Here is a 144179-nt window from a genome sequence, read left to right on the forward strand (position 1 = left end):
CCCAAGCAGTGCTCTTCCCCAGAAATCTGTGGGAACGCGCCCACCCAGGCTCTGCCCAAGGAGACCTATTCCCACCCAGAGTGCTGATGAACCCCGTGCCTGCTCTGTGCTTTCTCGCACGTGCTGCTGTGCTCCATACTAGGTAATTTACTTGTTTATCCACTGCCTAGAAAGTCAGGCTCAAGGAGAGAGGGGTCTGTTTTGCTCACTGAGGATCTCAATCAATCAGAACAGTGCCTTGCCCACTCTAGAGACAGACAACAATATTTCTGACTGATTGACTGTCCAGATTCTCTTTCCTTTTTCTTTTTTTTTTTGAGACAGGGTCTCATTCTGTTGCCCAGGCTGGAGTGCTGTGCACAATCATAGTTCACTGCAGCTTCAACCTCCCGGGTTCAAGCCTCCCACCTCAGCATCTCGAAAAGCTGGGACCACAGGTGCGCCACCATGCTTGGTTGATGTATTTATTTATTTATTTATATTATTATTATTATTATTGAGACGGCGTCTCGCTCGTTGCACAGGCTGGAGTGCAGTGGCACCATCTTGGCTCATTGCAAGCTCCGCCTCCCAGGTTCACGCCATTCTCCTGCCTCAGCCTCCTGAGTAGCTGGGACTACAGGCGCCCGCCACCACGCCCGGCTAATTTTTTGCATTTTTAGTAGAGATGGGGCTTCACCGTGTTAGCCAGGATGGTCTCGATCTCCTGCCCTCGTGATCTGCCCGTCTCAGCCTCCCAAAGCGCTGGGATTACAGACATGAGCCACCGCGCCTGGCCAATGTTTTTATTTTTTGAAGACATGGGGTCTTGCCATGTTGCCCAAGCTGGTCCTGAACTACTGGACTCAATGATCCTCCGGCCTCAGCCTCCCAAAGTGCTGGGCTCACATCTGTAAGCCACAGTGCCCGGCCTCCAGACTTCCATACTCTGACCAACAACAAACCCAGAACCCAAAATAGCACACCAGTCAGTGTGACAACTTCCCTGTGAGAATAAAGTAACACAATGAGTGATGAGCTCATTACCCCTACACAACCATGTAGGTGTTGGACAAAAGCTGCAGGTCTGATTCATGTAGTGAATCACAAGAAAGGCAAAAAGAAATTTACATACTTCACAGAGAACCAACCCAGAACCGTCAAGACCTGGTGTTTCTCCATAGGGCTGAGCAACAACTCCCAGGGTTAAGCTGCAGCTGCTCTGGATTCCCTTCCTTCTTGGGTCACCATGAGGGCCGTCTTCTCCCTTTATTGCCTTGGGAGAAAAAATATGCTGGTAATCACAAAACATTGGGATCCCTGCTAAGGTCCACGTGACCCCAAACCTTCATACACATTCCTTTTGCTCAACTTGAGGGTGTGTTAAATACAGTATTAGGAGACAATGCAAGATTTTACTGAGAAAAAGTGAATTTTTAATTATCTTGTGAATCTACTTAGAAAAACACACACAAGCAATGTTCACAACTATAAATTTAAACCTTTTGCACTAAAAAAACACAAAACAACAAACACAAAACCACAGGCATGAACTGTAAACCTGTATTAACTATGAACTAGTCTTACGGTTAATTCTTGGCAGTAACTCAGTATTCTCCTCCCTGGCAAGTGTAATGTTTTAGCACCACATGATCTCCCGCAGAGGCACCAGTAATGACTGGCTGCAGTGCAGGGAGATGCTTTCATACACACCACTTCACACACATACTGTCCACTCTCACACCCACCCAGGCGGGAGGCACATGGAGATGGGGCCACACGCTGACTCTCAGGGCAACGGAAGTAGGGCAGGGGGCGCATAGGTTGCACATCTTTAATGTAGTGCATTCGTAGAAAAAAGGCCAGCTTTCGCTCCCAGGCGTGCTCTCGTCCTCAGACTTTAATATCATGATTTAGAAGATGCAGACGTTATTGCCTAAATATTATTCTATACATTTCCATCAGTGTTCAGGAAAACACTTTAATTGCTACTTAATTTACATCATAATTACTGGGTTACAGCTTTAGCTCATTGGCAATTTTGGAAGCAATATTTTTGAAGGCTATGGATGTCCCCGATATCCGCTTAAACCGGACCCCATTCAGAGACAGTCTTGGCAGCTTGCATACTTCCATTTCCCACTGCACGAGGTTCTCTGCGTGCCCATCACCGTGGACACAGAAGAGCAAGAAGCGCTCCCTCTGCTCATAGTCGCAGTTATTGGCATCCAACACTTTGCGGATTTCCCGCATCATGTCCCCGGGATCCATTGAACTAGTGGTTTTCATGCTCCAGGTGAAGCGTAGGGATCGAGGCTTTGCTTCTTTGTTTTCATCCTTTTGCTCAGCAGATACATTGCGACTGAAATGCACAGAGGCAGGTTTATTTTTAATCGTACAGGAAAATCAACCTCTTACACTTCAGCTAGTTCCTCATTCACATCTTCAATACAACACAACTAACGACTGACCTCCACATTTTCCTGCACAGACTCACAATTGTAACTAAATCTATTTTCGTCTATTTTCTTCCCCCACCCTCTAAAAGTCATAAGTCACACACAAAAAGATCTACCTGGCTGTAAAATCTTCACCAGCCACCTGTGCTTACTAAAATGAAGAAAGTAATTGGTTAAACAGAATCCTTGGAAATCAGGCAAAGGGGACAGCGTGCCCCACTCCTCCACTCAGGGCTCTGCAGGCCCAGCTCAGGGAGGGAGTTGGCAGCCAGTTCCTGCCCACCTCACCCATCCACCCTGGGCTGTCCCTCTCCTGCGACAGTTCCTTCAGATGTAAATCACTGTAACTGGCACTCAGGGTAACTGGAGACTCAACACCCGCAGTCTAAAATTGCTTTCTCTGTGAACGGCCCTAAGGCTGAACATGATGCTCTACCCACCTCATTGTCTTTCCTCTTCTCTGGTTTGTTAATTAAATGTCCAGTTATACAGTTAAAGCAAAAATCTTAGATGACACAATCTTACTACTGGAATAGATGGAAAAATGCAATGGGACACTTCTCTGTCTGTGGAGGACTGACACCACCCATGTGGATGCCCTGCGGATTCAGAATGTAAGCCTTGGTCTGGATGCCCAAGACGCAGCATGAGTATGGCCCAGGCCTGGGTCTCTAGGGACCACCATGGTTTACCGGCCATTCTTTGGCATTTAGTCATTATTGCCACAAGCCGTTATTTACATTCTCATGTGTGTATCTGGTGGCCTCAATTAAGACAGTGAGTGACTAGCACTCTTGGGAGTAAAACAGTCTATGTACCTCAAGTATACTCCATCCTATGGCCAACTAATCAGAGGTGAGGGGCTACAGTTTTTACATATGCACATAGCTCTCCGTGTCACCAGCCTGCTAGTGTTCAATTTGGTTCACATCCACCAATACTGATGAGAAGCTTCCTATGTATAAAATGCCACATTAGATACTAAATGGGTTACAAAGATAAGCAAAAGCTCTCAAACTAATCTGGAGCCAGGAAGACTGTAAGGTGAGGCAACAGTGGCAGCACAGGAAAGGCTGGCCATCCCCTAGAGGGCTGCAGAAGAGGTGGAGCCCACCTAGCAGTGTGACAGGAGAGTGTGACAGGCAGGATGAGACAAGCAGGAAATGGCACGGGTGGGAGTGGGCCTGCATCTGAGGAGAGCTATGAAGAGCCATGGGATTTCAACAAAATGCAATGAAGACAGGAAAGAGTTTTTGTTTTGAGTACAGGGGATCACAGCCAAAGGGGAGGTAGGAAAGTACAGGATGTGTCTGTGGCATAATAAAGTACACAGACTGAGTGGAACTGGAGGCACAGTGTCATCACCCCCACAACAGCTGGTGGCACTTAATGAGTACTTGTGGTGGTCAGGCCCCCACTTACTTGATGTCCATGTAGGCCCTATTATCTCACCTTCCTATTATGGGTGGGGAAACAAACCAGGATCTAGAGCCTGCTACTGGCTGGGATGGGCAGGCCTGGAGGGGGAATGCTGCCTGGCACTCACCCCAATGCTCCGCCTTGATGGGGCAGCGGAGCTGGGCTGCTGGGGCAGCCTGGACCACGCCACTCAGGGCCTCGCAGGGATGTGGCCGGGTGAAATAGTGAAGGTCACTGAAAGTTTTAATTCAGAGGTCATATGACCAGAAGTGGGCTTTTAAAAAGACCTAAAAGACAAATGGTGAATGAGGACCTGAAATAGCCTGCTGGTGACTGGCATAAAAAAGGGCAGAAGTGGAAGAGATCTAGAACTACGGACGCAGAGTCCTAAGATTACCTGGTGACTGCCCCCCCTGTAAATCCATGCAATGATAACTACACAAAATGGAAAAGCAAGGCCAGGCGCAGCAGCTCATGTCTGTCATCCCAGCACTTTGGAAGGTCAAGGTGGGAGGTTCACCTGAGCCTAGGAGTTTGAGACCAGCCTGGCCAACATGGCGAGACCCCCTCTCTACAAAAAAATACAAAAATTAGCCAGCATGGTGGTAGTGCCTGTGGTTCCAGATACTCAGGAGGCTGAGGTGGGAGGACTGCATAAGCCCAGGAGCCCAAGCTATGATCGTGCCACTACACTCCAGCCTGGGTGACAAAGCGAGACCCTGTCTCAGAAAAAAAAAAAAAAAAAAAAAAAAAAAAAAAAAAGAAAAGCAAAACACTCAACTATATAATCACCATTCTTAGAAGAAAACATAACTAGTTCGAAATATGGATATTCTTTTTTTTTTTTTTTTTTTTTTTTTTTTTTGAGACGGAGTCTCGCTGTGTCTCCCAGGCTGGAGTGCAGTGGCGTGATCTCGGCTCACTGCAAGCTCCGCCTCCCGGGTTCACGCCATTCTCCAGCCTCAGCCACCCAAGTAGCTGAGACTACAGGCGCCCGCCACCACGCCCGGCTAGTTTTTTGTATTTTTAGTAGAGACGGGGTTTCACCATGTTAGCCAGGATAGTCTCGATCTCCTGACCTCGTGATCCACCCGCCTCGGCCTCCCAAAGTGCTGGGATTACAGGCTTGAGCCACCGCGCCCGGCCCGAAATATGGATATTCTATTAAGTACTTTGCTTTTATTCCTTGTGAAGAGAACCATGTGAGGAGTCAGTGATTAACTGAGGGCTTATTTCTCTGAGCACTGCTACCCAACCCAGACCTCCAAAGGCTGTTAACGCCCAGGCAGGAAGGCTGAAGGCACTGCCATGCTTTTAACACAAACACAAATATAGAGCAGAGGCCAAGCTGGATCCGGACGGTGCTCATGGCAGGCTGGCGCCCCCCCGTGGCCACCCTCTCTACCTGATGCGAACCTCTAACTCCTACGGAGACAGCAGGAATACAGTAGAGATAGCAGGAATACAGTAGGGAACATTCAGAAGATAGTGTTGCCTCTGCCACAGAAATGAAGTAAACATCTGGAAAAAATTTTAAGTAAAAATCATTTCCCTCACCTTGAGCCCTCATATCTCCCGTTCCTCTCATATTCAGTTGGAAGTCTCAATGAACAGAATGTAGAAGCAGAGAGAAGAGGGAAAGAGAAAAGAAATCTTACATGCCAGTACATGACCACCAATACCAACACCAACACCATAAAATAAACAAAGCCAAAACACGTTTTAGTCACCAGCAGAGCTTATGAAAACTCTTCCTCTCATTTGACTGAGCCAGCGCTACCTTCTTCCACAAGGCTGCAGGGGTGTGCACAGGGGCCAGCTCCATGCTGCACACTGCATACATCACACACATCGCACGCCACACTGCTACACACAGGACACACTGCTGCACACACTGCACACCACACACGCACAGCAGGCACTCCTGCTGGCTCTTCACCCTGAGAATGCTCGGCCTCAGAATGGGGTTATTCTCACTTTCTAACTGCTCCCCATAGTATAATGGGTTTCCAATTAAAAGCCAATAAGGCTATCAGCTGGATTCTACATTCAGTTATTACCTGTTCTGTCCAAGGAAAAATCAGACAAGTGGGAAGTTCAATTAAAAAAATAATAATAGAATGGAACCGCCAACAGGAAGAAAGTGTTTTTCCCACAGTTTTGACCCGCAGCTTGGCCTTCTGGTGACTTGAGAGGCACAGGTACAACGTAGCCCTTCATGAAAGATTTCCTGCCTCATGTGTGCATTAAGAAAGCAACATTTTTGGTCTCTTGACCTAGGGGTCTCACTCCCCTAGGCCGCAGCACAGTGGCATGATCATGGCTCACTGCAACCTTGACCTCCCAAGGCTCAGGTGATCCTCCTGCCTCAGCCTCCTGAGTAGCTGGGACCACAGATGTGTGCCACCACACCCGGCTAATTTTTGTATTATTTGTAGAGGCGGGGTTCTGCCATATTGTCCAGGATGGCCTCGAACTCCTGGGCTCAAGTGATCCGCCTGCCTATGCCTCCCAAAGTGCTGGGAGTACAGGCATAAGCCACCACGCCTGGCCTAAAAACTATTAATAAAATCAGAACACCACTTTCTGCAGTGCTTTAAGTAAAAATAATGAGATACTCTTTCGTCAGTGGTTGCTGGAAAGTGGCTTTCAACTCTGAAAAAATTAAAACATTTCTGCTACGCAGCTGTTCACATTTTAATTTCTGAAAAAGCCAAATCAAATGAGGCTGCAGCTTTGAATTTTATGATTGTTTTCTGTATTAGCTAATTTTCCTGTCACTTTAAAGCCTTTTGCTAATTCAATCCTCAGTGAAATAAAAATAACACAATTACCACTTACCTTTTGCATGCCTGTGGATAATCATTAATTGTACATTAACATTACTGAGCATCTCATTCTTCAAACAGGAGCATGCTAAGTGTTATTAGTATGAAGACAGAATTATTTGGATGCTAAATAATTCTACCAAAGAAAGAAAATACACAGAGCATGCATCAGCCTTTTGTTGCATGGGTGCCCTTTAAAATGCCTGACAGAGTTAATCTATTTCTTTTCAGTTTCCTTTCAAGGAATTAAGTATTTAGTTATCAGCAGAAAGTTTAGTTTATAAGGAAAAAACAGGGCCGGAAAGCCAAACCTAATGTTAATTGCAGGAGCCATTTGGGAGTGAGGATTGAAAAATAAATGTGTATATATAAATCCTACCTTTTGATAAACCTGAATGACATGTTTCTAAAAGGAATTAAGTAAAAAAAAAAAAAAAAAATTAACAAAAATAACTCACATAAATTAAACAGAAAATCTAATCAATTACAGAGAGAGAGAAAAAAACAAAGCAGGGTTCCTTCTCTGGCCAATCAACAAAGAAATGCTGACATTTGTTGAAAAAGTAAAATTACTACAAGTAATTAAATGAGTATGTGATCTTTTAATACATCAAAAAAAAAAAAGTAAGAAAAAGTTTAGCAGTAAATATTGACATTAGCTGTAATTAAAAGCTCTTCAGATGGATACACTGTTTTTTTTGTTTTTGTTTTTAAAGATAAAGAGTCTTGCTCTGTCACAGTGCAGTGGTGCAATCTCGGCTCAATGCAACCTGTGTCTCCTGGGTTCAAGCAATTATTGTGCCTCAGTCTCCTGAGTAGCTGGAATCACAAGCGCATGCCACCACGCCCAGTTAATTTCTATATTTTCAGTAGAGATGGGGTTTTGCCATGTTGGTCAGTCTGGTCTCAAACTCCTGGCCTTAAGTGATCTGCCCACCTCAGCCTCCCAGAGTGCTGGGATTACAGGCGTGAGCCACTGCACTGGCCAGATACACTTTGTAAGATAAAATTTATGTCTTATGTTAAAGAAGTGACAAGTAATTTGCAATATACTAGTAATAAAACATTTTTCAATTTTCTTCAGAATACCTTATGAAAAAAAATCTTGCCTTCTTATACACAAACATTAAAAACTTCATTATAAAATATTTAACCACTAAGAAAAAATCATTACTTCTTTCAGGAAGATGAAACAAACATTAACACATTATTTGTTACAGTGGTATGACATAAATCACGTTTTAAGAAAAAAATAGGTGACTGGGATTTAAACTAAAGTAGACTTTTCAGTCTTACATCTCAAAATGAATAAAAACTAAGTGGTAAGACAACAGTATGAATTTTACTTTTATGTAATAAACAGGAAGAATTCTATTTAAAAGGGGTAGCTCTGTTCATTAAAAAAATTTAAGGAGATGTGCAGGATGTGCTGAAAATAATCTGACAAAATATTTTTCAAACTACGAATGACGTTTTTATGATCAATGCGATCAGCTTCCCTGGGCAAAAATAGGCTGAGTTTGCTAATTTCTATTTGTAAAACCCAGTTCTGTAACTGGACATACCAGGCACTCATCTATATCTGCTGAATGACTGAATTAATGAAATCCTTGGTTGGGATAACTTTGGCATTGCTTCAGGTATTAATTTACCAATTAAAAAAAAGTCTGGCCGGGCGCGGTGGCTCACACCTGTAACCCCAGCACTTTGGGATGCCGAGGCGGGTGGATCATGAGGTCAGGAGATCGAGACCATCCTGGCTAACAGGGTGAAACCCGGTCTCTATTAAACACATAAAAAAAATTAGCCGGGCGAGGTGGCGGGCGCCTGTAGTTCCAGCTACTTGGGAGGCTGAGGCAGGAGAATGGCGTGAATCCGGGAGGCGGAGGTTGCAGTGAGCTGAGATCGCGCCACTGCACTCCAGCCTGGGCGACAAAGTGAGACTCTGTCTCAAAAAAAAAAAAAAAAAAAGTCTAACTACTATAAATAACTGCCAATCACTTCATAATCAGATCAGTGGTATACAGCAGGGTCATCAACAGTACAATCATGCATGTGAAAATCTTTAATATATACTGCCTAAATATAAGGCAATATTATCCAAAATATTTTGGTTGAAAACGATTAAAAGGTCTTTAAGATATATTTGTTATTTCCTAATTTTCTTTTATTTTAAAATATTTATTTATTTATTTAGAGACAAGGTCTTGCTCAATCACCCAGGCTGGAGTACAATGGTGTGATCATAGCTCACTGTAACCTCAAACTCCTGGGTTCCAGCAATCCTCCTGCCTCAGCCTCTCAAGTAGCTGGGACTACAGGCATGTGCTACCACTCCTGGCTAATTAAAAAATGTTTTTGTAGAGATGGGGATCTCATTATGTTGCCCAGGTCAGTCTTGAACTCCTGGCCTCAAATGATCCTCCTGCCTCACTTTCCCCCAAAGTGCTAGGATTACAGGCATGAGCTATGCACAGTGCCTGGCCCATTTCCCAATTTTTTTTTTCTTTTTATTAAAAAAATAAAAGGCCGCTTGTGGTGGCTCATGCCTGTAATCCCAGCACTTTGGGAGGCCAAGGCAGGCAGATCACTCGAGGTCAGGAGTTTGTGACCAGCCTGGCCAACATGGTGAAACCCTGTCTATACTAAAAATACAAAAATTAGCTGGGCGTGGTGGCATGCACCTGTAGTCCCAGCTACTTGGGAGGCTGAGGCAGGATAATCACTTGAACCCAGGAGGCGGACACTGCAGTGAGCCGAGATCTTGCCATTGCACTCCAGCCTGGGCAACAGAGCGAGACTCCATCTCAAAAAAAAAAAAAAAAAGTAGAGGTGGGGTCTCATTATGTTGCCCAGGCTGGTCTTGAACTCCTGGGCTCAAGTGATCCACCTGGCTCAGCCTCTCAAAGTGCTGGGATTATAGGCGTGAGCCATGGTGTCTGCCCGTTTCCTAATCTTCCACTAGGAAAAATTAGGGTTACTGGTCAATTACTATATGAGTGCTTTTCTTTTTTTTTTTTTTTTTGAGACGGAGTCTCGCTCTGTCGCCCAGACTGGAGTGCAGTGGCGCGATCTCGGCTCACTGCAAGCTCCGCCTCCCGGGTTCACGCCATTCTCCTGCCTCAGCCTCCGGAGTAGCTGGGACTACAGGCGCCCGCCACCATGCCCGGCTAATTTCTTTTTGTAGTTTTAGTAGAGACGGGGTTTCACCATGTTAGCCAGGATAGTCTCGATCTCCTGACCTCGTGATCCGCCCGCCTCGGCCTCCCAAAGTGCTGGGATTACAGGCTTGAGCCACCGCGCCCGGCCATGAGTGCTTTTCTTAACCTTTCCTCCTACAATCCCCTGAGGTATAAAGAGGAAGGAGGAAGCTGCAGGAGGAGGTCTTCACACTGCCCATGGCAACATGGATCAACCTGAGGGCAGAGGCACTTGCGTGTGCCTGGCTGTTCTGCCTGCAGGGTATGGGTGACTCTTGAAGTCTCTGAGCAAGGCCAGGCCTGATCCCAAGGGGAGAGAATTTTGCTCCTGACTACAAAGGGCCCATAGCTCTCCAAAGCCATGTACTCTCCAAGCAGAGTGCAGGCTTCCTGACTCCAGCCCTCTCCAGACCTGGCCATACCAGGTCTCCCTTGCAGCATCTAAGTGCAAACACCTCAGTCTTCCAGGCAATGCAATTTTAATCCTAGCAATTATTGCTAAAGGAGGATAAGAACTTTCAACCACTCTAGCAAGGATTTTGTTTTTAAGAACAAACTGTCAACAGTTGATTAAGTATAGCACTAAGGTAGACAACAGACCTCAGTTAATAAACTTTAACAAGATAGGATAAAAGACTATCTTTCAGCAAAAATTTGGGGGTGGAAATAGCCTGGAAATTGTAAATCAGATGACCACTAGAATTTTTTTTTTTTTTTTTTGAGACAGAGTCTCGCTCTGTCGCCCAGGCTGGAGTGCAGTGGCGCGATCTCGGCTCACTGCAAGCTCCGCCTCCCGGGTTTACGCCATTCTCCTGCCTCAGCCTCCCGAGTAGCTGGGACTACAGGCGCCCGCCACCTCGCCCGGCTAATTTTTTTGTATTTTTAGTAGAGACGGGGTTTCATTGTGTTAGCCAGGATGGTCTCGATCTCCTGACCTCGTGATCCGCCCGTCTCGGCCTCCCAAAGTGCTGGGATTACAGGCTTGAGCCACCGCGCCCGGCCTAGAATTTTTTTTAAACAACAAGCCTGAGTCTCCAATTTTAATTCAAATATACAAAATAAGTGTAATGCAACTGTCATGCCTGCAACTGTTTTTTCTAAGGGGAGCACAGTGCAGTGGCTAAAAGGGCAGAGTCTGGTCAGACAGACCTGGCTCAGCCTGATACTTTCTTTTTTTTTTTTTTTTTTTTTTTTGAGACGGAGTGTCACTCTGTCTCCCAGGCTGGAGTGCAATGGTGTGATCTTGGCTCTCTGCAACCTATGCCTCCTGAGTTCAAGCCATCCTCTTGCCTCACCCTCCCAAATAGCTGGAATTATAAGTGTGCGCCACAACATCAGGCTAATTTTTGTATTTTTAGTAGAAAGGGGGTTTCACCATGTTGGCCAGGCTGGTCTTGAACTCCTGACCTTGAGTGATCTACCTGCCTTGGCCTCCCAAAGTGCTGGGATTACAGGCGTGAGCCACTGCACCAGGCCCTGATACTTTTAAAAATATGTGCCTTAATCTCTCCGAACTTTACCTTCAGTTTCTTTTATAAAATGGGGTGGACTATGGAGATTAGAGTGTGTGTGTGCACACTGGTACATGTGTATAATAAATATACTCATTTCACACATATAAACGTGTGTATGTATGATACACACTCATACATAAAATATGCATATATATAATATACATACGTATTTATATGTATAAAATGAATATGACTGTATCTATGTATACAGACATCTACCTTTGCACACAATAAGCATTCAAATAATGGTAGCTTTGACTGGGCACGGTGGATCACTGAGGTCAGCAGTTCAAGACCAGCCCGGCCAATATGATAAAACCGGGTCTCTAAAAATACAAAAATTAGTTGGGTGTGATGGTGGGCGCCTGTAGTCCCAGCCACTCGGCTTGGTAAGCTGAGGCACAAGAATCACTTGAACCTGGAAAGCGGAGGTTGCAGTGAGCTGAGATCACGCCACTGCACTCCAGCCTGGGCGATACAGTGAGACTCTGTGGAAAAAAAAAAAAAAAAAAAAAAAAAGAGGTAGCTGATATTTTTATCAATGATAATCTTGTTTCCTTTTTTCCATTATATACATGTAATAAAATCAATGCTAGTCTTTTTTTTTTTTTTTTTTTTTTGAGACAGAGTTTCACTGTTGTTGCCCAGGCTGGAGTGCTATGGCGTGATCTTGGCTCACCCCAACCTCTGCCTCCCTGGTTCAAGCGATTCTCCTGCCTCAGTCTCCCTGGGATTACAGGCATGTGCCACCATGCCCGTATACATACTTATTTTGTATTTTTAGTAGAGACTGGGTTTCTCCATGTTGGCTAGGATGGTCTCAAACTCCCAACCTCAGGTGATCCACCTGCCTCGGCCTCCCAAAATGCTGGCATTATGGGCATGAGCCACTGTGCCCAGCCCAGCCAATCAATGCTAGTCTTTTTTCTTTTTTTTTTTTGAGACAGAGTCTCGCTCTGTCGTCACCCAGGCTGGAGGGCAGTGGTGTGATCTTGGCTCAATGCAACCTCCACCTCCCAGGTTCAAGCAATTCTCCTGCCTCAGCCTCCAGAGTAGCTGGGACTACAGACACGCGTGCCACCACCCCTGGCTAATTTTTGTATTTTTAGTAGAGATGGGGTTTTGCCATGTTGGTCAGGCCTGTCTCAAACTCCTGACCCCAGGTGATCCACCCGCCTTGGCCTCCCAAAGTGCTGAGACTACAGGCATGAGCCACCCAGCCTAGCCCAATACTAGTCTTCAAATGACTGAAAAAGTGTATGAAGAAGACAAAAAAACTCTTTTTTTTTTTTTTTTTTTTGAGACGGAGTCTTGCTTTATCACTCAGGCTGGAGTGCAGTGGTATGATCTCGGCTCACTGCAGTCCCTGCCTCCCGGATTCAAGCAATTCTCCTGTCTCAGCCTCCTGGGTAGCTGGGAATCCAGGTGCCCACCACCATGTCTGGCTAATTTTTGTATTTTTAGTAGAGACAGGGTTTTACCATATTGGTCAGGCTGGTCTCTAACTCCTGACCTCAGGAGATCTACCCGCCTCGGCCTCCCAAAGTGCTGGGATTACAAGCGTGAGTCACCATGGCTGACCAGGAAGGAATGATTTATTCTGGGAGTCAAAAGACTCTTCTCAGAATGAACTCACTGTCTCTTTTGCTGGCTGGTCATGAATGGGTGCCCCAAACCTGGCAAAGCTCTTTGACTCATTCTGTTTTGCCCAGTCTAAAATGAGGTGGCTTAATAAAGGGGCTAAGAAGTGAGTAAGAGGGTAAATAGAAACCTTCTGGGCTGGGTGTGGTGGCTCACGCCTGTAATCCCAGCATTTGGGAGGCTGAGGCAGGTGGATCACGAAGTCAGGAGTTCGAGACTAGCCTGACCAACACAGTGAAACCCTGTCTCTACTAAAAATACCAAAAAAAAAAAAAAAAAGGAAGAAAAAAAAGAAACCTTCTGACCCATCTGGCTTCTAGTTAATGCTAATGGATTCAGAAATCCTCCCTAATCTAGGCGGAGGTTGAAGTTAGCCAATATTGCACCACTGCACTCCAGCCTTGGCGACGGTGAGACTCCGTCTCAAAAAAAAAAAAAAAAAAAAAAAAAGGAATACTACCTAATCTATTCCATGTACTAATAATAGGTAGATCAGACTTTAATGTGACTCACAGAAGTTTCAGATGATTGAATATAAAATTACATTTAGCTTAGTTTAAATAATGGAGATGGAGTGAAATGAAGTAACAGGCTATACGCCATAGGGAATGCAGAAAAACAGAGGAGGACACTGATCATTTCACACCTGGCAAGGACTCCTACTGCTGTCCTGTAAGCTACAGATGACAAATAAGAGGGTTTGTCCCAGGCAAACCTGCAGGATACCACAGACAGACTGATCCACAGCTAGACTTAATTTTAAAAAATTTCCCCTAGGATGTCCTGAAACTGCAGGGGCTCTTGGGTTTCCTGGATTCCTTCTTGGAAAGGTGCCTTTCACTATTTGTTTATGGTTCAAAGTGGTATCCTTTCTTTTTCCTCTTGAAGCAGCCAATATTTCTAGGCTTTTGTAACAGGTGACAAAGTTATGGAAATGAAGTTATCTCAAAGGACCCTTGAAAGTTTACTGAGGCCCCAAATGCTAGCCTTCTAGACACATGGAACAGTTTAAAAAATGTCCAGGACCACCAGCCAAGAATCATGCAGCATTTAATAATAATAATAATAGTAATAATAACTTACTATTTTTTGATAATAAACCAGAGATTTTATCTCCAAAACTATACCATTTAAGGACATTACCTTACTCTCAATATAAATTACTAAGACTGAGAGAGAAACTTTCAAGATTTGGACTCTAAGAAATTTACTGCCCCTTAACAACAATTAAGCGAGAAAAGAGGAGCTGTCCCTTTCCTCCGCGGCTGGAGATGATTATGACAGACACGCATGGTCTTTCCTGCTGGTTATTACAGAGTACCGGCCCCTACCCGCACCAGAACCCGAGGTCTGCCTGTTTAACTACAACGAACATGCCATGCAGACAGACATGTGAGCAAAAGGAACAATACTTAAAGAACAATAACAAAAACCTCCTAAACGCTAGTTAACTTTTAGTGTTATGAAGACTCTGAGCTCTACAATTTCTACTTTCAAGGTTTTAAAGTATAAAGTTAGATATATATAAAACCAGAAAACCATGAGTTGAAGGCAGACTGAAAAGCATCCAGGCAGCGGTGACTTCACACAAAAAAGACATCTTTCCTTTTGCCCGACGTGTTCACTCCAAAACAACCAGCACCTAGCACTTACCTCCTTGTGAGTTTTGAAGTTAATTTACTAAAGAGATTAGTGGAGCCTCGGCTTCGAGTCTGGGACAATGGTGTGGCTTCATGGGACAGGCTGGGAGAGGCAGGAGGGCCATTGTATGTCGCGGTTCGCCGTTCCCGGGGCTGGCCGTGGAAAGTGCTACGACTGGCAGTGCCTCTTGGGAAGCGGATTCGATCCGGGGTGGCTGCACTGCTAATACTGTGTGTTGAAGCGACTGGAGTTCTCTGATCAGGAATAGTGCTACGAGATCAGAAAGTAAGAAGCTCTCAGAACATGATATACAAAAATTTACAGTCACAATATACTTTTTGTATACACAGTGGAGAAAATTGGGTATAATAAATCCAGATTCAAGGGGTATTTTATAGGACTTAGGAGCAAAAGTTCAGTGGGAAAGGGTACCAAAAGAACAATACATAATGAGACAAAGCCTCATGGAGTTTAAGGGACCAGTATTATATATATTTTCAAGGACAAGATTAATGCAGGGAAATTCTAGGACAGAGAACAGCTAACTCAAACTTCTCCCCTTTGCTTCCCTCTCAAATTGCTTACATACAGAGAACTGTGCCAATACGAAAGAAAGAAAGGATATGCAGGTGTAACTGAAGAACAGGCAACTAAAAAGTTTTGGAAGTACACAAATGGTATATGTATAAAATTACACATGCTGAAAGCAACTTGGGAGGAGCAGGAACTTCTTATATACACTTTGTAGTATGCAAAGGCACGAAGACACACACACACAACCGAGGACATCATGACACAAGATGTGCTTAACTAAAATCACATGGAGGAAGGACACCTTGTGGACAACTGTAACAAAATCTCAGACTATAAAATCCACAGCACAAAATTAAGAAGCAGTGGGTACACATTAGTTTCACAAAGAATGTGCATTTTTCTTACATAGCTTTGAAGTTATCTCCTTCACTGTCTATTGGAGGTAACATCATCTTGGGGTGCCCAGAGGCTGACATGGACATCGGCTTCTGATGTCTCAGCCGACAGGTAGATGTACAAACTGAGGCAGGGCTAGCTGCGTAAGCGAACATTTCTGTCAGGCTGGGAGGGGTTTGGGTTCAGGCAGAGGCAGAAACACAGTATGAAGGAGCAGTGACCACAGAGCAACCTGTGTGTAATGCACACACCTTCCTCCCAAGCCATCGCATTTTTGGTAAAGAATAAAAATCTCCTAAGCTTGTTTTGGAGATTCTGGAGCAACTGCTAACCTATAGTTGTTTTTTTTTTTTTTTTTTTTCCAAACAGTAATCATAAAAATGTATTACCTTAAAAGAAAATAGCAGATCACATGTTTGAATATCTGTTTCTATGAGAGGGACAATGTCCTCTGACGGTATGCACAAAGTAAAACCTATTCTAAGAGATGCCTCAAATTCAAATCTAAGTGGTAAAATGAATATATAATATGAGCATGCTATGCTCTCAATCTGTTCCCAAAACACACTGACATATTTTTTATTTACTTTTTTTTTTGTAGAGACAGGGTCTCGCTATATTGCCCAGGCTGGTCTTAAATTCATGGCTTCAAGCGATCCTCCTGCCTTGGCCTTCCGAAGTGTTGGGATTACAGGCATGAGCCACCATACCCGGCCCACACTATTTTAAATGAATTAATAAGACTATAGGTATAGGAACTAGCTTTTATATAACAGAGTATCCTATGTTGTTTGGTGTTTTTTTGAGACAGGGTTTTTTTGCCGTCACCTAGCTGCAGCGCAGTGGTACGATCATGGCTCACTTCCTCAACTTCACTTCCTCAACATGCAGCCTCAACTTCCTGGGCTCAGGTGGTTCTCCCACCTCAGCCTCCTAAGTGGCTGGGAATACAGGCGCACTCCACCATGCCTGGCTCATTTTGTATTTTTAGTAGACACAGTTTTGCCATGTTCCCCAGGCTGGTCTTGAACTCCTGGGCTCAAACGATACACCTGCCTTGGCCTCCCAAAGTGTTGGGATTACAGGCATGAGCCACCACACCCAGCCTTCTAATGTTGTTTTAACAATATAGTCTAGAACCTTCCTACTCAAAGGACATTTACTCCAAGATAAAAAACAGCAGAGCCCCCTTCTGCAAGATGGGCAAATTCATCAGAGCAAATTAACTGTTTACAGATACGGTAAGACAGAGTGGCTGGAAGTCTGCAGTTTCACCTAACACACACAGTTACCGGACAACACTATCCATAGCAGTCTCACTGGGACACATTATTTGGAATTCCAGCTCAGTAATCATGTCCTTGGAATTCAAGGGCCGTTTCTTTCCTTTAAGGGTAAGTAGGGATACAGCTCTTCCAATGTCTTTCTGCAGAAATCCTCTGGAGGGACTGAAACCTGGAAACTGTCAAGTTCTTCCTTTCCCTCACTCCCCGTACCTAGACTAACCACATCTTGTTGGTGTCAACTTCCTAGCAGCCCTTCAGGTGGCCCATCTGCTCCATATCTACCACCAAGGCCACAGTATAAAGCCACACTCCTTGTCTTCACTGGGCCGCCTGCCTTTGCCCCAACACCTCCAACCTATTCACCTTACAGCTGAGAACTTCTTAATATATAAACCAGACCTTGTCACTCATCTGCTCATACTTCTACAGAACACCAAGTCTTTGGCATAAAGTTCAGTCTCCTCGACTCGGAATGCAAGTAAACATCCCCAGGCCCCTGAAGTCTGGCCCCTGCCATTTCTCTAGGCTTTGCCTTCTATCATTCCCTCCTGGAACTCAACTTTCTGGCCTTCCTGATGATGTGTGGTCCATTGGTCAGAAAATGTTTGCAGGAGTTATTCTCTCAGTATGGAGGGCTGCGATTTTTTAATTCACTCTTCAAAAATGAACCAGAGGTCATCATCTCCATGATGTCTTACCTGATCTACTTTCCCTCTGAGAGTTCAATCACTTCTGTTTTTAGCTCATGCACGCCACATTGTATCCTAGTGACCCTTCTCTGCTGAAGTCCCTGAAAACACAGCCCGAAATCTTGTCAATGTGCCCCCCACCAGTGTAAGCAGAAAGCCTGGCAGGGCAGGTATTCAATAAACGTTCTCCTAACAGAGAAGATTAATCAATTAGTAACTGGAATTCTGATAGCCCCAACATGAGGGAGAAAGGTCTTTAAAATCAAGAAGAACTGCTTGTCCCTGAATTAAAACATTTTTATTTACATTTTTATTTTTGGAGACAGGGTCTTGCTCTATTCACCCAGGCTAGAGTGCAGTGGCACTATCACAGCTTGCTGCAGCCTCAACCTCCTGGGGTCAAGCGATCCTCCTATCTCAGCCACAGGAGTGCGCCACTATGCCTGGCTAATTTTTAAGTTTTTTTGTAGAGATGGTGGTGTCTCACTATGATGCCTAGGCTGGTCTCGACCTCCTGGGTTCAAGTGATCCTTCTGCCTCGGCCTCCCAAAGTGCTGGGATTATAGGCCTTCTAAGCCACTGTGCCTGGTTCTGTCCCTACATTTTTGTTTGAGAATTCCGCTCTCTGACTTGGGAGAATTTATCCAGTCTGAGAAGAACTGGAAACAAATGTCTTATAAAGACATTTATTCAGTTTTGTATTTACTGAGTTTCATATTTCTGCCACTCAGTATCCATTCTTTTCCTGTAGCAACAATATTCACATTTTGCTTTGGTGGAGGCAACTCTAGGTCCCACACAGATCAAGGAGACAACCTAAGGGCTTCCGCTTGAGCACAGCTGTGTGCGGGAAAAAGCTATGTCTGATGGTGCTGAGCCCAATCATGGAACTACCACCAAGGAGGCAGAAGCAGATGGATCCTAACTCTAGCCCTAGACTTTTTTTAGTTATATGAACTAACAGCCTTTTTATATTTAAGCCCGTTTAGACTGGGTTTTCTGTCACCTGCAACAGAGACAGTTCTGACTGACTAAGGTTTTAAAAGAAATGCTCGGTTGTTTCTTGTACATGTGTACAGACACATGTACACATGAACGCACACAAATGTATTTTTCTAACAAGATACAGCTAAATACAACTATCTCTTATGCCCTTACCTTTCAGGGTGAGTCTAGGGTCAATACACTCTACCTCCAGCTGTTGACTTTTTTTTTGCCCAAATTAGTAACTAGTTTCAGTAGATGCGCCAAGAAAAGCAGGGGAAGAAGAGGCAGGAGTGGTTTGACCCTTTCCCTGGTGAATACAAATGGTCCCAAAGTCTTTGGAGAAGGAAAAGGCTTTTAGTCAGCTTGCAGGCAGGAGTGTGCTGCATCGATTCCCAATGAAGCACACTGCTGACAGGCCAAGCTAGATCTTTAAGGCATACAAACATGGTAAGAGGATGTGGACAGATGCTTTGCAGCAAAAAAACGGATCCTCTAGAGACCTAAGAAGGAAATGTAAGTTTATTTTCTCATTATAAATTAACAAAATGGTTTTTTCTTTTGTAGAGACGGGGTTTCATCATGGCCCAGGCTGGTCTGGAACTCCTGAGTTTAGGCAATCCGCCCGCTTTGGCCTCCCAAAGTGCTGGGATTATAAATTATTAACTCGAGGCCAGGTGTGGTGGCCCACACCTGTAATCCCAGCACTTTGGGAAGCTGAGACAGGTGGATTACTTGAGGCCAGTAATTCGAGAGCAGCCTGGCCAACATGGAGAAAACCCACTCTACTAAAAATACAAAAATTGGCCGGGAATGGTGGCTCAAGCCTGTAATCCCAGTACTTTGGGAGGCCGAGACGGGCGGATCACGAGGTCAGGAGATCGAGACCATCCTGGCTAACATGGTGAAACCCCATCTCTATTAAAAAAATACAAAAAACTAGCCAGGCGTGGTGGCGGGCGCCTGTAGTTCCAGCTACTCGGGAGGCTGAGGCAGGAGAATGGCGTAAACCTGGGAGGCGGAGCTTGCAGTGAGCTGAGATCCGGACACTGCACTCCAGCCTGGGCGACAGAGCGAGACTCTGTCTCAAAAAAAAAAAAAATCAGTTGGGTGTGGTGGTGGGCCTCTGTAATCCCAGCTACTCAGTAGGCTGAGGCAGGAGAATCTTTTAAACCCGGGGGTGGTGGCTGCAGTGAGCTGAGATCATGCTACCGAACTCCAGTCTGGGTGATAGAGAGAGAACCCGGAAGGCGGAGCTTGCAGTGAGCGGAGATCGCACCACTGCACTCCAGCCTGGGCGACAAAGCGAGACTCTGTCTCAAAAAAAAAAAAAACAAAAAAAAACAAATAAATAAACTTTTTGACATATTAATTTTAAAGGCAATTAAACTTTTTAGAAATTTAATCCATGTCACATCATGAGTTTCACAAAGAAGCAACAAAATAGATTTTTTCTGGCTTCTACAGTAGGCCTAACACCCATAAGGAAACAGTAAACTCAGTAAGACGTTTGCAAATTTCAACTTCGTACAATCAAGCTCACAAAAATCCTATTGACAACAGGCAGCCCCAACATCACAATGGTCTACAGATATATTCTAAAAGGTCATCAAGTTAATTGTTATGAAATTCGAATGATATTTCCCCCCAGGAAAGTGTTAAAAATGATACTTTTATTTCCTAATCTAGCCCACAATTTACATAAGCAAAAGAGTAGCAGTATTACATTTCTTTTATAATTAAAAAATTTTTTTACAGTTTTTATGGGTTCATAGTAGCTGTATTACATTAATTTAGTTTTATTTTTTTGAGACAGGGTCTGGCTCTACCGTCCAGGCTGGAATACAAAGGTGTGATATCAGCTCACTGCAACCTCCGCCTCCCAGGCTCAAAACATCCTCCTGCCTCAGCCTCCCAAAGAGCTGGGACTACAGGCGTGCAACACCACACCCGGCTAATTTTTATATTTTTAGTAGAGATGGGGTTTTACCATGTTGGCCAGGCTGGTCTCGAACTCCCGACCCAGGTGATCCACCTGCCTCGGCCTCCCAAAGTGCTGGGATTACAGGTGTGAGCCACTGCGCCTGGCACCCAGCTAATTTTTTTGTATTTTTGGTAGAGATGGGATTTTACCATATTGCCCAGGCTGGTCTTGAACTCCTGGGTTCAAACAATCCTCCTGTCATGGCTTCTCAAAGTGCTGGGATTACATGGTGGCATGAGCCACCATGCTTGGTCTACATTTAAACCTTAATTGACAGAAATAGCAATATTTTTCTTAAAATTCAAGTTGCATGAAGTTGAGTTCCTATTAATCTACCCAACTGTTTCGTATTCATGACTATCTTTTAAAATTAAAAAAAATATATTTTTATACAGATCGGGGTCTCAAGCTGCTTTGCCCAGGCCGGTCTTGAACTCCCGGCCTCAAGTGATCTTCCTATCTAGACCTCCCAAAGTGCTGGGATGACAGGTCTTGTGAGCCACTGTGCCCAGTCTTGACTATCTTTTCTAAAACATTAATCCACTTAAGGTTACTAAAGGATAGGCACTTTGAACTTGTTGGTATGACCTCTAGCCCCTATCAGAACATTCTGATAAGAAATGTATTGGCTGCTGATTAAAAGCACACTCAGAGATTGGGCAAAAGCAAAATTAAAAATATAGTCCAAGGGCAGGCATGGGGGCTCATGCCTGTAAACCTAGCATTTTGGAAGGCTGAGACGGGAGGATCCCTTGAGGCCAGGAATTTGAGACCAGCCTTGGTAACATAGGAAGACTTAATCTCTACAAAAAATAAAAAATTAGCCAGGTGTGGTGGTCCACGCCTACAGTCCCAGCTGCTCAAGAGGTCAATGCAGGAAGATCATTTGAGCCCAGGAGTTTGAGGCTACGGTACACTATGATCATGTCTGTGACTAGCCACGGCACTGCAGCCTGGGCAACACTGCAAGACTCCATCCCTTAAAAAACAAAAAACAAAAAACAAACAAAAAAACCAGACTTTCTTTTTTTGAGATGGGGTTTCGCTCTTATTGCCCAGGCTGGAGTGCAAGTGCAATGGTGCAATCTCGGTTCACTGCAACCTCTGCCTTCTGGGTTCAAACGATTCTCCTGCCTCAGCCTCCCAAGTAGCTGGGATTATAGGCATGTGCCACCATGCCTCGCTAATTTTTTTTTTTTGTGTATTTTTAGTAGAGATGGGGTTTCTCCATGTTGGTCAGGCTGGTCTCGAACTCCTGACCTCAGGTGATCTGCCCGATTCGGCTTCCCAAAGTGCTGGGATTACAGGCGTGAGCCATTGCGTTCAGCTCTTTTTTTAGTTTTTGAGATGGAGTCTCGCTCTGTTGCCAGGCTGGAGTGCAGTGGCGCTATCTCAGCTCACTGCAACCTCTGCCTCCCGGGTTCAAGTGATTCTCCTGCCTCAGCTTCCCAAGCAGCTGGGACCACAGGCGCATGCCACCACGCCCAGCTAATTTTTAGACAGGGTTTTACCATGTTGGCCAGGATGGTCTTGATCTCCTGACCTCGTGATCCACCTGCCTCAGCCTCCCAAATTGCTGGGATTACAGGTGTGAGCCACCGCACCTGGCCTAAGAAAAGCAACTTTTATATGTAGTCCAAAGATATATACGCTAAGTGTCCTCAATCCTTCTCTGCTCAATCTCGATGTGGCTTGCAGGATAAGTGGATAAAATAATAAAGCCACTTCCCAATTTTGAAACTTTACAATAATATCCAATATCTAAAACTTATGTGAAAAGATTCTGGGCCTGGCGCAGTGGCTCACGCCTGTAATCACAGCACTTTTGAGAGGCCAAGGCAGGTAGATCACTTGAAGTCAGGAGTTTGAGACCAGCCTGGCCTAGTGAAACCCCATTTCTATTAAAAATACAAAGATCAGCCAGGTGTGGTAGTGTGTGCCTGTAATCCCAGCTACTTGGGAGGCTGAGGCAGAAGAACTGCATGAACCTGGGAGACAGAGGTTGCAGCGACCCGAGATTGTGCCATCGCACTCTAGCCTGGGTAAAAGAGCGAGACTCCATCGCAAAAAAATAAAAAAAAAGAAAGAAAGATTCTGTTTGTATTACTGTAACATCATCATGTCACTTCTTCGGGGTCTTTCAATGAGGTAGTCTAAACAGTGTTGTCCAGGTATCTAAAGCATATGAAATAGTAGGAGCAGAGTATCTCTGCTATGGAGGTTGTTTAGCAACGTTACTAACTTGAGAGATTAGGTTTAGTCAGTGCAAACTAAGACAATTCTTCATAACCTTGTCTGAACAGTCTATAATTAATAACGAAAGCTAACATTTGTTGAGCACTCGCTATGAGTCAGTGCTATGTGGTTTAAGACTCACTGCAAACCTATACCATCATGATAGAATCATACAGTTGAGGTGCAATAAAATCTTCTCATGCCTAGTTTACACCAACCATTAGTCATGCCTGGAATCTGGCCATTTTTCGAGAATAACATCAGAAGGCAGAACAACTACAGCAGGAAGTAGGCTGGCCTTCAGCACGACCAGTTCAAAACCAGTCTTAGAAAACTACTCACAGGTGTTTGTGCCAAAGTAACAACTGGCCTTAACCTATGCTCCCCGCATCATTAACTTTATTGTTCCCACAGGAAAGCTGATAAAACAAAGATTGACCTAGTAAGAACCAATTAATAAAACTAATTTTCAAAATAAAAAAGCTATTAAAATTAATTATGGCCGGGCGTGGTGGTTCACGCCTGTAATCCCAGCACTTTGGGAGGCCGAGGTGGGTGGATCACGAGGTCAGGAGATCGAGACCATCCTGGCTAACACGGTGAAACCCCGTCTCTACTAAAAATACAAAAAATTAGCCGGGCGAGGTGGCGGGCGCCTATAGTCCTGGCTACTCGAGAGGCTGAGGCAGGAGAATGGCGTGAACCCGGGAGGCGGAGCTTGCAGTGAGCCGAGATCACGCCACTGCACTCCAGCCTGGGCTACAGAGTGAGACTCCATCTCGGAAAAAAAAAAAATAAATAAATAAAAAATAAAAATAATTATATTGCCTATGACAAGAGAAAAAGCCTTGCATTTAGTAAGCCTTTAAAATATCCTGTTTACAGGAGGATTTTGAAGGTAGTAAGGGCTTAAGTTATGTGGAGTCTTTGGTTTAAACCTTTACACAGTTTTAAAAAAATCAGCCATCATTATTCTCATGTTGAAATTCTGTATGAACACTCATATAAAGAAGAAAACAGTTGAAAATATTTAAGGCTAAAATTGGAACTTAACGTATTTGTTTCAGAAGTTAACATAGGTCCAGGCATCCTGCAGCTCACTCATATTTTAAATTAGTGAAGAAATAAGATACATGGGTGGGTGAAGAGAGGGAAAAGGAACAATTTGCCGAAGAAGTCATCTGTACAGAGAAAGCTAATTGTATCTCACTGAAGACTCAAGCATCAATTTTAAGGGAACGTTGTCACATTTAGTGCCTTAACTAAAGTTGTCAAACCTAATAATTTTCCAGTCTTTTAATTCATTTATAAGATAGGAAAGGAAAATACAAATATTATTAAAACAATGGGCCCTGTCTTTTAAGGTTTGGCGTTGAGACTCTCTTTTTTTTTTTTTTTTGGAGACGGAGTCTCGCTCTGTCGCCCAGGCTGGAGTGCAGTGGCTGGATCTCAGCTCACTGCAAGCTCCGCCTCCCGGGTTTACGCCATTCTCCTGCCTCAGCCTCCCGAGTAGCTGGGACTACAGGCGCCCGCCACCTCGCCCGGCTAGTTTTTTTTGTATTTTTTAGTAGAGATGGGGTTTCACCGTGTTAGCCAGGATGGTCTCGATCTCCTGACCTCGTGATCCGCCCGTCTTGGCCTCCCAAAGTGCTGGGATTACAGGCTTGAGCCACCGCGCCCGGCCGAGACTCTCTTTGGCTAAAGAGAAAGACGACACCTTCAAAAGCAAAGTATTTCAACGACTGATGCTAAGAGAAGCAATGAGACAGGTCAGGATATGAAAGAGTCGGCCCCAACAAGGCACTTGTCTCCAGGGGGAATGCAGAAAGGAAATGATGCCAAAGAAATTAAAGAAGTCTTAAATACTATTTCCAAAGAGTGAAACAAAAAAATTTTAGGAAAAGAGAATCAGAAGACACAGGCACATATGCATGTGCCTGGTGTATGCTGCTACGTGTAGCACAGGATGGGAGCAGAGAGCAGATCTTAGTCTTACTTAACACCCTTGAGGAGACTGACTCTGCACCTCAGAGAGTCACATATCCTAAAGTTCAGAAGGAGCTCGGTAGTGCACTTCCAGAATTTAGAAATAGTAAAGGTAATGAAACAACCTTTTTTTTTTTTTTTTTGAGATGAGTCTTGCTCTGTCACCCAGGCTGGATTGCAGTGGCATGATCTCAGCTCACTGCAAACTCTGCCTCCCGGGTTCAAGTAATTCTCCTGCCTCAGTCTCCCTAGTAGCTAGGACTATAGGCGCCTACCACCACACATGATTAATTTTTGTATTTTTAGTAGAGACGGGGTTTCAACCATGTTGGCCAGGCTGGTCTTGAACTCCTGACCTCAAGTGATCCACCCACCTTGGCCTCCCAAAGTGCTGCGATTACAGGTGTGAGTCACTGTGCCTGACCACGAAACAACATTTCTGTAGTCTTGTAGAATAAAATCTATAACATCAGAAACTTCTAATTAAGTCTTCCATTGATATTTTCTATTAAGTCACTTTTGAACTAGAAGAAATTTGAGAGTTAAGAACTGAACTATAATACAAATCTACCAGAGAGTAGACTACTATTAAGAAATACGTGGCCGGGTGCAGTGGCTCACGCCTGTAATCCCAGCACTTTGGGAGGCTGAGGCGGGAAGAATATGAGGTCAGGAGATTGAGACTATCCTGGCTAACATGGTGAAACTCCATCTCTACTAAAAATACAAAAAATTAGCCGGGTGTGGTGGCAGGACCCTGTAGTCCCAGCTACTCAGGAGGTTGAGGCAGGAGAGTTGGCATGAACCCGGGAGGCGGAGCTTGCAGTGAGCCAAGATGGCGCCACTGCACTCCAGCCTGGGCGACAGAGCGAGACTCTGTCTCGACAACAACAACAACAAAAGAAATACCTATACCAATCATTATCTGTAAACTACCCCAACTGCTATACTCAAGTTCTTAACAGTTTTTAATCATAAGAAAAAAGACAATGTTAAAACACATACACACATACGAGTCAGAAAAGAGAACAAGAGAATGTAAATATTGCTAAAAATTCAACGAATAATAACCATAATCTTACAGAACAAATGTTACTCCTCATATCAACTCAATCCTAAGTGGCCTATGGAACAGGGAAGCAATAAGCAATTTGGTACTAAGGATGAAGGAGGAAAGAATTTTTGATTTTTGATTAGGCTATCATAAAATGTAGTGATCAAACATTTCATTTGACTAATGAGATCGAACATTTCGTTTGACTAACGAGATCAAACACAGGTTAGGAACAGAACCTTACACTGTAACAGCAGAAAGTAAATGTCAGAACAATTCTGATACAAACAACGTTCAAGTTAAAAGAATGATGTACACTTATTGCTCTTCCAAAAACAAAGAAGGAAAATCCATGCCAGCCTGGGAAATTTGTTCTGAACAGAGTACAGCATATTTCACTATTCTCTACCAATCTCACTTCTTTTTTTTTTCTCTCCACCCAGAAGACTAATCCCCCACCTCAGAGTCTCTAGACCTATCTAATCCCATTTTACTGACTCTACTTATTTCAAAACCCCAAGAAAATGGTGTGCATGATAGTATGCTCTCTTTATTGACATGTAACATCATTGTCTTTTTAAAATCACGCTCATCCTATATATGCTTGCTATGCAGCCAAAATAAAAGCATTCAGTAGCCTGGACTCTCCACTTCTCTTGGCTTCCAGTGTTTCTATTTACACTCAGCCATCTGGACTCTCTGGTAAACTGTGGACCTTTAATGCTGCCTGGTGCTGTACATTCTCCCAAGGTGTGGCTCTCTCCCTCAGGTCTTCATCTTCCCCCACTTTCAGCTTTTGTTCAAATTACTAATGTGCACAAGACAATCTCCATTTCCTTATTCACTGTTCTACAACATAACCACAGCTTACTATGTACTTCCTCTAGGAAACCTCCTGGGTTTAACTCAATCCTTTTAATCATCATACCCAGCCAGGCAGGAGGATGATGCTCTGGACAACAAAAAGAATTTAGTATCTTGCTAAAAATTAGTATACAAATTTAACTTACCTTCAGAGAATACTTACAGTTTAATTTGAAATGATTATAGAAACAAAGCAGTAAACAACATGCTTCCATTTCTCTTGGGAAAAACAACTTCTTACAAACAGGTGGAATTTCCTACCTGTTTTCTTTGCCATTCTGAATCACTGAGTGTCTATCAGCTGTAGTTCTCTCACTGCAAACGTAAGTATTTCGCCGTGTCATTCCACCAGATGCTGTGTTACTCTATAAAAAAGGGCATTTTTGTCTTAATTTGGTAAATACAGTACTATGAGAAAAAATGAACTTATCTACATAAATGGGAATACCAGTCTTCTATTTACTTATTTTTTGAGGCAAGGTCTTACTCTGTCACCTAGGCTGGAGTGCAGTGGAGCAATCTTGGCTCTGCCTCCCAGGATCAAGCAATCCTCCCACCACGGCCTCCCAAGTAGCTGGGAATACAGGCATGTGCCACCATATTTGGCTAATTTTTTTTTTTTTTTTGAGACGGAGTCTTGCTCTGTCGCCATGCTGGAATGCAGTGGTGCCATCTCGGCTCACTGCAACCTCCCCTTCCTGGGTTCAAGTGATTCTCCTGCCTCCGCCTCCCGAGGTGCCCAGCCTGACAACCTAATTTTAAAATGGGCACCTTCAATAGACATTTCTTTAAAAAAGCTATACAATGGCCGGGCGCGGTGGCTCATGCCTGTAATCCCAATACTTTGGGAGGCCAAGATGGGCGGATCTCCTGAGGTGAGGAGGTCCAGATCAGCCTGACCAACATGGAGAAACCCCGTCTCTGCTAAAAATACAAAATTAGCTGGGCGTGGTGGTATATGCCTGTAATCCTAGCTACTCAGGAGGCTGAAGTAGGAGAATAACTTGAACCTGGGAGGCAGAGGTTGCAGTGAGCCAAGATCATACCATTGCACTCCAGCCTGGGCAACAAGAGTGAAATGCAGTCTCAAACAAAACAAAACAAAACAAAACCAAGCTATACATATGGCCAAGAAGCACATGAAAAGATGCCCAATATCACTGGTCATTAAAGAAATGCAAATAAAAACTATGAGGTACTTCTTCCTACCTACTAGGAAAGCTTTAAATAATAAAATAATAATAATTATTAATTGTTGGCAAGAATGTGAAGAAAAGAGACTCTCACTATTGCTGGATAAAATGGTACAGTTGTGAGGAAAACCGTCCGGCAGTTTACCAAAAAATTAAACATGGAGTTACCATATGACTCAACAATTTTATTCCTAGATATATACCCGAGAAAAATGGAAACACAGCCAGGTGCAGCGGTTAATGCCTGTAATCCCAGCACTTTGGAAGGCTAAGGCGGCAGGACTGCTTGAGCCTAGGAGTTTGAGACCAGCCTGGCTGGGCTACACAGGGAGACCTCATCTCTACCACAACAAACAAACAGAAAAAATAAGCCAGGCATGGTGACGCATGCCTGTGGTATCAGCTATTTGGGAGGCTGAGGTGGGAGGATCTCTTGGGTCTGGGAAGTCAAAGTTGTAATGAGCCGTATTTGCACCATTGTACTCTAGCCTAGGTGACAGAGCGAGACCTTGTCTCCTCCCCAAGAAAGAAAAAGAAATTAAAACATAAGACCACATAGAAATTTGTACACAATTGTTTATAGTAGCATTATTCATTTTAACAAATACATGGAAATAATATAAATGTCCATCAACAGATGAACAGTTAAATTGTGGCATACACACAGAATGGAATATTACCCCCAAAAGAAACAAAGTACTAATACATGCTACAGGCTGGGCATGGTGGCTCACGCCTGTAATCCCAGCACTTTGGGAGGCTGATGCGGGTAGATCACCTGAGGTCGGGAGTTCGAGACCAGACTGACCAACATGGAGAAACCCCGTCTCTACTAAAAACACAAAATTAGCCAGGCATGGTGGTGCATGCCTGTAATCCCAGCTACTCAGGAGGCTGAGGCAGGATAATTGCTTGAACCCAGGAGGTGGAGTTTGCAGTGAGCCAAGATCGTGCCATTGCACTCTAGGCAACAGGAGTGAAATTCCATCTCAAAAAAAAAAAAAAAAAAAGAAAAAAAATACATGCTACAACTTGGATGAATCGTGAAAACATTATGCTGAGTTAAAGAAAGAAGCAGACACAAAAGGACACATGTGAAATGATTCCATTTATATAAAATATTCACAACAGGCAAACCCAGAGAGACAGAACACAGACTGGTGGTTGCCAGGGCATGAGGGGAGGGAGGGGAGGGGAAGGGACGGGAGGGGAAGGGAGGGGAGCGGAGGAATGGAAAGTGATTACCTAAGAGATACAGGTGTTCTTTTTTTTTTTTTGAGATGCAGCCTTGCTCTTTCACCCAGGCTGGAGTGCAGTGGCGCCATCTTGGCTCACTACAACCTCCGCCTCCCGGGTTCAATTGATTCTCCTGCCTCAGCCTCCCGAGCAGCTGGGATTGCAGGCGCCTGCCACCATGCCTAGATAATTTTTGTATTTTTAGTAGAAATGGGGTTTCACCATGATGGCCAGGCTGGTCTCAAACGCCAGACCTTGTGATCTGCCAGCTTTGGCCTCCTAAAAAAGTGCTGGGATTACAGGCGTGAGTCACCGTGCCCTTTCTTCTTTTTTTTTTTTTTTTAAAGACAGGGTCTTGCTCTGTTGCTCAGGCTGGAATATGGTGGTGTGACCAAGATTCACTGCAGCCTCAACCTCCTAGGCTGAAACGATCTTCCCACCTAAGCCTCTCAAGTAGCTGGTACTACAGGTATGCATCATCATGCTCAGCTATTTTCTTTTTAAATTTTTTCATAGAGATGAGGTCTCACTTTGGTGCCCAGGCTGATCTCAGATTCTTGGGTTCAAGTGATCCTCCCACCTCAGCCTCCCAAAGTGCTGGGATTATAGGGGTAAGCCACTGTGCCCAGCCTAAACAGATGCTCCTTCTGGGGAGCTGAAAAAGTTCTGAAACTAGAGAGGTGCTGGTTGCACAATACTGTGAGTGTACCAAATGCCACCAAATCGCCCACTTTAAAATGGTTAATCATTGTCATGTGGATTCACATGAATTTAACTTCCAAAATGAAAAACTAAAAAGCAAGGAACAACTCACAGCTATGGACATTTTTAAAATTTTTTGAGATGGAGTCCTGCTCTGTCACCCAGGCTGGAGCGCAGTGACACAACCTCAGCTCACTGCAAACTCCACCTCCTGGGTTCAAGCAATTCTCTTGCCTCAGCCTCCTGAGTAGCTAGGATTATAGGAGCGCACCACCAAACCCGGCTAATTTTTGTATTTTTAGAAGGGATGGGATTTCACCATGTTGGCCAGGCTGGTCTCCAACTCCTGACCTCAAGTGATCTGCCCCGCCTCGGCCTCCCAAAGTGCAAGGATTACAGCCACTGTGCCCAGCCATAGCTATGGAATTTTATCAGATAATTTTTTTTTTTTTTTGAGGCGGAGTCTTTACTCTGTCGCCCAGGCTGGAGTGCAGTGGCACCATCTCGGCTCACTGCAAGCTCCGCCTCCCGGGTTTGCGCCATTCTCCTGCCTCAGCCTCCCGAGTAGCTGGGACTACAGGCGCCCGCTACCGCGCCCAGCTAATTTTTTGTATTTTAGTAGAGACGGGGTTTCACCGTGTTAGCCAGGATGGTCTCGATCTCCTGACCTCGTGATCCGCCCGCCTCGGCCTCCCAAAGTGCAGGGATTACAGGCGTGAGCCACCGTGCCCGGCCTGTATCAGATAATTTTTTTTTTTTTTTTTTTTTTGTTGAGACAGAGTCTTGCTTTGTCGCCCAGACTGGAGTGCAGTGGCCGGATCTCAGCTCACTGCAAGCTCCGCCTCCCGGGTTTGCGCCATTCTCCTGCCTCAGCCTCCCGAGTAGCTGGGACTACAGACGCCCACCACCTTGCCCGGCTAGGTTTTTGTATTTTTTTTTTTAGTAGAGACGGGGTTTCACCGTGTTAGCCAGGATGGTCTCGATCTCCTGACCTTGTGATCCGCCCGTCTCGGCCTCCCAAAGTGCTGGGACTACAGGCTTGAGCCACCGCGCCCGGCCCAGATAATTTTTAAACAAAGATAAAGCAGTCACTTTTACTACAGCATGAGCAGACCATGTACACAGGAATCCCGAAGATTCATGGGAGAAAATGTTGCTAACTACCTTTTTTCCTTTGTAAGTAATTTAGTGTGGGTGGACTGATAATACTCATGATTGACTTGCAGAAGGGCAGCGTGCAGACAAGAGCAAAGGGGAAGGGAGGTCATGAAGGCAGGGAACAATGCCCTCATCTTCTCTGGTAATTGTCAATAAACACTGGAGACTGAATTGTAACTGCAGGAGTATGGAAACAACAGTCCTATTTTATGGCATTTGGAAGCCAAAATAAACTTTTCACACAGGGTTTACTCCGACTAAGCATAAGGTCAGAGGATGAAGCACGCAAAGCCCCTTGGGGTCCTTTATGCACCCAGTTCACAATGGAACAATGAAGGGCTTTCAAAGAGAGGAACAGGGCTTCTCCATAGTCTCCTCAGTCCAGCGTTTTTCTGGAGTTGGAGGCAGGGCTGCATCATTGTTAATTCTGTAGGGAAAAATGTGCTTATAGAATAGTCTTAAGATTGTTGACTTCTCTGCAAATTATTTAACAGGTTAGATAGAACACACTTCAATACACAGAAAAAAGTTTCTGAAGCTGAATGGATGCAATTTAATGTAGTAAATATTATCTATTTACTGGGGAGATTTTGTTACAGGTAGGGATTAAGAGCTGGATTCAGGCTGGCAGTGTAATTTCAGGCAATTACCCAACTTTTTTTCACCTTAAAATGTAGCAAATCCATGAAAAAGCACTTAGCATGGTCCTTGGCACATGGTAGGAACTCAGCCAACACTCATCATCATTAGAGCCTTTTTAGGACTCAGTGTGAACACCACATCTTTGGGGCATTGGCAGTCAGACTTCCCCATGTATGCACAGTAGGCTTCTGTTAGCACTGTCATTGTTTTCATTCACTTCCTGTTAGACTGAGGTCTTTCCATGTCTCAGCACCTGACAACCTAAGGTTCAGCAGGTGTCTGTGAAATAACTGGAACCAGCCCTTGAAATAAAGGACCTATCACCATCTAGTGTCTATGGTGGGTGTGCTATGCTCTGAATGCGTCCCCTCCAAAATTCATGTTGAAGCTTTATCTCCCATAGGAGAAAACAGTATTTGGAGGTGAGTCTTTTAGGTGTTTAGGCCATGAGGGCTCTGCCTTCATGAATGGATTAGTGTCTTTTTTATTTTTTTGAGAAGGAGTCTTGCTGTGTCGTCAGGCTAGAGTGCAGTGGCGCGATCTTGGCTCACTGTAACCTCTGACTCCCGAGTTCAAGCAATTCTCTGTCTCAGCCTCCTGAGTAGCTGGGATTACAGGCATCCGCCACCATGCCCGGTTAATTTTTGTATTTTTAGTAGAGATGGGGTTTCACCATCTTGGCCAGGCTGGTCTTGAACTCTTGATCTCTTGAACTCCACCCACCTCGGCCTCCCAAAGTGCTGTGATTACAGACGTGAGCCACCGCTCCCGGCCGGATTAGTGTCTTATAAAAGGGCTTGAGGGGGTGAGTTCACCCCTTCTGTCCCTTCAGCCACATGAGAACACAGCATTCGTCTCCTCTGGAGGATGCCAGCACCAAGGCACCATCTTGGAAGCAGAGAACAGAGCCCTTGCCAGACACGGAACTTGCTGGTGCCTTCATCTTGGACTTCTCAGCCTCCAGAATTGTAGGAAATCAATGTCTTTTCTTTATAAATTAGCCAGTATCAGGTATTTTGTTACAGCAGCAGGAATGAACTAAAAGAGTGTCAACAATAAATACCTACAATGCAGCAGGTAGGATTTCTATAGGTTAAGATTCGGCATGGTTGTCTAGTGGAGAAAGCTTCCAGGCACGGGAGACCACAGGAGTAAAATGAACACCTGGTGTCCAGCCAGTTCCAACCCTACCACCCTAAGACCACTCTACAGTTCAACAACACTTACACTAGGGACAGTGGAGCTTTTCTTGCGTTCAGGAATATCCGCCTTATTGGGATTACTTGCATTCCCAAGCATGGGACTGGCTGGAGCAATTCCCTTTCCTCCAACAGCACTGCCACTTGACTTCCGAGAGGAAATTCCATCTTCTTTGAGGTCACTATCTGCGGTGCTGGTCTGACTCCTTTTCGGATACGCCACAACAGAAGGAATAGCTGGTCCAGCTAAAATAAAGAGTTCACTTTTTAAATGACTGAATAGAGTTTCAAGTTTTATTTTGTGACAGTAACTGTATTTTCTAAGATGATCTAAGGTTGCTATTCACCTAAAAAAATGTAAAACAGTAAAATCCTCTAAGATGTTTCCCACTTATATCTAATGTTTGCCTTAGGCAATGAATTCAATATTGAAATTTCACTTAATACCCCAAACTTTCTACTTAAAAAATAGTAAGTGCTTAGAGTTGTCCTTTGGAAACACCTTAAGGTGGTGGTACTGTATAGATTCAAACTAATTAGATGCACAAATAACAAGCAGAATCAACCAGTTCATCTTGCACATCTGAGTGAATTACATCCTCTTTTTGTAGGAGAGATGCCATCACCTTTTGGAAGAGAAAAGTATCGGTTTTATGGGCTACTTCTTTTGAAGTTTTATCTTAGATCTTTTTAAAAGTGCTCATAATCTTCTAGATAAACAGGAGTCTGAGGAGACAGGGGAAGGTGTAGAAGCAGAGGAATCATGCAAGTGACAGGGAGGAAGTCGGTGGAGGTCACTAGTCATTCCTGCCACTCCAGGAGGAGTGTGTCCAGGGATATGTGCCTAGGGACATGTGGATGACAGACTGATGTCCTGTAGTAAACCATATAGAGACTCCAACAGCAGCACAGGAGATTCAGAGTGCAAAGAATTTTGGAAATGAACATGATAACTAGTGTGTGCCTCAGATATGATAATCCAGTGGTAATCTTAAAGGACAGCATCAAATGCTCGTTTTTTTCTTTTTTTTTTTTTTTTTGAGACCGAGTCTAGCTCTCTCACCCAGACAGGAGTGCAGCGGCTCGATTGCGGCTCACTGCAACCACTGCCTGCCAGGTTCAAGAGATTCTCCAGCCTCAGCCTCCGGAGTAGGGGAAACCACAGGCGCGTGCTGGCTAACTTTTTTTTTTGAAATTTTTTTTTTTTTTTTTTAGTAGAAATGGGGTTTCACAGTGTTAGCCAGGATGGTCTCTATCTCCTGACCTCGTGATCCACCCACCTTGGCCTCCCAAAGTGCTAGGATTACAGGAGTGAGCCACCGCACCAGGCCTGTTTTTTCTTTTTTTTTTTTTTTTTCTTTTTTTTTTTTGAGACGGAGTCTCGCTCTGTCACCCAGGCTGGAGTGCAGTGGCCGTATCTCAGCTCACTGCAAGCTCCGCCTCCCGGGTTCACGCCATTCTCCTGCCTCAGCCTCCCGAGTAGCTGAGACTACAGGCGCCCGCCACCTCGCCCGGCTAGTTTTTTGTATTTTTTAGTAGAGACGGGGTTTCACCGTGTTAACCAGGATGGTCTCAATCTCCTGACCTCGTGATCCGCCCGTCTCGGCCTCCCAAAGTGCTGGGATTACAGGCTTGAGCCACCGCGCCCGGCCTTTACCAGGCCTGTTTTTTCTAAGGCAGAAGATAATTTATATTTTAAATATATTAAAGGTGGGAGGTGCGTGGTAGCTCACGCTTGTAATTCCAACACTTTGGGAGACTGAGGTAGGAGGATAGCTTGAGCTCAAGAGTTTGAGGTTGCATGTGGCTTGGGTGACAGAGTGAGAAACTGTCTCAATAAATAAATTTAAAAAACAAACAAAAAAACGGGAGTGGGGAGGAGCTAGTTCTTGGACAAAAATCTAAATGGCAAACCTATCTGGAACTGAATTAAAAGTAAATAAGGGCTTAAGTTTATTTATGGGAGAACAACTAAGTTTTTGGTTTATTTATGGGAGAACAACTACTAAGCTTTTGGTTTAGTAATTTTAACATATAAAACAAAAACTTAACCAAGTACAGGGTGATATTAGCCTCAATGCGTATCTTTCTTCCCAATACCATGAGAGGTCTACTGACACTGTGAACTTTCAGGTTACTACTGATTTACTTTCAAACTTTTATTTGTTTTTAGAAAATATAAAACCTTTTAAGATTTGAGATTCTGAAGAGAAACAGACATTGATCTAATCCACTGACCTCGTTCAGATTTCCCCAGTTTCACTTGTACTAATTTGTAAGTCTGTGTATTTCATTCTATACCCTTTCATTACATGTTCAGATTCATGTGGTCCCCACCAGTCAAGATACAGAATATTTCCATCTCAAAGACCCTATTGACTACCCTTTCATAGCCACAGCCACTTCCCTCTTATTTTAACTCCCTTTTGCTAAACCCCTGCAACCACTAACCTGCTCATCATCTATAGAATTCTGTCATTTCAAGAATGTTACGTGAATGGGCATCCATGGAATGTAACCTTTTGTGTACTTTCACCCAATATAATTCCCTTGAGATCCGAGTTGTGTACATGATAGTTTGTTCCTTTTTTTTTTTTTCCCCCAGACGGAGTCTCGGTCTGTGGCTGTGGAGTGCAGTGGCGTGATCTTGGCTCACTATAACCTCCGCCTCCCAGGTTTAAGCGATTCTCTTGCCTCAGCCTCCCAAGTAGCTGGGACTACAGGCGCCCGCCACCACGCCCAGCTAATTTTTTGTATTTTTAGTAGAGACAGGGTTTCACCATGTTGGCCAGGATGGTCTCAATCTCTTGACCTCATGATCCGCCCGCCTCAGCCTCTCAAAGTGCTAGGATTACAGGCGTGAGCCACCACACCAGGCCTGTTCCTTTTTATTGTGAGTAGTAGTCCACAGTATGGATATGTCACACAGAAATTTCTTTTTCCTTTTTTTTTTTTTTTTTTTGAGATGGAGTCTCGCTCTGTTGCCCAGGCTGGAGTGCAGTGGCACGATCTTGGCTCACTACAAGCTCCGTTTCCTGGGTTCACGCCATTCTCCTGCCTCAGCCTCCCGAGTAGCTAGGACTACAGGCGCCCTCCCCTAAGACCGGCTAATTTTGTTTTTGTATTTTTAGTAGAGACAGGGTTTCACCATGTTAGTCAGGATGTTCTTGATCTCCTGACCTTGTGATCCACCTACCTCGGCTTCCCAAAGTGCTGGGATTATAGGCGTGAGCCACTGCAACCGGCCAGAAATTTCATTTTTATGTAATCAAATTTGTAAGTCTTTTAATTCATGGGTCTGGTGTTTGGGGTGACAAAAACACCTTCACCAGTCCAAGTTATAAAGCAAATAATCCCATGTTTTCTTTCAATATTTCTATAGTTTTATTTTTTATATTTGTATCTTAACTCCAATTGGAATTCATCCTTGTATAAGATGTGAGAAACTGATCCAAATTAATTTTTTTTTGAGAACTACCAAATTGCCCCAACACCACTCATTGATTGGTAAACAGTGATTTTTTTTTCCTTCCATTTTTTAAAAAACAAGCTAAAGAACCCCTTGAAAGTCAGATGAAGATCACCATTCACAGAAAAAGTGTATACACACATATGGGGTGTTCACACGTGGGTCTCAAATTAGGAAGGACAGCTACAAATTACATTGTGGCTTTAGAGAAGAAGCAGGCACCCATGCAGAGGTCAACATCCATAGGCAGGGAAAAAGGAAGAGAGAGGTGAGATGAGGCAGGATGAGGTGAAAGTTGGCCTGGCTATACAGGCTTGCCTGCCTTCAGAAATTCCAAGAAAGATGAGGATTATGAAAAAGCTACTCCAATGAGGTGTTTCAGTGGAGAAAACCAAAGGGCTGGGACCAGGAGGCTTGAGCTCTGCCCCAGGTGTTTCTCATTTACTATGTAACCTTGGGAGACTTGGTAATCTCTCTTGGTCTATTTCTTTAGAGATAAAACAAGAGGTTTGATGAGTATACAATACCATGTCTAAAGCTCTTTTTATCTCTAAAATTGAGCTGGGGGAAAAAAAGGCACTAATAATCCGGATAGAATCTATGTGCTTAAGGAAGAACTAACTTACTAACATATTCCTTAGAGAAATGTGAAAATCCTGTTGTCAGGTTTCTTCTAGGATTTAGGGACAATTTAAACCAGATGGTTTCAGGGCATTTAATTGCCATGTGGTCCATAGGCACTAGAAACCCTCGTTAGTGACTAACATGAACACAAAAAAGGCACACCTAGATCAACACGTCACCTACAAACGCTAGGAGCATAAATCCCGATATCAGAATGAGTTCTGAGCTCTCAGTTATACCCTAGAATAGCAGGCACTGTAGATGGTTTACTAGTGATATTAGTACACTGTTGCTTCAGTCTAAACCATGTAGAAAGGCAGGCAACGGAAGGAAGAGAAATGGAAATCAAGCCAAGAGTCATCATTTTTAGTACAAAATCAAAGACTGTCCACACCTACAATGCTCTGTGCAGTCCTAAGTGTCAAATCTCAAGATGAAAGTATTAAGATGGAAAATGTCCAGAGAAGAGAAATAAAATGAGGCCGAGCGCAGTGGCTCATGCCTGTAATTCCAGCACTTTGGGAGGCCAAGGCGGATGGATCACCTAAGTTCAGGAGTTCGGGACCAGCCTGGCCAAATGTGGTGAAATCCCATCCCTACTAAAAATTAAAAAATTAGCCGGGCATTGTGGTGCAGGCCTGTAGTCCCAGCTACTCGGGAGGCTGAGGCAGGAGAACTGCTTGAAACCAGGAGGCGGGCATTGCAGTGAGCCCAGGTCGTGCCACTGCACTCCAGCCTGGGCGACAGGAGTGAAACTCCGTCTCAAAAAAAAAGAAATAGATTTGGTTCCTGCATCCTGGAATAGTAGAATTAAAGGAAATATCTGCAATGTTAACATTTATAGTTATGGGCGAGTAAACACACATGCTGGCCTCAGGACTCTGACACACAGGCTGCCTTGAAGGCAGAGCAACCGTAGAGCCTGGTAAGCCTATCCTTTGGGGGTCTTATGTCTCATAAAGGACTGGCTTCTAGGTGAAGTTTAAAAGGGAGGGTGGCTTAACCACACTAACAGCAAGAGTATGGATGAGAATGACACAGTAAAACATTTAATTAAGGCAAAACTGAGGTTCCTTATATTCTCCCGGGCTGCCCTGTCCATTATGATAGTTACTGGCCACAACTGGCTATATATATATATACACACACACACTAAAGTAAAAAAAAATTATCATTATTATTATTATTTTTGAGATGGAGTTTCACTCTGTCACCAGGCTGGATGGAGTGCAGTGGCACGATCTTGGCTCACTGCAACTTTTGCCTCCCGGGTTCAAGCAATTCTCCCACCTCAGCCTCCTGAGTAGCTGGGATTACAGGCGCCTGCCACCTCGCCCGGCTAGTTTTTTGTATTTTTTAGTAGAGACGGGGTTTCACCGTGGTAGCCAGGATGGTCTCGATCTCCTGACCTCGTGATCCACCTGTCTTGGCCTCCCAAAGTGCTGGGATTACAGGCTTGAGCCACCGCGCCCAGCCGCTAATTTTTTTATTTTTAGTAAAGATGGGGTTTCACCATGTTGGTCAGGCTGGTCTTGAACTCCTGACCTCGTGATCCATACGCCTCGGCCTCCCAAGGTGCTGGAATTATAGGCGTGAGCCACCGCGTCCGGCCAGTAAAATTTTAAAAGGGTAAAAATCGGCCAGCCAGGCCAATTACAGGCTCAAACCTGTAATCCCAGCACTTTGGGAGGCCAAGGTGGGTGGATCATCTGAGGTCAGGAGTTCTAGACCAGCCTGGCCAACATGGTGAAATCCCATCTCTATTAAAAATACAAAAATTGGCCAGGTGTGGTGGTGTGTGCCTGTAATCCCAGCACTTTTGAGAGGCCAAGGTGAGCGGACTGCTTGAGCTCACAAGTTCAAGACCAGCCTGGCCAATATGGTGAAACCCTGTCTCTATTAAAAAATACAAAAATTAGCCAGGCATGGTTGTGCACACCTGTAATCCCAGCTACTCAGGAGGCTGAGCAGGAGAATCGCTGGAACCTGGGAGATGGAGGTTGCAGTGAGCCAAGATCACGCCACTGCACTCCAGCCTGGGCGACAGAGCCAGATTTCATCTCAAAAATAAATAAATAAAAAAAAAATTAAAAAAATAAAAATAAAAAGGGTAAAAATAATTTCCTCAGTTCAAGTACTTGATAGTCACAAGTGTCCAGTAGCTACTGAACTGGACAGCACAGATATACGAAACTGTAATGATCACAGAAAGTTCTACTGGACAGTGCTACTCTACAAAGTAAATCCAATGCAGAGGTGAAGAGAGTAAATAGAACTATAGAGTTAGTGCTGGGCATGGTGGCTCATGCCTGTAATCCTAGCACTTTAGGAGGCTGAGGTGAGAGAATCACTTGAACTTGGGAGTTTGAGACCAGTTTGGGCAACACAGTGAGACCCCCATCTCCATTAAAAAAAAAAAAAAAAAAAAGAAAGAAAGAAAAAAGAAAAACTACAGATTAAAGCAGAGGTTCTAGAATGGCAAGTGGAAAGGTTTCCACTCAACTAAGCTTTATCCAGCAAAAATCTACTGAATGTACAAAGAAGAACAGAGCCTTGAAGTAATATGTAATCATGGAAGCACCTGCAGGAAGACTAAGAAAAAATGCTGGCCAGGCATGGTGGCTCATGCCTGTAATCCCAGCACTTTGGGAGGCCGAGGTGGGCAGATCACTTGAGGCCAGGAGCTGAAGACCAGCCTGGCCAAATGCGGTGAAACCCCATCTCTACTAAAAATACGAAACTTAGCCAGGCATGGTGGTACATGCCTGTAGTCCCAGATACTCGGGAGGCTGAGGCAGGAGAATTGCTTGAACTTGGGAGGTGGAGGCTGCACTGAGCCAAAATTGTGCCACTGCACTCCAGCCTGGGCAACAGAGTGAGACTCTGTCTCAAAGAAAAAAAAAAAAGAAAGAAAAGAAAAAAGAAAAGAAAAAAGGGAAGGAAGGAAATAAATAAATAAATAAATAAATGCCAAGAAAAGACATCAAGCCAAGCTCTGAGCAAGAGAATGTTTCCCAGTGCTAGGAGACCTCTTGCCTGGACTCTAAGAGAAGGCACTGGGATACTCCAAAACTTACCATGGTCACTGTAGCGTCTTTGCTTCTGGCTTGAAGAAACACTTCTCTGCACTTTGTGGTGAGGAGACTGGCCAGTACTGTTGTTGAGATCACTGCTTGGCCTAACCTTAGCAAGTGAAAGATTGCTGCTAGAACTGGAATCACTAGCATCCAGCTAAGAGAAAATGAGAAAAACAGAGCAAACCACAACACGAACCCAAATGGTTTATTAGGAAGTTAAACTTTTCATTAACACAGACCTCTCATAAACCGTTCATTCAGAGAGAGGAGGAATCACAACGTACAAAAATGACAACCCTAAACTCAAGTAAAAGCAGTTTTCTGACTGCTGGAAAGACATTAAAGGTAATGTATGTGTGATTTTCTTCCCAGGCTTTCTCAAATTTAACTTTAAATGCTCTATTTACTTCATCTGATGCTTTACGTCATTTCTAAGCTATTAATGACTATAGGTTAATTTATGAAAGACCAGGTTTATGATAATATCCATCTTTTTTTTTTTTTGAGACATAGTCTCACTCTGTCACCCAGGCTGTAGTGCAGTGGTGCGATCTTGGCTCACCGCAACCTCCGCCTCTCAGGGTCAAGTGGTTCTCTTGCCCCAGCCTCCCAAGTAGCTGGGATTACAGGTACGCGCCAACACATCCGGCTAATTTTCTGTTTGTTTGTTTGTTTGTTTTAGCAGAGACAGAGTTTCCCTATGTTGGCCAGTCTGGTCTCAAACTCCTGGTCTCAAGTGATCTGTCCACCTTGGTCTCCCAAAGTGCTGGGATTACAGGTGTGAGCCACCACACCTGGTCAATATCCATCATTAAGGGTTAAGTTAAAATAGCTTATAATAGTCATAGGATTTAGATTTGCTATTTGCAGGTAAAGCTAAAAAATGATGTATCAAATGTTACAAATATTCAAAAGATAAAAACTAAGAAAACAGTTTATATAAACTAATAATTACATAAAGGGTATTTCAGCTCTTTCTCTCTGATTACTCTTACCTCTGAAGATTTTCTCCCCAGTAACAAATATGTAGCTGTGATTTCATCATATTTCATTTTACTAAGAGATTCTTGAATTTCTTCTTGTGAATATCCCATTCCCACCATAATATCTAAAAGAAAGGCATAATACAGTTTATGTGTTTTGTTTGGGTAAGAAATCATCCTTTTTTTTTTTTTTGAGACAGAGTTTTGCTCTTGTTGCCCAGGATGGAGTGCAATGGCGTGATTTCGGCTCACCGCAACCTCCACCTCCCAGATTCAAGCAATTCTCCTGCCTCAGCCTCCCAAGTAGCTGGGATTACAGGCATGCGCCACCACACTCAGCTAATTTTGTATTTTTAGTAGAGATGGGGTTTCCGCATGTTGGTCAGGCTGGTCTCGACCTCCTGACCTCAGGTGATCTGCCCACGTCGGCCTCCCAAAGTGCTGGGATTACAGGCATGAGCCACTGTGCCCAGCCAGAAATCATTCTTTTATAGGGTAAAGTAATTTTCATTTGACCTAAAAGATGACATATTACATACATTTTCTAACATAAATGGGCACTTGTTTCAGAGTTACTGGAAACTACAGGTAGTTACGTTCCTAAATATGACAGAACAGATAAACTGTTCATATAACTTGTGCTTAACTTTCCATTATTCACATTTTAGGCACAGACATGAGTCAAAACAGAAATGTGTTACTTAGACAACTACACATGAACATGCAGGCATGGAGTCATTACCTATTCTTTTTTGGTCTGAGATGTCTAGCTCTGGTTCAACGAATGGTTTCAGTTCATCTTCTTCATGCCCTGCATTGATCCACCTGTCCTTCATGATTTGCTAAAAAAGGTAAACTGTTCATTAGCAGAGTAAAATGAAATATTCTGATAACCATAATATTTACAAAAATTTATTTTCAACATTTCATTGACTATCGTTCAAAACATAAACTCAAAAATATTTTTTTTAATGTTTTAATTCTTCCTTAAGAAGCCGCAGGATGTATCCAGTAGGGCATACAAATCAAGCAAAGACCTAAGGCCACTCTAAAGACTCTCCAAAGTTGTTGCTTGTTTCCACCTACATGATTACCTCTAGAGTGCCGCGTTTAATTGGATTTAGCACCAGGAAACGTTTGAGAAGGTTTTCACAGTCTGTAGACATGTAGAAGGGAATTCTGTATTTCCCTCTTAATACTCTCTCTCTCAGTTCCTTTGGGGAGGTAGAGAGGAAAGAAAACAAGTAAGTCAACCTTTTAGGTTTAGTTAACAAAGCACCACAAAAAACCCCCTGAAACCCCTCCACTGATACAATGTTAAAAAATATTAAGCCATACAATATTTGGAAACTTCTTTTAGTTTAGTGAAGTACATGGGTGCAGCTTCTTATACCTTTAGGTTTTGCCCATCAAAGGGAAGTGAGCCACTGACTAGTGTGTATAAAATGACCCCCAGACTCCATACATCCACTTCTGGCCCGTCGTATTTCTTGCCCTGGAAGAGCTCAGGTGCTGCGTATGGAGGACTGCCACAAAACGTGTCGAGTTTACTGCCAACGGTAAATTCATTGCTAAAACCGAAATCTGCTATTTTAATGTTCATATCGGCATCTAACAATAGATTTTCAGCCTAGAGGGAAAACATGAAGACAAAAATGAAATTTAACCAAAATAGAATTAGAATTACGACAGGATTAGGCATTTCAGAAAAGTTTTCTGTAATGATATAAAGTTACCTCCTAATTAATGTGAAAACATTCTTTCTACAGACAAAAACAGGAGACAAGTTAGAGCTCCTTATTTTATAACTAACAATAATAAACATGAAGTATAGATTAATTCTAGCACTAATTTAAACATCAATGTCCCAAGATCAAGAAAAATCTTGACATTTTTTTTTCAATTAATAATAATAATAATAATATGGGGGCCGGGCACGGTGGCTCATACCTATAATCCCAGCACTTTGGGAGGCCGAGGTGGCCGAATCATCTGAGGCCAGGAGTTTGAGACCAGCCTAGTCAACATGGTGAAACCCTGTCTTTACTAAAAATACAAAAATCAGCTGGGCATGGTGGTACACACCTGTAATCCCAGCTACTAAGGAGGCTGAGGCAGGAGAACTGCTTGAACCCGGGAGGGGGAGGTTGCAGTGAGCTGAGATCGTGCCACTGCACTCCAGCCTGGGCGACAGAGTGATACTCCATCTCAAAAACAAAAAACAAGAATAATATGGGGCAGGGGTAGGGGCAGGGCCAGGTACAAGTGGCTCACTTGGGCCCAGGAGTTCGAGACCACCTTGGGCAATATAGTGAGACCCCTTCTCTACAAAAAAAAAAATAAAATAAAATTAGCTGGGTATGGTGGCACACGTCTGTAATCCCAGCTACTTGGAAGGCTTATGTGGGAGGATCTCTTAAGCCTGGGAGTTTGAGGCTGCAATGAGCTATGATTGTGCCACTGCACTCCAGCCTGGGTGACAGAGTAAAACCCTGTCTCAAAAAATACATAACTTTTTTTAAAAAGGGGCATTTCATAAAAACTGCTGAATAGCTATAAAATGGCTGTTAATGAGGAGGGGAGAATCCCAAACCTCATTCAAGAGTCAAATCACGGCTAAGTGCGGTGGCTCACGCCTGTAATCACAGCACTTCTGGAAGCTGAGGCGGGTGGATCACCTGAGGTCAGGAGTTGGAGACCAGTCTGGCCAACATGGTGAAGCCTCATCTCTACCAAAAATACAAAAAATCAGCCAGGTGTGGTGGTGGGCACCTGTAATCCCAGCTACTTGAGAGGTTGAGGCAGGAGAATTGCTTGAACGTGGGAGGTGGAGCTTGCAGTGAGCCGAGATTGCACCACTGCACTCCAGCCAGGGCGACAGAGCGAGACTCTGCCTCAAAAAAAAAAAAAAAAAAAGAGAGCGACAAATCACAGTCACTTTATTTTATTTTTTTTTTGAGACGGAGTCTCGCTCTGTCGCCCAGGCTGGAGTGCAGTGGCACCATCTCGGCTCACTGCAAGCTCGGCTTCCCGGGTTCACGCCATTCTCCTGCCTCAGCCCCCAGAGTAGCTGGGACTACAGGCGCCCGCCACCATGCCCGACTAATTTCTTTTTGTATTTTTAGTAGAGACGGCGTTTCACCATGTTAGCCAGGATGGTCTCAATCTCCTGATCCGCCCGCCTCAGCCTCCCAAAGTGCTGGGATTACAGGCTTGAGCCACCACACCCGGCCTAGTCACTTTATTTTAACAAACATTTCCTATTTTCTATGTGGCTACTCCACAGCAGATGCTATATGAATGTCTGGATGGATAATGATGAACAAGACAGATAAAACCTTAACAGCTCACAGTTTAGAAGAGGCAGAATGATAAGCAGCTGTCCTGAGACACAAATGCCATAACTGAAGAGGCACAGGGAGTTGTGGGTTGGCACTGAAAGGTGTGGATGGCTTCCCAGACGACGTGCGATCAAAGCACCAGAAGGTGCATCTGATCACAATGGATGTGTTGATGAGGGATATTTCAGGCAGAATAAAGAGTGTGAGAACCCATGTGAGACAGAGCATGTTTCACACAAGAAACTGAAAGACAGTATGTGGGATAGAGATGTGTAGAGGGGGCTGGGGAGATGGTCAGGGCTTGATCACAAAGGACTGTACTTGAGAAGTTTGAGTTTTCATTGTAAGAGCAATGGGAAGCCACTGAAGAGTTGTTCAAGCAGAGAAATGACCATCTTGTTTGTGTTTCCTTAAAAGACCATTCTGTGTGCAGTGTAGAAAAAATACATGGGAAGAAGAGGCACTAGAAGCAGAGAAGAACAGGTAAGAAAGTAGTGTCGAAATCAACTATGAGATAATGATGGTCTGGCCTTGGATAGTGTAACAGGGGCATAAAAGAGTGAGCTTAAGAGATATTTGGAACAGAGCAGCAAAAGGACTTGGTGACTGAGTGGTAGTACAGGAGAGTAAGGCACCTGAGGGACATTAGTCACCTGAATGAGAAGTGAACATTCATGTTTATAGGCTTTGAACCTGCTGCACCCAATGGATGTTTACATGAAGATACGCTTTGCTCAGCTGGGTCCTGGATCCCAGAAGAGTGCTCTGGCCGCAGGAATGGATTTGGGACCATCAGCATACAGTTGGCTACTGAAGCTGAGAGAGTGCATGTGAATGCTCTAGGGGCGGGTGCAGAGAACAAGCAAGTCAATGACAATTACGTGAGGGGAGAGCGAAGATGAATGCCAAGTTAAGACACAGAATCTAGGAAATGTTTAGAGAAATATGGCTATGAAGGGGAAGAGAGAAAAAACGTGTATCTGGAAGGGGAACAGGGATGGCTTTTTAGTTTTTTTTTAAAAAAAAAGTAGACTTGAGCATGTGTAAATGCTGCTGGTGAAAGGCAAGTAGAGAGGGAGAGTGAATAAACAAATGGAGAGAAAAGAGGCATCAGACAGAGCACAGCCCCCAGAGGGAATCAGGACCCAGAGCTCAGAGCAGAAGCACCCCACTCTCCTGTAACAGGATGGAAAGAAGTGATGGATGTGGGTAGGTGAAGGTAGGTTTGAGGGCCTGGTAGAAAATGAGAGTTTCTGCCTTGTGTTTTCTATTTTCTCTATGTAATACGAAACCTCATCCTATGCCAGAGTGAGGGCAGAGGCTGAGGACCTTGAAAGAGGTCTAAAACGGGCACTGCTGTTAACGGGAGAGAATGCTGATGAAAACAGCAGAAATGAATGCCAGGTGGCACTGAGGATGCTGTGGGTGCGACCATACATTTCTGGAGGCCCCCATTTGTTTGGTTGTGTGATGACTGTCCTCCAGAGATCAACCACCAGTCACCTTAACTGAAATGTAAAATACTTTCAATAAACTTTATTTTTCTTTATTTTTAATGCTCTTTCCTATAACTTGATTAAGAGGATTCAATTATTGTGGGATTTTAAAAAATGTTAGTAAGTCTAATCTACACCTCATTTGTGTAATGACCACTGAGAGAACTGCACACATACAGACAGAGCATACACTGAGAGTGAGGCACTTCTACTTACCTTGAGGTCTCGATGTACGATCCGTTTCTGATGGCAGTATTGAACTGCAGACACAATCTGAATAGGAGAGACACAGAGTCAGTCATTACTGGTGCAGATTCGTAATTAAGATGAAAATAACTTTGTTAATGTTCACACATATAGAATACTCAGTAGGCACTCGAATGTCCATGTGGATTTCTAAAAACAATTTTCCTATGCCTTGAACTTTCCAGTCTGGAGAAATTCAGGGGTGAGGGCAAAAACAAACAGGTGAGGATGTTCTTCTGTTTTCTACTGTTTTAACTGAAGTCTCTTTTTGGACCCTATCCACTGACATTCCATTGACTGTGTAGTGCCAGGACCCAACAAACTGACTGGATCTGGAGGACCCTGGCTGCCCCTAGGCCCAGATGGCTCTGGTGCAACCTCTTTTTTTTTTTTTTTTTTTTGACAGTCTTGTTCTATCACCCAGGCTGGAGTGCAGTGGCATCATCTTGGCTCACTGCAACCTCCCTCTCCCGGGTTCAAGCAGTTCTCCTGCCTCAGCCTCCTGAGTAGCTGGAATTACAAGTGTGTACCACCATGCCCGGCTAATTTTGTATTTTCAGTAGAGACGGGGTTTCACCACGTTGGTCAGGCTGGTCTCGAACTCCTGACCTCAGGTGATCTGCCCGCCTCAGCCTCCCAAAGTGCTGGGATTACAGGCGTGAGCCACTGTGCCTGGCCTGGTGCAACCTTTCCATATCCTTAGAGTCAACTTCAAACCAGCGGTTAGAGAGTTGCCCATACCCAGGTGTTAATCCAGGTTAATCCATACCTGGATTAATCCTTTCTCAACTAGATCAAAGGATTACTCTTCTGTAAGTGCCCTTCTCAGCCTGTTTCCTGCAACAGTCTTTCTATTAACTAATGTGGATTATGGAGAGCAAAAGTTAGTTAACTTCTCTGAGGGTCAGTTTCCTCTTCCTTTATTAAAATGGAGGAATGAATGTTGTAACGTATGTGAACTATGAAAACTACTATGTGCACGTGCACTATTAAGGATTCCTCCCACTTTCAGCAAACAGTATGCTTTTATTTAGTCAACTTGCAATCATGCCTATGATTAAACAATTGTTTTACTGAAATTTCACACTTACTGGTCACTTAAAAAAAGTCTTCTAATATTAAAGCTTTATATGCTCATTGTAGAAATTTCAGGAAATACAGAAAAGTCTACAGAAATATATTCCTGCATTACCACTAAGTAGAGGTAACATCTCGATATTTTGTTGCACTTGCATCTAGTCTTTTCTTTGATATTCTGCATGTATATTTAGACACATATGATTACATATACACAAAACTGAGGTTATAATAAAAATACTGTTGGTTCCTCCAAATCATCATCAACACTTAGCTGTAAGCCCCATGCACCCCACCCATGGACATAAAATCTCAGAGGGCTGTACAACATTTTGGTTCAGAATAAGCAGCAAGGAAAAGTTAAACTGGGGTTAGGATGAGATAACAAAAATCAGCACTTTCATTATTTAAAATTAACATTCAGACTATCAGAACCACTTAAAATTAACTAAAGGTACAAAAATTCCAATGCCAAAACACGGGTTTTAAAGCATCTGTTACTTTGGATTTATCACTATTGTTCTATTCTGTCAGCATGAAAACTGGAAAAGTAAAACAGCTTTGTTTTCCCAAAACAAAGTAATAGTTTGGTCACCTAGGATACAGGTAAATTTTATTTAATCTTTTCCCTTTTCTCATTCAGAATTTATATTAGTTTTTCCTCATATTGAGATTTTTCTTATAGTTTATTTTCAAATTCTGCTTTTGAATCAGATTTGATGATTTCCTGCCCTTTCTCAAAGAGATCAAAGGATTTCTCTCTCTCTTTAGCTCCAAAACAGCTCAAAGCTAACTTGATGCCACAATAAGCTGAAAAGACTCAACTTGAACCCACTGCTTTTTTTGCATTCTATCAGCAGCTAGAAATGGTGATTGCTAATAGATGTTATCTAGGTTGAACTATGAATGTTAGCCTAAATCACTTTCAATCATACATAAAAGAGCATCAAAGAATCAGTATCGCCGGCCGGGCGCGGTGGCTCAAGCCTGTAATCCCAGCACTTTGGGAGGCCGAGACGGGAGGATCACTAGGTCAGGAGATCGAGACCATCCTGGCTAACATGGTGAAACCCCGTCTCTACTAAAAAATACAAAAAACTAGCCAGGCGAGGTGGCGGGCGCCTGTAGTCCCAGCTACTCAGGAGGCTGAGACAGGAGAATGGCCCGAACCCTGGAGGCGGAGCTTGCAGTGAGCTGAGATCCGGCCACTGCACTCCAGCCTGGGCGAAAGAGCGAGACTCCGTCTCAAAAAGAAAAAAAAAAAAAAAAAAAAGGAATCAGTATCACCAGCCCACCAAGAAAGAGGTAAGTAAAAAAGATGGAGCTGGAAATCTACTTTTTTTTCTCGGAAAAGAACAAGAGCTCAACCAAAAAATTAAAACTTCGTAAGTAGTAACTAGGATGGGCTTGGTGAGGAAGCAGGAAGGGGAAAACCCATCTGGTGATGAATATGGAAAAGGGATCACACACAGTGTACTTTGTGTGTGGCATACCTTCCCTTTTGTCATAAATAGAAAAACTTCTTTTTACTTAGTCAAAGTAATGATGACTTATAAACTCCTAGAAAGCACAGAAATTGAGGCTGAGCGCGATGGCTCACGTCTGTAATCCCAGCGTTTTGGGAGGCTGAGGAGGTCAGATACTTGAGATCAGGAGTTCGAGACCAGCCTGGCCAACAGTGGTGAAATCCTGTCTCTACTAAAATTACCAAAAAAAAAATTAGCTGGGCGTGGTGCACACTTGTAATCCCAGCTACTCGGAAGGCTGAGGCAGGAGAAACATTTCAACCTGGGAGGTGGAGGTTGCAGTGAGCTGAGATCACGCCACTGCACTCCAGCCTTAGTGACAGAGGGAGACTCCATCTCAAAAAACAAAAACAAAGAAACCACAGCATTTGAAACAGAAAAGTAGAAACACCAATATCATGCATATCCTTCCAAGTCTAATGGAGTTGTCTTAGGCAAATACCATGGAAGAAGGGGTCAATTCTAAAGCACTCTAAATCAATTTGCTAACTGTAAAAACACATACATACAAAACATCTTTTCTAGTCCAACTAATAGGCTCCACAAATAAAGACTTCAGAATTTCTGCAGGGAATTTACAATAAAAATTGGAGTAATTGCCTCAAGATTTAGGTTAGTAAGCTCTTGCTGGGTGACATCAGTCCCTTCCTCATAGTCAATAAGCGATCTTCACATATATGTTTGCAAGTCAGATTCATCTAAGCAGGAAGGAATGTAAGTTGTATGAAGCAAAAACATTTTACCTTTTAGGTGACCAATTTATAAAAATTAAGAGTACAGTTATGGAAAGAGCCAAGCAGACTTTTTTCTAATAAAAATCTGAATTTCCTTTCATAGACCATACAATCAAATGATATTAGAATTGCAAAGAAGTATGGAATTCATCAAGTTTTTTTTTTTTTTTTTTATAGCTTTAAAAACAGGATCAGAGAAGTTAAATGATAGCCAAAGTTGATTTTTACTTCGGTTTTAGTACATTTGAATTCAAAGTACCATTAGTATTTAAGCAACAGCAAAATATAAGCAACATTTATAAGAAACTTAGTCTTATCACTTACAAATGTAAACATCAGACTAAGCAAATCAAAGGAGACTTGAACTTTATTTAATAGTCTGTCCATCTTGACAACCTTGTATATGAATAAAACAAAATATAAAGGTTCTGAGAGAAATGAGGCTATAATTCCATTTCAGTGTAGACCTTGTGAGAATATAGAGTTAATTTAAAAGCAGTGAAGCACTGCTCCTGTCCTTCATCTAAATAAGGGGTTGTCAAATTATGGCCTCTAGTTACATCCGGCCCATCCCTGTTTTTGTAAATAAAGTTTTGTTGGAACACAGTCACGTTCATTCATTTGGTATTGTCTACAGCTGCTACTTTTTTTTTTGAGATAGAGTCTCACTCTGTCACCCAGGCTGAAGTGCAATGGCGTGATCTTGGCTCACTACCACTTCGATCTCCCGGGTTCAAGTGATTCTCCTGCCTCAGCCTCCCCAGTAGCTGGGATTATAGGCTCCTGCCATCATGCCCGGCTAATGTTTGTGTTTTTGTAGAGAGAGCGTTTCACTATGTTAACCAGGCTGGTCTTGAAGTCCTGACCTCAAGCGATCCATCCACCTCGGCCTCCCAAAGTACTGGGATTACAGGCATGAGCTGCAGCACCCAGCCTACGACTGCTTCTAAGCTACAACAGGAGAGTTAAATAGTTGCGACAGAGACAGTGTGGTCCACAAAGCCTAAAATGTTCACTATCGGGCCCTTTACAGAAGTTTGCTGATTCCCAGTCTAGATAATAGCACAATATAATGACTGCAAATCTGAGTTTTGGGGTCAGAGGGTATGAGACTCTGAGTCTATGGCAGGTCTCCTACTTGAAAGGCAATTCTGGGACCTGCCTGGGCAATACAGCGAGACCCCATTCTCCACAATAAGTGGGGGAAAAAAAAAAAAAAGAAAGGCAATTCTGGGCAAGTCATTTAATCTTCCCATGTCTCAGCTGTCTTATTTTTTTTAGCAAAGGGGTATAACACAAGGTGGTTGTAAGATTTACATTAATGTTGGTAAAGTACTTATCTCAGTGTGTGGCATGGTCAATCAGTAACAGTAATTATTATTAATAAAGACAGGAGAGTTAAGTAACCTGTATGCTTAAAACCTGCTTATTAAAACCCATGTCTCTTTAAAAAGCAGAGTAAAAACAAAGCAAGAAGTAAAGTTACCAATTAACAGTTTGAGTTACACTTGGTCTTGGTTTATGTTAGACAAAGCTAATAATGAATTTTGGGGTTCTGACACTCTGCTTGCTAAAAACTCTGAAATGGTTTTAATTAATGTAATCACACAGGCATTTTTGAAAGGCTCTATATTTTTAAGGCTCAATTGTAAAAAGGGAAGGTTAAGTATAAGACTAATGCTCCCACTACAAAGCTAGGAATAGAACCAAGGCTGCCTCCAGCACAGTGCCTCAGGTATGAAAAGCACTTCATAAATTTTTGTTGAATTGAATGGCCAACCCCTGCCATCCAATAGGCCGTATAAGCATTTATGGAGGCAAACACTTGTTTGCTTCAGGGTTTAAGTGAGACAAATTATCAAATTAACAAAGTAAAGACACATTAATTCATACCTGTCTAAATTTAGCTCTTGCTTCTTTTTCCTTCATCCTGCCATGTGCAACCAAATAGTCAAATACTTCACCTACGGGTGAGAGAAATAAAAGTAAGTAGAAATCCTACTTCTGAGCATTAATTTTCCCATAAATTGATAATGTTTCACTTTTAGCAATGCTCTAATTTTTAAATATAGATATAAAGTTAGCCAGAAATACGTGGAATTTGAGCTAAGCTGGCTTTAAGTTTAACTACAGGCATTTAAATTCACCAACAAAATCTTTAAGCTGGAGAAAAGCCTTAAAATTAAATTCCCTATGCTTAAATTATAAAACTCTTATTTTAAAGAGCATTTTCAATAGGTTTTAATAAAAACTAAGCAATGAAAACAGAAAATTAAAATGGATGAAGTTATTTGTGTTAGAAGAGGACATCCTTATTGTGGGATTATGACAAAGTATTTCCTGAATATATTCATTCATTCAACAAATATTTACTGAATGTCTATTAACTGCAAGGCACTGTTCTAGGTAGGCTCCGTGGAAATGCAGCAGTGAACACAAGATCCTTTCCTCAGAGAGTTTACATTCTAGTTGGGGGAGGGGGCAATAAATGAATAAACATATAGTGTATAAGAGGACAGTAAGTGCTGTGGAGAGAAAGTAGGAGAAAGAGACAGACAAGCGAGCCTGTGCATGCACACACTTGTGTTTTGCTGACTACTTGAGGGTGTGGACAATGTAGTTATCTGGGGTAAGATTCTATAGTAGTAAGAGAAACAGCAAGAAGGCTGGAGAAATGTGAATGAGGGGAAGAGGGTAGTTCATGAGGCTAGGAAGAGTCCTGTAGGCTGTGGTGAGGACTCTGGCTCTACTATAAGTGAGATGAGAAGCAGAGATGAAATGACTGACCTCTTAAAAGGATCACTGGCTGCTAGCGGGGAAGAGGCTTCCAATGATGGGAAGGGACAGGAAGACTAATCGGGAGATCAGTACAATAATCAAACCAATCATGAAAGTGACGGGGACTGGAGTGGGAAGCGCAGTGGTGGTGAGAAGTGGGAGCTCAGGATACAAGGAGGTGAAGCCAACAGAACTAGCTGATGCACACCTAGGTGGCAGTTTACACAATATTAATTCCTTGGGAAAGAAAGGTGACACTTCAAGGAATGTATTATTAGCACTGTCAAGTGCTTATCAAGGTAGAATAAAGAATCACCACCTCTGAAATCAATAGACAAGAATACTAATTTAGAAAATTAGATATAGGCCGGGTGCAGTGGCTCACGCCTGTAATCCCAGCACTTTGGGAGGCCGAGACGGGCGGATCACGAGGTCAGGAGATCGAGACCATCCTGGCTAACACCGTGAAACCCCGTCTCTACTAAAAAAATACAAAAAAATTAGCCGGGCAAGGTGGCAGGCGCCTGTAGTCCCAGCTACTGGGGAGGCTGAGGCAGGAGAATGGCGTGAACTTGGGAGGCGAAGCTTGCAGTGAGCCAAAATTGCACCACTGCATTCCAGCCTGGGCGACAGAGCAAGACTTCGTCTCAAAAAAAAAAAAAAAAAAAAATTAGATACAAAGTATTTTCGGGAAAGAAACATCCTTATTTCACACAAAAAAGGAATACATCCACCAGCTTAGTGAAAATATTAAACTAAAATATTTTGATACTTGAAAGTCATTATGAATTACACAATTATCTCTGACTTTGAAACTCTTATTAACCCTAACTCTGAAAGAACAAATTTTACATAATGAATGGGCATCAATATTTTCATGTTATTACTTGATTGCTTAATGATCCTTTTTTTTTTGAGAGAGAGAAAGAGTTGTGCTGTCGCCCAGGCTGGAGTGCAGTGGCCCGATCTTGGCTCACTGCAACCTCTGCCTCCCATGTTCAAGCAATTCTTGTGCCTCAGCCTCCTGAGTAGCTGGGATTACAGGCGTGCATCACCACACCCGGCTAATTTTTGCATTTTTAGTAGAGATGGGGGTTTCACCACGTTGGCCAGGCTGGTCTCAAACTCCTGGCCTCAAATGATCCGCCCATCTTGGCCTCCCAAAGTGCTGGGATTACAGGCATGAGCCACCATGCCCAGCCTGTATAATGATCTTTTAAAAGGCATTACACACTGTTGAGTTTACACAACACAATTCACTTAACTATGATGAATTATGAAGTTAAATGTCAGCTCAGTAAAGTGTCAGCATTTTCTATGCGAATGACCTTTCTATTTGCAGAAAAGCACACAATGTCAAAACAAGTGGTTAATAAGCAAAAACAACTAAACATGAGTGAATATCATATGGAAGAGTTTTTACTTTAAAAAAAGATTAAGCCCACTAACATTTGTAGAATAACACAGATAAAATCCAAGTCTGTCAATATAATTTTGACAGATTTTTTTCTAAATTTAAATTCAATATAAACCTCTTAAGAGATTCCTGGAACCATATGTCACACTCATAATTATTAAACTATAATTCAGGAGTTCAACTTTTAAACCAGGAATTCAATCTAGATCTTTTTTTCCTTATTAAAAATGTATTAACATTCAGGTTAAGCAGCTGAACTGAAAAACACTTAAGGCTATTTATTAGAGATAAAAGAAGCAAGAAGCAAAGAGTGGCTCTCCTGCCTGGGCAGGGAACAGGTGGCTGGATGGAAGGACACTGACAGGCCAGTTCAGAAAGCCCTTAGTTCTAGTTCAGGTCCTGAAACAAACTAGCTATGGACCCCTTGGCATAGAACAAACTTTCTGAGCTTTAGTTTCATCTGTAAAAATTAGACCATCGCCCTATAATTTCTACGATTATTTTCAATTCTAAAATTCTATGAGTCTACCAAATCAAAAGGCAGCAGGCTGGGGGGTCGGGGAGATGCAATGGTGGAATGGGTGGCCAATTTAATAAAACTTTTCACAATGTCAAACACATCAACAATAAAACATATGTCCTGGAAATTGTTTTAATAAACAACAAAACAGTGTTAAAGAGGCCAGGTGCTGTGGCTCAAACCTGTAATTCCAGCAATATGGGAGGCCAAGGCAGGTGGATCGCTTGAGGTCAGGAGTTCAAGACCAGCCTGGCCAATGTGGCAAAACCTCACGTCTACTTAAATTACAAAAATTAGCCGGGTGTGGCGTACGCCTGTAGTCCCAGCTACTCGGGAAGCTGAGGCACGAGAATCGCTTGAACCCAGGAAGCAGAGGTTGCAGTGAGCTGAGATGGCACCATTGCACTTCAGCCTGGGCAACAGAGCGAGACCCTGTCGCAAACCAAACCAAACCAAACCCAACCCAAGGTAATACAGAACCATCACCTTGGATTAAATGATTAAATGCTGTTACAATGCTGCCAAGTGCACTGAGCCCTCAGAGGGGGTTCCTATGCTCACCGTGAAGCTCAGCTCAGCACATGTTACTTGCCAGGTCACATGGCCAATGAGGGCCACTGGCTGGATTCACTCCATGTCTGTCTTTTCCAGAGCCCATCCTCTTTCTACTAAACCTGGATGCTTCTCAGATGTTTTTGTCTTGCCCCTATAGGAGTAATCTCTGTGACCTGGGTAGCTAAAATAGATGGGAACAGAAAGCCATGACCGACCAACAAACTAGAAATGCTATCTGTCAGAGCACTAGGGATCCAGGCCCAGAGTGCCCACAGTGAGACTTCCCAGACTCCATTTCCTCAGGGGTAAAAAGCCCATCACTCACTGCGTGGCCACAGCATGGAGTCGCTGTGAAGGTCAAAGGAGATCTGGTAAGAGAAAGCACCTTGTACACTGTAGAGGCTGTACAACAAGAGGGCTATGAACATTACTCTGTGTTGTTTGCCCATAGAAAGTATTAGAACGCCATAAAGCTTTTTGGTCCTGAAATTAACCTTCCCCTCTTTCTACTACTCCTGAAGTTTTGAAAATCCCAATGAAATTCCCACAGTAGACATATATAAAGTATAAAATACTGGCCGGGCGCGGTGGCTCAAGCCTGTAATCCCAGCACTTTGGGAGGCCGAGGCGGGCGGATCACGAGGTCAGGAGATCGAGACCATCCTGGCTAACACGGTGAAACCCCGTCTCTACTAAAAATACAAAAAACTAGCCGGGCGCGGTGGCGGGCGCCTGTAGTCCCAGCTACTCGGGAGGCTGAGGCAGGAGAATGGCGTAAACCCGGGAGGCGGAGCTTGCAGTGAGCTGAGATCCGGCCACTGCACTCCAGCCTGGGTGACAGAGCAAGACTCCGTCTCAAAAAAAAAAAAAAAAAAAAAAAAAGTATAAAATACACAGCTAATAATGAATTAGGAGTATAACAAAGTGGCGTCAGAGGTATGCGCACTACAACTCATTGTTTTGCACAACAGGTTTACAATCTTTATTTTCAATGGTAAACTCACTCAAATGAGACTATAATCCAACTTTCTATCTTCAGGTTTTGTAACACGGATCAAAGTGCTAATGATAAAACTACTACAAAGTTTAACAGAATGTGTACTCAGTAGCTTATAATTCATAAGTGCAGTCTAATTCTTATCTATTGAGTACCTGCTGTGTACCAGGCAGTGTGCTAGAGGCAGGGAACACAAAAAGATGAACAAGAAAGCTTCTGCTCTTCACAGACAATGAAACTCACGTGTGGTCCCCAAACTACAAACCCAACCCAATCTCAACCATAAAATACAAATCATTATAAAAGATGGCAGCTATAAACATGCATTTGAGAAAATGTCTACATTTTTACAAAACTGTAGGCAAATAGTTACTAGTCATTAATCTTTATTTTAAGGAAACTCTAGTGATGTGTACTGTAACCATCACTTCTGGCCTTAGGGAAGACAGACACCAGAGACATGAAAATCTGGTAAAGAAAAGCATCTAAACCAGAGCAACCACAGTACACATCTGTTTCAAACAGACTAAGCATTCATACGTTTAAATAGCCACTCAAGATAAACAAAATGTGGAGCATGTGTCCCACACACACAATGGAGTATTATTCGGCCTTAAAAAGGAATGAAATTCTGACACATGCTATGGCATGGATGAACTTTGAGGACACTATGCTGCATCAATCAGCCAGACACAAAAAGACAAATCCTGTATAATTCTACTTGTATGAGGTTCCAAGAGTAGTCAAATTCATAGAGACAGAAAGGAGAATCGTTGCCAGGGACTGGGAGAAGGAGAAATGGAGTTAGTGTTTAATGGGTGTAGAGTTTTGTGTTGTAAAATGAAAACGTTCTGGACACAGGTGGTGGTGAGGACAATGTGAATGTGCTAATACCACGGAACTGTACACCTGAAAATGATTATAATGATAATTTTAAGTGATGTATGTTTTACCACAAAAAATATCCAGGTATTTAGACATTATCAACTAACAATGCTAATAGTGAAACGCTTCACGGCAACCCCTAGAAGTGCTAAGAGTCTGCTTTTCTGACTCATCCTAGTGAATTATGGCTGTGGACATTAAATGAGACCTTAATGATGACCCATATGGGCAGTATGGTTGTGTATTTTTTTTAAAGGGAGAAAGAAAAAAACCCGATACATATATAAATGTTCTTACCTCCACTTGCATATTCCATGATTAGGTAGAGTGTTTTTTCAGTTTCAATGACTTCGAATAACTTCACTGGGGGAGAGGAGAGGATACAGAAGAAAAAGAGACAAACGTCTGTATGCACAAACCATGCACATATAAACTGTAACTATGAAAAGCAACCTTTTCCCTGTTAAAGATTTTAATAGCTGGCCCTCTAAAAAATGCTTTTAGGGAATTTTATCAAATATCACAACAACAGAAAAGAGACTATGAAAGCATGGAATTTCATAAAAACAAAGATTATTTCTGAGTGTTGTGTGACTTCCATATGTGCTCAGCAGTCCAGCAAGGTACACCTGAGCTCATTTCCTCTGTCGTCCTCACTGTCCTTCAGCACGTCTGTGCTGGCTAGCTGCCCTCCCAGCACCCCAGGAAAAGTGGCCAGCCTGTAGCAACTGCTCAGTTCTACTCTGCTCCAACAAGTGCTTATGATTATGATAAGTGCTCCAACAAGTGCTTATGATATTAAAATCTAGTTGCTTATGATTATGGCTTTAAGGATGTAATTCTATTTGAGAACTTTATTGCTTGGGAAACTTATGACAACTTTCAAAGAACAAGGTTCCTTTGTTACTTTTCTGATGCCAAAGATGGAAAGAAGTAAGGGATTACATTGCAATTAATTGAGGGGGGGAAAAACGCTTTTTTATAAGAATAATTTTCAGTAGGTCAGGGTGATTTTCCTACAGCAGTATTTTGTTACAGATGGAAATATTTCTATTATTGCTAATTCATAAAACCTTAACACATCAATTAGAAATATATACATTTTTGGCTGGGTACGGTGGCTCATGCCTGTAATCCCAGCACTTTGGGAGGCTGACGCAGGTGGATCGCTTCTGCTGAGGAGTTGGACACCAGCCTGGGCAACACGGCAAAATCCCCTCTCTACAAAAAAATGCCAAAAATTAGCTGGGTGTGGTGGCATGCGCCTGTAGTCCCAGTTACTCTGGAGACTGAGGTGGGAGAATGGCCTGAGCCAGGGTGGTGGAGGTTGCAGTGACCTGAGATCATGCCACTGTACTCCAGCCTGGACAACAGAGCTAGACCCTGTCTCAAAAAAAAAGAAAAAAAAATACACACACACATTTTAAAAATGATACTGGAGTAAATCTCTGAAGTTATCAAATCATCATTGTGCATATCTACTTTATTTTGTTAATATTTACTTTAAAATTAAGTGTACCCAAAAATGGGGGAGGGTATGCTAGTGTTTTATATTTCAGGCAATTTTCTGAGGCTTTAATAGAGTATCAGGCTAAACAAAGTGCCTAACATAGCAGTCGGTAAATGTTTGATGAACTGATGAATAAAGCTATCATACCATTCCCCAGACTCTGGTATGTTCAGATTGTGAAGAAAAGCCACTTCAGAAAGTTAAGGTACATGTGTTGGTAAACTGCATAAAAATAAAACCCTTCTAATCTTCCAATGAAAATTTGAGTCTTCTGGGAAAACTATTTTAATGCAATAGGAATTTTTTAAAATTTCAATTTATTATCAAAGATATGTTAAGTTTTAAGTACAAAACTCTAATCACGTCACAATTTAAGTAATTAAAAGACAAAATAAATACGTTTATGTTAGCTAGTTCTAGGCAACAGTGATAAAAGTTTTTTTGTTGGGGGTGGGAGGATGGGTGTAGGAATTTGAAATCTAGAGTTGGCTAGCTAGCCCCAAAGGATTGAAATGAAAATCAAGGAAACAAGATTTTCTTCCCACTATTACATTCCTTGTGATTTTTTTCTTTAAATCCAACTATGAAGTTGTTCAGTGGTTTTTTTCTTCAATCATACTTATTGATTCTAAGTTTTTTTTCACATTTTAATTAATATCCCTGATACCAGGACGAAGGCTTGCTAGCATTTCTCTTAGTAGTATATGAAACAAGGGCACCTTTAAAGTAATGGTGGCTTAGATCTGATGAACTAGGGCATACGCCTTTTGTTAAAAAAGCAGTTCTCTGTAAAAGCTTCTTTCTTCCTGTGGTGGTTCTGTGTTACTCTTCTATTCCTGTGCCTGATGCATTCTTGATAGGCTATCCTTGATACTAAACATCAACCCTTTCGTTTCCTAAAACTGATGTTGACAGTAAACTGATTATGGGCTGTCTCAAGAGTGATTTCATTCTTGAAATATTATTTTTAGATTGTATGAGCTATCACTATACAAAAAAGCAGTTATGTAATTTTTTTAAAACCCTATTACAATGTATATGGGATCAAGAGTTTTCATTGGGATGTATACAGAGCAGGGTCAGTAGTAAGTCATTTGCTTATTCTCTTCTTGTTCCTACAATTACTGTAAGGGTAGGACCATGTCCCTTCCTCATCTTTAAACACACCTACCAGCACCTGGCACAGAGTTGTGCACACAGAGGACACAGAAAACAAATCTTTGATTTATAAAATAATTCCTATCAGAATTCCATTAGATAGCAAGTATTCCATCTTTTAAATATGATTCCATATATAAGTATTTTCTTAGGACAAACAGCAAAAAGTATTGGACCTTTGAAATATTCTTTTTACAAATTTTAAAGTTTATTATTATTATTACTTTTTTTTTTCTTCTGTAGAGACTGGGTCTTGCTCTGTTGCTTAGGCTGGTCTTGAGCTCCTGACCCCGAGCAATCCTCCTGCCTTGGCTTCCCAAAGTGCTGGGATTATAGACATGAGCCACTGTGCCCAGACCCTTTGAAAATATTAATTCTGACTTCCTATAATTCCCTTCTATCTACTCATGTAATACAATTAAATTTTCAATATACTTAAAAATTAGAAAATTACAATCAGATTACAGACGTTTCTACTACATTAAAGCTTTAAATTCAACGTTTAATACCTAAGCTTTTAACCTGTCTTCAGTAATTTCAAAAAGCTAAAACAAATGATCAACAACTTGTATATATATTTTACTAGACGTGTACTCTACCATTTCTAGAATACGTGTTTAGCTTTATGACATAATTTCAAGAATGTATTTAGACCCAAAAGTATTTATAAAAGCAGAAAGTACCTATATTGGGATGATTTAAAATCTTCATTATTCTTACTTCTCTGAAGAGCTAAAAAAAAAAACAAACAAAACACATAATCCCCCCAACACAAGTTATTAAACATTATATTCCACTGTTGTAATATAAATTTAAATTTTTCTCTTAGATAACAGATTCATTGCTAATGTTTATTATTCCATATCTAAGACTAATATGAAAGTCCAGAATATCTCTGAAGTAGTTTTAATAAACTATTACCAAATAGTATTCCCAAATGTTTCCATTTATTAAAAACAGCAGAGGTCTCAAAGGGGGATGGTAACACACTCTGAATTTTACAATGCTATCTTGAAAACATAAGATCAGACTTAGGTAGGAATAATTTCTGTGATTAAACTTAGTCTGATTCAGTATCTACCCAGGGCTCCCAACTCTGTGAATCAAAACCTGTATGGTTCCAGTGAAATACATCATGAGCATATTAAACTGATTAATTCCAAATAATTCTATTAGAAGACTATGAACAAAACCACCTTGGGAAATCCTCACTGGAGAATATAGGTAATTTAGCATGGAGGTTGTGGTGACTATTACATTAGTGACCCTCATGAGTCATGCCTTACAAGTTCACGTTTTGTGGAGTGCCCCTTTCATACTGACATTAGACCTGGCCATGTAACCTGCTTTGGCCAGTGGGACCTTAGCAAACTGAAGCAAGCAGAGGCTGGATAAAATGCTTGGGCATCATGGCTTGCTCTCTTGGAGCACTGTGAAGGAGCTGGTCTGGCCTCTTTGGGGATGAAGCGTAGTTATTTAAAGAGACAGACCCTCTGTTGTAACTGCATCCAGCCCCTGCCAACCCACCAGCTGAATTCAGCCACACAGGTGAACCCAGGTAAGACCTTAAGAAAAACCAGCTGAGCGTGGTGGCTCACGCCTGTAATCCCAGCACTTTGGAAGACCAAGGTGGGTGGATCACTTGAGCTCAGGCGTTTGAGACCAGCTGGGGCAACATGGTAAAACCCCGTCTCTACTAAAAATATAGAAATGAGCTGGGTGCAGTAGCATGTGTCTGCAGACCCAGCTACTCGGGAGGCTGAGGCAAGAGAATCACTTGAGCCTGGGAAGTGGAGGTTGCAGTGAGCTGATGGCACCACTGCATTCCAGCCTGGGCGACAAAGCGAGACCCTGTCTCAAAAAGACAAACAAACAAAAAACCGTCCAACCAAGACCAGCAGAGCTTCCTAGTCATTCCACAGAATAAGGAGAAATATTAAATTGCTGTTGTATAAATACATGTTGTGAATTCAGAGCAGGTTCTTATCATTATGGCCTGGGTTAATACAACCCCAAAAAACAACAGGATTTTAGAGACCATCCTATTCAACCCTCTTGCAAACAAGAGGAAATCAGGAAAAGAAAGAAAAAGATCTTCTAAGGTCCTGCTATCCTTCTGTGGGGAATATGTCTGGAATCCGGTCTCCTAACACCCAGGATACTACAATCTTCAGGAGGCAAGAGCTGGGAAAAACCTTGGAAGAGGAGGAGCAGTGGCCTATGGGGAAAGGAAGCTAGTGAGAAATCACAGGACTCTCACCGTACTTCTCCTTGTCCACTGTGTCTAATCTAAAATTGAATTAGCAGCTAAGAGGAGATGGACATGGACCAGATTTTTTTTAAATTTATTTTTATTTTTTGAGACAGGGTCTCTCGCCCTGTTGCCCAGGTTGGAGTGTAGTGGTGTGATCACAGTTCACTGTAGCCTTGACCTCCTGGGCTCAATCAATCCTCCCCCTCAGCCTTCCAAAGTGCTAGGATCACAGGTGTGGGCCACCGTGCCCAGCCCACGGACAGGATTTGACATATAACCTTAAGCTCAGAATTTAAAAACAGGCAATCAGATAAATAACCTTTCCTATCTAAAATACTGTCTCATTTTTGAAGGGAGGAGCATTTTTATCTCCAACATAAATATCTCCCTTTGCTACTGTGGTAATTCCTACATTTTATGTTCTGAGATGAGAAGACAGTCACCCAAATTCCTGACAACCATTCAGGCCTGAGTTCTTTTTTAGCTCTCCTCTGTTAAACTAACACAGAAATCTTGTTTTCCAACCCATTATAGTTGAATTGGTAGCTAGAATTCCAGTCTCCCAATTACTTCCCAACTGCTAACTTAGAACACCTCCTAGAGGTTGCAGTGAGCTGAGATCGCGCCACTGCACTCCAGCCTGGGTGACAGAGCAAGATTCCATATCAAAAAAAAAAAAAAAAAAAAAAAAAAAAAAAAAAAAAAAGCCAATGATCTCCACTTTGGATGCCATATTAATACAGCTCAGGATACTGCACTGAGAATGAAATTCTGAGCTTGGCCATGGCATCCCTGCATCCTGCAGCTTCTGCATACCCCTTCAAAGGTATGTTCTAGTCACGCCAACTCCTTTTAGTTACTAGAACATACTAAGTTTGTCTGTTTGTTTATTTTTGAGATGGAGTCTTACTCTGATGCCTATGCTGGAATGCAGTGGTGCAATATCGGCTCGCTGCAACCTCCACCTCCCAGGTTCAAGGGATTCTTCTGTCTCAGCCTCCTGAGTAGCTGGGATTATAGGTCCCACTACATCTGGCTAATTTTTGTATTTTTAGCAGAGATAGGGTTTCATCATGTTGGCCAGGCTGGTCTCGAACTCCTGACCTCAGGTGATCTGTCCACCTTGGCCTCCAAAGTGCTGGGATTACAGGTGTGAGCCACCGCCCCTGGCCACAGAAGACACTAAATTCCTTTAAATGTCTTCTCTCTTTTCATCCTTTAAGTCCCAGGCAGATTCTCTGAAAACGTACCTAAGTAGGTCTCCTTGTTTTTGCATAATAGCCATCTGTCCACTTCTTTCCTGGGATGTCTTTCAAGTTATGAAGACACATTTCTGTGCACCTGTTTATTATCCCTGTGTCACCCACAGGGAGCATGCCTGTCTCCTTTCACTACTGGTATACCTGAAACTAAGCCTGGCACACAACTGAAATGCATTTGTTTGACAAATGCCTGCATGAAAGCACTACCAACCAACAATTGTGGTTTGAGTCAGCCTCAGCATTCTAATGACCACACAGCTTTTAAATCCTCAGCAGCACAATGCTTGTTACAGAGCTGTCACAGTTCTGATGACAGGGGAGCAGGTCAAATGAAGGCAATGATTTTTAAGTCCCTACTAACAGTACAGTAGAAATGAAACAAAGTGAATTAGAGCCAAAAAGCAGGAAAAAGATAGACTATTATAGGAATTCAAAAGATTTGGCTTTAAGTTGCTAAGTTCTGGAGGAATTTGTTAGGCAGCAGTGGATAACTAATATTCTGCAGATACTATGTTAAAATGTGAGAACCCCTGAATTACAGCAGAGGTCATACCAGGGATGCAGCGTGAAAACAAAAAGGACAGGTAAATGGGACCAGATAGAGAGATGACTAGTACAAATTTAATTCCGTAGGCAAAAGAGCAGCCAAAGAACCCCAGGAGAGGTAGTGGCGGGTTATTAGCCCAAATAACTTTACGTATTCACCTCTCTACTGGAATTATGTATTAGGTAGACACTGGCAGGCAGCAAATGTGTAAATAAGCTTTATGCTAAGTTAAACAAGGAGGACAGGGAGGAAGCTGGAAGCTAACAGTTATCTAGTGCCTGCTGTGTCTGAAGCACAGAGCCAGATGCTTCACATCTACAGTCTTATCTAAGCTTAATTTTCACAACTCTATCAGCTGACTATGATCATCTCCAATATACAGAGAAAGACGCCTGAGACAGGTTAGGAAACTTGTCCAAAGACTCAGCTAATATATGCTGGAGCCAGGATTCTCACTTTGGGTTGCCTGACTCCAAAGCCTACGCTCATCTCAGGATTCCACCCTGCTACCTTAGAAATTTAACTAAAAAAAATCAACAAATTATAAGCTGCTGATATAGAAAAGTCCAGAGCAACAGGTGGGTACGGGCACAGAGCTTTTTACGAAGTTGACAATCTGCATACAAGTGAGATAAAAATGCCACAGACTTCATAATCTCTGAATCTGATGACCAAAGATAGTTAAATTTGGATAGGAATAATTTACTGAAAGGCAAATGTGAACTTTAAGGAAAGTCCCTCTAAGGACTATACGAGAAATTTTTTAAAGTTTTGTAATGTAAAAGGCCATTTAAATAAGAGAAACTCACCTTATTTCTACTTTTTTTTTTTTTTTTTTTTTGAGACGGAGCCTCGCTCTGTCGCCCAGGCTGGAGTGCAGTGGCGCCATCTCGGCTCACTGCAAGCTCCGCCTCCCAGGTTCATGCCATTCTCCTGCCTCAGCCTCCTGAGTAGCTGGGACTAAAGGCACCCGCCACCACGCCCGGCTAATTTTTGTATTTTTAGTAGAGATGGGGTTTCACTGTGTTAGCCAGACTGGTCTCGATCTCCTGACCTCATGATCTGCCCTCCTTGGCCTCCCAAAGTGCTAGGATTACAGGCGTGAGCCACCGCCCGGTCTATTTCTACTATCTTTTTTTTTTTTTTTTTTTTTTTTTTTTTTTTTTTGAGACGGAGTCTCGCGCTGTCACCCAGGCTGGAGTGCAGTGGCCGGATCTCAGCTCACTGCAAGCTCCGCCTCCCGGGTTCACGCCATTCTCTTGCCTCAGCCTCCCGAGTAGCTGGGACTACAGGCGTCCGCCACCTCGCCCAGCTAGTTTTTTGTATTTTTTTTTTTAGTAGAGACGGGGTTTCACCATGTTAACCAGGATGGTCTCGATCTCCTGACCTCGTGATCCGCCCGTCTCGGCCTCCCAAAGTGCTGGGATTACAGGCTTGAGCCACCGCGCCTGGCCTATTTCTACTATCTTAATACAACTTATTTCTCCACATTCCCTTTTCAATCTTAAATAGATGTTAGTTGGGGAAAAAAATCAAATTACATAGAAACATATAAATTGAAAGAATTCTCTCCTTACTGATCAATCTATATCCTCCACACATTTTCATATCTATACATCCTCTATGGAACTGGTACACAAGAGGAGAATAAACACCTCTGAAGACAAAGATTTGAAATCCTGGGATCAAGGACACTAAATCTATATATAGTATCAGAGCAGTAAAGAAACATGTCCCAATAGCCAGGACCTGGGGGTTGTCAAGTATTACCATTTGACAAGTAGAAAAAGAGAGAGAGAGAGAGACAGAGAATTTTAGTCTCTAGTTAAAAAAAAAAAAGACAATTTTACCAACCAATACGAAAGTAAAATGAATAAGTGAAAGAAAACTTGGGGGTTACAAGACATAAAACTGATCTAAACCATCACAATGAAGGTGTTTAGGCTCCCTTCTCCAGATACACAGGTATGCGACGGGAGACCAGGCCACCTAAGTCACTCCCTCATCACTGTACAGAAACTGTCCCTTTTCCTCAACTACTACAGCACCTAAACGGTGCATGAAAGGCCCTCTCACACAAACCAAGACAGAGAGGCTGGCAAAGTTCATGAGAAGGAATTTTCAAGAAAAAGCATTTGTGTAAAAAAGCAAAAAAAAAAAAATTTTGCTTCTTAATATACAAAGTATCTCTGGAAGGACTCAAAGGAACTGATGTCACTGATTGCCGCAGGCTGGTCTGGTCTCCCAAGTGCTAGGTAGGTAACCTATTTTAAAGACGACCCCTTCCCCAAATGCTCTAAGTATCAAAGACGACTTCCACTGTGACCACTGGGTATCTCCTCCCTCTCTTGGGGCTCTTCCTGAGAATGCCCCAGTACTCAATTCCTGGACTCTTTTCCCCTCCTTTTTAATTCCTTCACCATCATTTAGTGAATCTTCAGGGAAACAAAGATTAATGTATCAATATTTAGTCCTATATGCTAATATTTTTAATTCCCAATTTTAGAATGGATATTGTAAGTGAAACTGAACTATAGTTTTCTGTCCTGTTTCCAATATATTTCAATAGCAATGTTTCTGAATTTGGGAAAATAATTTGAAAGTTCCTCTTCTTAAGTTCTGGAACAGCTGAACAGAGGCAGAGTATGTACTCACAGTAGATCTCAAAGAATTCAATCATGAATTCCAGGTTTGACAATATTTTAACCACTTTTTCAACTTCTGTTGTTGCTGATGTATATCGATTCTTTTCTAGAATTAATTTTGATAAGTCTTGTTTTCCTAGAAAATTACCAATTTCTTTGGATATTCTAACATTTTTCAGAGTTGTAGAAAAGGTTCCTTTATAATAAGTGAAATTCTTCAGTATCTGGTATTTCCCCCTCATTTGTCTGTGTTTTCTCTCCCTTCCCCCTGGCAACACCTAGTAGCTTATCTATTTCATTGCCTCTCTTCTCACTTCCTGGGGGAAAAATAAAACCCACCAAAGTTTTGGATTTACCATTTCTACTGTTTTCAAATTCATTATTTTCTGCCTTTAGCTTTACTAACTCCTTACATTATTATTCATTCCTGAGATTTATTTTGTTCCCTTTTCTAAACTATTAATGTTTAATGCATTCCTTGTCATTCTTGTTTAATAATGTGTTTAAGGGTACAAATTTCCTAGAGCACAAAAAAGCAGTGTAACATAGGTTCTGACACACAGCTTATTATCAGTAATTTCTAGATACACTGCAATTTTTGTTTGTAATTTTCTTTGATCCAAGAATTTTATAGGTTCCACATGTTTGTTTATTTTGTTTGCTTCTATTTTTATTGCTCTACATTAGAACCATAGCCTAGAAAGATGTTAGTCTGGTTTATTCAAATGTTATGTATTGCCCAACGCTGAGAAAATAATTTACCTCATAGTCATCACACACTGGAATAGTTACAATAATATCCTAGCACATAGCTGTTACGTATCCTGAAAAAGGGATTAAAACAGCTATAATATGGGCTAATGGAGGTGCTGTATTTTTTTTTTTTTTTTTTTTTGAGACGGAGTCTCACTCTGTCGCCCACGCTAGAATGCAGTGGCACAATGTCTGCTCACTGCAAGCTCCGACCCCCTGGGGTTCACGCCATTCTCCTGCCTCAGCCTCCCGAGTAGCTGGGACTACAGGCGCCTGCCACCACGCCTGGCTAATTTTTTTGTATTTTTAGTAGAGACGGGGTTTCACCGTGTTCGCCAGGATGGTCTTGATCTCCTGACCTCGTGATCTGCCCGCCTTGGCCTCCCAAAGTGCTGGGATTACAGGCCTCAAGTGAGCCACGGTGCCTGGCCATGGAGGTGCTGTATATTAAGATATGTACCTTTTTTTCCCTACTTATTGTGTAATTAATGAATGGCCTAAGAGAGTTAAGTGATGAAGTCGTCTCTGTCATGCCTGTGTTTCTATTAATTTAGCTCAGATTTTCACCTATGTATTTTGGGGTTCTGGTAATCATTTGGTGTCCTATCATTAAAAATAAAATTTTAAAATATGAAAATAAGCCGGGCGCGGTGGCTCAAGCCTGTAATCCCAGCACTTTGGGAGGCCGAGACGGGCGGATCACAAGGTCAGGAGATCGAGACCATCCTGGCTAACCCGGTGAAATCCCGTCTCTACTAAAAAATACAAAAAGCTAGCCGGGCGAGGTGGCGGGCGCCTGTAGTCCCAGCTACTCGGGAGGCTGAGGCAGGAGAACGGCGTAAACCCGGGAGGCGGAGTTTGCAGTGAGCTGAGATCCGGCCACTGCACTCCAGCCTGGGCGGCAGAGCGAGACTCCGTCTCAAAAAAAAAAATAAATAAAAATAAAAATAAAATAAAATAAAATAAAAATAATTGCCTTTCAAATGGCAATTGGTAAGTGAACTAGAACAACCACTTCTGAAGAACAAAGTGTGTGATTAGACCTGGAGACTCTGTCCATGATGCAGATCAGTAAAGAAAGGAGAGGTGAGGCAGCAAGTGATTATACATACGAAAAACCATGAAACCGGATCCCTACCTCGTAACACATGACTGCTGGTGGCTTAAAGATTACTTTAAACACTTGAAAACAACAGAGAAAAATATTTTTATGACCCCAGCTAGAGAAGAATTTCTTAAGACACAAAAAGAGCCGGGCATGGGGGCTCATGCCTGTAATCCCAGCACTTTGGGAGGCTGAGGCAGGCAGATCACAAGGTCAGGAGATTGAGACCATCCTGGCTAACATGGTGAAACTCTGCCTCTACTAAAAATACAAAAAAAAATTAGCCGGGCACGGTGGCGGGCGCCTGTAGTTCCAGCTACTTGAGAGGCTGAGGCAGGAGAATAGCATGAACCCGAGAGGCGGAGCTTGCAGTGAGCCGAGATCGTGCCACCGCACTCCAGCCTGGGTGACAGAGCGAGACTCCGTCTCAAAAACAACAACAACAAAAAGACACAAAGAGTACAAAGCATACAAAAACAAAAAACAAAAGGACTGGTAAATTCAACTGCTTTAAAATTAGGAGCCTCTGCTATTCACTGAGAGACAATATCAAGAGAGTGAAGAAATACCATCAAGTAGAAGGTATGTGCCACTTATACAATAGAATCCATGATATATAATGATATCCTAAAATAACTAAGAAAAAAATCCACTAGAAATTAAACAAAAGATGAATAGGTACTTCACAGAAGAACCAAAAAAGCGTAAATATAAAAAGATGCATGACCTCATCAGCAATCAGGAAAATGTTACATTAAAACCACAATGAGATTTTTCTTTTTTTTTTTTTTTTTAAGACAGGATCTTGCTCTGTTGCCCTGGCTGGAGTGTGGTGGTGTGATCACAGCTCACTGCAGCTGTAAACTCCTGGGCTTAATCAATCCTCAGCCTCCCAAATATCTGAGACCACAGCTACGTGCCACCATGCCCAGATAATTAAAAAAAAAAAAAAAATCTTTTTGTAGATACAGAGTCTTGCTCTGTTGCCCAGGCTGGTCTCGAACTCCTGGCTTCGAAAGATCTTCCCATCTAAGGCTCCCAAAGTGCTGGGATTTCAGGAGCAAGCCACCATGCCTGGCCAAATACCACTTTTATATTTACCAAACTGATGGCACAATTTTTTTGTTTTTTTTTTTTTTGAGACGGAGTCTCGCTCTGTCGCCAGGCTGTAGTGCAGTGGCGCGATCTCGGCTCACTGCAACCTCCACCTCCCAGGTTCAAGCGATTCTCCTGTGATAGCACAAATTTCAAAAAATCAGAGAAAATCAAATTTTGATGAAGATGCTACATTATTTGTGTTCTCTTACATGCTTCTGATGGAAATATAAATTAGCACACCTGCTCTGAAAATAATTTGGCCTTCTCTAATGAACAAGGAGGATGTGTAGACAGACTCTGTGATACCAGAATTCTAAGTATATGTATTTAAGAAACTCTTCACAAGTGTGCCAAGGATACACACAGGGCAATTCACAGGAGTCATGTTTACAATACAAAAAGCAATCTGGGCCCGGCATGGTGGCTCAAGCCTGTAATCCCAGCACTTTGGGAGGCTGAGACGGGCGGATCACAAGGTCAGGAGATCGAGACCATCCTGGCTAACACGGTGAAACCCCGTCTCTACTAAAAAATACAAAAAGCTAGCCGGGCGAGGTGGCGGGCGCCTGTAGTCCCAGCTACTCAGGAGGCTGAGGCAGGAGAATGGCGTAAACCCGGGAGGCGGAGCTCGCAGTGAGCTGAGATCCGGCCACTGCACTCCAGCCTGGGCGACAGAGCGAGACTCCGTCTCGGAAAAAAAAAAAAAAAAAAAAAAAAAAAAAGGCAATCCAAATGTCTCTGAATCACAGAATAAATATAGAGTGGCATATTCACATAATGGGATATTATATATTCTTGAAAATGGACATAGGAGTGAAGGTGAATTACAGCAAAATACATCAACATGGAACACAACGTAGGTAAAAGAAAGCAAAGCGGCTGGGCATGGTGGCTCACAACTGTAATCCCAGTACTCTGGGAGGCTGAGGTGGGTAGATCACTTGAGGTCAGGAGTTCGGCACCAGCCTGGCCAACATGGTGAAACCCCGTCTCTACTAAAAACACAAAGATTAGCCGGGTGTGGTGGTGCACGCCTGTAATCCCAGATACTTGGGAGGCTGAGGCAGGAGAATCACTTGAATCCAGGAGGCTGAGGATGCAGTAAGCTGAGATCCCACCACTGCACTCCAGCCTGGGTAACAAGAGCGAAACTCTGTCTCAAAAAGAAAAAGAAAAAGAAAAAGAAAAGAAAAAGAAAGCAAAAGCCAATAGGAGAATACACACAACATGAGTTCATTTATACAATTTTTTAAACTTTACACTACATTGGCGGGGCACGGTGGCTCATGCCTGTAATCCCAGCACTTTGGGAGGCCGAGGTGGGTGGACCACTTGAGGTTAGGAGTTCAAGACCAGCCTGGCCAACATGGTAGAACCCAGTCTCTACTAAAAATACAAAAATTAGCTGGGCATGGTGGCACATGCCTGTAATCCTTGCTACTCGGGAGGCTGAGGCACAAGAATCGCTTGAACTTGGGAGGCAGAGGTTACAGTGAGCCGAGATGACACTACTGTACTCCAGCCTGGGAGACAGTGCGAGACTCAGTCTCAAACAAACAAAAAACACAAAAGAAACAAAAAACAGACCAAAAAAACCCTTTACACTACATTGATGAGGGATCCATATGTGGTAAAATTATACAGACAAGCAAGAAAATAATAACACAAAATCCTTGTTAGTGGTTACCCAGTAGGTGGGCAATGAAGAAGGGGAATCAGGTTGAGGAGGTGCACAAAATGGGACTGATTTAAAGGTATGGTTGAAGATCTATTTCTTGAAGCAGGTAGTATAAGGGTGCTCATCTCATATATATATTTATATGCTATACATGGAACATTCTTTTGTATGTAGTCAGTATTTAATAAAAATTAAAAACTAAATTTCAAAAAATTGCTTAGTTTTAGCTGAGTAATACAACAAAGCAGTTTTCTAAAAATGTAAAATAAGAGTAGCAACAATGTGTGTGTGTGTGTGTGTGTGTGTGTGTGTGTGTGTGTGTGTGTTTTAAGAGATGGAGTCTTGCTCTGTCACTCAAGCCGCAGTGCAGTGGCATGAACATGGTTCACTGCAGCCTCGCCCTCTCCGGCTCAAGCAATCATCCAGCCTCAGCCCCCCAAGTAGCTAGGACTAGAGGTGTGCACCACCACACCTGGCTAACTTCTGTATGTAGAGAGAGGGTTTTGCCATGTTGCCCAGGCTGGTCTTGAACTCCTGAGCTCAGCAATCTGCCTGCCTTGGCCACCCAAAGTGCTGGGATTACAGGCTTGAGCCACCATGCCCAGCCAACAATGTGGTTTTTATGATCAAATATTTCAAAGACAAACTAAGAATTTTCCCATCTCCCAAACTCAAGGTTCTGGTGCTCAAGATTCCTAGAATCAGAGCAACATCAGGAAAAACTAATTTAGTGTTAAAATGAATTTGGTACTAACAAAATTAACTTATCAGATTTTACTAGGTATCTACCACATGTAAGGTGAATTTCCGTATGTTCCTTTGTTACCTTCCCATATGGAAAGTACTATGAATGACTGGCTCCAAGGGAACTTATGCAAAGAAAGCTATTTGATGTTATAAATTTAGGTTCTAAGGCTAGTTCAGTCCCTTATTCACTGGATGAGCGAACAAGCCACAAAATCTTAAGAGAGCTTTACCCTACTTATGTATAAGATAGATTTTGAAAACAGCTACTTCAGCCTGGCACAGTGGCTCACACCTGTAATCCTAGCACTTTGGGAAGCCGCAGAGGGTGGATCACCTGAGGTCGGGAGTTCCAGACTAGCCTGACCAACATGGAGAAACCATGTCTCTAGTAAAAATACAAAAAAATTAGCTGGGTGTGGTAGCAGGCACCTGTAATCCCAGCTGCTCGGGAGGCTGAAGCAGGGGAATCACTTGAATCAGGGAGGCGGAGGTTGTGGTGAGCCGAGGTGGTGCCAATGCACTCCAGCCTAGGCAACAAGAGCAAAACTCTTGTCTCAAAAAAAAAAAAAAAGAAGAAACGAAAAAAAGAAAACAGCTACTTCACAGGACTGTTGTGAAAAGTACATGAAATAATATACGATAAAGTGTGTGTAGAATTTGACTCCAGGAGCTACACTACCTAATCCCAATCCAGCAGTACCACTCACTGAGTCTAGGTAACTTGACCTCCCTGACACACCTGTCACCTCTACAATGAAAGGATGCTTGACATACAGAGTGCACGGAACAGCAGCTGGCACACAATAAACTCCAGACGTGTGATTGTGATTCTGGCTGATGTTACTGTTAAATTCTCTCACAAAGGCCTAATTTGTACCCAAGTTTATATTTTCTGCAAATGGGTCCAGGCTATGCTGTAAGTTTAACCCACTTAAAATACTTGGTTTCTTGGTGAGTTTTCTAAAATAGCATAATGAATCATTGGCACAATGAAAAACGTACTTTAGCTGGGTATGGTGGTGTGTGCCTGTAATCCCAGCTCCCTGGAAGGCAGGTTGGAATCTCGAAGGAGGATGCTTGAACCCAGGAGTCTGAGACCAGCTTGGGCAAGATAGTGAGACCTCGATTCTAAAAACAAACAATCAATCTCTAAAATACACTCTACTATTCTCAGTTTATAATGTATTCTAAATATCAAGCTGTATTATTTCTTGCCAAAACAAAAGTCTGGCAAGAAATTAAAATAAAGAAGCAACAATACTGAAAGCCGTTTTTTTTTTTTTTTAATTTCTTCTATCTCTTTTGAAATCTAAAAATAAACAAACATATATACATTTTTATTCTCAATTTTTTTTTTTTGGAGACAGAGTTCTCTCTTGTTGCCCAGGCTGGAGTGCAGTGGTGCCATCTTGGCTCACTGCAACTTCCACCTCCCGGGTTCAAGTGATTCTCCTGCCTTAGCTTCCCAAGTAGCTGGGATTACAGGCATGCGCCATGACGCCTGGCTAGTTTTTTTGTATTTTTAGTAGAGACTGAGTTTCACCATGTTCATGAGAGTGGTCTCGAATTCCTGACCTCAGGTGATCCATCCACCTCGGCCTCCCAAAGTGCTGGGATTACAGGTGTGAGCCACCGTGCTTGGTTTATTCTTAATATTTTAAATATGTATAATCAGGCTGGGGGCAGTGACTCATGCCTATAATCCCAGGGCTTTAGGAGGCCAAGAGGGAGGACTGCTTGAGCCCAGAAGTTCCAGGCTGCAGTGAGCTATGATCACAACACTGCACTTCACCTTGGACTACAAAGTAAGACCGTGTCTCAATCAATCAAATCAATCAATTAATCAACATAAGAACTGCCTGTCTTGGATTTCATTTGCCATCCCCTATTTGTATTAATTTATCAGATTTATGACACTGATCTGAATGTAGACACTTGATTATAAATAACAAGCAAGACTGTAACAACTATTTTTACAGTGGTTACTACTTTTGTTAAAGGCCTAAAAAGTCAATATAAGAAAATGAAAGAGAAAGGTAGTTAAAAAAAAGAAAAGAAAAAGATGAAAAAAGTTGTTAAACGAAAAGGATTTCCAAAATAACTTGTGCTTCACCCAACAGAGAAAGGAGGCCAGGAACTGGCCACTAAGGCATTCCTAGGAAGAGTTCCAGAGAGCGAGAAAATACTCAGCAGTGGCAGTGGCAGCTGTCTATGAAACTTAGAATATTTGGGGAAGGGATCGTCTTTAAAATAGGTTACTTTGCCGGGCGTAGTGGCTCACACCTGTAATTCAGCACTTTGGAAGGCCCAAGTGGGTAGATCACTTGAGGTCAGGAGTTCGAGACCAGCCTGGCCAACATGGTAAAACCTCGTCTCTATTAAAAATACAAAAATTAGCTGGGTGTGGCAGCGGGCACCTGTAATCCCAGCTACTCGGGAGGCTGAGGCAGAAGAATCACTTGAACTCGGGAGGCAGAGGTTGCAGTGAGCCGAGATGGCACAACTGCACACCAGCCTGGCCGACAGAGGGAGGCTCATCTCATAAATAAATAAAATAGGTTACTTTAGTTGGGTGTAGTGGTGCGCACCTGTAGTCCCAGCTACCTCAGGAGCCTGAGGTGGAAAGATACTTGGAATTCGAGGCTGGAGTGAGCTCTGGTCTTGCTAGGAATTCGAGGCTGCAGTGAGCTCTGGTCTTGCTGCTACATTTCAGCCTGGGCAACAGGATAAGACCCCATCAATCAATCACTCACTCAATAAAAAATAAATAAAATAGGTTACCTTTTGGAAGAGGAGAGAAATTAAGAACTTTGGGGGAAACTGAAGGCAGACTAGGAGCCATTCTCATCTAGAGTGTATACTGGGAATGCCACATCTCTAGATCCGCCAAGATAGGACCTCTAGAGAGGAAAGAACTGTGAAGGAAATACAAACTCCACAAATGTTTCTAATGCACAAGAAGGGCTGAAAACTACTGGCTTAAGAAAACCAAATCAACAGTGCCCAAAATAACCCAGTGGTGGCAGCAGTAAAAGTAATTACATGATAGACCACATGAAAAGGATGAACTGGTTCTCCTTGCTTTCAAATTATAAGGTTCCCTGATATGTCCCATGACCAAGATTCCCTAGGACGCCAAAAAAGGCCACTACTGCTACTGCTAGAGAGCTCTAAGCACTAACAGTGGCTCCAAAGCAAATACTAGCTTTAAAAAGAAAACAGCCTCCCTCTTCCTGGGTAGCTGTCTGGTGCTTGAGGGGTATCGGAGTGGACCAGGCTTGCGGGGCACAATGAATAACCCTATACCTTCCCATTTGAAATTAGAAGCAAAAAAGGCTGCTAAAATACTAATTCACAGAAATGACTTCCAGAAATGACCTGATAAGATTATTCCTGACTGAACTGGATTCTGAATTCTTCTAGTTTTCTTTAATATCCGGCTACAACTTGCCAGTGAAGAATGAACTGCTCAATTTCAGAAGCCCTATAAACCAAAGCTGACAACTTGATGTAAATTTCGAGTCTCATGCCTGATGTGTAGGCCACCCAGAGAATTCACCAGAATGCCAGATGCCACAACCAGAGACATTCAAACTGCAAACCAGGACGAGAAGTTGTGGACTGCACGTTGTGGACAGCTTTTCCCAAGACTGTCAGAACAATGAGACTTCCCAACAAGGCTTTTACCCCTCTTAATTTTTCCTCACTAATGCCCACGTCTTTCACTTTGGCAGGATCATGCTGCAGCTAAAATTTCACAGTCAGTAGCTTCTGTGGGTAACTTGCACTCCCTGCTTTCTACTTAGCCTGGTCATGGAATGCTGGATTGCCTCTTAAACAGGGAGGAATCTGTGCAGTTCGACACTTCTCGTTGCGATTTGGGTATGGTAGAGCAGATCACTTGGTTAAAATTGGCAGACTCCTTGTTTGGCTATACAATTGTAGTTGATTTGGTTCATAAAAACCCTGGCTAAGTAGCATACTCTATATGCTTGGTGTGATCCTCATGACAGTCATAATGGTAGTCTCTCTGGTATGCTGTATCCTCCGAAAGCGTTAAATGTCTCCATGTAGCCACCTATCAGATGTCAAATGGTTTCTCTCTGGCTAAAACAACAAAAACTCAAAAGAAACACATGATAATGAGAACACCCCATCAATGGCATGCTGAAACGGGAAACCCAAAATGATGGCAACTGAGAACAGCAGGGATATCCTAGGTTTTGGTTACACTCTTACCTAGGTGAAAGCCTGACCAAAAGGGAAGAATTGTTAAATAAAAATTATAGGAAGCCACTGTTTGGGACTAAGTTCCTGCATTAGGCCCCAGGAAACCAGGTTAAAATTAAAAATGGAATAATCCCTGCTAAGGTTCCACATTCCCAAACCTAAATTATCTGACCTTCCTAGAAATCAGAAGGAGATAACAGCTAATTTCCCAAACAGCACAGTTTATTACTTATTTTCTGAGACAGTCTCGAGCTGTCGCCCAGGCTAGAGTCCAGTGGTGTGATCTCGGCTCACTGCAACCTCCGCCTCCCAGGTTCAAGTGATTCTCGTGCCTCAGTCTCCCGGGTAGCTGAGGCTATGTCACCATGCTCAGCTAAATTTTGTATTTTTGGTAGAGACGCAGTTTCACCATGTTGGCCAGGCTGGTCTCGAACTCCTGGCCTCAGGTGATCCACCTGCCTTGGCCTCCCAAAGTGCTGCGATTACCGGCGTGTGCCACCGCATCCAGCCCCCGACTGAAGATTTAAACTGTCCTGGCTGGGCGCGCTGGCTCAGGCCGGTAATCCCAGCACTTTGGGAGGCCAAGGCGGGTGGATCACCTGAGGCCAGGAGTTGGAGACCAGCTTGGCCAACATGGTGAAACCCTGTCTCTACTAAAAATACAAAAATTAGCCAGGCGTGGTGGCATGCACCTGTAGTCCCAGCTACTCAGGGGGCTGAGGCAGGAGGATCGCTTGAACCCAGGAGGCGGAGGTTGCAGTGAGCTGAGATCACACCACTGCACGCCAGCCTGGACCACAGGGCGAGACTCTGTCTCAAAAAAAAAACAACCCAAAAAACAAAACAAAAAAACCACCTAACCAACTTCAGTTGGCACAATAATAAAGTTCCCACTACTTTAATCCTTACAAAAAAAATGTAGTGTGAAGTAACCTGATGTTAACTAATCAGTTACTTTTCTATGTGGGGTAGTCTATTGTGGTCTGTTGTTCTGTCTCCCTGTCCCTGCCTTACAAAGAAAAGGAACTCTGAAAAGACCAGTACACGATTTGTTCTTTGCTTCAACTTTTTTTTGAGACAGGCAGGGTCTTGCTCTGTTGCCCAGGCTGGAATGCAGGGGCACCATCATAGCTCACTGCAGCCTTCAACTTCTAGGCTCAAGTGGTCCTCCCATCTCAGCCTCCTGAGTAATTGGGACTACAGATACACACCACTACACCTGGTTAATTTATTTAATTTTTATTTGGTAGAGACGGGTCTCTCTATGCTGCCTAGGCTGATCTCAAATTCCTGAGCTCAAGTGATCCTCTCGCCTCAGGCTCCCAAAGTGCTGGGATTACAGGAGTGAGCCATTGTGCCTGGCCTGCCTCAGCCTTCTTCAGCCTTTGCCTGTCTCTAAAGCCAACTTCTGCTCAGCTCATAGGAACACTTATTCTATTTCATGGAATGTAGTGTTGCTCTATTTTAGAATCATGATAAGGCCAATGGAAGGAAGGGAGGGAAGGAGGCTTAGGCGGGTATCAGCAGGATTTCCCCACAAAGACCCTGATGAAATCTATAGTCAATAATGCTTTAATAAATCCTACTGGGTATTCTGCATATATTTGTGTTTAATGTTCCTTTTTTTCTTCCTCTGTAAATCTCATTAAAATTTAAAAACACAGGGATTTCCCTTTCTGTCCTACTAAGTCTAGATTTAAGAATGGTGGTTAAATCTTACTCAAAAAATGCTTTACTACTGGGTCAACAGTATCAACTTCGATGAATTCTCCATTGAAAAGTCTTGTTCTTGCCTTGTTTAATATTTTAATTGGATGGAGACATCCATATCCAATTTACATAGCAGCTAATACAAATGACCCATTATTCCAAAATCCCCCAAAAGACTGGAATTAAGGCAGAAAATCAATTAAATGAATTTTAGCAGGAATCAAACAAATTCAGGCAGGAGAAAAAAAAAAAACAATTCCAAGAATGGAATAAAGTAGGCTTCTGTTGAGCGAAACGCCTGTGGGAGTACCCAATGAGGCTGAGGGGATTTACTCTGCAGAAGAGAAAATCAACAAGACCCAAAATAGCAACTTCTAAGGGCTGGTTATGTTTGGAGTGACTATAACTCCATATGACAAAACAGTAAACAGTGTTGTAGAAGTTTCTAGAAGACAGATGCTAGTCTGAAGGGGAAAAGGCTCTAATAACAAAGCCACTGAACACTGAAACAAGATGCTACGGGAAGGAGTGTGTCTCCATCCCTGAACGTGCTCAAGGTTGGCTAACTAACCAGCTATCATAAATACATTTAAAAAATCAATTATTTCATTACATGTTACAAATTTCTTCTTGTTGTTGTTTTGAGACAACATCTTGCTCTGTTGCCTCCTGGGTTCAAGCAATTCTCCTGCCTCAGCCTCCTGAGAAGCTGGGATTATAGGCATGTGCCACCACGCCCAACTAATTTTTGTATTTTTAGTAGAGATGAGGTTTCACCATGTTGACCAGGCTGGTCTCAACTCCTGACCTCAAGTGATCCACCCACCTTGGCCTGGGCATGGTGGCTCACATGCGTACTCCTAGCAAGTGGAGGCTGAGGCAGGTGGATCACCTGAGGTCAGGAGTTTGAGACCAGACCAGCCTGGCTAACATGGCAAAACCCCCATCTCTACTAAAAATACAAAAATTAGCCAGGTGTAGTGGCAGGCGCCTGTAGTCCTAGCCACTCAGGAAGCTGAGGGAGAAGAATTGCTTGAACCCAAGAGGCGGAGACTGCAGCCAACTCAGATCCCGCTACTGCACTCCAGCCCGGGCGACAGAGCAAGACTCCATCTCAAAAAACCAAAAACAAACAAAAAACTGACCTAAAAGATGTTTAAGAATAGAATAGTATTCCAGATATAGTAGTGAGACATTCAAAGGTATATAGTCAGATGCTGTGGTGTGCGTTTGTAGACCCAGCTACTTGGGAGGCTGAAGTGGAAAGACTGCTCAAGCCCAGGAGTTCAAGGCCAGCCTGGGCAACAGAGCAAGACCCATCTCTTTAAAAAAAAGTACAAAAACAATGGAGAAAAATAAATCTCTCACCAGAATCTAACGTTTATTAATTCAATGGCTGGAAAAATACAAAGGAAAAATGAAGAGACTTATCTGTGAAAATAATATCAATTTGCAAACATAGTCAACTCACGCTTACTTATATGTGCATTTAGTAAATGTTCATGACCCAGTGTGCAAGCCTGAATATCATGAAACCGATATTTTGTTTTGTTTTGTTTTGTTTTGTTTTTTGGAGACTAGTCTCGCTCTGTCGCCCAGGCTGGAGCGCAGTGGCGTGATCTCAGCTCACTGCAATCTCCGCCTCCTGGGTTCATGCCATTCTCCTGCCTCAGCCTCTGGAGCAGCTGGGACTACAGGCACCCGCCATCACGCCCGGCTAATTTTTTATATTTTTAGTAGAGACAGGGTTTCACCGTGTTAGCTAGGATGGTCTCGATCTCCTGACCTCGTGATCCGCCCGCCTTGGCCTCCCAAAGCGCTGGGATTACAGGCGTGAGCCACCGCGCCTGGCCTGCAATGAAACCGATATTTTAACACATGTGTTCAAACACTGCCTGAATGAGCCAGTCCACCTTTTTCAGTAGTGGTGGTAAAAACAGATTGCGTACTGCTGATGGCGGAATGTTCCTTACAATGAATGTTAGCTGCTAGGGCATGCTCCACGGCTTTAAATCACTAAGAGAGCTGTTCCTGAAGCAAGTGTAATACAACTAGGAATGGTGCTGAGAAGGAAAAAGTCTGCAAGAATGACTATTCCAAAGAGGGCTGACAAAGTTGCCTGGTACACTCTACATTGTTGCAAAATTGGTGGGGGAGAAAAATGGGGGCAGGTGCTGGCGGTAACATACTTGGTGAAAAAGAACTGGAAACAAATGTATATAAAATGCTTCTAATTTACTTTATAAGCATATGAAGTTATATACACAATTTTAAACAATGCCCTATAAACTGAAAATATTATACTTATCAAGTTATTTAACTTGGGATACAGCTGGCTTTAGAGTAAGTCTTCTGTGAATGGTTCATACTTGAATGATACTAAAAACAAATCTTAAAGTTTTAATTATTATTATAAGCCAAAATTAATTCAGATACAAATATGCATAATCACACTAGTGGGCTAACCAGACAAACTACCATGCACTAAACTGATAATGATGTGACAAATAATAAAAGAAGAGCAGCAATGCAAAATCATGACCAAAAAAAGGAAATAAAAAAAGAATAAAGGAAGCAAGCAAACAAGAAGGAAAACCCACAGCCAACTCGATACAACACCACAGTAAAAATTTTTCCTGGAAAACTGTTAGGATTACAATTATATCCAGGTACACATGAATAGTGGAAGGTACGTAACATCATAGAATACTCGATTAGAGCCCTCAGTGAACATCCTTGTATGTTAATTTTAGTTCTGAATATCAAATTGTAGTAACCCCTAGTGTATTTATTAGTACCAAATCCTTAGATAGCTGAAGATATGAAAGTTTAAGGAAATAGATAAAATTTACTCTTCAGGACAAAGGACTGGAATTTTTAGATGTTTCATGTCCACCTTGAGAAGCCTTAAGGCCCATTATGGGTTGCAGATCACAAAGAACCACTTGTTGAAATAACATTTTTAGTGCAGAGAAAGTCTATCTCCCTACCCACCTCCCACACACATAACAGGGACAGGGCTTCAAAATTACCAGGATATAAATAACCATGAGGAATACATTAGAAATGTATATAGAGCATTGCACTTATCAAAATATTGCACAACTGTACAGTGCTATGCAGTTTACAAAGCCCTTTTATATGCATTATTTTATTAATACTCACATCCATCATAAGATGAAATTATCTCCCTTTAAAGATGAGAAACCCGGCCGGGCGCGGTGGCTCAAGCCTGTAATCCCAGCACTTTGGGAGGCCGAGGCGGGTGGATCACGAGGTCAGGAGATCGAGACTATCCTGGCTAACATGGTGAAACCCCGTCTCTACTAAAAATACAAAAAACTAGCCGGGCGTGGTGGCGGGCGCCTGTAGTCTCAGCTACTTGGGAGGCTGAGGCGGGAGAATGGCGTGAACCCGGGAGGCGGAGCTTGCAGTGAGCCGAGATCACCCCACTGCACTCCAGCCTGGGAGACACAGCGAGACTCCGTCTCAAAAAAAAAAAAAAAAAAAAAAAGATGAGAAACCCAAGGTCCAGAAAAGTTAAGTGCCTTGTTCAAGGTCAGACATTTGGCTAAGTGGCAGAGCCAGGACTTAAATTCAGTACTTCCTGTTCCCAGTTCACGGTCTCTGTACCCCTCAACTACTATAGGTCAAATCTAGAAATCAAATGATGTATGTAAAAAGACTTTGCAAAGTTAAAAAGAACATTATTATGTAAGTGTTAGGACTTTCAAAAATCTGCCCAGGTGATTCTAAAAGGCACTAGGGCAAAGACCTGATCTATGTTAAATGATACCAATGGCAATACTGCTTTATGAACATGCTTTTCTACTTTCAGTTTTACTTTAACACTTCCCTTTTATATTAATCATCACTCCTTAATCAGATGTGGTGTTCAAGGGTTTAAGGAGCCAAAGTGTTCACTTTAAAATTTTCAGTATTAGCTATAAGAAAGGTACAAATTTGCACAATATCAATTACATGAAAATATTTTTGTACTGTATTATTTTTAAAAAACTCTAGTCAATATTAAGAGTATTCAATAAAAAGTATAGCCGTGCACAACTATATCAATTAAAAAGTACAAAAAAAAGCACAGCCTTTAGTTTGTGCTGTTAAGAACATTTAAAAATAATCTCCAACCGAAAATAACCCAACAATTTTTTATGATATACTAGATTAACTTGCATTCATTTGAGGAATAGGAAGCTTTATGGCATTAAACATAAAATAAAAACAACAGTTGAGGTATTTAAGGGACAAATTAGATGGCAATTAGCACTGACAATCGTTTAAAAAGTACTGGATATTGAACCAATCTTACCTTTTGTAGACTTGTTGGATTCAACTGAGTTTTGTCAATTATTTTTATTGCAACCTAGAAAGAATAAAAAATATTTATGGATTTTAAGAATGTAGTAATTATGGACTGATAAATGCCAAGATATATGGCATTAAGAAGCAAGCAAGCAAGCAGCAAACCTCAAAACCTAAAACTCAGCTGGTTACAAAAAGCAATTTAACTTTGTAATTGTAACTTTATAAAATTGTGTAACTGAAAATAAGGGCTTCCATACCAATGCTTTCTCACTAAACTTCTCTCTACCCTAAATACAAGAGACCCTAATAGGCAGGAATATCATCACCCATATTTGGCTTGAAGTTACAGATAATTGACCTTTGTCTGTCTACAATTCTTTTTTTTTTTTTTTTTTTTGAGACGGAGTCTCGCTCTGTAGCCCAGGCTGGAGTGCAGTGGCCGGATCTCAGCTCACTGCAAGCTTCGCCTCCCGGGTTCACGCCATTCTCCTGCCTCAGCCTCCCGAGTAGCTGGGACTACAGGCGCCCGCCACCTCGCCCGGCTAGTTTTTTGTATTTCTTAGTAGAGACGGGGTTTCACCGTGTTGGCCAGGATGGTCTCGATCTCCTGACCTCGTGATCCGCCCATCTCGGCCTCCCAAAGTGCGGGGATTACAGGCTTGAGCCACCGCACCCGGCCTTTTTTTTTTTTTTTTTTTTTTTTTTGAGACGGAGTCTCGCTCTGTCACCCAGGCTGGAGTGCAGTGGCCGGATCTCAGATCACTGCAAGCTCCGCCTCCCGGGTTTACGCCATTCTCCTGCCTCAGCCTCCCAAGTAGCTGGGATTACAGGCGCCCGCCACCTCGCCTGGCTAGTTTTTTGTATTTTTTAGTAGAGACAGAGTTTCACTGTGTTAGCCAGGATGGTCTCGATCTCCTGACCTCGTGATCCGCCCGTCTCGGCCTCCCAAAGTGCTGGGATTACAGGCTTGAGCCACCGCGCCCGGCCCCCTCTACAATTCTTAAGGATTAAGGGAGGGGGGGAAGTATGTCAGAAGTGTTTGACCCAGAGCAACTCCACCTTGAAAAGGGGCTGGGTAAAATAAGTCTGAGACCTACTGGGCTGCATTCCCAGGAGGTTAGGCATTCTTACTCACAGGGTGAGATAGGAGAAGCTTGGCACAAGATACAGGTCACAAAGACTCTGCTGATAGAACAGGATGCAGTAAAGAAAGAAGCAGGCCAAAACCCACCAAAACCAAGATGGCGATGAAAGTGACCTCTGGTCGTCCTCACTCCTCATTATACACTAATTATAATGCATCAGCATGCTAAAAGACACTCCCACCACCACCACCACGACAGTTTACAAATGCCAAGGCAACTGTGGGAAGTTACCTAAACAGTTCCCTAAAAGGGGAGGGAGCTTCAGTTCCAGGAAATCTCTGCCCTTTTCCCAGAAAGCTCATGAATAATCCACCCCTTGTTTAGCATATAATCAAGAAATACCTAAAAGTAGACTCAGTCAAGCAGCTGATACTGCTGCTCTATGGAGCAGCCATTCTTTGGTTTTGATTTACTCCTTTTTTTTTCCTTTTCTTTTTTTTTTTTGAGACGGAGTCCCACTCTGTCGCCCAGGCTGGAGTGCAGTGGCCGGATCTCAGCTCACTGCAAGCTCCGCCTCCCGGGTTTAAGCCATTCTCCTGCCTCAGCCTCCCGAGTAGCTGGGACTACAGGCGACCGCCACCGCGCCCGGCTAGTTTTTTGTATTTTTTTTTTAGTAGAGATGGGGTTTCACCATGTTAGCCAGGATGGTCTCGATCTCCTGACCTCGTGATCTGCCCGTCTCGGCCTCCCAAAGTGCCGGGATTACAGGCTTGAGCCACCGCACCCGGCCTCTGTTTTTGTTTTTGTTTTTTTGAGACAGTCTCCCTCTGTTGCCCAGGCTGGAGAGCAGTGGCATGATCTCGGCTCACTGCAACCTCCGTCTCCCAAGTTTTAATAGATTCTCCTGCCTCAGCCTCTGGAGTAGCTGGGATTACAGGTGTGCACCACCACGCCCGGCTAATTTTGTATTTTCAGTAGAGACAGGGTTTCACCATGTTGGCCAGGCTGGTCTCGAACTCCTGACCCCAGGTGATCCACCTGCCTTGGCCTTCCCAAGTGCTGGGATTACAGGTGAGAGCCACAGTGCCTGGTCTGTTTCTCTACTTCTTTTATAAACTTGCTTTCACTTAAAAGAAAAAAAAAAGAAAAGAAAAGAAAATCTGGGGGCTTCAAACTACTAAATGTATTGTTATAACATTTTATATTTAAGTCACTTATAGACAAGGGGAAAATCTCCTCCAAAGCGAGAGAGAGAGAGAGAGAGAGAGAGATTATACACAGAAAGCACTTCTAAAAACATATGCAATGTAGCAAATCTTTTCTTTACAATTTACTGACACTTTAAATTTAGCTGACTCTGGGATGGATAAGCATACAAATACTTGGGTATTGAATCTGAAAACTTTAAAAACTTTTTTTTTTTTTTTTTTTTTAAATAGAAAAGCCCTTTGGGCAGGTAAAGAAGGAAAGGGAACTAGATCCAAACCAATGTGTGGGCTAACCAAGTGAATATATATAGAGGCAACAAAAGGGTCACCTAGCAGCCTTTGTTCAGAAAGGGTTAGTATGCCCCAGCCAGTATTTTTTAAAACCATTAGGATATAGGAAGTACTATAGCTTCTATAGCTTCTGGTCAGCTCATCGCTGTCAGGTAAAAATGATTTCTATGGACTCTGGGTATCCAGAATGGGAAAAGAATGGAAGTGACAATAGAAGAGAAGAAAAGTGGAGAGAGGCTTTGCCATGACCAGGGAATATCAAGTAACAGCTTTGCACCTGAGCTCCAGAACAGCAAATGAGCCCACCCCCGTAAGATCAAAGAGGCTCTGCTTCCTACTGGGCATCCTGCAGGACCTGGGCCCAGAAGACCCACCACTGAAGAAAGCATCTATAGCCAAAGTCCAGGGAAGAAGCTTGCAGTTTCTCTACATCAAACATTCTCACACTTTTTGGTCCCTTTTACACTTTTAAAGATTACTGATTTCCCCAAATGTGGGTTGTATCAATGAATATTTATCATAATACAAATAAAAACTGAGAAATTATTTTAAAAAGTATTTAACAACTGATTTCAAAATAACAATAAGCCCATTATAACACAAATAATATATATTGTATGAACTTTTCATACAAGCTTCTGCATTCGATCTGTTGTGATATCACACATCATGGAACCTCTGGAAAATTCCACTCTACACTTGTGAGAGAGAGAATGAAAAAAGCAAATGTTTTAATAGTATCACAAAAATAGTTTTGACTCTGAGGACTCCTGAAAAGGGTCTCAGAAAACCTCCAGGGATCTCCCCATGCCATACTTTTGAGAATGGCTGCACTATGTACATGAACACCATGTTTTAAAAACCCTGCTTAACTTGGTCTAAAGCCTCCACCTGACCATATTACTTATTCCCTGAGTCTATAACCTCCAGAGGAGCTACAGAAAAAAATCACTTCAACAAGGCACCCAGCAATTCTGACCCTGGAGTGGATGGGCCATCACCACCATTTGCAGGAGGAAGCAAATCAGAACTGGGGAAGGAGTGTAGAATAAATGAGTGTGTGTGCCTGAAAAACGCAAAGTTGGAATTCTAATTTTGTATTTGGAAAATATAAGTGTCAATGGAAACTGAATAAGCAAAAGAAAATACTGACTACTGAAACAGGCAAACACAAACTGTCTTATGCATATCTCAACTGGGGAAAAGACATCTTATTTGTCTTTATAGCCCTAATTGGCACATAAGGAGTACTCAATAAACGCTGAGTTGTCTGGGTGTGGTGGCTCATGCCTGTAATCCCAGCACTTTGGGAGGCCGAGGTGGGTGGATCACCCGAGGTCAGGAGTTTGAGACCAGCCTGGCCTACATGGTGAAACCCTGTCTCTACTAAAAACACAAAAATTAGCCAGGCTTGGTGGCGGATGCCTATAATCCCACCAGCTACTTGAAAGGCTGAGGCAGGAAAATCACTTGAAACCTGGAGATCGAGGTTATAGTGAGCCAAGATGGTGCCACTGCACTCCAGCTTGGGCAAAAGAATGAGATTCCATCAAATTAAATAAATAAATAAATAGGTCAGGCATGGTGGCTCACGCCTGTAGTCTCAGCACTTTGGGAGGCCGAGGCAGGCAGATCATGAAGTCGGAAGATAAGAGACCATCCTGGCCAACATGATAAACCCCATCTCTACTAAAACTACAAAAAATTAGCTAGGCATGGCGGCACGGGCCTGTAATCCCAGCTACTCGGGAGGCTAAGGCAGGAGAATTACTTGAATCTGGGAGGTGGAGGTTGCAGTGAGCCGAGATCGTGCCACTGCACTCCAGTATGGCAAGAGAGCAAGACTCCATCTCAAACCAAGGCGGGTGGATCATGAGGTCAGGAGATCGAGACCATCCTGGCTAACACGGTGAAACCCCGTCTCTACTAAAAATGCAAAAAATAAAATAAAATAAAAATAAAAAATAAAATAAATAAAAATAAATGCTGAGTTGATCTGAGGCCTTGAATACTCATAATTAGTAACCAAGAAACAGGGCTTCTGGTGTTTTAACAGATAATGTGGTTTTAAAAATTACATAGCTCAAAGTGGAATGAATTTTCTTCAAACTTTACCTTCATAAGCAATTTTACATGGTATACCTGGATCTCCCAATTCCAAATAAACCCTTAGACATACATACTCTTTTCTGGCCTCCATTCTGTTTTATTCTTCCTCCTCCTCATGGCCAAATCCATCAAAGATGCTATCTTTCCAGTTCTTCTCTCTGAGCTCCTGAGACCTGGTTTCTATTTTCACACCTGGACTCTTAATCACTAGTTTCTCAGGGTCCTGCTCAATATCCTCCTCCTATTCTAAAGATTTTTTTTTCTTTTTTTTTTTTTGAGATGAGGTCTCACTCTGTTGTCCAGGTTGGAGCGCAGTGACATGATCACAGTTCACTGCAGCCTCGACTTCCCCAGGCTCAGATGATCCTCCCACCTCAGCCTCTTGAGTAGATAGAACTACAGGCACATGCCACCACGTCCCGCTAATTTTTTTGTAGAAATGAGGTCTCCTTATTTTAACCAGGCTGGTCTCAAACTCCTGGGCTCAAGAGATCTGCCCACCTCAGCCTCCCGAAATGCTAGGCGTGAGCCACGGCATCTGGTCACTATTCCAAAGATTCTGATTCTGTTTTTTTTTTTTTTTTCTTTTTCTTGAGACAGGGTCTCGCTCTGTTGCCCAGGCTGTAGCGCAGTGGCATGATCTTGGCTCACTGCAACCTCCGCCTCCCGGGTTCAAGCAATTCTCTTGCCTTGGCCTCCCCTAAGTAGCTGGGATTATGGGTACATGCCACTATGCCCAGCTAATTTTTGTATTTTTTTAGTAGAGACAGGGTTTCACCATGTTGGCCAGGCTGGTCTTGAACTCCTGACCTCAGGTGATCTGCCCACCTCAGCCTCCCAAAGTGCTAGAATTACAGGCATGAGCCATCTTGCCCGGCCTGATTCTGTTCTTACACACGTTTATCTTCAGATACAGCTATTCAATAGCATCTGAAACAAAAATAGGAGCTCAAATGTTTCATTCAGCTTAACCAAACTGTAGAAAAGTCATTTTATCAAAAGCAACCATGTCCCCAGAGTGAAACATCATCATTTGATGTGACATGTGTATGTGCAGCAAAGAAGCCTGAGCGGGAGTTCCTAATCTCTTCTTCCTCCTAGCTCCCTGCTGGGATGACTCCACCAAAATCACCTTGGCCCAGAGCTGGAGCCTGGAGAGCTCAGGCAAAGCTGAAACCTTGGGGTCACCAAAACAAGTGGTAACTGGGGTATACCCAACTGCAGTGCCTCAGAAAGGTATAGACTGGAGAGAAGACCACCCCTTCATTCCAGTGATTGTGGGGTTGGGTAAAGGGAGACATAACAAACACCAAGGGGGCTCACTAAGTGAGAAAGCCACTTGCTGTGGAAATTTCTGGGAAATTCCATTTACATTCACTCTGATGCCAGCAGGAAAGTGGAAAATTACAAAATAGGGATAGAGACAGCTCATACATGAGAAGGGCTTCTCCCAACAGATTCACAGCAAACACTCACTGGAGAAAAATCCTTATCTTCCGCTTTCTGTTGGTTCACTAACGGTCAAAAGATCCTAACACCCTGCTTCTGAAAGTGTTACAGCATTCACAGCCACTAAAAGAGGAGGCAAAAAAAAAAAAAAAAAAGACTCCAAGTCCTTTAGGGGGACAGAGTGGCCTGAAGAATGATGCATTAGTCAGCATGGGCTGCCATAACCAAAATACCACACACTGTGGGACTTAACAGTAATTTATTTTCTCACAGTTCTGAGGGGACCTTCTTCCTGGCTTGCTGATGGCCACCCTCTCCCCTGTGTTCTCATGTGGTGGAGAAAGCTACCTCTCTGGTGTCTCTTCATGTAGTAACACTAATCCTATCAACCAGCGTTCATACTTACAACTTCACTTAACCTTCTATAAAGACTCTATCACCAAATACAGTCACACTGGGGGTTAGGGCTTACACATATGAATTTTGAGGCATACAATTCAATCCATAGCAAATGGAGACCAAGTCAAACAACTACAATAGTTGGTTACAAATGAAAACCTCAACATGGAAGAATATCACAAGCATGAAATAGAGTAAAAGAAATAGACACAAAATAATACACTATTATTAATATACTCTAACATTCTATTAGTACAATGTTAAAAGGACAGACAAAACCTATGGTATTAGAAGGTGGCACAGTGGTTCACCTGAAGAGGTGGGGTAGTGAAGAGATCTGAAGGAGGCCAAAGGGAGGCTTTTAGGGTGTGGGTCACAGTATATTTTTTGCCTGGGTCATGGTTATTCAAATGTGTTTACTTTGTGATAATTCATCAAGCTGTACACTTATGATTTGGGCACTTTTTATGTGTGTTACGTTTCTTTTTGTTTTTTTTTTTTGAAATGGAGTCTCGCTCTGTCACCCAGGCTGGAATGCAGTGGCGCGATCTCAGCTCACTGCAACCTCCGCCTCCTGGGTTCAAGCAATTCTCCTGTCTCAGCCTCTCAAGTAGCTGGGACTACAGGCACACACACCATGCCCAGCTAATTTTTGTATTTTTAATAGAGACAGGGTTTCACCATGTTGGTCAGGCTGGTCTCGAACTCCTGACTTCAGGTAATCCACCTGCCTCAGCCTCCCAAAGTGCTGGGATTCAGACATGAGCCATTGCACCCAACATTTACATTTCAGTAAAGAGTTTTTGTGTTTTTTAAAGTCAATGATGACTTTAAATAAAATGTCAATAGATAATGCCTAAACCTGAAAAACAAGTAAGACTACAAGGATGTTATAAAGTATGAAAGAATCATTTAAAAGACTAAAGAATCATTTTAACAGATTAAAAGTGGCCATCTTGGGAGACAAGGAAACAGGTGAGTCTAGGGGACTGCTTTGTAACAAGTCTTGACTCTTTAAACTGTGTGTAATATGTAACTTGAATAAAAATAATTACATGAAAACTTATTTTCATAACCATAATGAGGACACTGGTTAAAGATGGCATACTGATCACATGCATTTCTCTCTCCTGACACCTGATAGGCCCAACTGAAGAACAAAGACCAAATGACAAAGAATGGCCAAGAGAAGGGAAGGGGTGCCACCAGAAGACAAGTGACTTCAAAGAATTTCTGGGAGATAAAAATCTGACAGCAGTACAGTGGCACATGTAGTAGGGCACAGAAAGCCAACCCTAGAATATGCTTGGAAAAGGAAAAACTCAACTGTCCATAGAAAACAACTCTGCGTTATGTGTGTGGAATGTCCCAGTGTAAAGGCCAATGTTCCTCTGGCCTCTATGAGGCTAAGCCAGGCACTCGTTACCTATTTACTGGGAGTTCTCAGTTTTCTTCTTAGGGCTCCACTCTTGAAGACAGGAACAGAATGAAAAATCACACAAATGAGGAAAGCCTGTGATTTTTCCTGATGTCTTTCTCCATAATTAAGCCTCTTCTTTCAAAAAGGAGCTACAGTCAATTCTGGTTGTTCATTCTATGAAGTTACTGTGCTCATTGAATTGGTGAATACTAAATCATTGCTTCTAGGGGATTAGGTTTCTGCAAGCCTCTGGTCACAACATTTTGCATCAACTGATCAATACATAAGTTTGTTTTATGTTTGTGTCTGTTTAAGAACACCTTCTTTACTATATATGATTGGTTAACACTGAATTCACAGCCACAGCACTGTAACGCACTGAGTGAAACTTCTAACACATGCATCTTCTTTGTAAAGCATCACAGCCATACACAGTGCAAGGAAAAACTCAACTGTCTAGAGTTTTATCCATGGCAAGGCCATGAGATGCCTTAGAAAGAAAACGCACGTGTTAGGTAAGTTTCACTCAAGTATGCATTAGGAAGACTAGACAGCACTTCAGCAGTAAGATTGGGGCCCATTTTAAATAGCAAAATCATCAACAAAAAGTACAAAAATGAAAAAAAAAAGGCATTAAATAGATCACAAAAAAGACACTGGTTTACAGCATGAAGACTGAAATAAGAAAGCAAAGTGGCCGGGCGCGGTGGCTCAAGCCTGTAATCCCAGCACTTTGGGAGGCCGAGACGGGCGGATCACGAGGTCAGGAGATCGAGACCATCCTGGCTGACACGGTGAAACCCCGTCTCTACTTTAAAAAATACAAAAAACTAGCCGGGCGAGGTGGCGGCGCCTGTAGTCCCAGCTACTCGGGAGGCTGAGGCAGGAGAATGGCGTGAACCCGGGAGGCGGAGCTTGCAGTGAGCTGAGATCCGGCCACTGCACTCCAGCCTGGGCGACAGAGCGAGACTCCGTCTCAAAAAAAAAAAAAAAAAAAAAAAAAGAAAGCAAAGTGTCCCCTTGTTGAACCTCAGCTAGGGATGTGCATATTTTTCACCGTTCTGCATATGTCCAAAAAGGATTACCAAAGCACTGTACTGATTTTGGGGTTACAAATAAATTTTATCGAACAGGTAAATTTGCAAATATAGAAACCACAAAAAAATAAGTATTAACTATCTGCCTGGAAATGAATAGTGGTGATGGTTGCCCAACAAATGTACATATACTTGATGTCACTGAACCACACACTTAAAAAAGGGTTAAAATTATAACTTTCATGTTGCATGTATTTTACCCCCCCCCCCCCCCACACACACACACACACACACACACAAAGTGTTGGCCAGGTGTGGTGGCTCATCCCTTTAATCCCAGCACTTTGGGAGGCCCAGGTGGAAGGATCACTTCAGCCCAGGAGTTCAAGACCAGCCTGAGCAACATGGGGATGCTTGTCTCTAAAGAAAATAAAAAAAATCAGCCAGATGTGGTGGCACACACCTCTGGTCCCAGCTACTCAGGAGGCTGAGGTGGAAGGATTGCTTGGGCTCAGGAGGTAGAGAGCTGCAGTGAGGTGAGATTGCACCACTGCACTCCAGACTGGGCGACAGAGCAAGACCCTATCTCAAAAAGAAAAACAAAATGTTCAAAACTGTGGAATTAAGTGACTTTTTATGTATAGGGATTAGGTTTATATGGAGCTTTTTTCCCGCACATTAACTATACCTCCAGGTTGTACTAAAAGCATGCTGACTGTTTTTATGCTTTTTTAGTTATATATGTAGTCTATATCTTATATAGAATATGTAAATTATATCTTACACCAAGGCTTTCTTTCACTCTTGTCTGTTTGTTTCCAAAAGTTTCTGTTTCTTTTTCTTAAGAGACAGGATCTCACTATGTTCTGCAGGCAGTGGCTATTCACAGGAGCAATCTTGATCCCAATCCCCATCACCCTGATCAGCAGGGGAGTTTTGACCTGCTCCATTTCCGACCTGGGCCAGTTCACCCCTCCCCTAAGACAACCTGGTAGACCCCTGCTCTTGGGATATAATTAATTTTTAATTGAAGCAAATCATTCTGGGTTTTAACATTTTTTTGTCAGTGACTACAGTTGTTTTGAATAAAAATTCAATTCACCACTGTCTACCTACCCCCAAGAAACTACTTGCTGAGTTTTGGTATAATGTCAAAGAACGATATCCACAATCACCTGAAAAGGGTATTAATATACTCCCTTCCTTCTGTAGCTACATTTCTTCACACACTTCAACCAAAACAACATATTGAAATAGTGGGAATGCAGAGTAGACACAGGAACCCAGCTAACTTCTATTAGGCCAGACATTAAAGGGCTTTGCAAAAAATTTAAACAATGTCACTCTTCTCAATAATTTGCTTTGGAAAATAGTTGTTTTTCATAAAAATGTTACTTCATTACCATGTAAAAGGATTATTTTTAATGAATTAATACATATTTTAAGTTCCTAAGTAATAACTTCTAATTCAGCAGCTATCAATACATATAACCCTAATAAATAAAAGCTTTGGGGAGTTCTCAATTTTCCATTTATTTATTTATTTATTTATGAGACAGGGTCTCGCTCTGTCACCCAGGCTGAAGTACAGTGGCACAATCTTGGCTCACTGAAAGCTCCGCTTCCCAGGTTCACGCCATTCTTCTGCCTCAGCCTCCTGGTAGCTGGGACTACAGGTGCCCGCCACCTCGCCCAGCTAATTTTGTTTTTGTATTTTTAGTAGAGACGGGGTTTCATCGTGTTAGCCAGGATGGTCTCAATCTCCTGACCTCATGATCCACCCTTCTCGGCCTCCCAAACCGCTGGGATCACAGGTGTTGAGTCACCACGCCCGGCCTCAATTTTCAGTTTAAAGGAGTTCTGAGACAGAAATGTTTGAGAACTGCTGTTCTCATCAATGGCATTGTACATAACCACTGAAACGAACAATTATGATTAGTGGCAACATAGAAAACTGCTTTGGATAAAATTCCAAGGGCGGAAAAAACAAGATACAAAATTATAATCAAATATATGTTGAAAAAACATGTATATGGAAAATACACAAAAACGAAAATGGTATTCAGAATATTAGGATTGTGGGGTTTTTTTTCTTCTCTATTCTCCAAACTTTCTGTAAAGTTGTTAACATAGTCTTCACCAACAAACTCGTGACTAAACATATAACCATTTATGCAAAGTCTCAGGAAGTTTCACACACCCCAGGATGAAGAAATGGGGTTTCAATAGGCCTAGTAGAGAGAGGACAGGAGTGAAGCACCAGATGAAAACGCAGGAGGGGGAGGACTCAGTGATTGAGGGGTGGGATCATCTGTTCCTCCCAGGCAGAAGAGAAGGTTCTTATCTAGAGAAACTGAATACTCTCAGAAATCTAAGGACACAAATATCTGGGGTCTTCAATAAAAGCACCAGACAACTCCCAATAGGAAAGCTCTGTGGTCAAACATGTCCTATTCATACAAACACAGCTTGTGATCAGACGCTTAGGGCTCCACATTAGGTACCGACAACCAGAGGCTAACAGACTACCACAGAAAGTCTCTACATGAAAGAGAGGTTAACAAGAAAGAACCCCAAAAAGAAAGAGAAACAATGCAAGGAACGAAAATCTACTTTATAAAAAAGCTTAAAAAAAAAAAAAAAAAGCCAAGAGCTAGATGCTGTAAAAACAACAACAACAAACAGATGAAAATGATCAAAGAGTGAGCTGCGGAGAGAAGAGGAGACACACACACACTTTTTTTCTTTCTTTTTTGAAACAGAGTCTCGCTCTGTTACCTAGGCTGGAGTGCAGTGGCGTGATCTCGGCTCACTGCAACCTCCGCCTCCTGGGTTCAAGTGATTCTCCTGCCTCAGACTCCCGAGTAGCCGGGACTACAGGTGTGTGTCACCACACCTGGCTAATTTTTGTATTTTTAGTAGAGACGGGGTTTCATCATATTGGTCAGGTTGGTCTTGAACTCCTGACCTCAGGTCTCGATCCCTTGACCTTGTGATTGGCCCACCTCGGCCTCCCAAAGTGCTGGAATTATAGGCATGAGCCACCGCGCACAGCCTTCATGAGTATCTTTTATGTTCACAACATCCTTGTGACTTAAATGCATGATACAGATTGTCCCTATTCCCTTCTTTTAGAAAATTCTTTTCACTATATAATTCTACATCTCTGTTCTAACCCCAAGGACAGCAGTTAAAACTCTCAACATAATACACAGTAACCCTTTAACTTATACTAACTCAGAATGAATTAAGTCCCCAAATCATCAATGCCACTCTTCCCGTAACCCTCTGGGTTTTCTTCAGAGGTTTTAGCTCTTCAACAGGCAAGATACATCACATTCCCATCACAGGGCAAGAGAACACTGACAAAAATAAAGATGTTAGCTGAGAAAAGTACTAAGTAGCCGGGTGCGGTGGCTCACCACAACCAGGCTGGAGTGCAGTGGCGTGATCTTGGCTCACTGCAAGCTCTACCTCCCGGGTTCACGCCATTCTCATGCCTCAGCCTCCAGAGTAGCCGGGACTACAGGCGCCCGCTACCACGCCTGGCTAATTTTTTGTATTTTTAGTACAGACAGGGTTTCACCGTGTTAACCAGGATGGTCTCGATCTCCTGATCTGGTGATCCACCCGCCTCGGCCCCCCAAAGTGCTGGGATTACAGGCGTGAGCCACCGCGCCCGGCCTACAGAACTGTTTTTTAAGTCATGGGACAAATCTTCACGAAGACATGAAACCCAAATGTAATAAAGAAAAAGATTAAATGATTTTGCCACAAAAATACTTTAAAACTTCCCACAAACAAGACATCATAAACAGTTAAAAGAAGCAATCTAGGGAAAGATATTCATAACCTACATTAACAGACATATCAGACAGATGACTGAAACATAAAGGGTTTAACTTCACTAAGATTAAAAAAAAGAAAAATGAATAAAGGATATAAACAGGAAACTTGTTTTATTTTTATTTATTTTAGAGAGTGTCCTCTGTTGCCCAGGCTGGAGTACAGTGATACAATCATAGCGCAATGCAGCCTTGTACTCCTGGGCTCAAGTGATCCTCCTGCCTTGGTCTCCCAAAGCACTAGGAATACAGGCATGAGCTACTGTGGGGGGCCAGGGAACTTGCTTCAAAAAGAAATTATGAATGACAAAAATATATAAAAAGATCATAAATCTAAGTTGTGAAAAGGGAAAAAGCAACTTCTGGCTTTTTCTACACCCTTTTGTCCATATGTGCTATGGTTTGAATGAATATCCCCTTCCAAACTCATGTTGAAATGTAATTGCTATTGCAGCAGTACTAAGACATGGGGCCCTGCAGAGGCAATCAGACTGCAAGGGCTCTGCCCTCTTTTCTTCCTTTCTCCTCCTCTTCTCTTCCCTCCCCGCTGCTCCCCACCCTTTGCCCTTCCATCACGCCCTTCATGTATCAAGAAGGTCCTGGCCAGATGCAGCCCCTGGATCTTGGACTTCCCAGCCTCCACAACTGTAAGAAATAAATTTCTTATCTTTATAAATTACCTAGTCTCTGGTATTGTGTTACAGCAGCAAAAACAGACTAAGACATTCAGATAGACAAAAATTATCTACAGTGTAGAAGCATGTAGGAAAATGAACACTTTCATTCATTTTGGTAGGATAATAAAGTAGATACATCACTTTTTATTCAAAACCAATTTATTAGTATCTATTACAATGTCAAATATTCATCCACTTTGACCTAGGACTTCCATTTCTAGGAATTATCCTGCAGAAACACCTAACAAGGACACACAATGCTAAAGAATGTCCACTGCAGATCTGTTCGTAACAACAAAAACTCAGAAACAACCCTAATGCCCACTGACAGGAAATAAACTATGGCACCACCATACCCAGGGAGGCTATGTTGCCTTTAAACTAATATGTCAGATCTATGAGTACTAAGATCCAGACACAGTCAAGGTACATTACTAAGTTAAAAAAAACCTATCATCATGTCCCATATAAGTCCCTTTTTGTTAAATTTTTTTTAAAGTTAATGTTTATATAGAAAACTCTGGGAATATATACCAAACTGCTGAAAGTGACTGTCTTTGAAGAGATAAATTTCAAGGAACTTACTTTCTACATAATTAATTTCTATAATGTTTACATTTTATGTCATATCTACAATAGGCAAAAAAAAAAAAAAAAAGAGTAAAATGATTTTGTTCAAAAGATTTTTCTTTTAAGTTCTGGGATACATGTGCAGAACGTGCAGGTTTGTTACACAGGTATACACGTGCCATGGTGGTTTGCTGCACCCATCAACCCATCATCTACATTAGGCATTTCTACTAATGCTATCCCTCCCCTTGACCCTCACCCCCTGACAGGTCCTGGTGTGTGATGTTCCCCTCCCTGTGTCCACGTGTTCTCACTGTTCAACTCCCACCTATGAGTGAGAACTTGTTCAAAGTTTTAAAAAAACTGAGAAAATTTTTACATTAAACCACTCTGCTAGTCATATTCAAGCATTTCTAGAGAAAGAACCTACTAGAAGTAAACACCACAGGCCAGACTCCAGACAATGTTAGTTAGGTAAGGTAAATGGGAGAGGGTGTGTCTGTCCCAATGCTGTCTTAGCCCACCATCTCTGCCCACATAAGGAAGCTGGCAAGTAGCTACTTGGAACTAGTGGGAACTAAGAAACTCAGAGGTCTGGTTCCTTATCTCAAGAAAGCTTTAATCAAGGACAACAAGGACAGCTCTGCCCACACAAGCTGTTTACAGATTCCAAAAGCAGTCTATAGCAGCTCAACAACGAGTCTTAACTAAAAATCCACAAGGATTTTATCACTAAAATTGATGAACTGTCAAGAGGCAAATTTCTGGCAACAGTCTTTTAAAAATCCAGTTAGCATAGTCCAGTGCTTCCCAATCTTTTCCAAGTCTCAGCACACACAGGAAATGAGAATATTTACAGGGCACACTGCTTCAAACAGAGGATGCTTGCTGACAGATGACGGATCCGGGGCTCATGCTCTTGCAGCCCCAGGCCTGGTGGGCTGCAGGCATGAATGCTACGTGTCACAGTCTTGGACCCTCCTGATGGCACATCTATCAGGAGGATCCTGCACAGGGAGAGTATTTGTTTTAAAAGCTTCCATCAAGTCAGGCCAGGCACGGTGACTCACACCTGTAATCCCAGCACTCTGGGAGGCCAAGGTGGGTGGATCACCTGACGTCAGGAGTTTGAGACCAGCCTGGCCAACATGGTGAAACCCCCTCTCTACTAAAAATACAAAAAACCACTTGGGTGTGGTGGCAGGTGCCTGAAATCCCAGCTACTCGGGAGGCTAAGGCAGGAGAATAGCTTGAACCCAGGAGGCAGGAGGTTGCAGTAAGTCAAGATCACGCTACTGCACTCCAGCCTGGGCAACAGAGTGAGATTCTGTTGCCACCCGCCCCCCGCCAAAAAACAGTATTATTACATTCATTTAACAAATATTTATTAAGTACCTAACAGGTTCCAAGCACTGTGTTAAGTTCTGTCATCTTCCGCTACAGACTGGAGATAGCCTGCAGACTAGAGGAGGAGACAGACAAACGAGCAATTCCAATACAATGTAAATTGTGCTGTGTAAGGGGAGTATCGGGATTTTTATGGAACCCCATGCCTGGGGAAAGGGGATTTGTCAATGATTATGTCTCAGAAATGTTCCCTAAACAGAAGAGTAAAGAGTACTTCAGGTACAGGAAACAATAGGCGCAAAGACCTAAATACAAGAAACTATATCAAAGGTTGGGCATGCTAGCTCACACCTGTAATCCCAGCATTTGGGGAGGCTGAGGTGGGCAGATCACTAGGGTCAAGAGGTTGAGACCATCCTGGCCAACATGGTGAAGCCCCGTCTCTACTAAAAATACAAAAATTAGATGGGCATGGTGGCACACGCCTGTAGTCCCAGCTACTCAGGAGGCTGAGGCAGGAGAACTGCTTGAACCCAGGAGCGGAGGTTGCAGTGAGCTGAGATCACAACATTGCACTCCAGCCTGGTGACAGAGCAAGACTCCGTCTAAAAAAAAAAAAAAACAGCAGCAAAACAGGCTCTGTACCATACAAATAGAACAATAGGAGGGAGTTAGTTTTGTGGTTTTAATGCATATATTTTTTGATTAATAGGAATAGGGCCTATAAGAAAGTCATTTCACCAAGGTTAGGAAAGTATGTGCCTTCCTACACAATAACTGATTAAACGTACGCTATGAGAAAAGTAAATTAAGAAAATTCTTGAAGATAAATTTGTAAATATTGACAATACTATTGATTAGCAAGCAAGTAACATCAGCTCATACAAATTAAGTGTATTCCTGAAGTTAAAGACAATTTTTACTGTGGTGGCAGATATTTGCTACTGAAAAAGAACAAAACATTACCTATTTTTAAGAGTAAAGATTATTTAAACCCTCTATGATATTTCCAACATTTAAAGTAATGGGAAAGCAAAAGAACTCCCAGATGGGCGCAGTGGCTCACGCCTGTAATCCCAGCACTTTGGGAGGCCGAGGCAGGCAGATCATGAGATAAGGAGATCGAGACCATCCTGGCTAACACAGTGAAACCCCGTTTCTACTAAAAATACAAAAAATTAGCCGGGCATGGTGGTGGGTGCCTGTAGTCCCAGCTACTCGGGAGACTGAGGCAGGAGAATGGCGTGAACCTAGGAGATGGAGCTGGCAGTGAGCCAAGACTGCACCACGGCACTCCAGCCTGGGCAACAGAGCGAGACTCCATCTCAAAAACAAAAAACAGGCCGGGCGCGGTGGCTCAAGCCTGTAATCCCAGCACTTTGGGAGGCCGAGGCGGGCGGATCGCGAGGTCAGGAGATCGAGACCACAGTGAAACCCCGTCTCTACTAAAAATACAAAAAATTAGCTGGGCGCGGTGGCGGGCGCCTGTAGTCCCAGCTACTCAGGAGGCTGAGGCAGGAGAATGGCGGGAACCCGGGAGGCGGAGCCTGCAGTGAGCCGAGATCGCGCCACTGCACTCCAGCCTGGGCAACAGCGTGAGACTCCGTCTCAAAAAAAAAAAAAAAACAAAAAAAAAAACAAAAAACAAACAAACAAACAAATAAACAAAAAACTCCCAGACACCTAATATATGTTTCATGTTCTTTTGAGAAAGCTTAATTAGGCTGGGCGTGGGGGCTCATGCCTATAATTCCAGCGCTTTGGGAGGCTGAGGCTGGCGGATCACCTGAGGTTAGGGGGTCGAGGCTATAGTGAGCTATGACTGCGCTACTGCACTCCAGTCCAGGTGACAGGGCGAGGCTCTGTCTTGAAAATAAAATAGGCGAGGAGCAGTGGCTCACGCCTATAATCATGGCACTTTGGGAGGCCGAGGTGGGCAGATCACGAGGTCAGGAGTTCAAGACCAGGCTGACCAACATGATGAAACCCCGTCTCTACTAAAAATTTAAAAAAAAAAAAAAAAATTCAGCCTGGTGTGGTGGTGTGCGCCTGTAATCCCAGCTACTCGGGAGGCCGAGTCAAGAGAATCGCTTGAACCTGGGAGACGGAGGGTGCAGTGAGTTGAGACCATGTCACTGCACTCCAGGCCTGGGCTACAGCGCAAGACTCCATCCCAACCCCCACCCTCCCACCACCAAAAAAAGGAAACAGCTTAATTAGTCAGGCATGGTGGCTCATGCCTGTAATCCCAACACTCGGGGAGGTCAAGGGAGGAGGACTGCTTGAGCTCAGAAGTTCAAGACCAGCCTGGGCAACATGGTGAGAACCCTGTCTCTACAAAAAAAATTTTTTTTTTTTTTTTTTGAGACACAGTCTCGCTCTGCCGCCCAGGTTGGAGTACAGTGGCCAGATCTCAGCTCACTGCAAGCTCCGCCTCCCAGGTTTACGCCATTCTCCTGCCTCAGTCTCCCGAGTAGCTGGGACTACAGGCGCCCGCCACCTCGCCCGGCTAGTTTTTTGTATTTTTAGTAGAGACGGGGTTTCACCGTGTTAGCCAGGATGGTCTCGATCTCCTGACCTCGTGATCCGCCCGTCTCGGCCTCCCAAAGTGCTGGGATTACAGGCTTGAGCCACCGCGCCTGGCCTACAAAAAAATTTTTTAAAAATTAGCCGCGTGTGGCAGTGCATGCCTGTAGTCTCAGCTACTCGGGAGGCTGAGGTGGGAGAATCGCCTGACCCCAGGAGGTCAAGGCTATAGTGAGCCATGATTGCACCACTGCACTCCAGCCCGGGTGACAGGGTGTGGCCCTGTCTTAGAACAAAATAGGCTGGGCGCAGTGGCTCATGCCTGTAATCCCAGCACTTTGGGAGACCAAGGCGGGTGGATCATGAGCTCAGGAGTTCGAGACCAGCCTGACCAACATGGTGAAACCCCGTCTCTACTAAAAATACAAAAAAAAAAAAAAAAAAAAAAAAAAAATTAGCCTGGTGTGGTGGTGTGTGCCTGTAACCCCAGATATTCAGGAGGCTGAGGCAAGAGAATCACTTGAACCTGGGAGGCGGAGGTTGCAGTGAGCCAAGATCGTACCACTGCACTCCAGCCTAGGTGACAGAGTGAGACTCTGTCTCAAAAAAACAAAAACAAAAACAAAAAAACGAGGTCAGGAGATCAAGACCATCCTGGCTAACACGGTGAAACCCCGTCTCTACTAAAAATACAAAAAATTAGCCCGGCGTGGTGGCGGGCGCCTGTAGTCCCAGCTACTCAGGAGGCTGAGGCAGGAGAATGGTGTGAACCCGGGAGGCGGAGCTTACAGTGAGCCAAGAAGGCGCCAATGCACTCCAGCCTGGGCGACAGAGCGAGACTCCATCTCAAAAATAAATAAATAAATAAATAAAAACTAAAATAAAAACAAAACAAATAAATAGCTTACTTAGCTTAGAAATAAGGCCAAATATATCTATATTCTTTTCTCTCTCTTACATAGAAATAAACAGAGCAACTGTCATAACAGAAATAAGCATAACTGGTATTTACCTCTCTGCCTGTAAGGATATGTCTTGCCAATTTTACTTTTGCAAAATTCCCCTTGCCGATTGTTTTCAACAGTCTGTAGTTTCCGATGTGAGGTTGTTCGTCTGCACAGGAAGCTATAGAGTTTCTACACCGAGCTCCTGGACGGCTGGTACGAGAGGTAACTTCTTGACGCCCATCTCCATGTGACGTGTGCTGCAATACAGCATACACAAAGATAAGGAAACGAGAGAACACAGAGTGCTTGCCAAGTTCTAAGAGCTTCTAGTTGAAGAAACAACATTCCTACTTTAAGTATCTAGCACTTCAAAGGAATTTAACCACATAATATAAATTTGAGGAAAATGAGAATTCTGAGACGAAAAATACCAAGTGTTGAAGTTCAATTGGGTGTTCAGGAATAAATTAGATATTTTGCATATGTGGCTGCCATATATAATAGGAGTAAAAGGGCTGCCTTCCGGTTATACAGTGCTTAACTTTTCCATATGCTAGTAAGTGCACCTGCACACCTGCGCCTCACTACAGCCCGTGCAGCAGGGGAAAAGCTAATGTCACCATTCACCAGATAAGGGTACAGCTACATAACTGTTCAGGGGGAAATCTATAGAGAATCTGAATTCCCAATTTCCTTCTACACTACACTGCTAACAGTAATTCAAAACAATGTGCTTTACAGAAATAGCTAGATTGTGTGGCCCTTAATAGATGGCCATTGTTGGATAGATGAATAAAGTACTCAATATGTCTCTACCCTATGAAATATTCAGGCCCGAGAATTACACTTCTGTGTACACACTGTGTACACAGCTGTATGCGCAGGCATCCTGCTACTACTGCTCCCTTGGCCCCCACACACAAAGGATGAGATGTCCCAATCCCTTCCCCATTGTGGCTGTTAACTCCTGCCCAAGGGAGGCTTCTCATTCCACATGCACTCACAGCCACTTTCTACCCCCTTTATATGTTTCTCTTTTCCAACTTTTTATCCAGGAAAATGCCCTGTCTTTCTCTATGTACCTATAAATCAAAACAAGCCTGATTTAACTAATAAACTGCTCTGTAATATACTCAAGTCAAAGAAAATGAAACTCAGTGTTTTAAAGTGAAAGTAAGCTTTAAAACTTCTGCCATCTACCTCTGAATTTCTCAAAAGATGTCCTTTTCAGAATTTCCACACTAATCTCCATCTACTTCTTCACTATTTCTCTAATATTTTCACATTCACATACCAGGTTTGGGGATAGGCTCTTGTCTATTTTACTCAATTATCACATAATATGGCATCTCAAACAACAATTTCTATGTTTTTACTGCAAATGTCTATTTTAGATAAAACAGGCTTTTTATGACCTCACTACAAATCTAGGCAACTTGTAAACATTGTTCCTATAACAAAAATGATTCTAATTTCCATATTAGAACTTGGGGAAAATAGTCCATTTATAAATATGGAGTTGATAAAAGAAAAGACTAAAATGATAATAAAGCTTTGACACAAAGGCTTTAATACAAAAACAGGTAGATTTTGTTGTGCACAAGATGCATGCTATTGTAACTGCAGTCTAGTTTTTTTTTTTTTTTTTTTGAGACGCAGTCTCACTCTGTCGCCCAGACTAGAGTGCAATGGCGTGATCTCGGCTCACTGCAAGCTCCGCCTCCCAGGTTCACGCCATTCTCCTGCCTCAGCCTCCAGAGTAGCTGGGACAACAGGCGCCCGCCACCATGCCCGGCTAATTTTTTGTATTTTTAATAGAGACGGGGTTTCACCGTGTTTGCCAGGATGGTCTTGATCTCTTGACCTCGTGATCCGCCCACCTCGGCCTCCCAAAGTGCTGGGATTACAGGCGTGAGCCACCGCGCCCGGCCTGCAGTCTAGTTTTAAAAGAAGCTGGGTGACCATGTTTATGTTTATTTCTACATGATTTTAATTACACTAGAATTTAAGTTTCATGAAAACAAAAACAGGAATTTATTATTCCTTATATCTTATAATAGCAGTTGGTACAAAACTCGTACTCAATAAATATTAGAATGGCTGAATAAATGATATAAATGCTAACCGCTATAGTGTTCAGAAGGTTAAAAATAAGGGAAATTTCTCTTTTTTATCTTCTGAATTTCTTCATTCATTCATTGAATATTTACTGAGTGAGCTACACACACACACACATCAGGCACTATTTAAGGTGTGGGAAAAAGCAGTGCATAAAGCAGTCCATGTCCCCATGAAGTATGTATCAAGTGGTTTTACTATCTGTGCAAAGAAAACATACTCATTGAAATTAAACTACTGGCCAAAATTTTCATTAAAAAAGCTTTTGCAATGTAAACATTCATTTTCAAATTTATATGTTTCATAAATTCAACCTTCATGTGTGAAAGCTGATCATACTAATTGGGTCATTCTACTCATACTCAACTAAATCAGAGTTGAGGGCCAGGGGAGGGGGGCGGGGTAGGGGTGGGGGATTATAACATTGCTCCAAGATTATAATTCTCTGTAAGCCTGACTGCTGAAACTGCCTACTGTAACCTGAAACCAGTTTATCTAATGGCTACTGAAACAACTTGTTGCTGACTCTAAGACCAGTATTACCCACCACTGTCACTCACCAATCAGGGCCTGCCACCTCCCCAAAACTTTACTAGTGCCAATGACCTGTCTTTCAAAATATGTAACACTTCTCTTTATAAAACCTCCATCCTTTACTTTGCTCTTCATACATACTGAAGACCACCCTGTGGTCTGTGTGTGTGCCCCAAACTGCAATTCTTGCGTCCCAAATAAAATATTTTAACTTCAGAGATTCATCTCTACGTTTTATTTGACTTTGACGTGTGTTTTCTATAATGAGGCAAATTGGTGAAATAATAATTTTCATGCAAACCAACTGCCTTCTATTTAATGTAAAATAAAAATATTAGAAAAATCTTGTGTGTTTTTTTTTTTTTTTTTTGAGATGGAGTCTCACTCTGTCACCAGGCTGGATGGAGTACAATGGCACGATCTTGGCTCACTGCAACCTCCGCCTTCCAGGTTCAAGCAATTCTCCTGCCTCAGCCTCACGAGTAGCTGGGACTACAGGTGCACACCATCATACCCGGCTAATTTTTGTATTTTTAGCAGAGACAGGGTTTCACTATGTTGGCTAGGCTGGTATCGAACTCCTGACTTTAAGTGATATACCCACCTTGGCCTCCCAAAGTGCTGGGATTACAGGCATGAGCCACAGTGCTCGACCAGGAAAATCTTAAGATTCATAGGCATCCAACGTTCCTATCTTTGCTTACTCACCAACATGCTTGTAATAAAATACTAACTCCTCAGCACTTCATCCACTAGCAATGTAACCTTCACAAGGACAGACTTTTTGTGTTTTGTTCATTATCAGATATTACGCAAACCTGAAACAGTGCCTAACACATGGTAGATATGCAATACATTTTTGCTGAATGTTAAACACATGGTAGATATGCAATACATTTTTGCTGAATGTTAAACGAATTCAAGGCCCGCTCATCTCTTCTTCCTCTCCCACTACATCATCCAGTATACCCTAGCTTTGACTCAGTCAGTGTTGTTCCCTCCATTTGAATGTCCTTTCTTCTCTTCATATCTAAGGAAAACCTACTCATTCTATTGTGTTTGTATCATCTGTCACCATCTTCATGAAGCCTTCTATGACTCTCCCTGCATCTCATCAGAGCTTCTTACTTCTCCTTACTGGGATCCCAATGTACTTCGCTTGTATCTCACTCTATTATGCTACTTTTTTTTGGTAGACAATACTATTATTCACCACACTGGCTTTTTTACATCTGCGTTCCTGGAGGACTGCACTCCCTTCCCTTGAGGTTAGGCATAGACAGCCATGTGACTAAGTTGAACACCTCCTGTGAGTGAAAATGAATGCCATTCCCATGCTGAAGCATTTAGTCACCTGTGCTTAACTCTCCAGCCCTGTGTTTTGCTCTCTTGACCCTAAGCATTGCCCTAAAATGGATGGCCACAAGACCAAACTGGCCTGGACATGGAGATCAGTTTCCATGGAGCCAATGAGCCCTCAAGCAGACTTGGTGTGAGCAAAAGTTTTTTATTGTGTTAAATCATGAGGATTTTGGTGGCATGTATTACCACAGCATAACCCAGCCTAACCTAAAACACGCTCATGCACATCAACAGTCTTAACAGAAAGCAGAAAGAAACTTGTATTTCCTCACACAACAGACTGACAGATCTGATGCTTGTTAGGGTTAAACTTAATATATTTAATTCAACGTTTCCTGACAAAGTTCTTAAATTAAAAAATTTAAGAGTTAACTTTTAAAACGTTCCCTCAAAACAGAAGCAAATTAAATTGTCTTTTGCTTCCATCTGGCCTTCATTGTATTTTCCCAAGAATCCATCACTGACCCTAAGAAAAAGTTCCCTATTCCTATACCACAGCACTCAGTACCAACTTTAAACATTTAAACAGTAATTCTGAATTCTTGTACTGTTAATTATTTCATACACGTATTTTTTTCTTCCTAAGGAGCCAATAAACAACTTGCATACACACACACACACACACACACACAAACGTTATATAATTTTTTGATAACCACTTGATTTTTTTTTTTTTTTTTTTTTGAGATGGAGTCTCGCTCTGTCACCCAGGCTGGAGTGCAGTGGCCAGATCTCAGCTCACTGCAAGCTCCGCCTCCCGGGTTTACGCCATTCTCCTGCCTCAGCCTCCCGAGTAGCTGGGACTACAGGCGCCTGCCACCTCGCCCGGCTAGTTTTTTGTATTTTTTAGTAAAGACGAGGTTTCACCGTGTTAGCCAGGATGGTCTCGATCTCCTGACCTCGTGATCCGCCCGTCTCGGCCTCCCAAAGTGCTGGGATTACAGGCTTGAGCCACCGTGCCTGGCCTTTTTTTTTTAGACAGGGTCTCGTTCTGTTGCCCAGGCTGGAGGGCAGTAGTGTGATCGATCATACCTCACTGCAGCCTCGAACTCCTGGACTCAAGGGGTCATCCCACCTCAGCCTCCCTAGTAGCTGGGACTACAGGTGCAGCACCACACACGGCTGATGTTTTAATTTTTTGTAGAGATAGGATCTCATTATGTTGCCCAGGCGGGTCTCAAACTCTGGCCTCAAGCAATCCTCCTGCCTTGGTCTCCCAAAGTGCTGATATTACAGGTGTAAGCCACCATGCCTGGGCTACTTTATAATATTTCATGGCGGCTGGGCGCGGTGGCTCAAGCCTGTAATCCCAGCACTTTGGGAGGCTGAGACGGGCGGATCACGAGGTCAGGAGATCGAGACCATCCTGGCTAACACGCTGAAACCCCGTCTCTACTAAAAATACAAGAAAATTAGCCGGGCGAGGTGGCGGGCGCCTGTAGTCCCAGCTACTCGGGAGGCTGAGGCAGGAGAATGGCGTGAACCTGGGGAGGCGGAGCTTGCAGTGAGCTGAGATCGCACCACTGCACTCCAGCCTGGGGCACAGAGCAAGACTCCGTCTCAAAAAAAAAAAAAAAAAAAAAAAAAAAAAAAATTTTCATGGCAGACTATGCACATAATGGGTACTCAAAAGCTGCTGAGTTTTATTCTTATGGATTAAATGAGTCCTGATTCTTCTCCCTCCTGTGGAACTGAGCTGGTACCACTTCATCCGCCATGAAAACTAGAGTATGTACACTGCTACTGAAAATAATGCAGAATACAGCCAAAGACATGAGATTTCCTTCTTCAAGAAGTTGAACCTGTGTTTAGGGAGACCACATGGCCAAATACTTGTTTTCTCAAACTTCTCTGCAGCTAGAGATAGTCATCTGGCTTAGTTCTGGCCAGTTCTCATTACTTAAAGTCTACTAGGTGGCAATGTAATAGGGGCTAGGGGTTGGTAACGCCTTTGTTTATCATAAAAGGGGAGGCCAGGCACTATGGCTCACACCTGTAATCCCAGCACTTTGAGAAGCCAAGGCTGGCAGATCACCTGAGGTCAGGAGTTCAAGACCAGCATGGCCAACATGGTGAAATGCTGTCTCTACTAAAAGTACAAAAATTAGCCAGGTGTGGTGGCACATGCCTGTAATCCCAGCTACTCGGAGGCTGAGGCATGAGAATCGCTTCAACAAGGGAGGCGAGGGTTGCAGTGAGCTGAGATCCCGCCACTGCACTCTAGCCTGAGCAACAGAAACTTCTTCTCAAATAAAAAAAAGGAGGGTGGGGAGGGTGGGGACAGAGTTGCCAGTACAGTTCCTTCCTCCTTCCCTGAATGCAACCATGTAGCTGTAGCTGTAAAATGTTATCCTGTAGCTACAGGGTCTCAAACATGAGAGAAAAGACAAACTATTTTAAAAAACCACCAACTCCAATATTACTGAACTGCTGATCCAAAGCTAGACGCTGCATACCTCCAGATTTCTTTTTGGAGAAAAACAAACCCCTGTTTGTTTAGGGCACTGTGTTAGTTAGGTCTTTGTGACGATCAGCCAAAGCACTACTAACATAGGGGCCACATCAATGCAAAGCAATAAGAAAAATGGGAATGTGCTCCATTTTGTTTTACATGTTAGTTCTTAATTTTGCCCACATAAAAAAGAACCATGGATTGGAAATCACTGTATAATCAGAAAACAAATTAAAACATAAAAGACACATTTTAAAAATCTTTTTTAAAAAATCCTTGCCGGCAGGAAGTCCGTAAAAATTATTTTAACATCAATATGGTTTCACAATAGAAATTTGGCCCTTGTATCTACCAGGCAGAGAACCAACCTGAAACTTGAGAGGCCTACTTAAGTACCTCCCACGAGAAGAAATCAGGTTTACAAGTTTAAAACAGCAACAACTTTATACTATGTTTCAAATCTTCCTGAACAGAACTTGGCCCCTTCTGTAAAACACAAGTGTGCCCTTACATTCTTTCTATTTCTTAAACAACAAGCCACCTCCTTAACACATAGGCAGGGTTTCCAAATGTTAAAAAACAAAAACAAAAACAAACTACAAAGCCAAATTATGACAATAAATGGCTGTCCTCCAAGTATTTTGTACTTTAGAGATATTCACAAAGTCACGTTTCACTTTTGAAAGCAGCTAGGCAATTATTTCATTCAATGTAGAAAAAGGATTTGATAAGATTGAACAATTTATAATATAAAAACTCTTGGACAGGCAAGGTGACTAATGTCTGTAATCCCAGCAACTTCAGAGGCTGAGGCAAGAGGCTTGCTTAAACCCAGGACTTTGAGACCCGTCTGGGCAAACATAGCAAGACCCTGTCTCTACCAGAAAGCCCCCACAAAGCTCCTATAGCAAACTAGGATTAGAATGGGATGCCTGTCCTTGATTTGATAAAAATCATCAACCCCCCCCAAAAAAACAACAAGAATGCACCCAAAGCCAAGGAATGTATAAACAGATTCTAAAAATCATAGAGAAATACAAGTTAAAACCACAATGTAGTATCACATTAGGCCTGTTAAATAGGGAAAAATTAGAAAGCTCTGAAATGTTGGCAGAGAAACGGGAATACAAAAACTGTGGTGCACTACTGATGGAAGCAGCCATCTAGAAGAACAATCTGACATTTCCTGTGACCCAGCAAGTCCATTCCAAGCTATACATCCCAAAGAAACTCTTACATTGCTCCATAAGGGGACATGCATGAAGATGTTGAAGCATTTTTTTTTGTGGTGACAGAGTTGGAGAAAATTAACATGTGCACCTCTGGCAAGCAGACTGGTAAAATGTTGTAGATGCATACATCTCACTGCTATTCAGCAGTTAGATGCAATATATTAAGTGCACAGATGAGACATATGCAATATTTACATAAAGTAACAAACATACCAAAATAAACTATGTAAGAACACATACACATACTAAACACATTAAAACAGTAACATGGGATGGAGGGTAAGAGAAATGACATATGGGGATTAACAGGAATAGATAAGAAGATAGTCTCACATGGACCAAAGATAATGTGACTTCACAGATGAATTTATGAGAAAGCATATAAGAATATGAATAGGAAGGGGGAACTGTTATTGTCCCATAAATACAGTAAAATCTGTTTCACTTTTGAATAAAATAATTGTTACTGGTGTAGTAGGTGAACTAATGTAATATGGTGAAAAATAATTTACTTTTCTAATCCTTAGAATAAAAAACTTGTAAGGCACAAGTTGTAGCTAAAAAAATGTTGATTCAGGCCGGGTGTGCTGGCTCACGCCTGTAATCCCAGCACTTTAGGAGGCCGAGGCAGGCAGATCACAAGGTGAGGAGTTCAAGATCAGCCTGGCCAATATGGTGAAACCCCATCTCTACTAAAAATACAAAAATTAGCCAGGCGTAGTGGCGGGCACCTGTAGACCCAGCTACTCAGAAGGCTGAGGCAGGAGAATCGCTTGAACCTGGGAGGTGGAAGTTGTGGTGAGCCGAGATCGGGTCACTGCACTCCAATCTGGGCAACAGAGTGAGACTCCGTCTCAAAAAAAAAAAAAAAAGAAAAGAAAAGTTGATTCAGTAACTTTCAGCTAGTCAATCTCTTCCCAGGTAAGAGATTTCAGGGAATAAAAGAAATAGAAAACTGTGGTGTCAAACCTTCAAGGCACTCACAATACACATGGGGCGCTAACAGGGGAACAGTAACTGAAACAAGGGGCAATTCCTGCCCCATGAGAAAATCAGAGTGAATACTCCAATGCTGTCCAATAGGTGTATAATGTGACATACATATGTAATTTTCAATTTTCTAGTAGCTCCATTGAAAAATGTAAAAAGAAACATATTTAATATGTTAAATTAATTTAAATACCATTTTACTTAATTCAATATATCCCCCAATATTTCAATGCATAATATAAAAAGGCTTTATATCCTATTTTTGAAATACTGTCTTTGAAGTCTGGTTTATCTTTCACACTTACGGAACGCCTTAACTCAGACTAACCATGTTTCAAGTGCTTGGTAGCCCTGTGTGTGGCTAGTTGCTACTGTGCTGGATACTGCAGCTCTAGGCACCCAAAGGACATGATCACATTTGGGTGAGAAAAAGGAAAAAAGGTACCCCAAGATGTGAAGGGATGGAGTCTTCAAAGGGCAAGTAGAAGAATTCTTATGACAGATGAAGGTCATCTCAGGCCAGCCACCATCCAAGAAGAGGTAAGAAAGCTTGGGGGAAAGGGGGAAACGCTACTCTACTACAACAACCCACCATTAGCCAAATTTACTGCCAAGTTTTCAAGAAGCCTATCAATCTTAGTTTGTTATTTATAATAACAAGTACTAGCTAAATTTTAAAGACACGTATTGACATATGTAAATACCTAATCCATGTCTGGTTATAAATCATGGCTGCATTTACCTCCCCTCCCTCTCCAAACTCCATTAAAATGAAAGTAAAGGAAAAAAATATAAGGCATAAGGAAAAAAGCCACAAGACAAAGAAAACAGAAGTGATGACAGATATACTTTCGGAAACTAAAAAAAGAAGGAAAATGACTTAACACATATAAGAAAGATTATCCTAAGCCAGCTATAGAGATACTGGAAAATCCTGATTTCTATTATAGAACCCTTAAAAGGTTCAGGAACTGGTGGTACCAAGAACCTCTAGAAGTGTGAGTGAAGTAAGCCTGAAACAAGAAGATCTGTCAGTCTGTTAAATAACAGACCCCCTGGGTCTCCTCTCCTACTCTGGCAAAAAACCGAAGGTTCTTTAGAAAGGGCAAAATGGAAAGTCTCTGGGCTTGGGAACACAGGGCACAACTGAGGGGAGGGACATTGAAAACAAGTAGAGAAAGCAGAAAGCCACAGACCTTTCTTTCTGCCCTCTCCCCTGACTCAGCTCCCGGGAACATGGGCATTCTGTGCTTGCCCAGGCCAAGTGATAAGACAAAAATATACTGGTATCAAGAGCTCCACAAAGAAGTAACAGTGTGCCCCACTGTTGTATTCAAGATCCATCCAAATGCACAAAACTTCCAATCAGCCTTAAATAAATGCAGAAAAATAAGCAAGACTCAAAATAGCATTATCTCTCTCCAAATCAGAGTGTCAGATGCTATATAAGACAAAAAACAAAATTCTGAGGAAAAAGGATATTCAGTCTAGAATTCTATATGCAGCCAAAATAGCAATCAAGTATGAGAACAGAATAAAGATGTTTGCAGATATGAAAGGATTTTAAAAATTTACCTCCCAGCAACTTTCTCAGAAAATCACTGGAGGAACTGCTGCAATGAAACCAAAGGGAAGAAAATAGGATCCAAAGGGAGTGAACCAAAGGGAAGAAAATAGGATCCAACAGGAAAGGCAAAGGGAATCCCTAGGATACGAGTGAAGGGAGATCTCAGGATGACAACTATGCAACAGAACAGACAGCTAGAACACAAGGCCAGCCTGACAGAGATGAAAGTGACAGAATGCCTAATGAATCTGACCACAGAGGAGACTGAGAAAGCGAAAAGTCATAAAAATCCAAGCAAACAAAAACACCAAGAAAAAACTTGAGATGATGTTATTCTCTGATTAAAAAAAACAAAAAACAAAAACATGAGGCATAGGCAAGTGAATTTATTTGTCCACAGTTACTTAAATCTCAAGACCAGTTTCAAATTCCAGTCTAAAAATAAAACTCTAAATTCTACCTTCTCCTTGTATATGTTGTTCCTTCTTTTTTGCTCCATATCTTATGAGGTCCATTCTACCTCTTTAGAATCTTTATCTCAATCAGTCTTAGGCTCTCATTTTTGTCTTCCACTTTCAAGCCCAGACTCCACCACACATCCCTTCAGGAAAGTAGTGTAAGATTATGGCCAGGCGCTGTGGCTCATGCCTACAATCCTAGCACTTTGGGAGGCTGAGGCGGGTGGTCACTTGAGGTCAGGAGTTATAGACCTGACTGGCCATGTTGAAACCCCATCTCTACTAAAAATACAAAAATTAGCCGGGCGTGGTGGCGGGTGCCTGTAATCCCAGCTACTCGGGTGGCTGATGCAGAAGAACTGCTGGAACCCAGGAGACGAAGGTTGCGGTAAGCCAAGATCATGCCATTGCACTCCAGCCTGGGCAACAGAGCAAGACTCCATCATAAAAAAAAAGAAAAAAGACTAGGGTTATGTAAAATTCTAGAAACAAAACCTGTGAATTCAACTTCTCTGATTTCATATTAAATTCTATCAATACAGATTTTTGTGTGAAATGTCCATACACAAACCCCACAATATTTAGGTCCAACCAAAAGCAACTGCTTATCAACAAGAAATACAGAAAAAACACCTGCTTTGTTTGAGCTTCGACACTGAACTCCAAGGTCCCACATAACCCACAGAAACAATGTCTTATCTAGTGTACACAGAAGTACACAAGACTAACCACAGTTGAGCAGCCTGAATGGCTAGAGTGCAGTGCTAGTGAACTCTAGGCTGAAGATAAAGTTGGATGCCCCCCATCTCCAAAAAAAGGCCTTTTCTTTCAAAGCCAACTTCTGCCCTTCCAATTGCTCTGTACAAGCAGGTGCAGATGGGTCAGTACAAATTCCTTAATTACTTTTGCAGACCAACTCCAAGTACAACCTTTAACTTCTGTGTTAGACAGGACATTAAAGCTTCCCAGGTAAGAGATTTATTTTCTCCTTCAGGTTTAATTTGAAATTTTAAAATGGAAATGAGACAAATGAATTTTCTGCTTCAGTACTCCCAGTGGTGATCAGAGGGTGCTGCATTCCCTGACCCCTTTTTCTTTTTTAACCAAAGCCACAAGTCATGGAACATTCCCTGACTCTCACTAGGAATTTGTTCCAGCCCAGGAACAAATTCCAGGCATAAAATCTGGCTATATCTTAGAATAATAAAATGCAGGCCGAGCGCAGTGGCCCAAGCCTGTAATCCCAGCACTTCGGAAGGCCAAGGCAGGTGAATCACCCAAGGTGAGGAGTTCGAGACCAGCCTGGTCAACATGGTGAAACCCCATCTCTACTAAAAATACAAAAAATTAGCTGGGCATAGTGGTGCGTGCCTATAATCCCAGCTACTCAGGCCAGGTGGCGGAGGTTGCAGTGAGCGGAGGTCACAAGATTGCACTCCAGCCTGGGCAACAAGAGCGAAACTCTGTCTCAAAAAAAAAAAAAAAAAAAAGGTAATAAAATGCAGAACAATCCTCTTTGAAATCAAATAGTTACTATTAATTTTTTTTTTTTTTTTTTTTGAGACGGAGTCTCACGCTGTTGCCCAGGCTGGAGTGCAGTGGCGTGATCTCGGCTCACTGCAAGCTCCGCCTCCCGGGTTCCCGCCATTCTCCTGCCTCAGCCTCCTGAGCAGCTGGGACTACAGGTGCCCGCCACCGCGCCCGGCTAATTTTTTGTATTTTTAGTAGAGACGGGGTTTCACTGTGGTCTCGATCTCCTGACCTTGTGATCCGCCCGCCTCGGCCTCCCAAAGTGCTGGGATTACAGGCTTGAGCCACCGCGCCCGGCCGTTACTATTAATTTTTATTAGGTATAAGCCTCTATGTAATTACAATGTAAATCATACACCATGTAAGTCTAAGAAAGTTACAATGTATATATCATGAGCTACATAACTGAAATGACCAAAATTCTACTTACTGCAAATTTCAACCTTTACCTAATTTACATACATAAGATAAGGATGCTCAAATTAAGTCTATAAGATCTTTCCCTAAAAACTCTGACTAAATATTTTCATGAATTCTTCAGAGATCAACTTTTTTTCTCTTTCTTGTTTTAAGACACAGAGTTTCACCATGTTGTACCAGGTGGACAAGTGCTGTCCAGGTGGACTGGCCTCAAGTGATCCGCTGGCCTCACCCTCCTGAGTCCTGAAATTACAGGTCACCTTTTTTCTGATAAGGCCCAAACAGCTTGATTCAACAGGTTATGCTTAGAAGTTAAAAAGCTGATTAAGCCGGGGGCACGGTGGCTCACGCCTGTAATCCCAGCACTTTGGGAGGCTGAGGAGGGAGGATCATGAGGTCAGGAGTTCGAGATCAGCCTGCCAATATGGTGAAACCCCGTCTCTACTAAAAATACAAAAAAATTAGCCAGGCGTGGTAACAGGCACCTGTAATCCCAGCTACTCAGGAGGCTGAGGCAGGAGAACTGCTTGAACCCGGGAGGTGGAGGTTGCAGTGAGCCGAGATTACGCCATTGCACTCCAGCCTGGGTAACAAAAGTGAAACTCCGTCTCAAAAAATAAAATTTAAAAATTAGCTGGGCATGGTGGCGGCTGCCTATAATCCTAGCTACTCAGGAGGCTGAGGCAGGAGAATCGCTTGAACCCAGGAGGCAGAGGTTGCAGCGAGCCGAGATCGTGCCACTGCACATCAGCTCAGGCGACAGTGCGAGACTTCGCCTCAGGGGAAAAAAAAAAAGCTGATTAAATAAAACCATATTACATATTTTAAATGAGATACTCTATACTGATATACAGTTAAGTGATCATCAAATGGCAACTATTGCTGTTTTCCACAACCACACTTTTTAATAAACAGCCAGTTTTTTTAAAACTCATGGAACCTGAAAACTCAATTAAATGGTCTGGAAATCTCCCTTTGATAGTCACAGTATAATCTCAAAGGAGTATAGTTTAGTCAGCAAGACTTCACTGAACAGTAAGGCAGTGATTTTTTTTTTCTTAATAAATAAACATCAGAAATTCCTGCTATAGTGATTCTTAAGAGTGGTCCCTGGACCTGGAGCATCAACATCACCTGGCAACTTGTTAGAAATTCCAATTCTACGGGTAAAATCAAGGTCTAGGGGTAGGGCCCAGCGATCAGGGTTCTAAAGCCCCTTCAGGTGATTCTCATGTTTGCTTAAGTTTGAGCGTTACAGACTAGCTTCACAAAACTCAGGCTGCTTTGTTCCGCAAGGAGCAGGAAATCCTAAAGAGCGGGAATGCTATATGTCCCAGGTACATGGCTTCTACAGCACCTAACACAGTATCATACACACGGTAGGCATTCATACTTGCTGAACAGGTTATTCAGTCTCACATAACCAATGGTTGACTAGACAACAGCATTACCAGTTTCACAGATGTCAGAAATCTGGGGGACTATTTGTGTTAACTAATAATAAGTACACGATGCACACATATCAGTAGCTGTTAAATAACTTCACTGGGAAAGCCCTGGGTCTCTGGTACTTTGGCCAATAATGTTACCAGGCTTACAAAGTGTCATATCCTTTGAAATTAAGGTGAAAAATATGTTTCTCATTTTGCCAGTATAGAAAAAGGATGTATCCATGGCTCCATAAAACTACAGAACATAAACTGAAATGCAAACTGCTTGGTTGCCTTTAAAAAGCATATTTTGACTGGGCACAGTGGCTCATGCCTGTAATCCCAGCACTTTGGGAGGTCAAGGCAGGCGGACCACCTGAGGTCAGGAGTTCGAGAACAGCTTTGCCAACATGGCAAAATCCCATCTCTACTAAAAATACAAAATAAAATAAAATAAATTAGCCAGGCATGGTGGTGGGTGCCTGTAATCCCAGCTACTCAGGAGGCTGCAGCACGAGAATCACTTGAACCCAGGCGGCAGAGGTTGGCAGTGAGCCGAGATTGCACCATCGCACTCCAACCTGGGTGACAGAGCAAGACTCCATCTCAATTTAAAAAAAAAAAAAAAGCATATTTGACTTATCAGCCAACTCTAATGTATGAATTCAAGCTGGATTCTAATTTGAACAGAGTTTAAAAATCAGAAATGTGAGAAAATTTAAACACTGCATATGTGATATTAAGAAAATATGATAAAGGTATTGCTTTTATGTTTCTTAAAACAGGCTTTATCTCTTTTAAAAGCTCTAGAGAGGAAATGATGCTGCATTTGCTTCTTAATTTATAAATGAAATAAGATTGGCCACTGAGCTGCGCTGTGGAGTACATGGGGGCTAAGTACATACCAGGATTTCTCAACCCTGGCACTACTGACATTTTAGGCCAGATAATTCTTTCTTGTGGAAGGCTGTCCTATGTACTGTAAAATGTTTAGTAGCATTTCTGGTCAGTCAAACCTCTCTCTACTTGTGATAACCAAAAATGTCTTTAGACATTGTCAAATGTCCACTAGAGGGCAAAATCACGCTGTGGTTGAGAAGCATTGATAAATAACATTCTATTTGTTTAAATTTTCCTATAATAAAACACTTTAAAAAATAGTTTTGACTGAGTGTGGTGGCTCATACCTGTAATTCCAGTGCTTTGGGAGGCTGGGACAGGAGGAATGCTTGAGCCCAGGAGTTAGAGACCACCTTGGACAATATAGGGAGATCCTATTTCTACGAAAAAATTAAAAATTAGCCCTGCATGTGGTAGGGCACGCATGTAGTGCCAGCTACTCGGGAGGCTGAGTTGGAAGGATTGCTTGAGCCCAAGAGGTCAAGGCTACAGCAAGTTGTGATTGCTCCACTGCACTCCTGCCTGGGTGACAGAGCGAGATACTGTCTCAAAATAAAAATAAAATCTACAGCAATCTTGTCCAACCCACGGTCCAAGGGCTGCATGCAGCCCAGCACAGCTTTGAAAGTGACCCAACACAAATTCACAAACTTTGTTAAAACATCAATTTTTTTTTAAGCTTATCAGCTATCGTTAGTATTAGTGTATTTTATTTGTGGCCTAAGACATTCTTCTTCCAATGTGGCCCAGAGAAGCCAAAAGATTGGACACCTCTGATCTACAAGCTTAAAAAAAAAAAGTTTTAGAAATACTCTGTGTACAGGTACAACTACATCTCCTTGTGGAGCCTAAGCTAGAGATCTGGGGCCCAGTAGAGGCTTTGCTATTAAATATTTAATGGTCTCCTGTCATTAGTAGCAGCCTTTGTCACCTCGCAGAGTCTCAGCATCCTCATTGGATTAGATTGAGTAGTTCTTCTGAGCTATAACACAATGTGGCAACAGCAAACTTTTTTTTTTTTTTGAGACAGAGTCTCGTTCTGTCGCCCAGGCTGGAGTGCAATGGCTCAATCTCAGCTCACTGCACTCTCCGTCTCCAGGGTTCAAGCAATCCTTCTGCCTCAGGCTCCCAAGTGCTGGGATTACAGGCGCCTGCCACTGCGCCCGGCTAATTTTTGTATTTTTAGTAGAGACAGGGTTTTGCCATCTTGGTCAGGCTGGTCTCGAACTCCTGACCTCAGGTGATCCACCTGCCTCGGCCTCCCAAAGTGCTGAGATTACAGGTGTGAGCCACCACACCTGGCCAACAGTAAACTTTTATATACCCATTCACTAAGGGTGGACATTAACATTTGGAAATCAAACAAAAATTAGTGTACAAGGATGAAGATAATATTTATGTTGCAATTTTTTTTTTTTTTTTTGAGACAGAGTCTTACTCTGTCACCCAGGCTGCAGTGCAGTGGCATGATCTTGGCTCACTGCAACCTTCGCCTCTTGTGTTCAAGTGATTCTCCCGCCTCAGCCTCTTGAGTAGCTGGGATTACAGGCATGCACCACCGCACCCAGCTAACTTATTTTTTGAGACAGACTCTTGTTCTGTCGCCCAGGCTGGAATGCAGTGGCCCAATCTCGGCTCACTACAAGCTCTGCCTCCCGGGTTCACACCATTCTCCTGCCTCGGCCTCCCAAGTTACGGGGACTATAGGCGCCCGCCACCACGCCCGGCTAACTTTTTGTATTTTTAGTAGAGACAGGGTTTCACCAAGTTAGCCAGGATGGTCTCAATCTCCTGGCCTCAAGCCATCTGCCCACCTTAGCCTCCTAAAGTGCTGGGATTACAGGCATGAGCCACCACACCCGGCCTGCCTTTTCTTAGTCTTGATCTAATATGTAACATTCTTATCATAGCTATATACAATTATTTAAAATTTAAATAAGATTCCTGGGATAAGCACAATAAAAAGTATTTTTACAAAATACTAAAACATACCTATTCTAGTCACAATAGCCAAAAATGTCCACCACTGGTGAGTGGATTAAAAAAATTGTGGCACATCCAGGCCTGGCGCGGTGGCTCAAGCCTGTAATCCCAGCACTTTGGGAGGCCGAGATGGGCGGATCACGAGGTCAGGAGATCGAGAGCCGATCCCGGCTAACACGGTGAAACCCCGTCTCTACTAAAAAATACAAAAAACTAGCCGGGCGAGGTGGCGGGCGCCTGTAGTCCCAGCTACTCGGGAGGCTGAGGCAGGAGAATGGCGTGAACCCGGGAGGCGAAGCTTGCAGTGAGCTGAGATCCGGCCACTGCACTCCAGCCTGGGTGACAGAGCAAGACTCCGTCTCAAAAAAAAAAAAAAAAAAAAAAAAATTGTGGCACATCCAAACAAGGAAATACTAACACAGCAGTAAAAAGGAATGAACTACTGATATACATTGAAATAAATCTCAAAAGTACTACGCTAAGTGAAAGAAGACACAAAAGATTATTTACTCTTGTGACTCCATTTACATAGCACCCTTGAAAAGGCAAAACCACAGGGACGGAAAGCAGATCAGTGGTTGCCCAGGGGTTGAGAAAGGGAGAAGGCACTGACTATAAAGGGCCATAAGGGAGCTTTCTGGTGATGGAAGTGTTCTACATCATGATTGTGATAGTGGTTACATAACTATACGCTTGTCAAAACTCACCAAACTGTATATTTAAAATGGATGAACATTACATCTCAACAAACCTAACTTTTTTAAGAAAAAAGCTTCTCAACAGAATGAGAGCTCCCATTCATTCTTGTACATTCACCACTCAATTGGCAGGAAGTCTAATACCTAGCAGTGCAGTAATGTAGGTAACAAAGTCTATACCTGAGTTGTAACACTGACACAAGGGCTCCACACTGTAAAAGCTACACAGTTCCTTCCAGAACATGCCAATACAAGAGTTAAAAATGTAACCGGGCATGGTAAATCAATGCAACAATGTGTAATAAACTTGATTTTAAAACAGTCAAAAATTCATTTTAAATACACTACATGGCCGGGCGTGGTGGCTCACGCCTGTGATACCAGCACTTTGGGAGGCCGAAGCGGGCAGATCACCTGAGGTCAGGAGATCGAGACCAGCATGACAAACATGGAGAAACCTCTTCTCTACTAAAAATACAAAATTAGCCCGGAGTGGTGGCGCATGCCTGTAATCCTAGCTACTCAGGAGGCTGAGGCAGGAGAATGGAAGGTGGAAGTTGCAGTGAGCCGAGATCGTGCCACAGCACTCCAGTCTGAGAGACAGAGCCAGACTCCATCTCAAAAAAGAAAGAGAGAAAGAAGACCCATTTGAAATCCTTCATTATCACAAATCTGCTATGACTGTTTTTGGCTTCAGTTTAGAAAGCATGGAGCTCCTACTCTGGTTCAACGTAAAGTTTTGCTTCTCTGAGTGAATATCAATGATCAAAACTAATCAGTTGGGCACACTGGCTCACGCCTGTAATATCAGCACTTTGAGGGGCCGAGGCGGGTGGATCACATGAGGCCAGGAGTTCTAGACCAGCCTGGCCAACATGGTGAAACCCTGTCTACTAAAAATACAAAAATGCAAGCCAGGCGTGGTGGTGCATGCCTGTAATCTCAGCTACTCCGGAGGCTGAGGCATGATAATCCCTTCAGCCTGGGAGGCGAAGGCTGCAGTGAGCCAAGATCGCACCACCACACTCCAGCCTGGGAGACAGTCAGCCTGGGAGACAGTCTCGGTCTGTCTCAAAAAAAAAAACAAAAAAAGGTTTCTTTAAAAGGACCATAAGAAAATAGTTCCCTGACTCACCTAGTCTAAGAGTTTCTATTACTCGCTCTTTATATAATTTTCTAATCTCTCTCAGGTGGAGAAAGGTACACCACTGTTCTACTCACTAAGGGCTAAAGAGCATTAAATATTATACACTAATATGCTACAGGGATGTTTTAGGCTATGGTTTTACGTTTACAGATTAAATTATCAAATAGCTATCCAGCAAACAAGTGGCATTTTTGAAGATCAAAATTAAAACATTGACACCACTAGGCCATAACATCTCAGGACATTACTGAAAGCATGAAAACACTCAAAGCAAGGAAGCATTCCCTAAGAGAAGACATTTCGTGCCAGCAATTACCTCATAACACTTTTAATGAAAGGCCAGTGAAGTTTCTTTACAAGTTATTTACTAGACGTTTTACAGAATATAGGCAACAACTAGATTGAAACACTTTTGAAGCCAGTGTTAGAGGAGAGTTCAGAAAACGAACAGAGTTTGTCAAACGTTTCCTCAATGGCATTTCTACTACAAGTTCTCATTCTCTAGCAATGCTGTTCCTGGCATTTTATAGTTTCACATGCACAAAATCAAAGGTTCCTTTTATAAAATCATAGCCTGTGAGCGCTGAAACGGACCTAAGAGCTCATCTAAGTCAACCTCTTTTTAGGAAGGAGGACAGCGAAGCCCCAGCGGGTGTCCCTCAGCTAGGCAGTGAGTGGCAGAGCACAGCTTCACTATACATCTGCTTTTCTGCTTTTTAAAATGTTTAACTCCTTCAAAAAAGATTTGTATGGAAAGGAACCTATGCCTTAATAAAGGCTGCGCGCTAGTGTTTTGGAATTCCTAAGGGGACCGCAAAGATCCCTCAGTAGACACTTAGTGACTGTGATTAAATTTAGTTCCATCTTAAAAGAACGAGACAGCCCACTTGACTCAATCGATTACTCTTAATCAGCACCAGTACATATGGTATTAATATGATAGTCTCTCAAGAAATGCCTGACCAAGTTAAAAGCAGAGTTCGGTTAAAATAAGCACTGACCACTGCAGTGATCTGACACGCACACTTGCACAATCCATTGAGCGGCAACCCGGCCTCTCAAAGCACCGATTCGTAACGATGCAACTTATGGGCTTTACTAATCGACTAGACCGCAGGCATAATCGATATACTTCGCAGACCCGCCCGCGAACAGCGGGACAGGGCGGACTTCTGGAGGAAACGGTCCGACCTGGCTGCCTCTTGGGTGACTACGGCCTGCCCTCTATTTCCAGAGCGTTCGGGCTGGGGGGGAACACCCGACTGCAAGGCACTGCCCGAGGAGCACGAAGGCCACCCCGAAGGTCCGCCAACTACAACGCCCAGGTTACTTACGTTTTCAGTGTCTCGTTCATTCACCGTTGGCAATGGGGTCCTAGTGGACATTTTACTGCACTTTAATTCTGCACAATGCGAGGGCGAAAACAAAACAGCACAGCCCTAGGAGGCCAGCGACCAGCGTCCTCGAGTCCACGGCAGTTTCGAAGCGGCGCCGTGGGGAGGGCGGCTCCCTTCCCTCTACGGCCGTCTAGATCCCGGGCCTGGCCCGGGCCGTCCCCCGGCGGGTCCCGGGGCTCATTCTCTCCCTGCCCCGGCGGCCGAGGCGAGGAGCCCGGGAGGGCGGCAGTGGCGGAGCCGAGCCTGCGGCGAGCTGCCGGCTTCGGCCCGCCGGCGTCCCCTCGCCTCAGGGCGCCCCGCGATCCCGGGCCCCCTCGCCTCCTTCTCCACTCCCGCCCGTCGCGCCGCGAATTTCAGCTCCCGGGCCTCCACACAGCGCCGCCGGCGGCGTCTGAAAAAGAGGAGGCGGAGGAGGATGTGAAGGAAGTGGAGCGCAAGACAGGCCGCCGCGGGCTGTGGGCGCTGACCATGGAGCGGGCTGCGGAGGAGGCGCCTGCGCCCGGCTGCTTCTCCCTCTCTAGCGAGCTTGCTGCCTCAGCCTCCGCCCTGCTGGCCGCCGCTGCTGCCGCCGCACCCCGGCACCTCGGAGCCTCACGGACCCAAGATGGCCGCTCCTCGGCTTCCTCTGCTGCCTCCGGCTGCCGGAAGTGACGACAGGCCGCCTCCCGGAGTCCCGCCAATCAGCGTGGCCTGAGAAAGCCGGCCCGGCTGTTGTTGCTAGGGGCGACTTGGTCCAGACCCCGCCGCGGGGGCGGTGAAGAGGGCGGGGAAGCGCTGGCCGGGTCTCCACTGACTACCGCGGGCGGCGGGTTCCTCCTGTACGGAGCGCTCCGGCAACCCCGAAAGAGCCGAGAAACGGCCCTGGGCGACAGCCAGAGCCCTCCCGCTGAGTTGGCATTTACAGACTACAGGCCTGGGTTGGCTGGATTACAGATCGAGAGCCTACTGTGCACAAAAGTTGCGGTTGCATCCTTCGGACTGCGCTGCACCGACTGGAGCCCCAGCATTAATGACAGGGCCGGGGCTACGGGAAGGAGCCGGGCTCTTGCATCCTTAACTGTGACCCGGGCGTCAGGCTCTCGCCCACAAACCTTCCCGTCTCCGGATCTGAGCAGCTGCGGGCTGGGCCGGACTCCGAGGGCAGCAGGAGCCTCTTGCCCTCAAGGAGCTGGTGGTCAGGCGGGTGACAGACCTGGACCCAGCTAAATGCCATCCGGATGGAAGAGTGCAATAACGAGGGTGGCACAAAGGGGATGGAGTCGGGGGCGAAATGAATCTGTAGAGGCCCCCAGGGACCAGTTCCTAAATGCCTGTGCGGAATTTATAAGCAGACTTTTCTTACAGTCAGTGCGTCGCTGCTGGAAGACTGGAAGCATCTTTGGGTGCCAGCCTCGGGCCAGACTCGGTAGACGCCTGCAGGCGGGAACCCTGGAAATGCTACCTGACCTAGAAACCTTCCTTGCCCATTCACCTCTTCACGTGTTCGGTGCCTCTACTCAGCTCCTGGCCAGCGGTGGATGGAATCCATGGGTGCAGGGTCCGAAGAGGGAGAGTAGTGTGGGATGGGGGTGACACTAACTGTTACCGAGAGTCGAGTCTACCTTGTAGGTTCATGACATTTGTTACCTCATTTAGCCTCAGGGTAACCCTGTGAGATGGACAGACACACATGCGATCCGAAGTCTAGACAGGTACAGTGACTTGGCTAAAGTACACAGGTTGGTTAGCGACAGAGCTGGGATTCTAACCTAGTTCCCAAAGCTTGGATAATAGGTAAGCCCTTGTAGTGGGTGGCTATGTCATGCTTGCTTCCCCTTTGATCCGTTGGCATCCCAACTGTCTTGCGATGTTTGAGACCTTTCTTGCTCCAGGAAATATATGTATCTTTTTTTTTTTTTTTTTTTTTTTTGAGACGGAGTCTCGCTCTGTTGCCCAGGCTGGAGTGCAGTGGCGCGATCTCGGCTCACTGCAAGCTCCACCTCCCAGGCTCACGCCATTCTCCTGCCTCAGCCTCCCGAGTAGCTGGGACTACAGGCGCCCACCACCACGCCTGGCTAATTTTTTTGTATTTTTAGTAGAGACGGGGTTTCACCGTGTTAGCCAGGATGGTCTTGACCTCTTGACCTCGTGAGGCCTCCCAAACTGCTGGGATTACAGGCGTGAGCCACTGTGCCCAGCCAAATATATGTATCTTTAAACGCCAGATTCACTCCCAGAGGGGCCAGAGGCTCCCAAAGTTAAAACACCTGAGGACTAAGATAACACTCAGGGCTCCCATCTAACCCTCAGAGGGGAGTGCCCAGGAGGCCAAGAGTGGTTCTATTTAAAATGTGAATAGGGGCCAGGTGCAGTGGTTCACGCCTGTAATCCTAACACTTTGGGAGGCCGAGGTGGGTGGATTGCCTGAGCTCAGGAGTTTGAGACCAGCCTGGCCAACATGGTGAAACCCCATCTCTGCTAAAATACAAAAAATTAGCCAAGCATGGTGGTGTGTGCCTGTAGTCCCAGCTACTCAGGAGGCTGAGGCGAGAGAATCTCTTGAACATGGGAGGCAGAGTTGAAGTGAGCCAAGATCACCCCACTGCACTCCAGCCTGAGCAACAGAGCAAGACTGCGTCTCAAAAAAAACAAAAGAAAAGAAAACAAAATGTGAATAGGGAGATGGCATGCACATCTGTAATCCCAGCTACTTGGGAGTCTGAGGTGGGAGGTCAGTTGAGCCCGGGAGTTGGAGACCAGCCTGGGCAACAGAGTGAGACCTTGTCTCTACAAAAACTAAAAAAAAAAAAAAAAAATGGCAGAAGGGCGATGCCCACTGCACTCCTTCCTGGGAGACAGAGCAAGAACGTGCCTCAAAAAAAAAAAATAAATAAAGTTATTCTCTTTCTCCTTCTGGCCAAGAAGAGTTAGTGGAATTCCATTAGTTAAATGTGTGCTTCACGCACTTCAACTGCAATGTCAGTTATGATAAGAAGGGGTGAGCGTAAGTGTTGTAGGAGACCCAAGCAGGGACATTTAGCTCAACTTGAGGGTTTGTATTCAGGGAAGGCTTCCTAGGGGAGAGGATGTTTATGCTGAGTCTAAAAGCATGAGCAGAGTTAGCTGTGGGAGGATGGGTAGAAAGGACAGTTCAAGCAGAAGAATGGCCTGACGAGCACCGCAATGAGAAGCCACACGGTGGGTCTGGGTAAATATCAGGAGAGTGAGCGGTGAGAAGCGAGACTGCAGGAGAAGGCCGGAGCCAGGCCGGGTTTGGACAGAGCATGACACCTGATTCTGCATCCCATCCTGATGAGAGTTGGGAAAACACCCCAGAAAGGGTTTCAGCCTCAGGCAGAAGCTTCGAGAAAGCGTATGGGAAGTTCAGAGCAGTTCACATTGGCCAGAGAAGTAGCTGGGGGAGGAGGTTTCCACCCGGGTGCTTTTCTCACCCAAGCCACATATGAAATAATGAGTCAGCAAATGCCAAAAGTTAGGAAATGAAGATAATAGTACTTAACTCAAGATGCTTTTGGTTTTTGTAAAAGCTAGAATTAAACGCCTTGAACTTTGCCTTGCACTTATGTTAAATGACATCATGACACTGTGAAGAGTGGGAGATGGGTGTGTGTGCGTTTCTTTTTTCTTCTTTCTTTCTTTCTTTCTTTTTCTTTCTTTCTCTCTTTCTCTCTTTCTTTCTTTCCCTGCCTGCCTGCCTCTCTCTCTCTCTCTCTCTTCCCTGCCTCCATCCCTCTCTCCCTGCCTCCTTCCCTTCCTTTCTCTCTCTCTTTTTCCCCTTCCTTCCTTCCTTTGTTGTTGCTTGAGCCAGACAAGGTCTTGCTCTATTGCCCAGGCTGGGGCACAGTGGTGTGATCATAGCTCACTGCAACCTTGAACTCCGGGGCTCAAGTGATCCTTTGCCTCCGCCTCCTGAATAGCTAGGACTACAGGTACGCACCACCACACCGAGATAATTTATTTGTAGAGACCAAGTCTTGCCCAGACTGAACTCCCAGCCTCAAGCAACCCTCCCATCTCTGCCTCCCAAGGTGCTGGGATTACAGGTGTGATCCACTGCGCCCAGTCACCTGGGTGTGTGAATTACAAGCAAAAAAGAAAACGAGAGGAAGAGAAGAAAGAGTAAAGTATTGTTCTGTCCAAAGGACTCTTTGTGGTCCAGAATTATGTGCATCTATGGTCTGGAAGGAGTAGAGAGGAGGGTTTGGAAGTTGTCCTTGGAATGCCTTCTTCAATCCCTTTTCATATTTCTTGTTTCCTGTCTTCATATCAAAATAGTTTCTACCTTGGGGCCCCAAGCTGAAAAGATATAACTAAATTTACTAAGGTGTATATGTGCATAAGCAATACTTACTTTCATGGCAAGAAGGAAGGCACCATGAGACATCAGAAGCTGGAGATAATCTAGCCCTACTGTGTCCCTGTGGGGCAGATGAGAAACTGAGTCTCAAAGAGGCGACATGCCGGCCGGGCGCGGTGGCTCACGCCTGTAATCCCAGCACTTTGGGAGGCCTAGACGGGCGGATCACGAGGTCAGGAGATCGAGACCATCCTGGCTAACACGGTGAAACCCCGTCTCTACTAAAAAATACAAAAAAAAAAAAAAAACTAGCCGGGTGAGGTGGCAGGCGCCTGTAGTCCCAGCTACTCAGGAGGCTGAGGCAGGAGAATGGCGTAAACCCGGGAGGCGGAGCTTGCAGTGAGCTGAGATCAAGCCACTGCACTCCAGCACTGGCGACAGAGCGAGACTCCGTCTCAAAAAAAAAAAAAAGAGGCGACATGCCACCTCTTAGCCATTAGGATAGCTACTAGCAAAAAAACAGAAAATAACAAATTTTGGCAAGAACATGGAGAAATTGGAAACTGTGCATGGTTGCTGGGGATGTAAAATGGTACAGCGTCTATGGAAAACAGTATTATGTTTCTGAAAAAAATTAGAAATAGAATTACCATATGATCTAGTAATCCCACTTCTAGGTAGATACCCAAAAGAATTGAAAACACAGTCTCAAGGAAACATCTGGAGACTCATGCTCATGGCAGCATTATTCACAATAGCTAAAATGTGAAAGCAAACCAAGTGTCCATCCATAGATGAATGGCTAAACAAAGTGTGGTACGTCCATACAATGGAATATTATTTGACCTTAAAAAGAGGGGAAATTCTGACATTAGCTACAACATAGATGAACCTTGAGGACATTATGATGCGTGAAATAAGCCAAACACAAAAGGACAAATTCTGTATGGTCCCTCTTCTATGAGGTACCTGGAGCAGTCAAATGGATTCAGACAGAGAGCAGAATGGTGGTGCCAGTGGGGAGAAGGAAATAGAGAGTTCCTGCTTAATGGGCAGAGTTTCCTTTTGGAAAGAAAAGAGACATGAGGACAGATTGCACAACCGTGTGAATGTACTCAATGCTACTAAACTATACACTTAAAAATGGTGGAGATGATTAAGATGGTTTTATGTTACATGTTTTTACCACAATTTTATGTATTCGTTTTTGAGATAGGGCCTCACTTTGTCATCCAGGCTGGAGTGCAGTGGCACAATCACAGCTCACTGTAGCCTCAACCTTCGGGGCTCAAGTGATCCTCCTGCCTTAGTTCCCCAAGTAGCTGGGTCCACAGGCGTGTACCACCATGCCCGGCTAATTTTTTTTTTTTTTTTTTTTTTGGTGCAGATGAGGGTTTGCCATTTTGCCTGGCTGGTCTCGAACGCCACGCCTCAAGCAAGGCTCCCACCTCAGCCTCCCAAAGTGCTGGGATTACAGGCAGGAGCCACCATACTCAGCCCGCAATTTTAAAAACAAACAAAGAGATGAAGTGAAAGCTTCAGAAGCTTTGTCTGAAACTGCACAACTAGTTTGCAACAGGGCCAGAATGGGGACCCAAATCTCCCAAGCCCCAGCAGACGCCCCCCACACACACCAGCACCAGAAAGTATCTGGGTCCCTGAAGGCAGCTTCAAGTACCTGCACTAGCAGTGAGATTGCCATCCTCCTGACTTCTTATGCAAAAAAATAAGCACTTCTTGTTGCACCCACTACAGTTGGGTTGTGATTTACTTGCAGCCCTGCGTGATCCTAACCGGTACTATCATGCTAAGTGTCACATCTCCTGACCCACAGGCCCATGCATTCTGCACCACATCTAGTTTGGACGGGCGTGGAAAGGCTGCTGCAGGCTCATCGCCCCATCATAACCCTCACAAACACAACTCCTCTACCAGAGAGTGGGAACTACTGGGACCCAGGAGCCATTCCTCAGTGTGTGTGTGTGTGTGTGTGTGTGTGTGTGTGTGTGTGTGTGTGTGTGTGTGTGTGTGTGTGTGTGTGTGTGTGTATGCAGATATGTTGCAGACCAAGAGCTGAACACTGAGAATATGTAAAGCCACAGAGATGGAGAAAAGCAGAGTGTGATAATTGAGACATTGGGGTCATCATGCCTGGTGGCAGGGGAAAGAGGACAGGCTGGGCAGTAGGTGTTCCTGGGACACTCCAGGTAGGCCCCAGATGCTTTGAGTCTTTGGGAAATATGAGGTCCATTTGGACTCCATGCCAGGCTGCTGCCCCCCACATCGGGGATGAGGGCAGACAAGCTGCTATTCTTTTAATTTACCTCTCCAGTCCCCTTCTTCACCCCACCAGGGTCCTGTTGCCCTCTGTGAGCCCTGCTTCAAGGCCCAGAAGGCACCCCAGGAATTCTCACTTCCAAGATTGTGTTCCTGCTATTCACACACTTGGAAAGCCTCCCCTGCCTGCCCAAAGCCTCCTTGCTGTTATGCAGCCATCCTCTCGTCCTGTCCTCATCCCGGGTCCTTGTCCTCGTCCTCGCTTCTTCCCTGAAGACTCTGCAGACCAGCCCCTAGTGTGGCCCGCCCCTCCTTGGCTTTTCCTGCTGAGGTCACAGTACATTTATTGAACTCCAGCTCTGTACCTGGCACAAGACACCTATGCTAGGACCCCCAACTCTTCTACAGCCTGTGAGACGTCAATGGGCAAGTGAGAGGCGACTGACCGAGACTCAGGAAGGGCTGTAACTCGTCCAATGTCAGGAGCAAGCAAAGGGAGAGCCAGGACTGGGCTCCAAGGCCGAAACTCTGCAATCGATCCTTTCATTCCTGGTGAGTGGAGAGCCCTCAAACCTCCTGTACTTAGGTCAGTGTAGGGCCCCGTTGAAAACTCAGTGGAGATGCATCAGTGATTTTCCACCTTCTGGCTTCTGGTACCTCAGCCTTCCCAGATAGCTCTGGATGGAACGCCTCTCGGGGAGAACATAGGCGCCCCCGCCTTGCTAAACACACTATTCTGGAAAGTCGTGTCAGCTTTTCCCACAGCTCGAAGGTGTCCCTTTACCACGTCCCATGCTTCACCACAGTGTGGAGATGGCCCTGGGGGATGCAGGAGGGAAAGGGCCATTTGTCCCTGCAGTAATTCTCCAGCTCTCAGATCTGCTGAAGATGATTGATCCCTATCTAGTTCTAGATTGGTCAGTCCCCATCTGGATCTGTCGGTCGCCTCTCACACACACGTACGCAGTTGTCATTACCAGATTCTGGTAGCGTAGCCCTCTGGAGCCTGCCCTGTCCCATGACGCACTCTGCTGTGAGCTGGGAAAATCCACTGTCTGGAACTATATCTAAAGGTCTAGGGAGACCACAGAGGTGAGGGAGAGGCAAGGGCTTTGGAGTTCGAACTCTGGCTATGACCCTGAATGCTGGGGGACCTTGGGCAAGTGACTTCATGTCTCTGAGGCACAGTTTCTGAACCAGTCAAATGGGAATGGTAATAGCTACCTCTCACAGTTGCTCTGGGGGTCCATGGAGGAAATTCCCAGAAAGCACCAGCACAGCAGGTGCAGAGTCCACCCTTCCAAAGCTCAGAGGACTCACCACCTCCTGGGGGGCTGCCCTTCCCACCTCTGCCCCCGAGAGGAGCTCAGAGCTCAGAGTCTGTAGAACACAGATCAAGGCTTATCCACACAGGGTGGGGAGTTAGAGACTCACTCCTCCTCCCCGGTTTCCTCCTCTGGTTTTGCCTACCTCACTGAGTACTGAGTTCACGATAGGAGATACAGAAGCCCTTGGTAAGGGATCCTGCAACACCAGATAAGGTGCTAGTGTTTTTATCATTGCCTCTGCTTTGCAGGCAAGGACTTGGAGATTCAGAAGGGCAAGAGGCTTTCTCAAGCTCACGGGCAGAACGCAGTGCCCTTAGACTCCAGTCTGCTGGCTCTGACACCCACGGGCTGCAAAGACAGGTGGGCAAAAAAGGATAGAGAGAAGGAATGAGTGGGTGAATAGACTACCCCAGCACTCCTGGAGCCTCAGACCTGCCCATTATTGTAGGGTTGACCTATTAAAGTAAGCACATCTCCCAAATACAAACAGGTTTTCCCAAGACAGTAAAGTCTAAGCTCTGCTTGAGGAAAGACCGTTTCCTCCATTACTTAGGCTGCTGCCCTATCCTTGGAGTCATTTGGCCCTCATTGGGTGGAGTCATAAAAAGCCACATCAGCCTTTGGTGGCTGCCCCCCTACTCCTCTCTCCTTCCTTTGTTCCTTCCATCCACAGTGTTTATTGAGCACCTACTCTGGGCAAAGCTATGTTTGAAGCATTGAGGACATAACTGTGAACAGAGAAAGTTCTTGCCCACTCTCAGGTCACAGGACACACATAGCAGAACTCATGGATAATATAATTTCAGGACAGAAGAACTGTAATTTAAAAATTTAATCAGGGGAGGGTGATACAGACTAAGCTCTTTGGTTTTAATCCAATTTTTTTTTTTTTTTTTTTTTTTTTTTTTTTTTTTTTTTTTTGAGACAGAGTCTCACTCTGTCGCCCAGGCTGGAGTGCGGCGGTGCGATCTAGGCTCACTGCAAGCTCCGCCTCCCGGATTTACGCCATTCTCCTTCCTGCCTCAGCCTCCTGAGTAGCTGGGACTACAGGCGCCTGCCACCGCGCCCGGCTAATTTTTTGTATTTTTAGTAGAGATGGGGTTTCACTGTGTTAGCCAGGATGGTCTCAATCTCCTGACCTTGTGATCCGCCCGCCTCGACCTCCCATAGTGCTGGGGTTCCAGGCGTGAGCCACCATGTCCGGGCTCAAATTTCATTTTTTTCTTTTGGTCATCAGTACACATAGTGCAAAATAAAAAGTTGCAAAGGGATACAGAGTTAAAGCTTTTAACAGTTTACATTTTTCAAAAACACCATAAAGAAGGTAAAAATGCAAGCCTCAAACTGGGAGAAGTTATAACTGATAAGGATTTAAATCCATACCATATAAGAAAAGTCTATAATTGGCTGGCTACGGTGGCTCACACCTGTAATCCCAGCACTTTGGGAGGCCGGATCACCTGAGGTCAGGAGTTCGAGACCAGCCTGCCCAACATGGTGAAACCCCACCTCTATTAAAAATACAAAATTAGCCAGTGTGGTGGTGCACACCTGTAATCCCAGCTACTTGGGAGGCTGAGGCAGGAGAATCACTTGAACCCGGCAGGCAGAGGTTGCAGTGAGCTGAGATCGTGCCATTGCACTCCAGCCTGGGCAAAAAGAGCAAAACTCGATCACAAAAAAAGAAAAGAAAGAAAGAAAGAAAGATCTATAATTTAATAAGATCAACAACCCAATAGAAATACAGGCAAAAGACAACAACAGGCACTTGGGGGTTGGTAAATAATAAGAACAAATACTTAAAGTCATCTGTGATTGCAAATGCAAGCTATCTCAGTCCATTCTGGAAGCTATAACAAAATAGGAGACGTAGAAGCCCTTGGTAAGGGATCCTGCAATGCCAGATAAGATTGTTAGGGTTTTTATCATGGCCTCTGCTTTGCAGGCAAGGACTTGGAGATTCAGAAGCACAAGAGGTTTTCTCAAGCTCACAGGCAGAAAGCAGCGCCCTTAGACTCCAGTCTGCGGGCTGGCTTAAAAACAGGAAAAATGTATTCACCACAGTTCTGGAGGCTGGGAAATCCAAGATCAAGGCCCTGGCAGATACGGTGTCTGCTGAGGGCTGGCTTTGCGTTCACAGATGGACAGCTATCATCTCACTGTGCACTCACGTGGCAGAAGGGGTGAATGAGCTCTCTGGCGCCCTTTTCTGGAAGGACTCTACCCTCATGACCTCATCACCTTCCAAAGGCCTCACCTCCCAATACCATCAAACTCTGGGGTTTAGTTTTCTTTTTTTGAGACAGAGTCTCACCCTGTCGCCCAGGCTGGAGTACAGTGGTACTATCATGGATCACTGCAGCCTCAATCTCCCAGGCTCAGGTGATCCTCCCATCCCAGCCTCCCAGGCAGCTGGAACTACAGGCACTCACCAGCATTTCCAGCAATTTTTTTTTTAATTTTTTGTAGAGATGGGTTTCTACCATGTTGCCCAGGCTGGTCTCGAACTCCTGGACTCAAGCGATCCTCCAATCTGAACATCCTAGTGCTGGGTTTACAGGCCTGAACCACTGTGCCCAGTCGGGGTTCAGTTTTCAACATATGAATTTGGGTGGACACAAATAATTTATAGCACACAGAGCATAATAAATTACCATGTACTGGCCACCAGATTGGCAAAAAGGAAAAAGTCTGACAATAGCAAGTGCTGCTGAGAATGTGGAACAATGGGAAATTTTGTCGTCTTTTAGACAGGGTCCCACTCTGTTAGCCAGGCTGGAGTGCAATGGCATGATTATAGCTCACTGCAGCCTTGGATTCCTAGGCTCCAGCGATCTTCCTGTCTCAATCTTCAAGTAACTAGCACTATGGGCATGAGCCATCATACCTGGCTAATTTTTTAAAAATTATTTTTTGGGCCAGGCACGGTGGCTCACACCTGTAATCCCAGCACTTTGGGAGGCCAAGGAGGGCGGATCACGAGGTCAGGAGATCGAGACCATCCTGGGTAACACAGTGAAACCCTGTCTCTACTAAAAAATACAAAAAATAAGCCGGGCGTGGTGGCAGGCGCCTGTAGTCCCAGCTACTTGGGAAGCCGAGGCAGGAGAATGGCGTGAACCCGGGAGGAGGAGCTTGCAGTGAGCCGAGATCGCACCACTGCACTCCAGGCTGGGCGACCGAGCGAGATTCCGTCTCTAAAAAAAAAAAAAAAAAAAAAAAAAAAAGATTATTTTTTGTAGAGACGAGATCTCACTATGTTTCCCAGGCTGGTCTCAAACTCCTGGACTTGAGCAATCCTCGGCCTCAGCCTCCCAAAGTGTTGGTGTTACAGGCATGAGCTGCTGCACCTGGCTTCAACGGGCACTCTTAGACCCTGCTTGGGAGTGTAAGTTCAAGGTAAGAGCAGAAGATAATGAAGCACAATGCAAAGATCACATAATCAACAAAGCCAAAACTTATTTGGCAAAAGCCAGTAAAACTGGCATTTTGGACAACAATCAGCAATTAAAGTTGAAGTTGTATGGCCCCTACAGCTGAGCAATTCCACCCAAAATATTTACCCTAAAAAAACTCTCAGCTGTGCACAGTGGCTCACGCCTGTAACCTCAGCACTTTGGGAGGCTGAGGCAGTGGATGACCTGAGGTCAGGAGTTCAAGACCAGCCTGGCCAACATGGTGAAACCCTTTCTCTACTGAAAATACAAAAAAATTAGCTGGGCGTGGCGGCCTGCATCTGTAATCCCAGCTTCTTGAGAGGCTGAGGCAGAATCACTTGAACCTCGGAGGCGGAGGCTGCAGTGACCCGAGAAGGCACCACTGCACTCCAGCCTGGGTGACAGAGGAAGATTCCATCTCAAAAAAAAAAAAAAAAAAAAAAAAGCAACTCCCGCTTTCCGCGCTACCCATAGAGGGGTCCATACAGCATTGTCCTGGATTCCCATTGTAACTTAAAGGCAAACTTTCACAAGGTCTGGAGCTCTTGATGTCCTGCAAATGAAGGAGGAGCATGTCCTTAAGTTCCTTGCAGCAGGAACCTACTTAGGTGGCACCAATCTTGACTTCCAGATGAAACAGTACATCTACAAAAAGAAAAGTGATGGCATCTACATCATAAATCTGTGGGAGGACCTGGGAGAAGCTTCTGCTGGCAGCTCGTGCCATTGTTGCCATTGAAAACCCTGCTGATGTTAGTGCCATATCCTCCAGGAATACTGGCCAGAGGGCCGTGCTGAAGTTTGCTGCTGCCACTGGAGCCACTCCAATGGCTGGCCGCTTCACTCCTGGAACCTTCACTAACCAGATCCAGGCAGCCTTCCGGGAGCCACGGCTTCTCGTGGTTACTGACCCCAGGGCTGACCACCAGCCCCTCTGGGAGGCATCTTATGTTAACCTACCTACCATTGCTCGTAACACAGATTCTCCTCTGTGCTATGGGGACATTGCCATCCCATGTGACAATAAGGGAGCTCCCTCATTGGGTTTAATATGGTGGACCCTGGCTCGGGAAGTTCTGCGCATGCGTGACACCATTTCCCGTGGGAGGTCATGCCTGACCTCTACTTCTACAGCAATCCTGAAGAGATTGAAAAAGAAGAGCAGGCTGCTGCTGAAAAGGCTGTGACCAAGGAGGAATTTCAGGGTGAATGGACTGCTCCAGCTCCCGAGTTCACTGCTATTCAGCCTGAGGTTGCAGACTGGTCTGGCAGCGTGCAGGTACCTCTGTGCCTATTCAGCAGTTCCCTACTGAAGACTGGAGGGCTCAGCCTGCCACTAAAAACTGGTCTGCAGCTCCCACTGCTCAGGCCACTGAATGGGTAGAAGCAACCACGGCATAGTCTTAAGCTGTTTTTGCACGGGCTCTTCAGCAACATGAAAATAAGGTTGATGGAGAATAAACATCGGTTTCTAAAACAAAAAAAAACTCTCAAACATATGCACGGGAACATGTATAAGAATAATCATAGCACTACAGTTTGTTACAGAAACACATTGGAAACAATTCAAATGTCCATTATCTGTATGAATACAGAAAATGGCATATTCGCACAAAGAAATAGTATATAACAGAAAGAATACTTTTTACAGCTACATACAACAACGTGAATGCATCTCAGTATCATAATCTCAATATATTATTTAAAAAACCAAAGCAATTCTTAGAATACACATAGCGTGATTCAGAAATGAAAACGTGCAAAACCAAACAACATGCTGTTTAAAGATGCAAATGTATAGAATGAAACTATTGAAAAAAACACAAGGGGATGAAAAACACAAAAATCAGGATAGTGGTGGCTGGGTACAGTGGCTTATGCCTGTAATCCCAGCACTTTGGGAGGCTGAGGAAGGCAGATCGCTTGAGTCCAGGAGTTTGAGACCAGCTTGGGCAACATGGTGAAACCCCATCTCTACTAAAAATACAAAAATTAGCAGGGCGTGGTGGCACGCCTGTAGTCCCAGCTACTCGGGAGGCTGAGGCACAAGAATGGCTTGAGCTGGGGAGGCAGAAGTTGCAGTGAACCGAGATTATGCCACTGCACTCCAGCGTGGGTGACAGAGCTAGACTCCATCTCAAATAATAAATAAATAAATAATGCTTACTCCTTTCTCCCCTGTGGATCTGGTTTTACCTGGGAGTCCGTGCACCAGGGCATAGCTAACAGCAGACCCTCCACTGTTCTGGCCCTCATTATGGATTCCATGCAGGAGGCTGATGGGGGATGGTCGCCAGGAGATGGAGATTCCACCCTGACTTTGCACTTGGCTGCCAAATGGCCTTGCCTGTGGCCTTCCTGCCCACCTTGAACTTGAGCTTCCCCATCTGAGGATTACAATGGTTCTGATTCTCCATCATTTCCCCCAGTACACATCAGCTGTCACCATTGCATATGGAAACTGCTGCTAGTATAATTGCAGGTCAAGGGCAAGAAGCAAGTTGAAAGAGCAAAACCCTCAAAGGCCTAGCCCTTCATCTTGACAAATCCCTGACCTCACATGGACAGCTCAGGAGCTGGGCATGGCAAGGCAGCATGGAACCTGGGAAGTTGTTAGAACAAGATTCTGTTCACTCAGCTCTGCTGCCTCCTCTCCCTCGGATGTGACCTCAGACATGAGCTGGCCAGGGCTGGCCCTCTGAGTCAGCCCTGAGTCCCAACTACACGCCTTCCCCGTGGGGCTGCTGGCCTCAAAGCCTCCTTTAACAAAGAGGGCAGGAGGATGGATGACTCGGCGTATATAATATACCCAACTGCAGATGAATAATTGATGTGTTTGAGTATTAATAAGCAGGAACTGGCTATTTTAGCCATAAAGCCAAGAAGATACTCTGTTAAAGCAAATCCTCCAATCTACACCTAAAGCAACAAAACAAAACAAAACAAAACAAAAATCTATAAAGAACAACACCCCCAAACTTCCAAAAACCCCTGCTTTTAACAGAAACCTACTTGGAGGAGATCCTATTTTTATAAGCATGTTATTTTAAAAATTACAATTTTAGGGTTGAAATGGAAAAAGGACTTAGTGTGTGAGTGTGTGTGTGTGTGTGTGTGTCTGTATGTGTGATGGTGCCACTGTCTTCCACTCCTGAGGCCTGGCTCTGAGCAGCACACTGTCATTCCTGACTCTGTTTTTTGTTTGTTTGTTTATTTTGTTTTGTTTTGAGCCAGAGTTTCGCTCTTGTCACCTAGGCTGGGGTGTAGTGGCGCGATCTCGGCTCACTGCAACCTCCACCTCCCAGGTTCAAGTAATTCTCCTGCCTCAGCCTCCTGAGTAACTGGGATTACAGGCACCTGCCACCACACCTGGCTAACTTTTTGTATTTTTAGTAGAGACAGTGTTTCACCATGTTGGTCATGCTGGTCTCAAACTCCTGACCTCAGGTGATCCGCCCACTTCAGCCTCCCAAAGTGCTGGGATTACAAATGTGAGCCACTGCGCCCGACCAAAAACAATATAATCATATCAATAGGCACAGAAAAAGCATTTGACAAAATGGAACACCTTTTTTTTTTTGAGGTGGGGTTTTTTGCTCTTGTTGCCCAGGCTGGAGTGCAGGGGCAGGATTGGCGGGATCCTGGCTCACTGCAGCCTCCACCTCCCAGGTGGGGGTTCTCATGCCTCAGCCTCTCAAGCAGCTGTAATTACAGGCACATGACATCATGACTGGCTAATTTTTGTATTTTCAGTGGAGACGGGGTTTCACCATGTTGCCCGGGTTGGTCTCGAACTCCCGGCATCAGGAGATCTGCCTGCCTTGGCCTCTCAAAGTGCTGGGATTACAGGCATGAGCCACCATGCCCGGCCATGCAACACTTTTTTTAGAGACAGGGTCTAGCTCTGTTGCCCAGGCTATAATAGTACAGTGGCACAGGCATACCTCACTGTAGCCTCGAACTCCTGGATTCAATCAACCATCTTGCCTCAGCTTCCTGAGTAGCTAGGAATACAGCCATGCACCACCACACCTGGCTCATTCTTTAAAAACAATTTTTTTAAATTAGAAATGGGGTCTTGCTATGTTGCCCAGGCTGGTCTCGAACTCCGGGCCTCAAGTGATTCTCCAACCTCAGCTTCCCAAAGTGCTGAGATTATAGGTGTGAGGCACCATACCTGGCCCCAAGACAATTTCACGATAAAAACAAAAAACAAAAAACCACCCTTAAAAAACCAGGAATAGAAAGGAACTTTGTATAAAGGGCAACTATGGGCCAGGCGAGGTGGCTCACACCCGTAATCCCAGCACTTTGGGAGGCCGAGGTAGGTGGATCACCTGAGGTCAGGAGTTCGAAACCAACCTGGCCAAAGTGGCGAAACCCCGTCTCTATTGAAAATACAAAAATTAGCTGGGCGCGGTGGTGCCCATCTGTAATCCCAGTTACTCAGGAGGCTGAGGCATGAGAATTGCTTGAACTGGGGAGGCAAAGGGTGCAGTGAGCCAAGATCATGCCATTGCACTCCAACCCGGGTGACGGAGTGAGACTCAGTCTCAAGGAAAAAAAAAAAAAAGGCAACTATGGTGAAAGACTGAATGCTTTCTTCCTAATATCATGAACAAGACCAAGATGTTTGCTCTTGGCGTCTCTACTGAACATTGTACTGGAGGTTCTAGCTAGGACAATCAGGTAAGAAAATAAAAGGCATTCAGACTGTAAAGGAAAACGATCTCTATTTGCAGATGTCATGATCCTGCAAAACCTGGCTAAGAAATCCAGCCAGGCACGGTGGCTCACGCCTGTAATCCCAGCACTTTGGGAGGCCGAGGTGGGTGGATCACCTGAGGTCAGGAGTTTGAGACCAGCCTGGCCAACATGGCGAAACCCCATTTCTACTAAAAATACAAAAAAAAAAAAAAAAAAAATAGCTGGGTGTAGTGGTATGCACTTGTAATCCCAGCTACTTGGGAGGCTGAGACAGGAGAATCACTTGAACCCAGGAGGCGGAGATTGCAGTGAGCCAAGATTGCGCCATTGCACTACAGCCTGAGCAACAGAGCGAGACTCCATCTCCAAAAAAAAAAAAAAAAGGCGGGGGGGGGAATACTAAGAAATCCAGTAAAAAACTAAGAATTAATGAACAAATTGAGCAAGGTTGCAGGCTACAAGATCAATATACAAAAATTAATTTTATATATATATATATCTTTTTTTTTCTTTCTTTCTTTTTTTTTGAGATGGAGTCTCACTCTGTTGCCTGAACTGGAGTGCAGTGGTACAATCTTGGCTCACTGCAACCTCCACCTCCCAAGTTCAAGCGATTCTCCTGCCTCAGCCTCCCAAGTAGCTGGGACTACAGGGGCCTGCCACCACACCTAATTTTTGTATTTCTACTAGAATCGGGGTTTCACCATGTTGGCCAGGGTGATTTTGACTCCTGACCTCAAGTGATCCATGCTCCTTGGCCTCCCAAAGTGCTGGGATTACAGGCGTGAGCCACCATACCTGGCCCAATTATATTTCTTCCTTTCTTTCTTTCTTTTTTTTTTTTTTGAGATGGAGTCTCACTCTGTAGCCTAGGCTGGAGGGCAGTGGCATGAACTTGGTTCACCACAACCTCCGCCCCTCAGGTTCAAGTGATCCTCGTGCCTCAGCCTTCCAAGTAGCTGGGATTACAGGTGTGTGCCACCACAGGTGGCTAATTTTTGTATTTTTAGTAGAGACAGGGTTTCACCATGTTGGTCAGGCTGGTCTCAAACTCCTGGCCTCAAGTGATCCACCCACCTCAGCCTCCCAAAGTGCTGGGATTCCAGGTGTGAGTCATCATGCCCAACTGAAAATCAATTATATTTCTATGTAGTGGCAATAAGCAAACTGAAAAAGAAATTTTAAAAATGTTATTTATAAGATCATCAAAAATAATAAAATACATAGAAATAGATTTAACAAAAGAAGTGCAAATTTGGCTGGGAGTGGTGGCTCACGCCTATAATCCCAGCACTCTGGGAGGCCGAGGCGGGTGGATCATGTGGTCAGGAGATCGAGACCACCCTGGCTAACATGGTGAAACCACTTTTCTACCAAAAATACAAAAAATTTGCCGGCCGTGGTGGCGGCGCCTGTAGTCCCAGCTACTTGGGAGGCTGAGGCAAGAGAATGATGTGAACCCAGGAGGTGGAGCTTGCAGTGAGCCGTGATTGCGCCACTGCACTCCAGCCTGGGTGACAGAGCGAGACTCCGTCTAAAATAAAAAAAGAAGTGCAAATTTATACTTTTTAAAAAAATTTTTTTTATTTTTTGAGACGGAGTCTCGCTCTGTCGCCGGGGCTGGAGTGCAGTGGCCGGATCTCAGCTCACTGCAAGCTCCGCCTCCCAGGTTTAGGCCATTCTCCTGCCTCAGCCTCCCGAGTAGCTGGGACTACAGGCGCCTGCCACCTCGCCCGGCTAGTTTTTTTTTGTATTTTTTAGTAGAGACAGGGTTTCACCGTGTTAGCCAGGATGGTCTCGATCTCCTGACCTCGTGATCCGCCCGTCTCGGCCTCCCAAAGTGCTGGGACTACAGGCTTGAGCCACCACGCCCGGCCCAAATTTATACTTTAAAACTACAAAATATTGTTGAAAAAATTAAAGACCTAAGTATACGGAGAGACACCCATGTTTATGGATCAGAAGGACTTAATATTGATAACATAGCAATGCTTCCTAAATTGAGTTACACATTCAATGCAATCCTTATTAAAATCCCAGTTGACTTCTTTGTGGAAATTGACAAATTAATCCTAAAACTCACATGGTAACTCAAGAGACTCAGAATAGCCAAAAGAACCTTGGAAAAAAAAAGAACAGAGTTGGAGGAGTCACACTTTCTGACTTCAAAACTTACTACCAACGCTATAGTAATTAAGACCATGTGGTACTGGCAGAAGGATAGACATATAAGTCACTGAAATAGAATTGAGCCCAGACATAAACCTTCACTTTTGCAGTCAATTGATTTTAGAGAAGGTGCCAAGGTAATTTTTTTGTTTGTTTGTTTTGTTTTGTTTTTTGTTGCTTTTGAGATACAGTCTAGCTCTGTCGCCTAGGCTGGAGTACCATGGCACGATCTCAGCTCACTGCAACCTCTGTCTCCCAGGTTCAAGCAATTCTTCTGCCTCAGCCCCTTGAGTAGCTGGGATTACAGGCGCCCGCCACCATGCCCAACTAATTTTTGTATTTTTAGTAGAGATGGGGTTTCACAGTGTTTGCCAGGCTGGTCTCGAACTCCTGACCTTGTGATCTGCCTGCCTCAGCCTCCCAAAGTGCTGGGATTACAAGCATGAGCCACCATGCCTGGCCGCCAACGTAATTTAATTGGGGGCAAAATGGTGCTGTGACAACTGAATAGCCACGTTCACAAGAATGAATTTGGACTCCTATCTCAAATCATATACAAAAATTAACTCAAAGTGGATTAAAGACATAAATATGAGACTTAAAATTATGAAACTATCAGAAAAAAGGTAGGTGGAGGTCTTCACAACCTTGCATTAGGCAATGGTTTCTTAGCTATGACACAATGCACATGCAGCAGCCACAGCAAAGTAGATAAAGTGGACATCATCAGAATGAAAAACTTTTGTGCTTTAAAGGAAACTACCAAGAAAGTAAAAAAAGAAGCCACAGAAGAGAATAAAAATTTTGCACATCATGGATCTGTTAAGGGACTTCTATCTAGAATACATAAGGAAATCTTACAACTCAACAATAAAAAGACAAAAAAATTAAAAGTGGATGAAAAATCTGAACAGATATTTCTACAAAGAAGACAACCAAATGGCCAATAAGCATATGAAAAGATGCTCAGCATTATCAGCCATGAGGAAATGCCATCTAAACCACAATAAGATCTCACTCCACACCCATGAGAATGTCTATCATCAAAACACCAGATAATACTATATAACTGTTGACCAAATATAGAGAAATACACTGCTGGTAAGATTGTTAAATGGTGCAGCCATTTGGGAAAACAGATTAATAGGAATTACAGAAAGAGAGAACAGAGAAAAAGGAGGGAAGAAAATTATGAAAGAAATAATAAATAAAGCTTTTCCAAAGCTGAAAAATGACCTCCAGTGACCAACCCAATGAGTGAAATTTCTTTTTGTTTCCTTCCTTCCTTCCTTCCTTCCTTCCTTCCTTCCTTCCTTCCTTCCTTCCTTCCTTCCTTCCTTCCTTCCTTTCTTTCTTTCTTTTCTTTTCTTTTTTTTTGAGACAGAGTCTTGCTCTGTCGCCCAGGCTGGAGTTCAGTGGTGCGATCTCAGCTCACTGCAACCTCCACCTCCCAGGTTCAAGTGATTCTCCTGCCTTAGCCTCCCAACTAGCTGGGACTATAGGCACGTGCCACCATGCCCGGCTAATTTTTGTATTTTTACTAAAGACGGGGTTTCACCGTGTTAGCCAGGATGGTCTTGATCTCCTGACCTCATGATCTGCCCGCCTCAGCCGCCCAAAGGGCTGGGATTACAGGCATGAGCTACCGTGCCCAGCCCCAGTGAGTGAAATTTTATGACACCGAGGACAGAGAGAAAGCTGGGAGCTCTGCTTTCTGCAAAGACAGCTTACTCAGCACTCTGGTGGTAAGCAGCGTGATTAGGCCCTGGGTAGAGTATGCTCTCTGAGTAGTTTCTGGTCTCACAAGGGTTCTAAGAAAGGCCCTCCTTGCATTGTTGGGAAGGGAAGGTTAAGATGTTGCTTAAATTCAGAATTTTGATCCTTTTGTAGTTCATGAGCGTGCTAATTGGGTGTTCACGAACACGTGTAAGATGTGCCCCTTTTGAACTTTGTTAAGACGTTGACACATTACCTTCTGATGTGAAAAAAGTTAGATTTTGCTAAATTAAATATGCATGGTAAAACTTCAAGGGCAACCATTAAAAGAATGAAAATAGAAGTACACATTCCAAAACAGAAAGGAGAACAAGCTAGAATGGGAAAATAAGCATACCATCAAACAAAATCCCGCCAATCCATCCCTCCAAAAAAGGCAGGAAAGGAGAACAAAGAAACACAAAATTCAGAAAAAACATAAATAACATTGTAAAAACTCAAAAATTTGACAATTATAATAAAATTGAATAAAACTTCTCAGTTAAAAGAGTAGGAAGCTGGGTGTGGTGGTTCACGCCTGTAATCATAGCACTCTGGGAGGCTGAGGTGACAGGATCACCTGAGCCCACGAGTTGGAGACCAGCCTGGGCAACTTAGTGAAACCCCATCTCTATTTAAAATTAAAAAGAGGCCGGGCACGGTGGCTCAAGCCTGTAATCCCAGCACTTTGGGAGGCCGAGACGGGTGGATCACGAGGTCAGGAGATCGAGACCATCCTGGTTAACACGGTGAAACCCCGTCTCTACTAAAAAATACAAAAAACTAGCTGGGCGATGTGGTAGACGCCTGTAGTCCCAGCTACTCGGGAGGCTGAGGCAGGAGAATGGCGTGAACCCGGGAGGCGAAGCTTGCAGTGAGCTGAGATCCAGCCACTGCACTCCAGCCTGGGCGACAGAGTGAGACTCCGTCTCAAAAAATAAATAAATAAATAAATAAAGTAAAAAATAAAAATAAAATTAAAAAGAAAAAAAAAAGACTAGGAGACTGATTATCTTATGGAATTTTTTAAAAACATCAAAATCCAAGGCTGAGCATAATGGCTCAATCCTGTAATCCCAACTCTTTGGAAAGCCAAGGTGGGGGAATCACTTGGGCCCAGGAGTTTAAGACCAGCCTGAGCAACATGGTAAAAACCTCTCTCTACAAAAAAATTAAATAATTAGCCGGGCATGGTGGCACGTGCCTGGAGTTCCAGTTACTCGGGAGGCTGAGGTGGGAGGATCATTGAGCCTGGGAGGTTGAGGCTCCAGTGGGCAATGTTCACACCACTGCCCTCCAGCCTGGGTGACAGAGTGAGATCCTGTCTCAAAAAACAAAGCAAAATGGGCCGGGTATGGTGGCTCACGCCTGTAATCCCAGCACTTTGGGAGGCCGAGGCGGGCGGATCACAAAGTCAGGAGTTTGAGACCAGCCTGGCCAACATAGTGAAACCCCGTCTCTACTAAAAATACAAAAATTAGCTGGGTGTGGTGGCAGGCACCTGTAGTCCCAGCTACTCAGGAGGCTGAGGCTCGAGAATCACTGGAATCTGGGAGGCAGAGTTCGCAGTGAGCTGAGATGATACCATTGCACTCCAGCCTGGGTGACAGAGTGAGACTCCATCTCAGAAAACAAAACAAAACAAAACAAAAAACCTGAAAAATAAAAATAAAAATTCAGTTATATGCTGTTAAAGGAGACACATTAAAGCCCTAAGAACACAGAAAAGCTGAAATAAAAAGAAAAGGATAGGCCAAGCAAATACTAATAAAAAGAAAACTGTTGTAACAATATTAATATCACACAAAATAGATTGTAAGACAAAATGCATTGTTAGAAATAAAGTGTGTCACTTTACAAATACACTAGTAATGTTTAATTTACCTGGGTGATATAATAACTTAAAACTTGTATGCATCTAATAAAATACCTTCAAAATATACAAAGCAGGGGCCGGGGGTAATCCCAGCACTTTGGGAGGCCAAGGCGAGTGGACCGTGAGGTCAAGAGATCGAGACCATCCTGGCCAACATGGTGAAAACCCATCTCTACTAAAAATAGAAAAATTAGATGAGTGTGGTGGCGCACACCTGTAACCCCAGCTACTCCTGAGGCTGAGGTAGGAGAATCGCTTGAACTCGGGAGGCTGAGGTGGCAGTGAGCCAAGATCGTACCACTGCACTGCAGCCCAGGGGACACAGCAAGACCTTGTCTCAAAAAAACAAATAAAAAATAAATTTATATGGAAATACAAAAGAACGAGAATAGCCAAAAACTCCCCTAAAGAAAAGGAACAGGTCGGGCGCGGTGGCTCACGCCTGTAACCCAACACTTTGGGAGGCTGAGGTGGGCGGATCACAAGGTCAGGAGATCAAGACCATCCTGGCTAAAACAGTGAAAACCCATCTCTACTAAAAATACAAAAAATTAGCCGGGCGTGGTGGCGGGCGCCTGTAGTCCCAGCTACTCGGGAGGCTGAGGCGAGAGAATGGTGTGAACTCGGGAGGCGGAGCTTGCAGTGAGCTGAGATCCGGCCACTGCACTCCAGCCTGGGCGACAGAGCAAGACTCCGTCTCAAAAAAAAAAAAAAAAAAAGGAGAGGAACAAGGCAGGACAATTACCTCACTGCCTGTCAAAACTTATTATAAAGTACGGTCATTAAGGCAGTGTGATTTTAGTGCACAAATACAAAAATCGTCCAGTGAACCAGCAAGAAAAACTCTGAAGCCGACCAACACACATGGAAACCTGATTGACAATAGAGGGCGTTGCAGAGCCTGGAGAACAGTCTTCTTTTTTTTTTTTTTTTAGTTTAGACAGAGTTTCTCCATGTTGGCTAGACTTGTCTCAAACTCTTGAGCTGAAGTAATCCACCTGCCTCAGTCTCCCAAAGTGCTGGGATTACTGGTGTGAGCCACCGCACCCAGCTTGCCGCTTGTATATTTTCTTTGGAAAAATGTGTATACAGACGCTTAGCCCAATTTTTTTTTTTTTTTTTTTGAGATGGAGTTTTACTCTTGTTGCCCAGGCTGGAGTCCAATGGCACAATCTTGGCTCACTGCAACCTCCGCCTCCTGGGTTCAAGTGATTCTCCTGCCTCAGCCTCCCTAGTAGCTGGGATTATAGGCATGTGCCACCATGCCCGGCCAATTTTGTATTTTTAGTAAAGACAAGATTTCTCCATGTTGGTCAGGCTGGTCTCGAACTCCCGACCTCAGGTGATCCACCCGCCTGGGCCTCCCAAAGTGCTGGGATTACAGGCATGAGCCACCGTGCCCGGTCAGTCCAATTTTTAATTGAGTTGTCTTTTTATTATTGAGTTGTAAGAATTATTTACATAGCAGTGATAGCACAGAAGATGATAGGGTAGAAAGTGCCAGGAATCTGTCGCCCCCATCTAGACAAGAATCTGGCAGAATCTGTCTGATGCAACTATTTTGGAACTCTGCTGTCCATCTGAAGGCTTGCAGCTTCCAGGGGAAGGCTTGTGTCTTACTCCTTTTTGTGCTGCTGTAA

General features: G+C 43.7%; 1 protein-coding gene, 1 non-coding gene and 1 pseudogene across 16 annotated transcripts; 2 read left to right on the forward strand and 1 right to left on the reverse strand.

The window, feature by feature from the left end:
• Nucleotides 1-1861: 1861 nt before the first annotated feature.
• On the reverse strand, nucleotides 1862-121167 carry LOC105489812 (microtubule affinity regulating kinase 3). Of its 15 annotated transcripts, none has more exons than XM_011754931.2 (19): nucleotides 120631-120821; nucleotides 100541-100732; nucleotides 81570-81623; nucleotides 59900-59948; nucleotides 56846-56911; nucleotides 51290-51360; nucleotides 46030-46086; nucleotides 42370-42606; nucleotides 42071-42190; nucleotides 41719-41818; nucleotides 40989-41101; nucleotides 39994-40099; nucleotides 32852-33069; nucleotides 26955-27058; nucleotides 15621-15776; nucleotides 14694-14951; nucleotides 7065-7091; nucleotides 5415-5459; nucleotides 1862-2341 (listed from the first exon to the last, which is right to left on the reverse strand). In XM_011754931.2, the coding sequence occupies exons 1-19, from the start codon at nucleotides 120679-120681 to the stop codon at nucleotides 1996-1998; spliced, it is 2370 nt and encodes a 789-aa protein (XP_011753233.2). In that variant the 5' UTR covers nucleotides 120682-120821; the 3' UTR covers nucleotides 1862-1995. The 15 variants fall into 15 exon arrangements, with proteins under 15 accessions (XP_011753233.2, XP_011753230.2, XP_011753235.2 ...); XM_011754928.2 differs by having other exon boundaries at nucleotides 39994-40147; XM_011754933.2 differs by lacking the exon at nucleotides 15621-15776 and having other exon boundaries at nucleotides 39994-40147; nucleotides 120631-121167.
• An 11421-nt stretch (nucleotides 121168-132588) lies between these two features.
• On the forward strand, nucleotides 132589-133433 carry LOC105489923 (small ribosomal subunit protein uS2 pseudogene; annotated as a pseudogene).
• A 7353-nt stretch (nucleotides 133434-140786) lies between these two features.
• On the forward strand, nucleotides 140787-140889 carry LOC112428050 (small nucleolar RNA U13). The gene has a single exon (XR_003019913.1). It is a non-coding gene; the product is annotated as a small nucleolar RNA U13 (small nucleolar RNA).
• Nucleotides 140890-144179: the final 3290 nt, after the last annotated feature.

Source organism: Macaca nemestrina, chromosome 7 (genome assembly GCF_043159975.1).
Source record: "Macaca nemestrina isolate mMacNem1 chromosome 7, mMacNem.hap1, whole genome shotgun sequence".
NCBI classification, from domain to species: domain Eukaryota; kingdom Metazoa; phylum Chordata; class Mammalia; order Primates; family Cercopithecidae; genus Macaca; species Macaca nemestrina.

Excerpts from the sequence above, each read along its gene's own strand:
- LOC105489812 (XM_011754928.2), bottom strand. The coding sequence starts at position 120,681 with ATGTCCACTAGGACCCCATTGCCAACGGTGAATGAACGAGACACTGAA. Across the intron at positions 46,087-51,289 it reads CAAGAGCTAAATTTAGACAG|ATTGTGTCTGCAGTTCAATA; the intron begins GTATGAATTAAT and ends TCTCCTATTCAG. Across the intron at positions 42,191-42,369 it reads TTGATGGGCAAAACCTAAAG|GAACTGAGAGAGAGAGTATT; the intron begins GTATAAGAAGCT and ends ACCTCCCCAAAG.